Source organism: Colossoma macropomum, unplaced genomic scaffold, assembly GCF_904425465.1.
Source record: "Colossoma macropomum unplaced genomic scaffold, Colossoma_macropomum, whole genome shotgun sequence".
Classification (NCBI taxonomy): Eukaryota; Metazoa; Chordata; class Actinopteri; order Characiformes; family Serrasalmidae; genus Colossoma; species Colossoma macropomum.
The window spans coordinates 39,382,834-39,527,012 of NW_023494789.1; the positions used below are offsets into that span (position 1 = coordinate 39,382,834).

A 144,179-nucleotide genomic window follows, 5' to 3' on the forward strand; every position below is an offset into this window, starting at 1 on the left:
TTAAAAACATAATATCTATGTACTTTTGTAAGTTAAATAAAAGTTCAAAAGACTTAACAAATGACATTCTTGTTTTGATTGCATTCTACAAAATGTCCCATCTTTTCTAGAAATGGCATTAGAATTTTTTAGGATAAAACAACAAATCGTTTCAACAGAGCCAGAGGTTTTCCTTCGACTGATGGAAGAAGGAACATTTAGAGATGACTGTGATGGCTGGAAATGGTCAATTACAGTCTTTGTGCATCTCATATATATCATCATTTGCTGTAGGGTTTTTACAGCACTGACTCCTGTGTAGCTCTTCTGTTTTCTGTACTGTTGTCTTTTGTACCGGTCTTTTCTGCATTGCTGTTTTTGTTTCTGTCTGTATTATTCTGTGTCTTGCTCTGTTCACTCTGCTGCTGTTTTCTGTCATGATAAACTCTTCTCCACAGCTTCTTACACGCCTCTTTTATCTTGGGGATCCTAAACGCATAAACTATGGGGTTAACTGCTGAATTAGCATGGGACAGGAGGACACCTAATTCAACGGCAACAGAGGGCACCTCAATATGTGGACCATATAATCTTACAGTGACCATGAGGAATAAAGGTAGCCAACAGACAACAAAGAGAACCAAGACCAGAACCAGTGAAGCAGCCAGTCTGTGTTCTTTTTGGTAATATGTGCTGGACTTGGCAGCCACACCTATATTTGCCCTGAACTGCCTTCGAGTGGTCAGGAAGATGTAACAGTAAAAGCCTGTCATGAGAGCCAATGGAGGAAGGTATAAGCTGAAGAATATGAAGTAAACTAGATATGAATAGGAGATAACAGTAAAGAATCTGCATTCAATTCTGTCTGCGCCCAAAGATTTGTGCCATCCAAACATGGGGATAAAACTCAACAATGCAGCAGTGACCCAGCAGAGTGCAACCACGATCCATAAGCGTTTCTTAGAGACTGTAGACTTATACCTGGAAAAGAAATTAATAGTATCATTTTCTTTTGTTCTGACTATTAAATAGTTTAAAAAGATTGAAAGAAGCGACTAACATATCAGTTTTACAACATAATATCAAAGAAACAGCACAAAACACAACATTCCTCGAGTTGTCAAGGTGTATCACAGCGTGATATTGAAATCTGAAGTTATTTATCTGGAGGATGATTATAGCTTATGATTATGATTATATAAAACTACTCACGTCAGAGGGATGTGCACACGGAGAAAACGGTCCACTGCTATGGCCAGGAGTAAGGCGACAGAAGCCACCTCTAGCATTATGATGACACCACACATGAAAAGGCAGCCATGAAAAGAGGTGTTTATACCAATATCCACAAGCACAGCTACAGGGATGACCACAGACCCCACCAGGAAATCAGCCACAGCGAGGGACACAATGAAGCAGAAGGTGGGCTTCCTGAGGGCTCTACATGTCCACACTGCCCAGATCACCAGCACATTGCCCAGACAACATGCTACAGCAATGATCACCTCAAGAGGCAAGAAGACCCACAGAGTACTGCTACCCATTGGAAGAGAAAGAGATCAACCAGTACAGATGGTGATTATGGAGTGTAAGAGTCTGTGACTAGACTTCCTTGTGAGCTCTGATAAAAACTTACATGTTTCCTGTGTTTTATGTTTACTTGTTACACAATACAAAACCACACTGGCATAGACACCAACTTGAGTCACATGTTGATTGTCTCGCGACACGATTCCACTCAGACTCGAGACTTATGACTCAAAAAGGGAACCCTCTGAATGTTTCTAATGAGTTTGTAAAACAGAAACATGCATGTCTGCAATTTTTAGTTTCGATACATGACAGAATCACACTTCTTTTGTTTCAGCTCTGGGTGACACCAATTTCCATGAAATACAAACAACGTCACTCTTTGTGGAGGTCACTGAGTGTGAACATGAGCAGAAACCTGAAAGCCTTCAAATAACACATAGAAAGTTTTTGCAAGCATGAAATGTTAAACTTTAATCTAGAATGGCCATAAAATATTCATGTGAATTGGAGTCAGATTACTACTAACATACTGTTAGAATCAGCAGGCAGAAATCAGCATTAGGTGTTTTCTTTCCTCGTTTTAGACCGAGTTATGACATTTATGACCCAGAACTGAAGGCCTAGCTCTAATAGTTATGATTTGCCACAGAACAATTCTGAATTTTCAGCCTGAGTAAAAAACACAAACAAAATTTATTACATTAGTATTAATACCTTTCGTTTCCATCCTCACGTGTGTCAGCTTTCATCTTTATCATCGTAAAACCAACAAACGTAATGTGAAGTCAGGGCTGTTTTCCCGAAGTGCTATGTTCAGCCAACACATGTAGTTTGTGTACCAAAGGCTATCCCCTTCAACCCCAGGCCTCCAACATAATATTATCATGAATAAAAAGAAATCTTTTAATACTGGCTAAACACTTACACTAACAACTGTTCTAAGTTCTCAAAATATGTCAAAAAGGAAAGAGTCTTCAGATGCTCAGTTTGTTGAAGAGGGGAAAAAGATTCTTCTTTATTTAAGCATCAGGTGGCACAGGGTCTCGAGAGACCCAACTGCACAAATAGTGTTCAAAACAACAGGTTATATACCATTTATCTGGGGTAGTTTGATATTTCCCCACCCTACTTCTCAAATTTTGATATTAGCTCATTCTCCAATAGGCATATCTCTTCGTTCATCAGTTTGGTCATTGCATGTTGAGGTCACTCCTAAAACTGGTCTCAACTGGTTTTTACAGTAAGTCAGGAAGTGCACGCAGGCCTCTCTGTGAACCCAGGGGACTTTCCAGTGTCTAGAATCTCCTACACAGACAGACTAAGGCCAACCCTTTGTGAGAGAATTAATATTCTCTGTTAGCCAATACTACCTATTTGGTTATTGATTACATTATCTAATCTATTTGATTACTGATTAACATAATATTTATTCAAAATCTCTGTCGTTTGTTTGGCAAAAATTGTTAGCTGGCACAAGAGCTAATTTAGTTTGTCAGCTAATCTAGCTTTACGTTTTAGATCAAAATCCTTTTAATAAAACTTCAACTGGTTCTTCCTATAGATGAACAGTAATGCAGAGAAACAGATGGACTATCTTTGTGAACTACAAAGTGCAGCCATATGGTAAGTGGAGATGATAAAAATGAACAATAAGTGTAGAAACAAAGTAGGTGTTCCTAATAAAATGCTGGGTGAGTGTATATGTGTCATCAGCTGAAGTAGAGTTTTACAAATCTGACTCCTGTGTAGCACTTCTGTTTTCTGTACTGTTGTCTGTTGTTCCGGTGTTTTCTGCATTGCTGTTTGCGTTTGTGTCTGTATTATTCTGTGTGTTGCTCTGTTCACTCTGCTGCTGTTCACTGTCATGATAAACTCTTCTCCACAGCTTCCTACACGCCTCTTTTATCTTGGGGATCTTAAACGCATAAACTATGGGGTTAATTGCTGAATTAGTATGAGAGAGGAGGACACCTATGTCAATAGCATCAGAGGGCACCTCAATATTATGACTATATAATCTTAAAGTGACCATGAGGAACAGAGGGAGCCAACAGGTAACAAAGAGACCCAAGACCAGAACCAGTGAAGCAGCCAGTCTGTGTTCTTTTTGGTAATATGTGCTGGACTTACCAGCCACACCTATATTTGCTCTTAATTGCCTTCGAGTGGTCAGGAAGATGTAACAATACAAGCCTGTCATGAGAGCCAATGGAGGAAGGTATAAGCTGAAGAATATGAAGTAAACTAGATATGAATAGGAGATAACTTTAAAGAATCTGCATTTATTACTGTCTGCTCTCAAAGGGTTGTGCCATCCAAACATGGGGATAAAACTCAGCAACGCAGCAGTGAACCAGCAGAGTGCCACCACGATCCAAGAGCGTTTCTTAGACACTGTAGACTTATACCTGGGAAAGAAGTAAAAAATGGAATCAGTTTCTTTGTTCTGATTCTTAAATTGTTCAAAAATATTGAAAAGTGCAACTAATGTATCAGATTTACAAAATAATTTCAAAGAAACACTTCAGAATATACAGTGGTGCTTGAAAGTTTGTGAACCCTTTAGAATTTTCTATATTTCTGCATAAATTTGACCTAAAACTTCATCAGATTTTCACACAAGTCCTAATATTAGATAAAAAGAACCAAATTAAACAAATGAGACAAAAATCTTAGACTTGGTCATGTACTTATTGTGGAAAATGATCCAATATTACATGAGTGACAAAAGTATGTGAACCTGTAGGATTAGCAGATAAATTGAAGGTGAAATTAGAGTCAGGTGTTTTCAATCAATAGGGCGGCAATCAGGTGTAAGCAACCACCCTGTTTAATTAAAAGAACAGGGATCTACACTCTCAGAAAAAAAAAGGTAGTAAACTATCTCTGGGGCAGTACCCTTCTTGTCACTGTGGTGGTACCCTCAAGGGCACATCTCAGTACCTTTAGTCAGGGAACATAATTGTACCATAATCCATTGAAATTATATTTTTTAAGTTGTACTGACTCCACACACCCCGTCTCGTCTCCAGGCTTTTTATTTTATCGCTCTGTTTTAAAACATGAGGTTATGAAAATGTAAAATACGTATTTTTGACCTGTAAAAACATATTTAAGGTTCACAATTGGACCTTAGAACCATTGTTGTATCTTTGAGGGAACATTTACATTGTTTGTACCTTGATGAACAAGAAATTACCATTTTTACGCTCTCCAGGAGTGGTTGACCAACAAAGATCACAAGGTGTGTAATAGTCTGTGAGGTCACAAAGGAACCCAGGGCAACTTCTAAGCAACTAAAGGCCTGTCTCACAGTGGCTAATGTTAATGTTCATGAGTCCACCTTCAGGAGAACACTGAACAACAATGGTGTGCATGGCAGGGTTGCAAGGAGAAAAGATTACATGGACAAGCCAGAAGGCTACTGGAACAATGTTTGTGGACGGATGAGACCAAAATAGATCTTTTTGGTTTAAATGAGAAGCGTTATGTTTGGAGAAAGGAAAACACTGTATTCCAGCTTAAAAACCTTATCCCATCTGTGAAACACAATGGTGGTAGCATGATGGTTTTGGCCTGTTTTGCTGCATCTGCGCCAGGATGGCTTGCCATCATTGATGGAACAATGAACTCATTATAATAATTGTAATTATAATAATTATACCAGCAAATTCTAAAGAAAAATGTCTGGATATCTGTTCATGAGCGGAAACTTAAGAGAACATGGGTCATGCAGCAAGACAACGGTGCTAAGCACACAAGTCATTCCACCAAAGAATGGTTAAAGAAGAATAAAGTTAATGTTTTGGATGGCCAAGTCAAAGTCCTGACCTTAATCCCTTAGAAACGTTGTGAAAGGACCTGAAGCAAGCAGTTCATGGGAGGAAACCCACCACCATAACAGAGTTGAAGCTGTTTTGTACGGAGGAATGGGCTAAATTCCACCAAACCAATGTGCAGGACTAATCAACAGTTACGTTTAGCTGCAGTTATTACTGCACAAGGGGGTCAAACCAGATACTGAAAGCAAATGTTCACATTGTTTTGCCACTCACAGATATGTAGTATTGGAACATTTTCCACAATAAATAAATGACCAAGTCTAATATTTTTGGCCCATTTGTTTAACTTGGTTCCCTTTATCTACTATTAGGACTAGTTTTAGGTCAAATTTAAGCAGAAATACAGAAAATTCTAAAGGGTTCACAAACTTTCAAGCACTAATATATATATATATATATGTATGTATATATATATATATATATATATATATATATATATATATATATATATTTATATAGACAGACAAAGTACAACTCACTTCAGAGGGATGCGCACACGGAGAAAACGGTCCACTGCAATGGCCAGGAGTAAGAAGACAGAAGCCACCTCTAGCATTATGATGATACAGCACATAAAAAGGCAGCCATAAAAAGGGATCTTCATACTGATGTCCACCAGCACTGCCATGGGGATGGCCACAGACCCCACCAGGAAATCAGCCACAGCAAGGGACACAATGAAGCAGAAGGTGGGCTGCCTGAGAGCTCCACATGTCCACACTGCCCAGATCACCAGCGCATTGCCCAGACAACATGCTACAGCAATGATCACTTCAAGAGGCAAAAAGACCCACACAGCACTGCTACCCATTGGAAGAGAAAAAGATCAGCCAGTACAGATGGTGATGATGGAGTGTAAGAAGCTGGCTGTGACTAGACCTCCCTGTGAGCTCTGATGAAATGCATGGACCTTCGAGATACAGCGAGAAAACTTCACACTTGCAACCACACATGCACATAAAATGCGCACACAATACACATCCAAAAATAGTTTGGAGGAAGTGAGCTTACACTTCATAAATGCCCAAGCTCAAATGAGAAACTGCAAGAGAATGTCACTATCAGAATTAATATCGAAAAGGCCTTAGTTTTTCATATTATTAAAAACTATACAAATTATTTTAAATTCAAAAGTGTTTCTAATTTTAGTGTGTGGCTAAATCACTTACAAGTGTAGGAAAACGACAGTTTGCTCTGACCAGGGACGGAGCTCAGGGGTGGACACTGCCACCCTTGCTTGAAGCTTGTCCACCCCTCTGGCCAGTTAAACAGAGTGAGACAGCCTGCCCCCATTTTTCTCTAAATGAAGCTTTTAATGCTTAATATGCCACAGTACAAAACTGTGTAAGCTCAAAATTGTCCCTGGAGGACAGCACAGTTTAGTCGGATCTGTACCGGTTGCCTGAACTTTTACTGCCCGCCACTTTCAGTTGCCTGAACTTTTACTGCCCGCCACTTAAGGCAGTTGACTTCAAATCACTCAGGCTGCATCCCAAACGCATACAAAGTACAAGTGCAAGAGACACCTAGATTAAGCCTCTCCTTAAAAAGATCAATCACAGCAGTTTTCTGGGGCCCAGGGAGCATCAAGACCGCATGTGGATGATTTTAGAAGCTGAACTGTTTCCTTTAGGGTCTTAAGGTCAATAACAGACATTTGGACATTTTCATTTTATATATGTTGATTTTGAGGTAGTATATGCTGACTAGCTCTATTCATAGAAGAAGTAGTGTTGATAGCCTGTCTGATCTTTTGGATTCTATTACTACATAAAGCAGAAAATTCATTACATTCCTCTTCAGAAAGTAGTTTAGTCTGCCTGTGCTGGTTGATGTGCTAGACTGTCAAAGATTGTAAATAAGGTATGGCCATTATTGATGTTTATTAATAATGTCAGATAAGTAAGACTGCCTGGCTTTACATGATTCAAAGTTGTAGTTATTAAGTCTCTCTTTCTAAATGTTGAATTTGAAGATTAGTGCATCACAGTTTACACTCAGCTTTCCGGCATTCACTTTACTGGATATCAGACACCATTTCCCTGGCGGAGGTCACTGAGGTAGTTGGCAAGCTCCTCGAGGGGGTAGATGAGATTCGCCCAGAATTTGGGCTGTCATGGCTGACACTCCTCTGCAATGTCATATGGACCTCAGGAACAGTACCCTTGGACTGGCAGACCGGGGTGGTGGTCCTGATTTTTAAGAAAGGGGACCAGAAAGAGGTTGCCAATTACCAGGGTATTACACTGCTCTTCCTCCCTGGGAAAGGTTATGCCAAGGTGTTGGAAAGACCGATAGTTAAACCTCGGACTGAAGAGGAACAATGTGGGGTCCATCCCTGACATGAAACAATGGAGCGTCTTTTCACCCTGGCAAGGATTGTTGAGAGGACATGGTAGTTTGCCAACTCAGTCTACTTGTTTTTTGTGGACTTGGAAAAAGCGTACAACCATGTTTCCTAAGGTATTCTGTGTAAGGTCCTCCAGGAGTATACAGTGCCCTGGCCACTACTCCAGGCCATTCTCTGTATCTCAGTCTCTGTATGCTCGGAGTGAGAGCTGTGTCCGTATACTCGGCATCAAGTCAGGCTCTCTCAAGGTCGTGTCTTGTCTCCACTCTTTTTTTATGATATTCACAGACATGTTGTCAAGGTGTGGCCAAGGTTAGGAGGGCATTATGTGCGGAGGATGAAAGATGTCATCTCTGCTTTTTGCAGATGATGTTCTTTTGGCTCCATTGTATGGATGCCTCCAGCACACACTGGCGCAGTTTACAGCTGAGAGTGAAATGGTTGGTATGCGGATCAGCACCTCCAAGTCTGAGTCCATGGTCCTCTCCAGGAAAAGGATGGCATGCCCTCTCCAGTTAAGGGGAAAGGACCTGCCCCAGGTGGAAGAATTTAAGTATATCGGGGTCTTGTTCACGAGTGAGAGGAAGAGGGATTGTGAGATCGGCTGCAGGCTGGGACAGGCTGTAGCATTAATGCAGTCACTGTACCAGACTGTAATGGTGAAGAGAAGCTGAGCCATAGTGTTTACTGGTCGATCCACATCCCTACCCTCACCTATCGTTATGAGCTTTGGGTAATGAACAAAAGCTTTCTTGACAGGGTGGCGGGCTAAACCCTACCAGGCACGGACAACTGGAATGAGACTCTGAGGTCATCCAAGGACCTGCTAGAATCAGATATTATGAATGGTATTTTATCTATAGCCATCATAAACAGTTCCCCAGTGTTCTCAGTTAGAAACCTTTTGAACAGCTGAATAAGTTGCAATATTGAAAAAGACACAAAAGTGGTCAGAAATAACAAGGTCTTTGACAACAACAGATGGAATATTCAGCCCTTTGCTAAAAATCAAGTCCAGTGTATGCCCACAGTTGTGTGTTGGCTCTTTCACAAATTGGGTCAGACCAAAAGTTTTTTTGTCCACAAGGTTATCTATGTGGACATTAAAGTCACCAGTAATAAGAAAGCACTAGCACCTCTGTAAATTAATTACTAAAGTCAACAGAGTACTTAGTTTGCCCATAAATTAATAATACAATATAGGGTGTACCTTTTAGCACAGTACTGAGGTATTCAAAAGAAAGTTTCCAAGGGCTGTTTGCACTGAAATGTACTATTCCACCACCTTTTCTGTTAGCTCTGCATACATTCATAAAACTAAAGTTTGGAGGGGTAGATTCTAAAAGAACAGCTGCACTGTTGCCATAGTCTAACCAAGTTTCATTTAGAAACATGAAGTTCAGGTTACGTGCAGTAATAAGATCATTACTTATAAAAGATGTGTTTCCAAGTGACCTAATATTTAGTAGCACTAGATTCATAATGGTGGACTTAGGGCTCAAATAAGATTTTCACTGAAGAGCAACAGCTGTAGGAATAGGCTGACATACAGAGTGACTCAAATGAGCTCTGTTCATTCTATTACCAATCAGGACAGGAATACGATAAGCTACAGGTGCCATGGGCCCCAGCTTGTTTTGAAAACTTTCACGAATATCATCACTACTACACTACTACTTAACTACGCCAGGGACTCTGGAGATATCAAACTTTGCCATTATCAGCTTTGTTAACTGAGATTAACTGAGATGACAGATGTGGATGGTGCTGTCGCTGGCCGAAGTGCTCTGTCGGATGGAGGTCATGGCTGAGGTGGTTGAGCTGGGGGGCAGTGTTTAGGAGATGGAGATGCCCACTGTTTCTTGGGAGAAACCTGAGGGCTTGGTGTTATTGACTGGGAAAGCACCTTAGTTCCTGCATACACCAGTTCTTCCATTGTCTCTGAAAATCCCAACAGCGATGACATCAGAGGTGAAACATCATAGGTGTTCCTGTGATGGAACTGATACTATGTGTCCTTTGACGGTGATAATGATGCCTGGTGTAGGTAGGCTGACTCTTCACTGTCAGCCCACTGCATGCTAAAGTGCAAACCTGGTTATGTCCTCAGGCACACAGTGTCTTAGCTGTAAAGAATCATTGTGAGTCTGCTGAGGGTTATCATATGATGTGACAGGAAATTGCTCATGGTCAGGCTGATGTATGTCGAGCTGGTCCTCAGGTCTTGCTCGCTGGTTCAAGCAAAATACTTGCGGATCTCTGACTTTAACAAAGCCCTCGAAATCGAGAGATTGAAGTGGCAAGCTGGAGAGACTAAATCATCCTTTCTGCACGTTTCTAGCATTTCATAACTCAGATTACAAATAAAATCATTGTAGCCATCCTGTCTACAGTTACAATTACTACAGCTAGGCAGAGCAGCACAGTCCAGAACACAGCAACAGGCACACACTAGTACAGTGCATAACAAACTAAGTCCGACCCGAACCATCCGACATCACATGCCCAAAATCAAATCAAATCATCCTGGAAAACCATCCCAGACGAGCCCCCATATGTTACGTTCCCATCACATGCCATGTTATTTCCTCTTCACCCCTAGCTACATCTGAGGGGAATGTAACACAAGTGTTGAGATGCAAAAGATTAAGGAACATGCTGGAGTCCTGAGTCAGAAAAATGTCCACTGACGAGCTTCTAAGTTTAGTCTCCCAAGCATGTTAAACAGTTCATGAAAATCCCTCTTAAGGAGCTCAGACTGTTGTGCTTATCAAAATGCACAATAATAAGTTTGATTGTCTCATGGTTGGGTACGATGTCAGGAAGCTTACTGCAGATCTACGAAACCATAGTGTGAGGAAGGCAGTGTGTTACCATAGCCCTGCTCCTTAGGTTCCATATAGTGGAGTCCACCACAATCAGACTGCTCGGCTGGGCCAGGGTTTCCACCAAGAGCCACCACCTGCTAGGCCCTGAGCGTCTGATGTGATATGATTAAATATACAAAAAATGTAAAGATGTTACACTTCTTCATCATTTAATAATTTATTGAAAATAGCTAATTTTTCCTACTTTTCACTGGCTGTAATATTACATTCAGTGGTTTTATTTCATAGGCAGACATTTGTACTCTGTTGACTTCAAGGTTTTCCGTCTCTGTGTGAGACTTATTCAGCCTGTGTTTTATTGGGTTCAGGAAATGTGCAAGTTACAGCTTGTAATGGCTTGATTTGTTGCTTGCAAGATGATGTTATCTTGCTGTGTGTGTGTGGACAATTCTAGTTGCACACAGGAAAAGACATTGAAAATCTTGTACTGTTGGTAGGGGACCTCCTACAGTGGCCAAAGTATAACACAACAGGATGCACTGTCACCTTTAAAAGTGTTATTTAACAATACTAACAAACACGCAAACATTGAAACATGCTTGTTGTGGGAAAGTCTCTCAGTAATGCTTATGTGTATCTTGAGGTGTGTCTGTTGTTGTTTCTGATATTGATATGTGTCCTAACCCTGTGGCTATAGAGGGAGTGGGTCTGGGACGCCAGACACCACAGTTGAGCTTTCTGGAGGTGTCGTGGGCTTAACACCCAGAACGAAGGTACCCACTTTGCAAGCTCTGTGAAATACTTACGAGGGCATCTTTGTTGCTGTTATTATTGTTAAGTACCAGTGTAACGGTTGTGGTGTACAATGTTGCGTTTTACAACCCCAAATTCCAAAAAAGTTGGGACGCTCTGCAGAATGTAAATAAGAATAGAATGCAATGATATGCAAATCATGTAAACCATAATTTTTGAAGGAAAATATTACAAAGACAACATATCAAATGTTGAAAATGTTGTTTTTTGAAAAATATTTGCCCATTTTGAATTTGATGCTAACAGCACATTCCAAAAAAGTTGAGACAGGGGTATGTTCACTACTGTGTTTCATCACCTCTTCTTTTAACAATACTCTGTAGGTGTTTGGGACCTGAGGAGACCAATTGCTGTAGTTTTGAAAGTGAAATGTTTTCCCATTCTTGTTTGATACAGGATTTGAGCTGCTTAACAGTTTGGGGGCTCATTTGTCATATTTTTCATTTCATAATGCACCAAATATTATCAGTGGGTGACAGGTCTGGACTGCAGGCAGGTCAGTTTATCACCCAGACTCTTAATATGGAGAAATGCTGTTGTAATACATGCAGAATGTAGTTTGATATCGTTTTGCTGAAATAAGCAAATACTTCCCTGAAAAAGATGTCATCTGGATGGCAGCATATGTATATATCGTTCAGCATTAATGGTGCCTTCACAGATGTGCATGTCACCCATGCCATGTGCACTAATGCACCCCCATACCATCATGAATACTGGCTTTTAAACTGTGCATTGATAACAAGCTGAGTGGTCTTTAGCCCAGAGGACACAGTATCCATGGTTTGCAAAAAGAATTTTTAAATGTTGACTTGTCAGACCACAAGACACTTTTCCACTTCCCCTCAGTCCATTTTAAATGAGCTCGGGCCCAGAGAAGGTGGCAGCATTTCTGGATCCTGTTTATATATGATTTCTTCTTTGCTATTCATTTCTATGGATTCTCTGAATCTTTTAATGTTATTATGTACCGTAGGTGATGAAAAGTAAAAGTTCTTTGCTATTTTATGTTGAGAAACATTATTCATGAATTGTTGCACTGTTTGCTCATGCAGGAGTGGTGAACCCCTGCTCATCTGTACTTCTGAAAGACTCAGCCTCTCTGTCATGCTCTTTTATGCCCAATCATGTTACTGTTACCAATTAACCACCAGGTGTTTGTTTTTTAGCATTACACAACTTTACCAGCCTTTTGTTGCCCCCGTCCCAACTTTTTTTGGAACGTGTTGTTGGCATCAAATTCAAAATGGGCATATATTTTTCAAAAAACAATACAATTTCCCAGTTTCAAAACTTGTTTCATTGTCTTCATACTATTTTCAATTACTATTTTTTTAGGGTTTAAATTATTTGCACATCATTGCATTTTGTTTTTTATTTACATTTTGCACAGCGTCCCAACGTTTTGGAAATGGGGTTGTATATATAAGATGAAATAGAGGCCAAATTCTCTTAGTCATACGTCACTATGAGAAAGACCAGAGAATACAGCAATGATGTTGATGTAGAGCTATAGGATTTTGATGATGAAAAATTTGGTGATCTGCTCAAATCAGGAAATGGCTACAATAAAAATATCTGAACAGTTGAAAATGCCCAGTATCAGGGCAATAATTAAGAAATGTAAAACAATTGGAGATTAAGAAGCTGCCAGGAAGAGGACATATATCTATACTGACCGCACGCACAGTGAGGAGGATGGTTCGAATGAACAAAGAATCTGCAGATATTAGTTAGATCTTTGAGTCACAATGTCTCCCAAAAAAAATTCAAACACCACCTTTATAACCACAAGTTGTTTGGGGAGGTTTCCAGAAGAAAGTCTCTACTGTCAATGACCAACAACTCAAGTTCCTACAGTTTGTCAAACGTTACTGGAACCTTCAGTGGAGCCACGTTCTATGGTTGAGACCAAAACAGAGGTTTTTAGCATCAAACACCAGAAATGAGTTTGGTGTGGACACAAAGATAACCATGCAGAAAAATACCTCATCCTCACTGTGAAGTATGGTGGTGAATCTGTGATATTGTTGGACAGGTTATTCAGATACATGGTATCACAGACTCCATCAAGTACCAGCAGACATAAAATCAAAAGCTGACTGCCTCAGCCTGGAAGCTTAAACTGGGCCATAGTTTGTACCATCCAGGAAGACAATGTTCCAAGGCATACCTCAAAATCAATAAAAAAAAAATCACTGACCACAGAATTAAAGTTTTGCCATTACCACCCCAGTCCCCTGACCTAAACCCCTATAGAAAACCTCTGGGATGAGAAGAAGAGGAGAGTCCAAAAGTGTGGGCTTCAGAATCTGAGGGATCTGGAGAGATTCTTTATGGAGGAATGTTCTCAGATCCTTTGCAATGTGTTCTCCAGTCTCATTAAGCTTTATAGGAGAAGACTCAGAGCTGTAGTCCTTGCAAAGATTTAGGTTTGTTCTTTCAATCTTTGTTAGATTTTAATTAATATTTTTAATGAAAGATCAAAAGGATAAACAATAAAGACAGTTTTTTACAGCCAGTTTTGCTTATGTTTACCAGGGTGCCAATATTTGTGGAGGGCACTTCTGTTTTCTGCCCCGCTGTCTTTTGTTCTGCTGTTTTTTGTAGCAGCGTTTTCTGAACTGCTGTTTGTTTTTTGTGTGTGTTATTCTGTGTGTTGTTCTGTTCACTCTGCTGCTGCTCTCTGGCATAATAAACTCTTCTCCACAGCTTCCTACATGCCTCCTTTATCTTGGGGATCCTAAACTATCTATAAACTATGGGGTTAACTGCTGAATTAGCGTGAGACAGTAGGACACCCATGTCAATAGCAACAGGGGGCACCTCAATATTAAGACCATATAATCTTACAGTGACCATTAGGAAAAGAGGGAGCCAATAGACAGCAAAGAGATCCAAGACCAGAACCAGTGAAGCAGCCAGTCTGTGTTCTTTTGGTAATATGTGCTGGACATGATAGCCACACCTCTATTTGCTCTTAACTGCCTTCGAGGTCAGGAAGATGTAAGAATACAAGCTTGTCATGGTAGCCAAAGGAGGAAGAAAGAAGAAAATAAAGTTTACTACTTAGGAAGTGGAAATAACAGTTGAGAAGCCTCAACTAAGCCTCAACTAAACCCTAACGCTAACTTCTAACCCTATCACCTTAAGAGGCAAGAAGAACCACACAGCACTGCTACTCACTGAATGATCAGGGGTGCCACTAGAAGTTCATGGATAGGGAAGCAAAGCCTGTGCCAGGGGGGTCTGGTGGCGTGGTCCCTAAAGAGGATTTTAAATGGCCCCAAAATGTTTATAACGCACTTTTAGAATAGTAAAAGCTAGAAAATGTCAAGTACATCAGCCGTGTTAACTATATCAAAAAACTGATACTTGGTCAAATCGGCACACAGTAGATCTGTCTCTTTGTAGTTTGTTTGAAGCACAGAGCTAATATAACAAACACTATATCCATCCGCTTACTACAGGCACAGATCAAGCAAAGGTACTGAAGTTAAGCAATGTTCTCTCCTCTCTCTTAGATACACTGCAAGGTCCTAAAGTATATTATTCAAACACACAGACTACAGATCAGTTCTATCCCAGATGGTGCAATTAGAAAGTAGTGATTTTGCTCTGTAGGCATGTTTAATAAGCTAGGTGACAGAATTTCATGGTCATGGTGACAAATATTATATTTTCTCAGTTAAGTTAAAATAAATTCAGTATTAATTTTAACCAAAAGCTTATACAACCCCTCTCTCGCTTTCTTCTTGATTACTAACCTCCATCAGATCTGCTCCTTCAGTCCTGTCAGTCTCCTTCAGCTTCCTTCTGCCCCTCTCTTCCTGTCTTAAGTAATACATTAATTTTATTAAACTCAGATTTCTAAAAACTACAAGAAGGAAATAATCATTAATCTTTTTTTTTTTTTTGTTTTAACTTGCTTCTCATCTGACTGGCCTTCGACAGAGCTGCCGCCGCCTCTTAATTTCCATCTACAGCTTTAGGAATAGCGGGAATTGAGGAATATAAAATTATGCTATGATGACCTATTCACACTGAATTACATTCCGGCGCCTCACAGCGGAACAATTCAAACTAGAATGGGGTGAACAGGAAGCAACTTCAGCCTGGTCCTCTTCACTGGCTTTAACTTACTGTAAACAGCAATATTAGGCAAATACTGGTGTCATTCTTCCCAAACACTGAAGAGAAATCTACAAAGAATATAGAGAGCTGTCTAAAATGTTATTTCCATCCCTCTTGTTTTTTCACTCTCACACTCACTGAGAAGTGAGATTAAACCATAGACTCTGTGTAAAACCAACTGGCTTGTCCGCTAGCTAGCTAATGTTATTGTTAGCCCAGCCTCTTTTCTGTACCTCACTTAAACCCAAAATTAACTAAAGTTAGCTAGAGTTAACAAGCAACTAAGTAAAACAGATATCCAGCTATACTGACCAGAATTTGCCACAAATCCACACTGTAGGTGGGTATTTACTCTGTTTAACACTGTTTCACTCTGTATATTACAGATTTTGAACAAGGTCTAATGTTTATTTTAGTGAGCTTTTAGCTAAAATCCTGTCTTCAGCTCGGTAACCGCATACACAGAGCCCCTCCCCCAAGTCTGATATGATTGGTGTACAGCGTATGAACTCTAATACGATAGGCTGAGCGTTCGTCAATCTCTGGTAGAACAGCAGAGGCAGGGCTGGATTAGGGCAGCAGCAGCAGTGCCTCCCCTAGGTTTCACCCTGCTATTACAGAAGATTGTGAATGAAAAACTATGGATGATTTTGACTTGCATTGTACATTTGCTTAGGAAGTGGGGAGCTAAATAACATTGGCCTAGCAAATAAAATTGGCCCAGCAATGCCCATGGTGATGATGGAGTGTAAGAAGCTGGCTGTGGCTAGACTTTTCTATGAACTACGATGAAAACTGACATGTTCATGTGTTCTACATGAAGTTGTTACACAAAACAAAACAAACAAAAACAAAAAACAAAACAAAATCTGTAATTTGTAGCTGATTTTTGATTTAATAAAATTATTGTGATTTTTGTATATAAAGTCTGCAAGTATCTTTAATAATACTATTTGTTATTGGGATTAAATTAGGGTTAAAGGGTTACATTTATGAAATGGAAAATTACCCAATCAGGGCCTTTTTCATTGTGGAATTTAGGCAGATACAGCTAAGTGAGCTCTCCCATTGGTTAGGACTTCTAGGCCTGATTTGAAGGTCTAACATTTCAGAATAACTGGTGACATAATGAATTTAGAATGAAATCAACTGATCCCAGTTTGATTTATGATGGTCTGGGCCAATTTTGTAAGAATAAATGTCATTCTAGGCCTTCTGGAAGATACAAGACTCACTTGAACACAAGTGGCAGCTTAAAGAACACGTTTCAGTCAGCTGATAGTAACAGAAAACAGTGGCAGCGCTACGCCAGGACAGTCTACTGAAAGAGTGGCTGTAAAAGTGCTACAAGGTGAAATGTTAATGCCTCTTACATGTTCAAATAATACATGGAATGTATTTATAAGATGGAAATGTCTGATTTCTGTAGGGTCGGCAAAAAACAGCATTGTTGAGTAGGTGAATTTCCTTTCCTCATTTTTATTAAGTTTTGACATCTACATAAATTAGAACCAGCATGAGATAAATCAATAAAACCTTTAGTTTTTAACCTCATATGTGTGACTAAGCTAAGTAGTACATTTGCAATACTACAGACTAATAAGCTGTTTCAAGTTGTTTTGCCTCTTTCCTTTAAACACTGCATTTACTGTCTATAGAGATTCAGTTCCGTTCCAAAGAGGTGGAAAGTAACACATTATATTTACTCTCATTACTGTACTTCAGTACATTTTTCTTTGTAAAGGTATTTTAGGCACAAAATAAAATCATAATATCTCTACATTTACTTCACATCAATAATTTCTAATAAATACTTTGCTTCTTTACTTTTTGCCCCATTCAATTTAAACTGGGAGACAATCAAAACAGAGCAGCTTTGAACGCACTTCAGTCCTGAGGAGTTCAGAGGCAACAAGTTTACTGGAGAAAGCAATAGGCTAACAATGTTACCATCACACATGAGGAACATACTTTATCCTCCAGAAAGCTGCCGAAATCCCCACCTCAGCCTGAGCTAGCTGATCTTAGCTAGTAACATGTTTATTAATTTCTTCTTATATTGTTTTACAATAAAATTAAACACAAAAAGCTTAATTAGTTTGGAAAGCACAGAGCTATTGATGTTAGTGGTGGGGTTGGGGGGCTGAAATACACTACCTCCATCTCCACAGTCTTTCACATTCAGCAGCAGGTTGTTGCTGCTACACCAGGAGACCAGCTGCTCGACTTCCTTCCTGTAGGAAGGAATCACCTTCCTCATCACCGCTGTCTATGAGGCCCACCACAGTGCTGTGGTCTGCAAACTTAAAGATCTTCACAGTTGGTTCCTTGAAAACAGAGTTGTAGGTGTACAGACTGAAGAAAAGGGATGAGAGCGCAAAACCTTGTGGAACTCCAGTACTGGGGGTCTGGGGGTCTGACATGCGTTTTCCAAGCCATACCTGCTGTTCTCCTGTTTGTCACAAATCCATGATCCACCAGCAGTTAGCTCTGTATGCGAACTGCACGGGATCCAGCAGAGGGTTTGTAATGGCCTTCAGGTTTGCAAGGACCAGGCATTTAAAGACCTTCATTACTACAGAGGTCAGGGCTACTGGCCTGTAGTCATTAAATCCAGTAAAGTCACTTTTGAAAAAGTGTCTCTGTTAACTCAGCTGTAATGTTAGGTTTTTACACAGAACACAGTTATTAATAGTTTAGTATCTTATTTTTCAGAGAAAAGCAATGGTCTAGACTGCATGCCTGTACAGCAGGGGGCACTCTGGGGGCATTCCTGAAAATTGCCACAGTAACAGAAGCAAATTTCCATTAGGTAAATCATTTTTCACAGACATTTGTCACTGTAGCATTAATAACTGTCTCTGCAGATCTCTCCCCCAGACCTTTCAAAATTCAATTTCATCTTCATTGCTGCTCTGTGCATTTCTTATGTCTTTTCACTGTATTAGTTAATCTTGTTTTCTCCCTTGTGACCATTTCTACTCAACATTCTAACTGACCAGGTGGGTCACAACAATTCCTTTCACATTTGCCTTCCACTGTACAAAGCAGGGCTGAAAGAGTCATTGTTTTTCTAACGAAATCGTGATGTGAAATAGAGCTATACTGAAATTGCAAAATATGAATATATTGTATATTATCAAGAGTGGTTGTCTTAACAAGTGAAGAAATAAAACCTTATAGCATGAACACCCATGTGCAGAGTGCAGAAAAAATAGACAGCGGTTGTCTTCTTGGCCAAAATAAATAAATAAATAACAACAAACAATGATAAATATAACAAACAGTAATAAAAAAAAAGAAAAAATATATAATATAAAAATATTTTAAAAATAAAATCAGTTTAGTCAATTAAAACATTAAAAGTAATTTCTATGTACTTTTGCCAGTTTCAAAAGAATTAACAAATCACAGTAATCGTTTCATTGCATTTTACAAAATGCCTCAACTTCCCATAAATGGGGTTTGAATTTTTAAGGTAAAACAACAAATCGTTCCAACAGTGCCAAAGGTTTTCCTTTGATTGACGGAATATTTAGAGATGATTGTGATGGGTGAGAGGCTGTCAATTATAATTTTGCAAATTTGCATGGTCAGTTACAGTCTTTGTGCGTCTCACATATATCATCATTTGCTGTAGGGTTTTTACAGCACTGACCCCTGTGTAGCCTTTTAGTTTTCTGTACTGTTGTCTGTTGTTCTGGCGTTTTCTGCATTGCTGTTTGTGTTTTTGTCTGTATTATTCTGTGTGTTGTTCTATTTACTCTGCTGCTGTTCTCCGTTATGATAAACTCTTCTCCACAGCTTCCGACACGCCTCTTTTATCTTGGGGATCCTAAACGCATAAACTACAGGATTAATTGCTGAATTAGTATGACACAGGAGGACACCTATGTCAAGAGCAACAGAGGGCACCTCAATATGTGGACCATACAATCTTAAAGTGACCATGAGGAACAGAGGGAGCCAACAGACAACAAAGAGAACCAAGACCAGAACCAGTGAAGCAGCCAGTCTGTGTTCTTTTTGGTAATATGTGCTGGACTTGGCAGCCACACCTATATTTGCTCTTAACTGCCTTCGAGTGGTCAGGAAGATGTAACAATACAAGCCTGTCATGAGAGCCAATGGAGGAAGGTATAAGCTGAAGAATGTGAAGTAAACTAGATATGAATAGGAGATAACAGTAAAGAATCTGCATTCAGTACTGTCTGCTCTCAAAGGGTTGTGCCATCCAAACATGGGGATAAAACTCAGCAATGCAGCAGTGAACCAGCAGAGTGCAACCACGATCCAAGAGCGTTTTTTAGAGACTGTAGACTTATACCTGGGAAAGAAATAAATAGTATCAGTTTCTTTGTTCTGATTCTTAAATAGTTTAAAAAGATTAAGAAGGGGCTAACAGATCAGTTTCACAACATAATTTCAAAGAAACACCACAGAACACCATTGCTCAAGTTGTCAGGGTGTAGCACAGCACAAAACTGAAATATGATGTTATTTATCTACAGGATGGTTATAGCTCCTTCAGCTATGAGGGTAAAAAACTACTCACGTCAGAGGGATGCGCACACGGAGAAAACGGTCCACTGCAATGGCCAGGAGTAAAGCGACAGAGGCCACCTCTAGCATTATGATGATACAGCACATGAAAAGGCAGCCATAAAAGGGGATCTTCATATGGATGTCCACAAGCACAGCCATGGGGATGACCACAGACCCCACCAGGAAATCAGCCACAGCAAGAGACACAATGAAGCCGAAGGTGGGCTTCCTGAGGACTCCACATGTCCACACTGCCCAGATCACCAGCGCATTGCCCAGACAACATGCTACAGCAATGATCGTCTCAAAAGGCAAGAAGACCACACAGCACTGCTACCCATTGGAAGAGAAAAAGATCAACCAGTGATGATGGAGTGTAAGAAGCTGGCTGTGACTAGACTTCCCTGTGAGCTCTGATAAAAACTTCCATGTTCCTGTGTTTTATGTTAACTTGTTACACAATGCAAAACCACAGCAGCATTGTGAAACATGCCTCAGTCTATTAAAGCACATCCTCTAAATAGTTATTATTGCAACAGCAGCAGCAGCCACTGTTTAATTTTAGTAAAATTCCATTTTATCTTTATTGCTCTTTTTTATCAGTTCTTTTTCTGTATTCAAATATACAGTAAAACATCCTGTCTTCTCACCAGTGATTATTTTGGCACAACAATGCAGCTGACCAGATAGGTCATGACAGGTCCCTTCACTTTTGCCGCCACAGTATGAAGAATTTAATATATGTATTGAAAATAATTGGACCGTGACACATTTTGCTGTTTTGCCTCTTTAGTCCAGAACACTGGATTTAAAATTAAACATTGACTCTGAAATTAAAGTGCTGAATACACATTCCTGGGGAAGTTACTCTGAGAATCCATGATGAATGAAGAATTTCCCCAGCTGCAACGGCAATGACTGATTACTTCATGGAAATCACATTAGTCACTACTTCTAAGTAACTGTCTGAAACCCACACATATATCTAGAGCAAGTAGAACTTAGAAGAGAACAAAACTATTTTTTAGTACTTAGTAACAGCCTTTCACAGTAAACAGGATTTAAAAGGCCTGTCACTGTCCTTGCCTTTACCCTGAATCAGACAGAGAAAGTTATGCTGATTAAAATTATTTGTTGATGCTATTAAAAAAAGAAAGAAAAACCTAGAAATGCATCAGTAGAAACAGTCCAAAAACTACCTCAAAATAACCTCTTTATGAATAAAAGGTAAATCTTCCAGAGCTGACTATAAATTAAAATTGAGCCTGGCCTAATCAGGTGAGGTCAGATTCATATAGCGTGATTAGATAATTAAACAGTTTGTTGAGTTTATGGTGCAAGGTCAGGCATGGAGGATCTATATAGAGAACTAGAGCAGCAACTGTCCAACAGGTAAATATGGATGCCTTTTTGCAAAGCAGATCAGGACTCACACACATGCAGCCCTTATTGCTCTCTCTTTTTGCAAATCTCTCCCTCCGGCATTTTAAAATTCTTTATGAACAAATGGTGAATCTTCCAGAGCTGTTGGTGAATGAAAATTGAGTCTGGCCTGATCAGATGAGGTCAGTTTCATATAGTATAATAAGATAATTAAACAGTTTGTTCAGTTTATGGCACAAGGCCAGGCATGGATGATCTACATAGAGAATATTTATGTTTTAAAGGGCCCGTATCATAGAGAGCTGAATTGTCCTCACTGTTATATAGATTGAAGGCTTTTATAGTAAATAAACACTGATAAAGTTTCGAAAAGTACTGTTCACTCCCCAGACTATGCAATCTATATATGGAAACTAAGCTGCAAAAAAAAGCCTGATATTGACTCATGAATTCATTGTTTTTGGGATGTCACGGAAATCAATGCATATACATATACACACATATTCGGCTTACAGCAGTTTAGATACACCTATTCATGCTGAGATTATAATGATTTTCAACCTGGACTGCTTTTGAATGAGGCACAATACAGCACAGCCACCTATTCATTTACATAAATGAGTCTTAAAGATACAGTAACAAAACAGCCTGTTTATAAGGGATAAAGAGAGGTTGGAAAATGGTCATATTAAATTAATTCTGACTATTTTTGGTACATAAAAACACGTAATTCAGTGTTTCAGTGCTCAGGGCAAGTAATCATAATAGAAAAATGCAGGATTTGAACCCTTCAAATGCTTAGAGACATCAGTAATGTAAGTAACTAATGTGATTTAAGAATGTATACACTAATGTTTAGCATTACTTAATTACAGGACAAAGTAATGATATTGCTGTTGTTGTTTATTAAATAGTGATGATGTGAAAATGATGAAGAAGTCTCCGCTGACACCGTCTAATATAAGATGTTTATTACAAAGTAAAACAGTATCATATCAAGCACTATGAAGTACCTGAGAGGGGATCCGTGCCAATTCTAAAGTGTTCCCCTCCAGAACAATATATGCAGCTGCTTATATAGGGTGCTTGTTGTTGAAAAAGGGAACAGAACATATGGTCCTTTTTAAAATGATCTCATCTATCTGGAACTAGAGAAGAAGGGAAAGGGGCCCATTCCCTATGGGAGCTTTGGACCAGGGGCCCCCTAACTTAAACATTCCAAACCTGCAAAAACAGAACACATGGAACTCCTAGATACTATAACATCAACTTATACTGAAAGTTAAGAGTGTTTTTGCCTTCTTCTGTAAAGCTACTATTTTAAAGATACTACATATTCCCCCTTCGAGACTTCTGCAAAGTCTCAAAAAACAAAAAAGTAACACATACATGTTTGCAGTTGTAACAAAATAACAGTTCCTCCTACACATGCTTCCTACAGCGCAACCTTAGCAATACAACAACTTTCTGGAGTGTGAGAGCAAAAAAACCTGTCAGGCAGCTATCTTTCCTGAAATATCCATCAAACAATTTAGACAGGAAAAATTCTCTCACAGTCCCTCTGCCTTAGGCGACCACATTGAGTACTCCAGCCCAATTTAAAAAGGAGGAATTTTGACAAATCGTGTAGGGATATGACTTAAGCAAATACATATGGAAACCTCAGAAAATAAAATCAAAACATTGTCCACATTCAGGCTGGTTGACCCATCAGACCTCCCAATGGACCTTTCCCTGCCTAGCACCAATATCCCTACGCACCGAAAAAAGAAAAAACATCTGAGGTCCCAATGTACCCCATAACAGAAAACATCAGTCTTCAAGCAATTTAAAACAAAGAAAGTGTTATAAATTTAAGTACTACTCATGCAGTAAACAACTCAAACACTCAATCCTACTATTATGTCTTACTAAGATTATCACTATCTTATAAATGTCCTCTATCAATATCACAAATTACAATATAATAGAACAAAATCCAATGCTATGCAAATATATATGAGAAGACATAAAAATATATCACACTGCAGCTCCTCAGCAGCGTCGACTCTCAGTGTAGTGTCAATGATGTGTTGACTCTGGGCATTGTATCACCGTGTCCTTATTCAAAGTCCTCCAGTCCATTCTTATTGTCCATGCACATCTGGGTCCCTGAACATCCAACCACCCTTACAGTGGTCTTCCCCCAACATCGTTCTTGAAAGAAAGAAAAGAAAACCACCAACCAGTATCTTTTGCAAAAACAACAGATGCAAATTGAAACATCAAATACAGATTAACACCTTATAAGTAAATGTGAAATTCACAGTATCATACTTTCACATTACTCCAAGTTAGAAATCACATTTTTCCATTTCCCCCTGCAATCAACCCACTCTATAGTAAGAGACTACTAAATACCAAAATGATAACAGAAATAAATGTCAAGACTATAATAAGAGTAGATATTCAAAATGGATATTTCTCCATCAGTTCACCTTCTATCACCACTTCCTCGTCACCGTCTGTATCAGTCCTATGTAGTAATGGCATCTGAACTTGATCACCAGGCATCACAACTCCAACCCATCTCAATATCATAGCCTTCACAAAGGTTAACAACAATGTACAGAAACAGAACATCACACTCGATGATAAGAACTGCTACCATAATCTGAACCTAAAGTGAACAACACTGCTCCCAATGGTCCTAATTTCTCCTGCAACCAAGCATTCACAGACCATCCAGCTCCTTCTGATGGGCCAAACACATCCCTTATATGCTTCAATGCATCTATGACACTAGTCATATTATCAGAACTATCAGGAATCAAAGTATAACAGGCATCCCCAGTTAAGTTCAAAGACACATAGGCCACCTTGTTTAGCCAAGAGATAATCAAGAGCCATATCATGTTTCAGCAATGTCAGTCTATGACTCTTTTGAGTGTTTGACAAGTATTCAAAACCTCTTATAGTCTCATTTGCAAAACCCTGTAGGGTGTAGGTAATATTATCAATGTGATCTGCCAAAAAATGTCACATCATACCATGGAAACAATCCTATACCCCACTTCTCTCCTAGACTTATCCTCCAATGATAGGACTCCAGATTATGAAATTGTGCCAGTTCCCTTTTCTTCCTACTTCCAGAAATCAGACTGAACCTCATCAGATACCTTTCCCTTCTGGACAGTAAAAACCTCCTATGGAAGCTTCAACGTTGCCATATAACAGTATCCTATCCACCCATACGGTCTGCTGATTGCTGCTGATATAACAGCCACGATAATGCATAAGATTGACATTTAGCACTTAATGGTTCTGGTACCTCTCTAAAATTAAAGGCCATGTGCCTGGTGTTGGAACTTACACCACACATGGACAATTCAGTTTCCTAACTGATCTTACAGAATGAGTTAACTGCTGGAACCATAAGTTCCTACCTGCCCATGGGTCTGCGATTTGTAACACCGAGGAATCAAATCCATATGCCCTCCACTTAGTTCTCTCTTCTGTAATACATGATACTGGTCAGTCATGTGTTCTGGTGTCCACTCAAAGTCAAAAAAACTCATCATCCATGTCTAAAATAGTCCTCTGAGCTGTCACAGATAAATCTGCATCATTCTCTTCCACCATCTGTTCTCTAGGTTCAAAAATCTCATTACTACTATTCACACTAAGTTCTATCTTTAACACAGGTTTCTGGGTTGTATTTACTACTTCTTTAAAGTTCAAAGATGTCATATCAGGTATCTGTGTCACATTTACAAATTTCGTAGGTGACAAAGGTAGAAATTGTCACCATCCCTGTAGTAGCATTCATCCCCTTCAAAGTCATAGCTAAAGTAATAACATCCTCGATACAATATTCACCCTTGGAGTGGTTGCTGTGGTGAATCGTTCCTGAACCCTTGTAGCAATCATGAAAACTCCAGTAGAACTCGAATCTTTTATCATAACTGCTACCTTACGGGTTGTATAACCCTCTCTCCACACATTTTCTTCTGGCTCTCTTGAGCCTTCAACATCTGCTCTCTGTAAACGTGGCGCCTCTTCCCTTGGCGCTTTGACACAATGCGATAAATGATACCACGTTGGAGACCCTTTAACCTGGACCGCAGTTCCAGTACTGCGAACAACTTCAAATGGTCCTTCACGGCGTTTGTTATACCACTTCCTTCTAAACACCTTCACGAACACCTTGTCTCCAGGTTGCACTGTGCTCCTCTTTTGCTCCTCGAGCCTCGCCTGCACTTCCTCTTTTCTTTGTCTTCAGCAACTTACATACTCCTTGTAATCTTTCTCCTAACTTCCCCCCTGCAACATGAGCTAACCCTTGTGCCTCCTGAATCATCAGACCTCAATCCGTGTCAGCACTGACCATCTGCTTCCTCTCCTCTCTCTCTCTCTCTCTCTCTATACATGCACATTTCTCTTTTTCTCTCTTTCTTTCTGTCTTTCTGTCTCCTTCTCTGTCTTTCTGTCTTTCTCCTCTTTTTCCCCCTCTTTCTGTTATTCTTCTCTTTTTCTGTCTTCTTCTCTCTATCTTTTTTATTTCTCCCTCTTTCTCCTCTTTTCTTTCTCTTTCTCCCCTCCAATTCTCACACACCATAGGTGGATAAAAGAAGAAACAGATCAGAATTAAATATCAAATTAACCCACTAAGTATTTTTAACAACACAATAAGCAATTCAATATGATTCACGCACATTATCTGCCAACAGTTAGGTCATTTTTATCTACAACAAATGTTTTCCTCCTTTAAACACCCAGTTATCATCAATAAAGAAATTTCAGTTTATTTCACACTTATAACACCTTATTAAATTTTTCTTTACCCATGCACACAAAATATCCTCACTGGTCTCTCCACCTCTCTTCAAAATCATAAACGTCCTTCTTGGGGGCTCATATTATTTACCCCTACAAAAGTCCCCTCGAAAGAGGCTCACAAATCTTATCAAAGTCCCCTCAAAAGAGGCTTATAAGTTTTATGTAAATTCATAAAGTCCTCTTTTCTGAGGCTCATAAGTCTTATCAGATCCAAAAATGTCCCCCAAAGAAAAGGCTCATAAGTTTTAACAAAATCAAAAAAACGTCCTCTCGAAGGGGCTCATACGCTTTTACATATTATTATTATACATTCGTAAAGCCATTCACTCAGCTGGAACATAGCCAAGACAAGCGACACACACACACACACACACACACACACACCCACACACACACACACACACACACACACACACACACACACAAACAGACAGACCAGCTTCGCGCACACACAGCAAGGGGGGGCCAATCCCCCTCACACAGAAACACACAGCAAGCTCAGAGAACACAGAAGACACAAACGACATTCACTCATAAATACTCAAAGTCGACTCGTTCATACTTATCCTATAGCATGCTTTTTCCTGCCGCTCCTTTTTCTCTTTTTCTTCTAAATTTATGCTACCTTTATGAGGTGTGAATATTCAATAAAAAGCTGCTTCAGACACTGTTTGTCAGCTAGTGTTCGAGTGGGAACTTTACAATTGAATTTTCCATTCCACACCTCCAGTTCCTTAGAACTGACCCGAAATTCACCTAGTGATTTTCCAGGATTTTAGGCCTGTCTAAAACCGCCTTCCAGAGGGCTTTGGTCCAAATCTGTGGCTTCTTTCTCTTTAACTCATATCTTCTCTATTTTCTTTAACCTCTCTTATTTCTTTTTTTCTTGCCTCTTTTTTCACATTGATCTAATTTCCCATTAATCTAATTTCCCAGGGCCCTGGGCTGTTACTTTTCACTTTTTTTCCCTTTTTAACCTAATCTCACTATTTCTTTAAGCCAACTTTCCTGCAGTCTGCAATCCTGTTTGTGACGCCAAATTCTTGTTGTTTATTAAATAGCGATAATGTGAAGATGAAGTCTCCGCTGACACTGTCTTGCCTGTATAAGATGTTTATTACAAAGTAAAACAGTATCATATCAAGCACTATGAAGTAACTGAGAGGGGGTCTGTGCCAATTCTGAAGTGTTCCCCTCCAGAACAATATATGCAGCTGCTTATATAGGGTGCTTGTTGTTGAAAAAGGGAACAGAACATATGGTCCTTTTTAAAATGATCTCATCTATCTGGAACTAGAGAAGAAGGGAAAGGGGCCCATTCCCTATGGGAGCTTTGGACCAGGGGCCTCCTAACTTAAACATTCCAAACCTGCAAAAACAGAACACATGGAACTCCTAGATACTACAACATCAACTTATACTGAAAGTTAAGAGTGTTTTTGCCTTCTTCTGTAAAGCTACTATTTTAAAGATACTACACATGTTACTTAACACGGTACCCCCAGCACTGGTCAAACGCTTGTTAAGAGAACCAATTAATTACAGCTCTTTTTGCACATAGTATCCCCTTTTCAGAAGACTATAAGTAACTGAATTAATTGACATTCATTCAATTACTCATTGTTTATTTAAATTTAAAGTAAAGGCTGTAGTACTTGAACACAAATCTTTTGCAGTTGTGACTACTTGGAAACTGCAACATACAGATATCAGCAGAATTAGAGTATCTTGCTATTGATCTTCTGTAAGTCTTTACAGTTTCTGTTTCTTTTGGGGGCTTTTTGCCTTTAACCTTGTTGTCAGTCAGTAAACTGCATGCTCTGTGGGTCTCAAGTTAGGTGACTTGTCAAATGATGAATATTCCACATTTTGCTGCTGAAAAAAACCTGCAGATGCTTTAGCAGCATGTTTTAGGTCACTGTACTGTGGTGGAGCACCGTCCAATAGGCTTTCAAACATTTAGTTGGATCTGCACAGTTTAAATTCTTCTGTTCATTTCATAATACATTCTGCTGCTGCTGTCAGTGCCCACATCACATCAGTAAGGACTGATCCACTGATAGCCGTACATGGTCATGGCACCATGTTTCAAAGAGGAGGTGATTTCATTCTCTTTGTGATTAAAGGTTTTCTGTGGTCTTCTGTGCTCTGTCTGGTTGCCTTTTATAGCTACTATTGCTCACTATTGGGCTGTTGCTTCATGGCAATGTGTCAAACAGTTGTTATATTGATATATTGATTTAATGATGTTTTTAGCCTCATGAAGGCCTCCTTTACTAGACTTCTATATCACCTCAAAAACATAGCATATTTCAGAGAGTTTATGACTTTACAAGATCATGAGAAACTCATTCATGTGTATATCTCCAGCAGGCTAGATTATTGTAATGTAATTTTATGCGAGGATGTAAGTTTTCAGTTATGAATATGCAGATCTCACAACCCTTAGCCAGCTTGACTGCAGCTTTTAAGGCTTAGGCTTTCTCCCCAATCACATCAGCAAGGATTCTGATTGGTCAGCAGTTCTCACAGGATTGTTGTTGGTTAAGCAGGTACAGCCGTGAAGAAAGAGACAGTGGAAGTGAGAAAGAGAGAGAGAGACACAAACACAAACATACCAAAAAATCTTCTGGGCCACAAAACACAGGCCTGGGTCTTAATTCATATAAAAATAATTTAAATTGTTGTCAGAATATTGGCAAGAAAAATCACAATTAGATGTTTTACCTAATACATCTAATAAGGCAATTAGACAATTGGATCTGAAATGAAAAATATGACTCTGAAATTAAAATACAGAATATAAGCTTTAATCTGAGAGCATTTATATTGATATTGGGTGAGCCATGAAGGAATTACAGATATGTTTATACATATTCTGCTAATTTCAGAAGACTAGAAGTAATTAGATGAATTAACACAATTTTAATTAAATTAAACACAATTTTTAATGCAATTATTAATTAGGACTTTTGCAGTCAATGACTGTCTGAAGGGACCCACAGATGCCACCAAACACTGAGTATCTTCCCTAGTGAAAATCTGCCAGACCTGAAATGCAGCTGTTTTCACTCCCTGCTTCTTTTGGGTTTTTTTGTGTCTGTATTCTTTGTGTTCAGCCTTCCTGAGATCTTCACATAAGAATTTGTGTTTTGTTACATACATCACAGGTTATACGCTGGCAACAGTAATTCTTGTGTAGGTTGTGGGGTTAAGTAAGGTCAATTTAAACGTCACGCTTCCCTTCGGCTCCCAAGCCGAACAGAACTCCAACTCCCATGATGCCTCTGACTCCCACATGACTCCTAACCAGAGTCTTGTGACTTACCCACGTTCCCAATCACCCGAATACTGATTGTTTGCACCTGTGTCCCAACCTATTTAGACTCACATGTTGTTCAGTTCTCTGCCGAGTTTTGTCTAGCCATCTAGCATTATGAAGCGTTCATTGTCTGTTTGATTTCTTGTGTTTTGACCTTTGCTTGTTTGTTACTCTGAGTTTTTGCCTCTCCCTTTTGTACTCTGTTTTGCCGGTTTTGGATTTTGCTTCTTTATTCGACTACGTCTCTTGGTATGCCCCTCTACTACTTCTGTTTTTTGCTGTTGCTGACCTGGACTGTTTTTGACTACCATTATTAAAAACGCTCATCTAAATCTGCGAGTGTCTGATTTCTGTCCAGTCTTGACATTAAAAGTATGAGGCGGATTTCTTCACAGCATGTTATGAGGGCAGTTGAGGATGGAGTGTATGCTTAGGTAGTTGTGCCAATCTGGGCTCCTGAAATTACTTTAAAAAAGGCAAGGAAAAAATTTGTAACTAGGTTATATTTTTATAATAAAACAACAAATCATTCCAACAGTGGCAAAGGTTTGGACGTGGACATTTGGAGCCCTCAGACAGCCCATGTTCTGCTTCATTGTGTTCCTCGCTGTGGCTGATTTCCTGGTGGGGTCTGTAGTCATCCCCATGGCTGTGCTTGTGGACATTTGTTTGAATACCTCCTTTTATGGCTGCCTTTTCATGTGCTGTATCATCATAATGCTAGAGGTGGCCTCTGTCGCTTTACTCCTGGCCATTGCAGTGGACTGTTTTCTCCGTGTGCGCATCCCTCTGACGTGAGTAGTTTTTTACCCTCATAGCTGAAGGAGCTATAACCATCCTGCAGATAAAAAACTTCAGATTTTGATTAGTACTGTGACCGTGTGATAGCTATTTGTAGAACAATGTGGTGATCTATGGTGTTTCTTTTATCAAGTAACACTATGTTGAATACTCCACCTAATGAACTATTTAAGAAGCAGAACCTGTTATAAGTCTACAGTTTCTAAAAAGTGCTCTTGGATTGTGGGGGCACTCTGCTGGGTCACTGCTGCATTGCATGAGTTTTATCTTCATGTTTGGATGGCACAACTCTTTGGGTGAAGACAGAATTCAATGCAGCTTCTTAATTGTTATTTCCACTTCTTATGTAATAAACTTTATTTTCTTTAGCTTATACTATTATTGAGGTGCCATTTGGTTGCCATTAACATAGGTGTCTTCCTGTCTTATTGCTAATTCAGCAATAATACAGACAGAAACACAAACACACTGGTTCAAAAACTAGCAGGACAAAAGACAACAGTACAGAAAACAGAAGTGCTATGCAGCAGTCAGTCTTGTAAAAACCTACAGAAACTGATGACACATACGAGATGCACAAAGCCTGTAACTGACCGTTTGTAAAATTATGATTGACGCACCTCTCAGCCATCATGTCATCTCTAAATGATCCTTCCTCTGTCCATCAAAGGAAAACCTTCTGCACTGTTGAAAGGATTTGTTGTTTTATCATTGAAATGTAAGTTATAAAAAAAAATGTTCCTTGCTTTTTTAAGTCATTTCAGGAGCCCAGATTGGCACAACTATGTAAGTATTAACTCCATCATCAAGTTGCCCTCAGGCTGGGATTACTCATAACATGCTGTGAAGAAATTACCTTATACGTTTAAGTTGACCTGACTACACCCCACAACCTACACAAGAACTACTGTTGCCAATATTTCAATGTGAAACCTGTGATGTATTTAACAAAACACAAATTCTTTTGTGCAGATCTCAGGAAGTCTGTACACCAAGAACACAGACGCAAAAAACAGCAGCATTTCATGTCTGGCAGAGTTTCACCAGGGAAGATACTCAGTGTGTGGTGTTGTCTATGGGTCTCTTCAGACAGACACGGCAAAAGTACTAAACAGTTTAATTTAAGATTCTATTATTTCATCTAATTACTTCTAGTCTTCTGAAATGAACGGAATATGCATAAAAACATCTGTAATTTCTTAATGGTTCACCCAACATTCATATATATACTCTTAGTTTATATCTTACATTCTGTATTTTACTTTCAGAGTCATTGCTTTATGTTAAATCCAGTAGTCTAATTGTCTTTATCAGATGTAAATTAATTACATTCTGGGGAAATATTAGGTAAAATATCTAACTGCAATTTTTAATTCAATTCAATTTCTATATGATCATGAAGCTTTGCTCGGCACATGATCTGCCATGGATATACCTGCCCATACGACCAGCAGAGATAAATTTTTTCAGTCGTGGGTTTCCTGGTGATATTAGTGTGTATTCACCATTTGTCCTGCTGCATCACACGTAGCTCTTTTCCGACATAGTGCTGGTGCCAGTGACAGCATCTCGAACTGTTCTGCGCTTTTCCACGACAAACACACTTGTTCTCGGCTGGCAAAAACATGGTTTACGAGAGGTTGTGTTAGGGGTGTATTTATGTGGGGTGTTTTACCAGCACACTTGCTAACTGTTTACAGGAGCTTTTGTCTCGGGTTAGATTATTTGTGCCCATACACTGTACAAGATGTAGGATTCTATAAAACCACACTGGCGCTGTGAAACAGGCTTCAATCTCACTATGAAAGGAAAACCACTCAACTCTGAATGGTTCATAAACACTAAACAAAACTCAATACACAAGGCAGGTGTTGAGGATTAAAAATCACATTTGAATGAGGGTCTTTGTTACCCTGAAAAAGATGCTCAGCTGTAATATGAGGTCTTTCTTAAAGTGAGCAGAACATATTTATTTATAGTCCAGTTCCTGATTTTGGTAGAGAACAGCGCTTACATGATCTAGACTGTGTGCCTGTACAGCAGGGGGCACTCTTGACATGTCTGAAGATTGCAACAGCTGCAAAAGTAAATCTCCCACAGGTGAATAATCCCTATGAAGAGCAGATTAAGACTGACCACTGTAAGATTTGCCACTGTAGCCTTAAATATCAGTTCATCTTGTTTCCTCCTTTGTGACCATTTTAACTCAATATTTTAACCGAGCATAGGTTAAAATAACTAGGTTATAACAATTCCTTTCACATTTACCTTCCACTGTATGAAGCAGGACTGAAAGATTCATTATTTTTATATTGACATTGAGATTATTTTATCCTACATTATCAACTGTGGTTGTCTTAACAAGTGAAGAAATATAACATGAACATCAATTTATAAAAAAATAATTTCAGTTGTAGCCAGAATATTGAAAAGAAAAAGTGTAAACATATTTTACCCAAATCATTCAACCCTAAAATGAAGAATGTAATTAATTTACATCTAATGAAAGTAAATGGACTGCTGAATATGAAATGAAACAATGAGACTGAAATTAAAATACAGCATGTAAGTTTTAATCTGAGAATATTATTATTGATATTTGTTGAATCACGAAGGACTAACAGATGTTTTTTTATACATATTCTACTAATTTCCAAAGACCATAAGTAACTGGATGATTTAACACAATGTTAAATAAACTTTTGCAGTCAACAATAGATTTATGATTTAACAATAGATGTTTTTTTTCACATAAGAATTTGTTTTTTGTTAAATACATCACAGGATGCACAGTGAAATACTGGCAACAGTAATTCTTGTGTAGGTTGTGTAAGACAACTAAAAGCAGCTTTCTTCACAGCACGTTTTATGTCATCCCAGCTTGAGGGCAACTTGATGATGGGGTGAAGACGGTTGTTGGGGGCTCCTAAAATGACTTAATTGCTTAAAAAAAATAAGAAAGGCAGGGAAAAAAGGAGATATGTTTATAGCTTAAAAAGGTAACATGCCTGAGTTAAAATTTCTTTCACATTTAAAAAAAGTAAAAAAAAAAAGTGTTAAAAGAACAACAAATAACAGTTGATGCATCAGTGGTTATTGTTCTGTTCTGTTATTGTTCTTACAATTTGATGTTGAAATGTGAAATTTGAAGCCTGTCAGGTTACTTTTCTTTTAGGATAAACTAACAATTTTTTTCAATAGTGTTCCTTTGTTTGATGGAGGAAGGAAGTTTAGAGACGATGGTGGAGAGGTGTGTCAATCATGACTTTGCAAAATGGTCTTTATGCATCTTATAGACAGTGCCCTCCTCAAATGTTGGCAGCCCTGGTAATCATGAGCAAAATGAGCTCTAGAAAATATTCTTAATTCCTTATTGTTTTTGGTCTTTCATTCAAAATATAAGCAAAAATCTATCCTTTATTTAAGGTGTCATGATTGAAAGAAAAAAATAAACCTTCATTGAAATCTAACTGAAGTATACTCCCATATTTATCTATTTAACCTCACCCGAGCCATCAGAAACACTTAAATGGTCAGGAAATCACCAAGAAATAACAATGAAGCAGAAGGTGGGCTGCCTGAGGGCTCCATATGACCACACTGCCCAGATCACCAGCACATTGTCCAGCCAACATGTTACAGCAATGATCACAAGAGGCAAGAAGAAGAAGGACCACACAGCACTGCTACCCATTGGAAGAGAAAGAGATCAGCCAGTACATGTGGTGATGATCAGGGATGCCACTAGAAGTTCATGGACAGGGAGGCAAAGCCTGTACCAGGGGGGTCTCCAAAGAATAGCCCCAAAATGTTTATAATACACCTTTTAGAATAGCCAAAGCTAGAAAATGTCAAGTACATCAGCCATTCAGTATATCAAAAAACTGATATTTGGTCACATTGACACACAGTAGATCTGTCTCTTTGTAGTTTGTTTGAAGCACAGAGCTAATATAACAAACACTATATCCATCCACTTACTACAGGCACAGGTCAAGCAAAGGTACTGAAGTTAAGCAATGTTCTCTCCTCTCTCTTAGATACACTGCAAGGTCCTAAATATATTACTCAAACACACAGATGACAGATCAGTTCCATCTCAGTTGGAGTGTGATTTTGCTCTGTAGGCATGTTTAACAAGCTAGGTGACAGAATTTTTTGGTCATGGTGACAAATATTGTATTTCCTCAGTTAAGTTAAAATAAATTCATATTAATTTTAACCAAAAGCCAAAAACATTTCCTCCCTCGTTTTCTTCTTGATCACTAACCTCCATCAGATCTGCTTCTTCAGTCCTGTCAGTCTCCTTCAGCTTCCTTCTTCCCCTCTCTTCCTGTCTTAAGTAATATATAAGTTTCATTAAACTCACCTTTGGAAGAAGTTAAGGAAATAATTATAAATCAATTACATTTTTTTTGTTTTAACTGGTAAAAATCTTTTCATTTGACTGGCCTTCGACAGAGCTGCCGCCGCCTCTTAATTTCCATCTACAGTTTTAGGAATTGAGGGAATTGAGGTATATAAAACTACGTTATGATGACCTATTCACACTAAGCTGAATCAGCTTTTTGTTGAATTTTCCATTCCACCTTTAATGCTGTAGCCATTACATTCAGGTGCCTCACAGCGGGAAAATTCACAACGTACAAGCTCTAATATGATTAGTTGAATGTTACGTTAGTCAATCTCTGGTAGAACTGCAGAGGCAGCGCTGCAATAGAGCAGCAGCAGTGCCTCCCCAGGTCACGCCCCGCTATTACAGAAGATTGTGAATGAAAATAAACTATAGATGATTTGGACTTGTATTGTACATTTACTTAGGAAGTGGGGAGCTCAATAACATTGGCCTAGCAAATAAAATATGTTCATGCGCAGTCAATATCGCAGTGTCTTCCAGCTAAGTAGTATATTTGCAATTTTACAGATTAATAAGCTGTTTCAAGTTGTTTTGCCTCTTTCCTTTAAACACTGCATTTACTATCTGTAGGGATTCGGTTCTGTTCTACAGAGGTGGAAAGTAACAAATTATATTTACTCTCATTACTGTACTTCAGTACATTTTCCTTGTGAAGGTATTTTAGGAGCAAAATAAAATCATAGTATCTCTACATTTACTTTACATCATTAATTTCTAACAAATAATTCACTTCTTTTCTTTTTGCCCAGTTAAATTTAAATGATTCAGTTCTGAAAGCCAATCAAAACAGAGCAGCTTTGAAAACACTTCAGTCCTGAGGAGTTCAGAGGCAACAAGTTTACTGGAGAAAGCAATAGGCTAACAATGTTACCATCACACATGAGGAATATACTTTATCTAAATTGTCATCTTCATTCATTTCAAATGAACTAAAGAAAATGATGTTATCATCAGCCTCCAAATGTTCCTCCGGAAAGCTGCCAAAATTCCCCACCTCAGCCTGAGCAGCTGACCAGCTAGCTAATCTTAGCTAAACAAGTAATGTGTTTATTAATTTCTTCTTATATTGTTTTACAATAAAATTAAACACAAAAAAGCTTAATTAGTTTGGAAAGCACAGAGCTATTGATGTTAGCGGGTGGGGTTGGGGTGGGGGGCTGAAATCTACCACCATCTCCACAGTCTTTCACATTCAGCAGCAGGTTGTTGCTGCTACACCAGGAGACCAGCTGCTCAACTTCCGTCCTGCAGGCAGACTCATCACCGCTGTCTATGAGGCCCATCACAGTGCTGTGGTCTGCAAACTTAAAGATCTTCATAGTTGGTTCCTTGAAGACACAGTTATAGGTGCACAGACTGAAGAAAAGGGGTGAGAGCGCACAACCTTGTGGAACTCCAGTACTGGGCGTCCGAGGGTCTGACGTGCGTTTTCCAAGCTTCACCTGCTGTCTCCTGTTTGTCAGGAAACCCATGATCCACCAGCAGATGGGATCTGGCACAGACAGCTGGGATAGTCTGCAGCAGCTCTGGTGCTATTGCTGAAAGCTGAGCCGAAGTCCACAAACAGAACTCTAGTGTACCAGCACTTTTGAGATGCTGTAGCATGAAGCACAGGGTCATGTTGACCACATCAACAACAAACCTGTTAGCTCTGTATGTGTACTGCAGAGGATCCAGCAGAGGGTTTATAATGGCCTTCAGGTTTGCAAGGACCAGGCATTCAAAGACTTTCATTACTAGAGAGGTCAGGCCTACTGGCCTGTAGTCATTAAATCCAGTAAAGTCACTTTTGAAAAAGTATCTCTGTTAAGTCAGCTGTAATGTGAGGTTTTTATTAAAGTACACAGAACACAGTTATTAATAGTTCAGTATCTTATTTTTGTAGAGAAAAGCAATGATCAAGACTGCGTGCCTGTACAGCAGGGGGCACTCTGGGGGCATTCCTGAAAATTGCCACAGTAACTGAAGCAAATTTCCATTAGGTAAATCATTTTTGACAGACGAATACCCATGTGCAGAATGCAGAAAAAGTGGACACTGCTTGTCTTCTTGGTAAATAAATAAAAAAATAAATAACAATAATAAAAATAACAAACAATAATAAAAAAAGCCTCAATCTCAGTTTATATGAAAACAATTTCAATTGAAGTCAGAATATCGGTAAGAAAAATCAACATTAGATATTTCACCCAAATCATTCAGTCCTAACATGAAGAATGTAATTAGTTTACATGTAATGAAAGTTAACTTACTACAGGTATAAATGAAACAATGACATTAAAATACAGAATGTAAGCATTAATTGAGAGTATATATATTGATATTGGGTGAAGCATGAAGGAATTACAGATGTGTTTATACATATTCTGCTCATTTCAGAAGAACATAAGTGATTGGATGAATTAACACAATCTTAAATAAAATTGTTTAGGACTGTTGCAGTCAATGACTGTCTGAAGGGACCCATAGACGTCACCAAACTCTGAGTATCTTCCATGGTGAAAAGACCTGAAATGCAGCTGTTTTCTCTCCCTGCTTCTTTTGGGGGTTTTTGTGTGTCTGTGTTCTTTGTGTTCAGCCTTCATGAGATCTTCACATAAAAATTTGTGTTTATTCAGGTTGCACACTGAAATACTGGCAACAGTAATTCTTATGTAGATTGTAGGGTTAAGACAGGTCAACTTAAAAGTATGAGGCAGATTTAGTCACAGCATGTTTTGAGTAATGCCAGTTTGAAGGCAACTTGATAATGGGGTGAATGCTTACACTGTTGTGCCAGTTGAGGGCTCCTGAAACTGTTAAATTACCTAAATTGTAAAAAAAAACAAAATAAATTGGTTGTGCAACTTAAAAAGCAACCTGGCTGATTTAAAAATGCTTACAATTTAAAAACATCAAAAATAAATGAACATCAAACAAAACAATGTCACACTGGTAATTGTTCTGTTGACTTACTGTTCGATGTTCTATTTATTAAATCTTCAGTCTCTCATGTTGCTTATACACACCCTAGTTTTGGAAAAGTTGGGACATTTTGTAAGATGCAATAAAAACAAGAATCTGTCATTTTTTAATTCTCTTGAATCTTTCTTTAACTGACAAAAGTACAAAGAAAAGATTTCCAATATTTTAGAACTTAATTGTTTTTGTGAACATTAAAAAAATATAGAATTTGATGCCTGCAACACACTCAAAAAAGTTGGGACAGAGGCATGTTCACTGTGTAGTATCACCTTTTCTTTTCATTACACTTTTTACTGGAACTGAGGATACTAAGTTTGACCATTCTTGCTTGACACAAGACTTCAGCTGCTCAGGAGTCTGTGGTCGTCGTCTGATTCTCCTCTTCATTATTCATGATATACATTCCACACATTTTTAATAGTGGTGAGCCACAATCTGTCTTTGCTTTGCTTGCTGAGCCTTGGTGGATGCTCGTTTTATACCCAGTCAAGATTCCCTAGACTGTTACCTGTTAATTGAGGAATGTTTCAAAACTTGAATGTTCTATAGACTATTTGCTCTCATTTTGTCCCGTTCCAATTCAAAATTTGTTTATATTAACAAAATACAATGAAGCTGATCAATCAAAACATTAAAAGTGATGTTTATGTACTTTTGCCAGTTAAAAAGATTCAAAAGAATTAAAAAATCAAAGATTCTTGTTTCTACTGCATTTTACAAAATGCCTCAACCTTCCCATAAATGGGGTTTGAATATTTAAGATAAAACAACAAATCGTTCCAACAGTGCCAAAGGTTTTCCTTTGATTGACAGAACGTTTAGAGATGACTGTAATGGCTGAGAGGCGTGTCAATCATAATTTTGTAAACAGTCAATTATGGTCTTTGTGCACCTCATATATGTCAGCAGTTGCAGCAGGTTATTACAACACTGGCTGCTGTGTAGCACTTCTGTTTTCTGTACTGTTGTCTTTTGTTCTGGCGTTTTCTGCATTGCTGTTTTTGTTTCTGTCTGTATTATTCTGTGTGTTGTTCTGTTCACTTTGCTGCTGTTCTCTGTCATGATAAACTCTTCTCCACAGCTTCCTACATGCCTCTTTTATCTTTGGGATCTTAAACGCATACACTATGGGGTTAACTGCTGAATTAGTATGACACAGGAGAACACCTATGTCAACAGCAACAGAGGGCACCTCAATATGTGGACCATATAATCGTACAGTGACCATGAGGAACAGAGGGAGCCAACAGCCAACAAAGAGAACCAAGACCAGAACCAGTGAAGCAGCCAGTCTGTGTTCTTTTTGGTAATATGTGCAGGACTTGGTAGCCACACCTATATTTGCTCTTAACTGCCTTCGAGTGGTCAGGAAGATGTAACAATACAAGCCTGTCATGAGAGCCAACGGAGGAAGGTATAAGCTGAAGAATATGAAGTAAACTAGATATGAATAGGAGATAACAGTAAAAAATCTGCATTCAGTACTGTCTGCTCTCAAAGGGTTGTGCCATCCAAACATGGGGATAAAACTCAGCAATGCAGCAGTGACCCAGCAGAGTGCAACCACGATCCAAGAGCGTTTTTTAGAGACTGTAGACTTATACCTGGGAAAGAAATAAAAATCTTACCACTTTTTTTGTTCTGCTTCTTAAATAGTTTAAAAAGATTTAAAAAGGATGAGCTAACATATAAGTTTCACAACATAATTTCAACATCATATTGCTTAAGTTGCCAAAATATAGCACAGTACAAAATGAAAATCTGAACTTATTTATCTGCAGGATGGTTATAGCTCCTTCAGCTATGAGGGTAAAAAACTACTTACGTCAGAGGGATGTGCACACGGAGAAAACGGTCCACTGCAATGGCCAGGAGTAAAGCGACAGAGGCCACCTCTAGCATTATGATGATACAGCATATGAAAAGGCAGCCATAAAAGGAGGTGTTCATACCAATGTCCACCAGCACAGCCATGGGGATGACCACAGACCCCACCAGGAGATCAGCCACAGCAAGAGAGACAATGAAACAGAAGGTAGGCTGACTGAGGGCTCCACATGTCCACACTGCCCAGATCACCAGCACATTGCCCAGACAACATGCTACAGCAATGATCATCTCAAGAGTCAAGAAGACCCACACAGCACTGCTACCCATTGGAAGAGAAAGAGATCAACCAGTGATCATAGAATGTAAGAAGCTGGCTGTGGCTAGACTTCCCTTTGAGCTCTGATAAAAACTTGCATGTTCCTGTGTTTTATGTTTACTTGTTACACAACAGAAAAACCACTCCGGCATTGTGAAACATGCCTGAGTCTATTAAAGCTCATCCTCTAAATAGTTATTATTTTGGTGTCCTCCATGGGCCGCGCTGCAAGTGGATCTTGGGAGGTGCCACGCTCCTGGGTTGAAAAGGTACTGCTGCTGCTGTTATTACTGTTATTGATATTATTAGTGTAGTTCCGTTGCTTGGAGTAATTGTGATTGAGGAAGGTAGCTTTACAGTGTGTTGAAGTGTCCACCTTCCACAGTAGCTGTGTACTCCTGTTTAACCCCCTGCCTCGTCTGGACATTTCTTGTTGCCTGTTCAAAAAAGAAGAGTGTTTGCCTATATACACTGTGGTTTTTTGCATTTTCTTCTATGCCAACGCTACAATATACACAGCAACATAAGTATTGAGCATATTGTTTTATAAAAACAGACGTTTTCGTTAAAAATTTGCCCTGCTAAAACCAGAGTTGGGGACTCGAGTCAGCAACTTAGACTTGAGTAACATGTTGACTCAAGACTTATGACGCAAAAAGGGGAACCCTCATGGTGTTCTAGGCCTTTAGAGAAGGCCTAATGATTTTGCAAAACAAAACATGCATGTGTGTAATTTGTAGATCAGTGTTCATATATTATACATAGTCATTCTTGCTTCTTGTATTTCAGCTCTGCAAATATGATACATATTTCATTGTTAAGTTTTGGTGGGAAACAAAAGGGTTAAAATCTTGAAATGGAACATTATCCAATCAGGATTTAATCAGGTAGATACAGCCAAGCGAGCTCTCCCACTGGTCAGGCCTTCAAGGGCTCAGTTGAAGGCCTATTGTGTCATGACCATTAACATAATTAGGAACTGACAGTGAAATTAACTATTCATTTTGATTTTCAGTAGGCGAGACCAATTTCATGAAAACTTAAAAAAACGTCACTTTAGGATTCGTGGAAGTCCTAGATTTGCCACTGACTCTAAACATGAGTGAAAGCCTAAAAAACACATTCCATTCAGTTGGTAGAAATGAAAAACAGTGGCAGCTCTACGTCAGAGCTCTACTAATACAGTCACTGTAGAGCTGCTACCCGGTAAAATGTTTGTCTGTTACGAGCTTCAAATAACACATAGAATGTTTTTGCAAGCATTCATATTTAAGTATTCATTTTTAATCTAGAACAGCCCTAAAATTCATTAATTCATTCATCTTTTACACTGCTTTTCTTCCTGGATCAAGGGGGTTCTGAAGCCTATCCCAGCTGTCATTGAGCAGAAGACAGGAAACACCCTGGACAGCCCACCAGTCCATCACAGGGCTGGCCCTAAAGTGTTCATGTGAATTGATTCTAACATAGAACTGTCATACTATTAGAATCAGCAAGCAGAAATTAGCATTATTGGAGAGGTGTTTTCTTTCCTCGTTTTGGACATCTGAAGTTGTCAGCTAACTTACCATAAGTTTAAGTAAGTCCTTTTAAACTTAATAAAACTTCAACTGGTTCTGAATATTAATGAACAGGGTAGTACTGGGAAAATTATGCGGAGAAACAGCAATCTGTAATTCCATAACTACCAGCAGGTGTCCTTGTTTGGTTAGTAGACCTGAAAAAATAAACACTGAGTGTAGATAAAAGGTAAGCGTACCTAATGAAGTGGCCAATGAATGTATTATATAGTGTGCTCCAGTACCTTGTTTGGGTAGAGAACTGAGCTGAAGTGCCCAGTGAAATCTTTTATACAGTGTGATGGTTTAGGCTGTTTGTACAGCAGGGGGGACTTTGAAGCCATTCATCTCTCAGAATTGCAACAGCAGCAGCAGCAGCAGCAACAGCAACTGTCCAACAGGTAAATATGGATGCCTTTTTGCAAAGCAGATCAGGACTCACACACATGCAGCCCTTATTGTTCTTTCTCTTCGCAAATCTCTTCCTCCAGCATCATTTATCTTTATTGCCCTTCTTCATCAGTTCTTTTACTGTATTAAAAGATACAGTGAAACATCCTGTCTTCTCACCTGTGACTATATTGACACAAGAATGCAGCTGACCAGGTAGATCATAACAGTTCCCTTTACTTTTACTCACCACAGTATGAAGTATTTAATTTATTTACATATAATGAAAGTAACTGGACTGTGACACATTTTATTGTGCTGCCTCTATAATCCAGAACACTGGATTTAAAGTTAAATATTGAAATTAAAGTGCTGAACATTATAAACAGTGGTAACCCAACTCAAAAGTTACCCAAAGAATCTATGATGAATGAGTAATTATGTTTCTCCAACTGAAATGGCAGTGACTGATTACTTCACAGAAAATGGAATCACATCAGTCAGTACTTCTACATTCATGTCTGAAACCCACACATATCAGTACCAAGTAGAACTACAGAAGAAAAAAAACATTCATAGTACTTTATTTAGTAACAAACAGCCTTTCACACTAAACAGGATTCGAAAGGTTTGTCACTGTCCTTGCCTTTACCCTGAATCAGGCATGGAAGGTTGTGCTGATTAAAATTATTGTTTGACACTATTAAAAAAAAAAAAACACCTGTTAACGCATCAGTAGAAACAGGCCAAAAACTGTGTCAGAATAAACTCTTAATGAACAGAGCTGATTATGAATGAAAATTGAGTCTGGTCTGTTCAGGTGAGGTCAGTTTCATATAGCGTCACAAGATAATTCAACAGTTTGTTGAGTTTATGGTAAGGCCAGGCATGGAGGATCTATATAGAGAATATTTACGTTTTAAAGGGCCCGTATCATAGAGAGCTGAATTGCTCTCACTGTTATAGAAATTGAAGACCTTCTTATGGTAAATAAACACTGATATAGTTTCAAAAAGTACTGTTCACTCCCCAGTCTATGCAATCCATAGATGGAAACTAAGCTGCAAAAAAGCCTGATATTCACTCATGACTTGGGCTTTTTGAATGCTTACAGACATGTCAGTAATGTAAATAACTAATGTGACATAAGAATATATACAGTAATGTTTTACATTACTTCATTACAGGACAAAGTAATGACATTACTGTAACATGTTACTTTGAACCGCATGACCCCCAAAACTGGTCAAACGCCTATGTTAGGTGAACCATAAATGAATCACAGCTCTTTTTGCACATAGTCTTTCCATTTCAGAAGACTAAGTAACTGAATCAATTGACAGTCATTCAATTACTTATTTTTTATTTAAATTTAAAATAAAGGCTGTAGTACTTCAATACAAATCTCTTGCAGTTGTGAGTACCTGGAAACTGCAACATACAGATATCAGCAGAATCTGAATATCTTCCCTAATGATGTTCTGTGAAGCCTGATGTCACTATTTCCAGTTCCTGTTTCTTTTGGGGGCTTTTTGCCTTTAACCTTGTTGTCAGTAGGTGAACTTCATGCACAGCAGGTCTAAAGTTGGGTGACTGACTTGTCCACTCATGAATATTCCACATTTTGCTGCTGAAAAAAACTATAGTTGCTTTAGCAGCAGGTTTTAGGTCACTGTACTGTGGCAAGGTGAGCACTGTCCAACAAGCTTTTAAGCATTTAGTCGTATCTGAGCGACTAAAATGTATCTGTTCATTTAATAATACATTCTGCTGCTGCTGTCAGTACCTACATCACACCAGTAAAGACTGATCCACTGATAGCCGTACATGGCCATGGCACCATGTTTCAAAGAGGAGGTGATTTCATTCTCTTTGTGACTAAAAAAATTATTCTGTGGTCTTCCAGGCTCTGTCAGGTTTGTTTTTAGCCTCATGAAGGCCTCCTTTACTAGTATTGAAACTTTTGTGGTGCTGATGTAAAGACAATGCAGTATCAAGTGGGCTCCGAATAGAAATGCCTCATCTAAAATCAAAGCTCAGTTTTCAGGACAAACAGGTAAAAATTTATTTTATTTTTTTTACATAATTTGAAAACTCCAGGTACCCATAACATTGTCTTAATTTCATGAAGAACAGACCAAACAGATATGGTCTAAAATTACTTTAAAAACAAAAATAGTTGCCTTAACTTCCATTAGTCATGAACGTTTTTTCCTTCTCTTCTAAAGTTTCCATTTTGGAGATAGGAGTTTTTGCTCTGACAACGATATGGCCTTAACATCACATGAAGCAATGGGCTAGTGTGAACTCTACCCAACACACTCTCAAAAAATGAATCTTTTCCAACAAATACATTAGCTGGTGTATGGCATGATTGATAACATTCATTTTCTCTGCATTTTGATGGCTGCTGCTAACTTAAAGTCAATAGTACATAGTTTCTCAGCAGTTTGGGTTTTAATCTTCTCTGGTTTTGAACGAGACTGACTCAGCTCAGTGCACTGGATTGAACACTTATTTTAGGGATTCGAGTTTACATTTTATCCAGTGGGAGGAAACTAATGTTAAACATGATGAAAACTCAGGACAGAATGTGGTCACTTTGTGTGAGGGCATTCATTTTAACAAATAAATTTATAAAAGGATACAAGTTGTCAGTTATGCAGGGTCCCTTTAATTTTATGGCAAGTCCAGGACTCCCTCCCCCTAGCGTTCAAATTCTGGCCCTAGTAAACATCTCGGATCACTAGAGTCTGGTCAGTGCCTAGAACCAGAGGTACACACAGTGAGGCAGCCTTCAGCCACTATAGGCTGCAGTTGGTTCCTCCCAGAAGCTGTCAAATATGCACAGACATGTTTAAAAGGGGACTAAAAACACTTGCTCATCTGCACCTCTCAGACTCCTCAAGCTACTGCACTTTGCATCTTTTTAGCACTTTACTGTTTATTCTCTGTTCTTTTCATTTTTGTCTTAATTAATTTTTCATTTTGCTCTTTTAATTACAAGTTTTAAAATGTTGAAACGCCAGTATAATAGGTCAAAATCAATAGAAGCCAGCAAGCTAATAAACTGCAATACTCATTACAAAACCTCAGTGTTCTGTTCATCTCTGACATAAACCACATGAATGTGCATGCTGGGTGAACAAGTTCCTGCTCAGAGAAAACTACCACCACACTTGCACTTGAAAGCAGCACTAGACCATCTTAAATCTGAAGCAGCCTTAGCTCACTTTTATTGATTGCATACCTTTGTCTATATGAAGGGGATCATTTGTTTTTTACAACTTAATTCTTCACAATCCTGCACCAAAATCTACACCTCAAATCTATTTCACAGCAAGCCACATTTGCTTGATAAAAACCTCTAACAAAATCTTCAGATTGTGCTGTCAATGACATGATAAAGTCAGACATCTTTATCTGATTTTGTGTAACAACAACATCATAACTGAGGTAAAATTCACAATAAAAAAAACTATGCTATGTCTAGTACAACTTTGGAAGAATCAAACTGTGGACAGTACCAATGAAAAATAAATTAATAAAAACAACTGTGCTTCCTACTCTGAGTAAAAAAAGTACTTGGGTACAAAAACAAAATGAAACGAAAGCTAACTACATAAAACTTCCTTTCCAAAAATCAAAACATTACATGGGGTGGCTCCACCCACTGGTTTAGGGGACTAAACAGAGTAGAATTCTACATCATGTACAATGTATGAACGTGACCCTCTTACCTGTTTGAGTAAGCAACTCTTGTAAACTGAGTTGGAAGTGTGCTGACAAGATTTACCCATCATAAGCAAACCCCTAACACGAGACAGTGCTCCTGTAAACAGTAAGCAAGTGTCCTGGAAAAACACCCAACACGAGCACACCCCTAACACAAGCACCTATAAACCAATCAAAGTAAGTACTGGTTTAAAAATAATTAGCCAGGTAAAAGCACATTCCAAACACAAGAGATTTAAACCACACACATTTAAAGGAAGAGACAGGGGAAGAAAGAAGGAGAAAGAGAGACAAACACACAAAAACATACCAAAAATACACGCTCACAAGTAACAATCTAACCTTATAACACAACACTTGTGAACACCCATGTGTGGAGTACAGCTGGTCTTCAGCCCTGAATCTCAATACAAATAAAAATAATTTAAGTTGTAGTCAGAATATTGGCAAGAAAAATCACAACTAGATATTTTACCTAAACTATGTACCCAGAATGTAATTCATTCACATCTAATGAGGCAATGAGACTGGATTTGAAATGAAACAATCACTCTGAAATGAAAATAGAGAACACAAGCTTTAATGAGAGTATTTATATTGATATTGGGTGAAACATGAAGGAATTAAAGATGTGTTCATACATATTCTGATCATTTCAGCAGACTATGAGTAATTGGATGAATTACTACAATCTTTAATGATATTATTTTGGACTTTTGCAGTTAATGACCATCTGAAGGGACCCATAGATGTCACCAAACACTGAGTATCTTCCCTGGTGAAAATCTGCCAGAACAGCTGTTTTTACTTTTTTTGTTGTTGAATATGTCACAGGTTGCACATCGAAATACTGGCAACAGTAATTCTTGTGTAGGTTGTGTGGTTTAGTCGGGTCAACTTAAAAAGTTAGTACTTCTGTTTTCGGTACTGTTGTCTTTTGTTCCAGTGTTTTCTGCATGGCTGTTTGAATTTCTGTCAGTATTATTCTGTGTGTTGTTCTGTTCACTCTGCTGCTGTTCTCTGTCATGATAAACTCTTCTCCACAGCTTCCTACACGCCTCTTTTATCTTGGGGATCCTAAACGCATAAACTATGGGGTTAACTGCTGAATTAGCATGAGAGAGGAGGACACCTATGTCAATGGCAACAGAGGGCACCTCAATATTATGACCATATAATTTTACAGTGACCGTAAGGAATACTGGGAGCCAACAGACAGCAAAGAGAACTAAGACCAGAACCAGTGAAGCAGCCAGTCTGTGTTCTTTTTGGTAGTATGTCCTGGACTCGGCAGCCAAACCTATATTTGCTCTTAACTGCCTTCGAGTGGTCAGGAAGATGTAACAATACAAGCCTGTCATGACAACCAATGGAGGAAGAAAGAAGCTGAAGAAAATAAAGTTTACTACATAGGAAATGGAAATAACAGTTAAGAAGCTGCATTGAATACTGTCTGCACCCAAAGTGTTGTGCCATCCAAACATGGGGATAAAACTCAGCAACACAGCAGCGAACCAGCAGAGTGTAACCACGATCCAAGAGCGTTTCTTAGAGACTGTAGACTTATACCTGGGAAAGAAATAAATAGTATCAGTTTCTTTGTTCTGCTTCTTAAATAGTTTAAAAACATAAAACTGAGCAGTCAACATATCAGTGTTACTTCATAAAAGAAACATCATAGAGCACCACATTGTTCTACAAATAGCTGCCACACGGTCGCAGTACTAGTCAAAATCTGATGTTATTTATCTGCAGGATGGTTATAGCTCCTTCAGATATAAAGATAAAAACTACTCACGTCAGAGGGATGCGCACACGGAGAAAACGGTCCACTGCAATGGCCAGAGTAAAGCAACAGAGGCCACCTCTAGCATTATGATGATACAGCACATGAAAAGGCAGCCATAAAACGAGGTGTTCATACGAATGTCGACCAGCACAGCTATGGGGATGGCCACAGACCCCACCAGGAAATCAGCCACAGCAAGGGACACAATGAAGCAGAAGGTGGGCTGCCTGAGGGCTCCACATGTCCACACTGCCCAGATCACCAGCGCATTGCCCAAACAACATGCTACAGCAATGATCACCTCAAAAGGCAAGAAGACCCACACAGCACTGCTACCCATTGGAAGAGAAAGAGATCAACCAGTACAGATGGTGATGGAGTGCAAGAAGCTGGCTGTGGCTGGCCTTCTTGTAAGCTCTGATGAAATGCATTGAGTTTCAATAAGCAGTGAGAAAACTTCAACCACACACAAACACACACACAAACACACACACACACACACACACACACACACAGATAATAGGCTCAAGACACGTCCACAGAAATACTAGAGGAAGTGGGTTGACTGTCAAAAAGCCAACGCTTAAATGAAACATTTTAAATCCATACAGCATGGGAATGTGACTAGCCATTAGAAATTTAATACTGAAGAAAGGGCTTTAGTTTTTCATAGATTATTAAAAACTATCCAAAATATTTAAAAATAAAAATGGTTTAAAATTAGTCACCTTGTGTGTTTAAGGTGGTAGTAACTTCAGGCCTCTGCAGATGAGACTGCGCACGGATGATCGGGCTATAAATACCTTCAGGGTGTGTTACAGGATTTATAGATTGAAAAGAGGTGGTACAGTGCAGTGAATGTCTCGTTTGATGTGTGGAAAATGGGTTAAAAAAATTCAACAAAGGAGATGCCAAACTGTTGAACAGCTGAAATCCTATATCAAGCAAGAACGGGAAAACATTTCACTTTCAAAACTACAGCAGTGTCTCCTCAGTTCTGATAGAATCCAAACCCTGGAGACTCAATCTGTTGTCTGGACAAGTGAAGTTTATTCGTTGTGCGCACAGGTTCCAGACACCCAACCAGCCCCCCAAGACAATGGACTGACAGTTTTATAGCTGGACTGATGCCAAGATTAAACCCAGCGTATACAGGACAAGTAACAGGTGTGACAACATGTCCATATAAGGAGAAACACAAAAATAGGCATCCTAAAAGACAACTTCAGCACCTTCACACACAACACAGCACATTAACTTCCTTCATTCCCCCCTTAGAACATACTATAAAAGGTATGTTCTCGCAAGCTTAATCAATCTATCCTTTCCTCTTCCAGAGAAATATGGCCAGTATTTCCCTCTTTCTTCATGTCCTAAAGACGGGTCTCTTTCCCTTCAGTCTGCATACAGGCAAACTGGGGAAATGAAGTGGTTCCATGGTTATAAGGAACGCCTATGCCAGTGGAGTTAAGTCATTAAGCACCAGAGTAATTTGCGGCAAAAGTAAATAATAGCAACTATTACCGGTGCTACAAAGGGAAGTACATAACAGAGCAGTTGCTGTAAGACTCCAGAAAATATACCTCCAAAAATGTTGCCAACCCAGTTAAAGAACTTATCAAGCGATCCCTCCGGAGCAGGATTTGGAATGAGTCTATGAAGGTCTGCTACATATTTATCAATATTTTCATAGTTATCTGGGACATGGATACAGCAGGAGGTATTGAGAATGTGATATACCCCTCCTTTTTTTAAAGTCAGCAAGTCTAAAACCTTCCTATTCTCCTGCACTACTTCTCGTAAAGCACGGAGTTCATCATTTACTAAGTGGAGAGCTTTCACTAGTCTCATTAGCTAGTTTCTGTGTGGAATAAGCCAAATAATTTATCCTCTGTAAGGCATCTACAACACCGTCAAATGGAAATATTCCCCACCCTACTGTCTGCGCTATACTAGACCAGGGGTCCTTCATAATGTGACCATTCCATGTTTATATACCTGCTTGGGTAACGCCAAGTTCTCTTTTCATACAATGTAAAGGTCCATGAGATTGTAATGTGGTCCATGGATCGGTATGGACTGTAATAGGAGGCATGACTACCGCCATGTAACAGGAACCGCACCATGAATCAGATGGGAGTGAAGCCTTGTTTACCCAAACCAAATAGAAACCCAAAGGGAGTGGTTCCCTCATCCAAATACCGCATGGGTTGGTATTTGTGGTGGTAGAATGTTTACACCAAAATGTGCCATTCATAGAGAAGGCAGAGATTGAAACAGCATATGTACTGTTACCAAGATAAGTGTCCTCTGGATAACAAGGTTTGTCAATACATACCCAACCTGAGGAAGCCCTCACAGGAATGGGATCTGCTAATCCATAATTCCAGCTAGATTTAGCCCGATAATCACATGCTATAGTCAAATTTTGATAACCCATAAAGTTGGAATCAGTACTACCAACTCTAACAGTATACTGCCAGCCAACAATCCGGGAGCTATCAGCATTTGGATTGTAATAGGCAGCTCTATTTGATCTCAGACATCTAACCATAGACAATTACCAGTTATCTTCACTTATACCATCTACCATCATTTGTGCTATTATTCTCATGGGTTCAGAAGCGGAATGGTCTGTACATAAAGCTTGCGCAGAAATGTTAGACATTGGGCTTACATAATAGCGGTGATGCAAGGCATGGCAAACAACCATCACCTCCTAAGGTATGATTTTGTGTCCACAGAATGGCCTGACCACAGACCATGTTGTGGTCACAAACATCCTCCATCATGCCTGCCAAAGGTATTGTCAGGATGTTTATGAAAACTACAGGTTTCATTCTTCTTTATTGCCTTTTTGTTATAAAAGTCTTTTTATTATGCAGCTTGTTGCAGTGGTAGCCGTCTTCTCTTCCAGCATAGTGGGAGAAAGTGTTGCTGTGTCCAAACAGCTCACAGGGACAGCGTCAGGGGACCTAGATAGGCTTGATGTCGGTTTGTCGACCACCATTCAGGAACCCGCCTGATGTCCTGTTCCTTCGTCACAGTCTCTGGTCTGCTCTGGGTATATCCTGGAAACAAAACAGACAGACACAGCAGCAGCATCATATTCTTAGTACACAACCCATGTCGTATGCCCTTGTATAAAGGTTTGGTTTAGCCCTTGTAATGGATATCTTCTTTCCCTAGCTAACCTGGGTCCTGGCCTCTGATGGAAGTAGGGGAGCACTAGCCGCAAAGGGGAAGTAGGAAGATCTTCACTCCTGAGGTTGACCCCCATGACCTAAACATCATAGTTCCTCCTCAGAGCATCTCCCAACCAGAGTCACCCATTTTATCCCTAAACTAACCATCACCATCAGGTGGTGGTACCACCTTGGTATGGCTCACATGTATCCATTTTGGCTTTCCTTGACATTTTAGAGCAGAAGGTGTAGTAAGGAGGACCTGATATGGACCTTCCCACTTTGGCCCTAATGGCTGAGTGTTATACACCTTAACCATTACCCACATACCTGCAACGATAGGATGACCCCCCTTTGTAGGTTCTTTCCATGCATCCAACACTTGTTTCTGAGCAGTGGCAACAGCCTCAGATAATGTCTGGCAGTGTTGAAGCAGACTATCAGACATAACATGTATGTCTGCCGCTCTTAAATCAATAGTTCCTGGAAGTGACATAGGACGACCAGTAATAATCTCACATGGTGACAGCCGGGTAATTCTGTTAGTTGAAGCTCTGATGCTGCAAAGTACAGCCAGTAAAGCTTCCACCCATGAAACCCCCATCATGATGTAACTTGGTCAGTCTGGACTTTAAAGTTCTGTTCATCCTTTCGACCTGACCTGATGCTTGAGATCAATAGGGACAGTGGAGATGCCACTTTATCTCCAACAACCTTGCTACTTCTTGACAAACCTTCCCAGTAAAGTGAGTTCCTTGATCACTCTCAATGACCCTTGGGAGACCCCACCTTGGGATAAAATCTTTCACCAGACATTTAGCGGTATGCAGGGCGGTGCCTTTAGTAGTGGCATATCCCTCAATCCACTTTGAGAACTTGCAAATTATTATCAAACAGTCCTGTTTTCCCTGGCATCTTGGCAAAGTGATGTAATCTACCTGCAATTCTTGAAATGGGCCACTTGGTGGTGTTACAGTTTGGTAGGGGAGGGAGACTGCAAGTCCTGGGTTTGCCTTAAGACAGGTGGTGCAAGCTAGACAATGACTCTCTGCATACTTGCGGAATTTAGGATTCCACCATACTTGGTTGAAGCGGTGTACCATCTGGGTTACTCCAGGGTGACATAGACTATGTATGGTAGCCACCAAATAGGGAAGCAGGACATCAGGAGCCACATATTTACCCCCCTTAACCCAGACACCATCGCGAAGAGACGCACCTCACTCAACCCAAGTCCAAACTTCCAAACCTGGGGCCTGCTGGTATAAAGCAAGTAGATCAGCCAAATTTTTAACAATAGGTTGTATATATTCAATAGATATATTCAATAGGCAAAAGACAAGCCCTTTTTGCTGCATTATCAGCTAAACAGTTGCCTTGGTGTTCAGAAGATGGGCTTTTATTTTAATAATAGCCACCTGTTTTGGAAGTGTGAGCGCTTCCATTAGGTCTGCCACCTGCTGAGCATTTTTCACTGGGGTTCCATTTGCTGTCAAAAAATGTCTCCATAACAAGCCAAAATCATGGCATATGCCATGGACATACTTTGAATCGACAAATACATTTGCTTTTAAATCTTTAGCAAGCACACAGGCACGAGTTAGTGCTACCAGTTCTGCCTGTTGTGCGGAATAATGATCCGGCAATCTACCGGTAGCTATTTTTTCATACTGTATTGTGACAGCCCACCCTGTACATTGTCCCTCATCAAGGACACAGAAAGAGCCATCTGTGAATAACACAACATCAGCATTTGGCAAAGGTGTTTCAGCATACATACTTCACACCGTACTAGACACCAGAGTGTCACACTCACAATCATCTGAATCATATTTCAATTGCACCAAATGATCTGAAATAGCATTTCCAGCTGCTCTTTTAATTACTACATTAGGGGCAGTTAAAACTGCAAGCCAGTTACCCCACCTTTGTGCTGTCACTGAAACAATCCTGCCATTTAAGAGCAAAGAGGAAACTGAGTGTGGACATTTAACAGTAAGAATTTTATCCAAAACAACTGGAGCAACAGCTAAAACCACACAAAGTTTGCCTGGGTTACTCTCAGGCAGGTGACATTCCAAGCATAACCGCTTCTATTTTAGCAGAGTAATAAAACACAGACTTCTGTTTGTCACCATGAGTTTGAGTTAAACAGCTAAACACAAACCCTAGTGACGCTGAAACATACAGTGTGAACAGTAGTTCCATGTTCGCTAGACCTAGGGCACCGCATAATGCAGGTTTAAGAGAATGAAAACTCTTAACTGATCATCAGTTAGCTGAAACTCAGTTTTCTGATTTTCTGTTTTGGTTAGATCGTATAGTGGTTGAGCTGTTTTTGCATAATCTTCAATCCAAGGCCGACAGTAACTGCACAATCCCAGAAAAGAGCGTAGCTGTGCTAGGGTGACAGGTGGTGAAATAGCACGTACCACGGCACACTGGTCAGGCAAAATTGACTTCTGAGCCTGTGAAACCAGCTGTCCCAAATACTGAACAGAGGATTGGTTAATCTAGGCCTTTTTAAAAGAGGCTTTGGGTCCTACCGAATGTAGGTAATCTAACAAAGCTAGCAAGTCACATTCATGTTCCTTTGCATTTGAGGAAGCTATCAAAATGTTGTCTATATATTGTAGAACCGTACTAGTCATTGTTGGAGCATCAGATGATGCTGTCTACGCAGGGTTTGATGATAAATAGTAGGTGAATTATGAAGGCCTTGTGGCAATCTTGACCACTGGTATTGTTGGGAACCTACAGTAAAAGCTAGCCATGGTTGATAATCTTCATGTAAATGTACAGACCAAAATCCATTTGCCATATCAATTACAGATAAAATACAATGTTCTGGACGCAATCCATTAAAAATAGGGGACAGATCAGCAACCATACGTGCAATTTTTGTTATGCATTTGTTAGCTTTACATACCTAAAATAGGAGATATGGATATCTGTCCCACCCACAAAGGCACTGACAATGTATATGGACCACAGTGTATCTCTAATAGTTCAGACAAGTGCAACTGAGTCTGACCCGTAACTCCAGAAGTTAAGCTTTCTTCTTTTGACAAAGGTATTTTTAATGACTGTGCCAGTGTTGAAGCTAAGACAGATATTTGGGCGCCTGTATCAAACAAAAAATCAACATCTGTGCCACACACGGTCAATGTTACAAACAAACGATTATCATACAGATTAACATTCGACCGAGCACCTAAATTGCATTGCACAGCGTCTATTAGTTTAAAGATCCTGCTGGAGGAGCTGTGGGCTGTATGGTATGCTGTTGTACATATTTTAGGATGGCACCTGCTTGTTCAGGAGAAAGAGCAACAGCCTTACCTTGGCCCTTGTTATAATTAGAAGATTTATGGTTCTGATCACGCTTTCTTTTACGGCAATCTTTCTGCCAGTGTCCTACTGCCCCACAATAATAACAATGGCCCCTACGTACATTGGATTGTGCTACAACATTTCCTTGTTTAGCACTGACCTGTTGCCCTGGTATAGTTTGAATAACATGCACTTTATGGGACTTAGATAGGTCACATTCTAAATCTGACGGTAAGGTCACAAGGTCCCTAAAATTCCTGACTTTCCAGTCTCTATATGCAATGGGCAGCTGTTGTTTGATTTTGTCACTCAAGCCATCAAACCAGCATTGATGTAATGGACTAGGACCTGTAATTCTGTCCAAAGTATCATCCCGATATTCTGTCAAACTAGAATGTGCCAGGAAACATTCACGAAATCGAGTAGTGTAAGCAGGTACAGATTCACCTTTTCCTTGTTTGCATTCAACTATGGTAGCCCAAGAGGTAACATCTGACCCATGCTCTTTAATAAAAGCCTCAATTATTTTCCTGTGCTCATCTATAATAGAGGTTTCATCTACAACTAGTTCGTGCAATTCTTGGACCTCCCTTTCTGCAATATGTTGGGATAAAATTAACACCTCATCCAATGGATGCAGATTATATAATCGTCTTTTGCGGCGCAACATACTGATGAAAGGAACAGTACCCATAACCCGAGGATGTTTAAAATCCTTGCTTAGTTTATCAAGCTGTTCTGGACTAAGGGGTATATGCTGGTCTTTTACACGTACTCCCCCTGTGGCTAAATGCGTAACTGTCCTTACCAGCGGAGCACACTGTAATTGAGATGGTTCATGATTATCGGAATCTGATCCCGACTCACTATCCTGACAATCAGTAGGCAGTTCTGCCCTCAAATCTGGATATAAGTTTGGACTACTGGTTGTTGGTGTTGGGTTACAGGGGACTACAGACTGATTTGACTTCACCTTTTCCTCCTGTAAATTATTTTGATGCTTTTGTTGCAGTTTTTTTTAAACACTGACTCCAATTTATTAATCCTAGTATTAAGGCGTGTTATTTCGTGCTCATAGCGTTTTCGCTCAGCCTCCACAAATTGCCTAGTGACATATGCAACATGTTTACCACTATCTTTCCGTATTGCATAACCTAGGGCTTTCTTACACTCATCTAGAGACCAAATTTTATCTGGATGAACAGGCAATTTCTTTTGATAACTAGATGAGTCTATATGTTTACATAACTGTTCATCCAATCTGACAATGAATACATCATCAGGCCAATCAGGTGCCACCCTACCACCCCTCTGTGTGGTAGCCTTCTCTCCTGCCATGGGCTTATGGGAACACTACCGCAGTCTTCCCCTCTGTTCCGTCAACAAGAGGAGGATATCCTACTGGTTTCAGGGTTTGCTTCGAAATGGGCACTCACCTACAGCATAGAGATGAGATGTCCAATCCGGGTCACGGCGCCACTTGATAGAATCCAGACCCTGGAGACTCGATCTGTTGTCTGGACAAGTGAAGTTTATTTGTTGCGCGCACAGGTTCCAGACACCCAGCCAGCCCCCCAAGACAATGGACTGACACAGTTTTATAGCTGGACTGATGTCAAGATGAGACCCAGTGTATACAGGACAAGTGACAGGTGTGACAACATGACCATATAAGGAGAAACACAAAAATAGGCAGCCTAAAATACAACTTCAGCACCTTCACACACCACACACACACACACACACACACACACACACACACACACAACACAGCACAGCACATTAACTTCCTTCAGTTCCCAAAAGCTTACAGAAAGTTGTTTAATGAAGCGGCGATGCAATACAGTGTTAAACATACCCCAACTTTTTTGGAACGTGTTGCTGAACATGTTGCATCAAATTCATGAGCATAAATATTTTACAAAAACTTAAATAAATTTCTTAGTTTTAATATTTCATATGTTGTCTTTGTTTTTCATTGACATTTATTGTTTAGATGATTTGCATATCATGCACTCTATTTCTATTTAAATTTTGCACAGCATCCCAACTTTTTTTGGAAACCCATGCCCCTTTGATGCAGGCTCAGGGTATGCCAGAATCCAGAACATCTTGTGTATGCCAACACACCAGCTTCTAAAACATTAACACCTCCCCATAAAAAAAAAATCCTTCTTGGAAAAATATAGAGTCAAAATATCTTTAACAGTGGACTTTTAGCTCTGAAGCTACATTTAGCAAGATCAGTGCAGGACAAAATAACTTCTAGATGTGATAGAACTACACTAATACTACTAACCTCAAAATCTGGTTGCAAGAAAAGTAAAAGTTTTTGAAATTTTACAGGATTTTTTGTTCTGGTTAAAAATATACATTTTTATAATTTGATTACTGTGAAACATATAACAGTTCAGTACAAATTTCATCCCAACTCAGTGAAAAATAAGCACTTGGTGAGGAGTTCATATATAAAGAATCGCAAAAATGATGAAACTTCGAAAATTAACTAAAAAATACTTGGAGTAGAGCTATAGGGTTTTGCAGTGTCCCATGAATTTAATAGTAGTTTTCATATGAGCTTTTGTAAGAAAATCAATGACACGAATTGGTAGGGCTAGATGAGTTGGTATGGAGTGACTCATAATGTTCTGTTTTTTTGTTGTTTTTTTTTTGTTCATTTTCTGCATGATCTTGTTATGCAGTATAAAACCACACTGGCACTGTGAAACATGCCTCAATCTCGCTATGAAAGGAAAACCACTCAACTCTGAATGGTTCATAATCACTAAACACAACTCAGTACACAGGACAGGTGTTGAGGATTAAAAGTCATGTTTGAATGAGGGTCTTTGTTACCCTGAAAAAGATGCTCAGCTGTAAAATGAGGATTTTTTTTTAAAGTAAGCAGAACACATTTATTAATAGTCCAGTTCCTTATTTTGGTAGAGAACAGTGCTTAGATGATCTAGACTGTGTGCCTGTACAGCAGGGGGCACTCTGGACTCTGACATGACGTCTTATGCAGAGCAGGCCAAGACTGACAGATATTTGCTGCTGTAGCCTTAATTACTGTTTGCAGGTCTCTCCCTCAGACCTTTCAAAATTACATTACATTACATTACATTACTGATTGCTGCTCTGTTCAATTTTTATGATTATCATGTTTTCTCCTTTGTGACCATTTCAATTCAGCATTTTAACTGACCAGGTGGGTCATAACAATTCCTTGCACATTTACTCTCCACTGTTCAAAGGATTAAAAGATTCATTGTTTTCATATCGGATTTGACATTCATTTTCAAATTGTAAAAAATTATTACATCCTACATTATCAAACAGTGGTTGTTTAAACAAGTGATAAAATATAACATGAACATCCAGAGTGTAGAAAAACTGGACACTCTGGTGTTCTAGGCCAAAACACAAAATAAACAGGCCTATTTCAATACAATTACCTTATTTACCCAAATCATTCAACCCTAAAATGACAAAAGTAATTAATTTACATCAAATAAAAGTAAATGTATTGATGAATATGAAATGAAACAATGACCAATGACTCAGAATATAAGCTTTAATCTGAGAGTATTTATATTGATATTGGATGAACAATGAAGGAATTATAGATGTGTTTATACATATGTTCTTTTGAAATGAGCAGAATAAGTGATTGGATGATGTAACACAATCTAAAATAAAATTGTTTACTACTTTTGCAGTGAATGACTGTCTGAAGAGACCCATAGACGTCACCAAACACTGAGCATCGTCCCTAATGAAACTCTGCCAGACCTGAAATGCAGCTGTTTTCACTCCCTGCTTCTTTTGGGTCCCCACGTAAGAATTTGTGTTTTGTTAAATACATCACAGGTGACAAAGTGAAATATTAGCAACAGTAATTCTTGTGTAGGTCGTGTAAGACAACTAAAAGTGTAAGGCAGATTTCTTCACAGCATGTTTTGTGTCATCCCAGCTTGAGGGCAAGTTGTTGACAGAGTGAATGCTTAAATGTCTATGCTAGCTGGGGGCTCATGAAATAATATAATTACCAAGAAGAACACAGGCTGTGTGCTGGACTTTGTAGCCACACTATATTTGCTCAAAACTGCCTTCAAATGGTCAGGAAGATGTAACAATACAAGCCTGTCATGACGGCCAAAGGAGGAAGGTATAAGCTGAAGAATATGAAGTAAACTAGATATGAACAGGAGATAACAGTAAAGAATCTGCATACAGTACCCAAAGAGTTGTGCCATCCAAACATGGGGATAAAACTCAGCAATGCAGCAGTGCAACCACGATTCAAGAGAACTTTTTTAGAACTGTGGACTTAAAAAATAGAAATAAATAGAATCAATTTCTTTGTTCTGATTCTTAAAGAGTTCAAAAGGATTTAAATGAGGGGCTAACAAATCAGTTTCACAACATAATTTCAAAGAAACACCACATTGCATGATAAAGAGATGTGAATGTGTAGCACAGCACAAAACTGAAATCTGAAGTTATTTATCTGCAGGATGGTTATAGCTCCTTCAGATATAAGGATAAAGGATAACTCATGTCAGAGGGATGCACACACAGAGAAAACGGTCCACTGCAATGGCCAGGAGTAAGACGACAGAAGCCACCTCTAGCATTATGATGACACAGCACATGAAACGGCAACCATGAAAGGTGTTGTTCATACGGATGTCCACCAGCACAGTTATGGGGATGACCACAGACCCCACCAGGAAATCAGTCACAACAAGGAACACAATGAGACAGAAGGTGGGCTGCCTGAGGGCTCCATATGTCCACACTGCCCAGATCACCAGCACCAGCACTGCTACCCACTGGAAGACAAGGAGTTCAACCAGTATAGATGATGATGATGATGATGATGATAGAGTGTAAGAAGCTGGCTATGACTAAACCTCCCTGTGAGCACCAATGAAAACTTGCATGTTGATGTGTTCTACATAGACTTGTTACACAATGCAAAACCACAGCAGCCTTGTGAAACATGCCCCACTCTATTAAAGGACACCCTCTACATAGCTGATATACACAAAAAAAAAAAAAATGTACTGCACAAGTATTATGCATGCTGTTTTATAAAAAAGTCTGCAGATAGAAATGGAAAACAGTGGCAGCTCTATGCCAGGATACGCTACTGAAAGCGTCACTGAGAAAATACTACATGATAAAATGTTAATGTCTGTTACATGTTCAAATAATACATGGAATGTATTCATAAGATGGAAATGTCCATATCTTTGATACAAACTGGCCTTAAAATGTTCATATGAATTGCTGTTAAATTAGCATTAATATACTACTAGATTCCTGTAGGGTTGGCAAAAAACAGTATTGCTTTGTATGTGTATTTTCTTTCCATGTTTTTGATCAGGTTTTGACACCTATTTAAATTAGAACCACCAACCTTAATGAGATACATCAATAAAACCTAGTTTCCAACCTCATATGTGAGACTTCACGTTTGTTTTGCTACAGTCATGCAGTCATTACCGCAGTGTCTACCCGCCAAGTAGCGTATTTGCAATACTACAGACTAATAAGCTGTTTCAAGTTGTTTTGCCTCTTTCCTTTAAACATTGCATTTACTGTCTGCAGAGATTCAGTTCACAGAGGTGGAAAGTAACACATATTTACTCTCATTACTGTACTTCAGTACATTTTTCCTTGTAAAGGTATTTTAGGAGTAAAATTAAATCATAGTATCTCTACATTTACTTCACATCATCAATTTCTAATAAATATTTTATTATACTATACTATTTTCCTTTTCACCTTGTTAAATGTATTCAGTTCTGAAAGCCAATCAAAACACATCAGAGTTCATACATGCAACATTTACTCAAGGAAAAAAGAGGCTAACAATGTTAGCAACACACACAAAGAGCACAATTTATCCAACAATGTATTTTACTGTCAACTTGATCTATTTTCAAATGAACTAAAGGAAATTGTTATCATCAGCCTCATCAGTTTGAGCCTGAAATCCACCACCCTCTCTACAGTCTTGTGTTGGGCAAGCAGCAGGCAGTTGCTGCTGCGCCAGGAGTCCAGCTGCTCGACTTCCTTCCTGGTTCCTTGAAGACACAGTCACTGGTATACAAACTGAAAAGAGAGGTGAGAGCACACAGCCTTGTGCAACTCCAGCACTGAGGGTCCGGGGGTCTGACCTGTGTTTTCTAAGCTGCACCTGCTGTTCTCCTGTTTGTCAGGAAATCCATGATCCACTGACAGATGGGATCTGGCGCAGACAGGTGGGACAGTTTGATCTGCAGGAGCTCTGGCACTGTGGTGTTGAAAGCTGAGCTGAAGTCCACAAACAGAACTCTAGCGTAGGTTCCAGGACTGTTGAGATGCTGTAGCATGAAGCGCAGGGCCATGTTGACCACATCAACAGACCTGTTAGCTCTGTATGTGAACTGCAGGGGATCCAGCAGAGGGTTTGTAACGGCCTTCAGGTTTGCAAGGACCAGGCGTTCAGAGACCTTCATGACTACAGAGGTCAGGGCTACAGTAGATCCCTTCCTCAGACCTTTCAAAATTCTATTTCATCTTCATTGGTGCTCTCAATTCTTATCAGCTCATTTACTGTATTAATTAATCTTGTTTTTCCCCTTTTGATCATTTCAACTCAACATTCTAACTGACCAAGTAGGTCATAACAATTCATTTCACGTTTGCCTTCCAGTGTATGAAGCAGGACTGAAAGAGTCATTGTTTTTCTATCAAAATCATAATATGAAAGAGAGCCATTTTCAATTTGCAAAAGGTTATTACACCCTATAAAATCAACAGTGGGTGTCTTAACAAATAAAACATACATATAACCTAATAACATGAACGCCCTGGTGCAGAGTGCAGTAAAAAAGGATGTGCTGGTCTTCTTGGCCAAATAAATATATTAAAAAAAATAAATACATAAACATGCCTGGTTCTTAATTTATATAAAATATAATTTCTAATGAAGTCAGAATATTAGTAAGAAATATCGCAGTTGGATAATTTACCCAAATTATTCAGTCCTAACATGAAGATTGTGCTTAGTTTACATGTATTGAAAGTAAACTTACAACAGGGATGAATGAAACAATGACATTAAAATACAAAATATAAGCTTTAACTGAGAGTATTTATATTGATATATATTGGAAATTAAAACGTTTTTCATATTCTGCGCATTTCAGAAAACTATAAGTTAATTGGATGAATTAACACAATCTTCAATATAATTATTTAGGACTTTTACACTCAGTGACTGTCTGAAGGGACCCATATATGACACCAAACACAGAGTATCTTCCCTGGTGAAACTCCACAGACCTGAAATGCAGCTGTTTTCACTCCCTGCTTCTTTTGGGTTTTTTGTGTCTGTGTTCTTTTGTTGAATGTCACAGGTTGCACATTGAATTTTTGGCAAAAGTAATTCTTGTATAGTTTGTGGGGTTTAGTGGAGTCAACTTTATAAGGCAGATTTCTTCTCAATATGTTTTGAGTAATCCCAGCTTGAAGGCAGTTTGATAATGGGGTGGATGCCTAGATTGTTTTGCCAGTTGAGGGCTCCTGAAATGACTAAACTACCTAAACTGTACAAAAAAGATAGATTTATAATGTATTTGTAGACAATATATAGATTTGTTTTGTAACTTAGTCACATGGCTGACCTAAAAATTCTTTAAATTTTAAAAAGTAAACATTTAATGATATATCAAATAATAACAGAATGTCACACAGATTATTGTTCTGTTGACTTACTGTTTGATGTTAAATTAAAATTTAAGCCGCTAAAGTTACTTATACAAACCCCAATTTTGGAAACGTTGGGACACTTCATAAAATGCAATAAAACAAACAATGTGTGATTTCTTAATTTTCTTAAATCTTTTTTTTTTAACTGACAAAAGTACAAAGACAAGATTTCCAATATTTTAGAACTTAATTGTATTTTATAAATATGAAGAAATATAGAATTCGATGCCTGAAACACACTCAAAAAAGTTGGGACAGATGCATGTTTACCACTGTGTAATATCACCTTTTCTTTTCATTACAGTTTTTACTGGAACTGAAGATACAAATTTTTGCAGGTTTGCAAGTAGAATTTTTGCCCATTCTTTTTACAAAATACAATGAAGTTGATCAGCCAATATATTAAATCTTACTTTCTATGTACTTCTGTCGGTTTAATGAAGGTTCAAAATAATGAACAAATCACAGATTCTTGTTTTTATTGCATTTTACAAAATGTCCCAATTCCTCTGGAAATGGCATGGAATTTTTTTTTTAGAAAACAACAAATCGACTCAACAGTGCCGGAGATTTTCCTTCAATTGATGGAAGAAGGAACATTTACAGACGACTGTGAAGGCTGAGCGACGTGTCAATCATAATTTTGCAAATGGTCAATTATGTTCTTTGAGCACCTCATATATGTCAGCAGTTGCAGTAGGTTATTACAACACTGGCTGCTGTCTAGCACTTCTGTTTTCGGTACTGTTGTCTTTTGTTCTGGTGTTTTCTGCACGGCTGTTTGTGTTTTTGTCAGTATTATTCTCTGTGTTGTTCTGTTCACTCTGCTGCTGTTCTCTGTCATGATAAACTCTTCCCCACAGCTTCCTACACGCCTCTTTTATCTTTGGGATCCTAAACGCATAAACTATGGGGTTAACTGCTGAATTAGTATGAGACAGGAGGACACCTATTTCAATAGCAACAGAGGGCACCTTCATATTATGACCATATAATCTTACAGTGACCATGAGGAACAGAGGGAGCCAACAGACAACAAAGAGAACCAAGACCAGAACCAGTGAAGCAGCCAGTTTATGTTCTTTCTGGTAGTATTTGTGGGACTTGGAAGCCACACCTATATTTGCTCTTAACTGCCTTCGAGTGGTCAGGAAGATGTAACAGTACAAGCCTGTCATGAGAGCCAACGGAGGAAGGTATAAGCTGAAGAATATGAAGTAAACTAGATATGAATAGGAGATAACTTTAAAGAATCTGCATTCATTACTCTCTGCACCCAAAGGGTTGTGCCATCCAAACATGGGGATAAAACTCAGCAATGCAGCAGTGACCCAGCAGAGTGCAACCACAATCCATAAGCGTTTTTTAGAGACTGTAGATTTATACCTGTGAAGGAAATAAGTAATATCAGTTTCTTTGTTCTGCTTCTTTAAAAAAGATTAAAGGGAGGGCTAATATATCAGTTTTACAACATAATTTCAAAGAAACACCACAGAACACCACATCGCTCGAGTTGTCAGGGTGTAGCACAGTATCAAACTAAAATCTTAAGTTTTATTTTCATATTTTGATATTTGTCTACAGGATGGTTATAGCTCCTTCAGATATAAGAATAAAAAACTACTCACGTCAGAGGGATGCGCACACGGAGAAAACGGTCCACTGCGATAGCCAGGAGAAAGGCGACAGAAGCCACCTCTAGCATTACGATGACACAGCACATGAAAAGGCAGCCATAAAAGGAGCTGTTCATACTGATGTCCACGCGCACAGTTATGGGGATGGCCACAGACCCCACCAGGAAATCAGCCACAGCGAGGGACACAATGAAGCAGAAGGTGGGCTGCCAGAGGGCTCCGCATGTCCACACTGCCCAGATCACCAGCACATTGCCCAGACAACATGCTACAGCAATGATCATCTCAAGAGGCAAGAAGAACCACAAGGCACTGCTACCCATTGGAAGAGAAAGAGATCAGCCAGTACAGATGGTGATGATGGAGTGTAAGAAGTTGATTGTGATTAGACTTCCTTGTGAGCTTGGACAAAAACTGGCTGTGGCTAGACTTCCTGGCTGGCTGGGGCTAGACTTCCTTGAGAGCTCGGACAAAAACTTGCACGTTCATGTATTCTACGTTAATTTGTTACACAATGCAAAACCACACCAGCATTGTGAAACATGCCGCAGTCTATTAAAGACATCTTCTAAATAGTTATTATTGTGGTGTCCTCCCCAAGCCGCACTACTGTGAGGAGCTTAAGAGGTGTAGACATGCAGAGCGACTCTTGGGAGGCGCCACACTCCTGGGTTAAAAAGGTACTGCTACTGCTGTTATTACTGTTGTTGATATTAGTGTAGTTGCGTGGCTTGGATTTATTGGGACCAAGGAGGGTGGGTTAATAGAGTTTGATTACTGTCAAAAAAAATTGTGTGTGCTCATCCACAGCTGTACATTATGGGAGGCATTTCATTTTAGTTGTTGTTCTGGTATTTCAGTCATATCTAAAATGAAAAAGCTAATTGAGAAAAGAAAATCCAAGCTTCCCTTTGGCTTTGGCTTTTCTTCATGAAATGCAGAATACGTGTCAAAACTAAAATCAAAATGCAATATTTACATTCTTATTTCTTTTTCATAGCAATCAGCTGCATATCTGACAAAATTAAAATGAAAATGCAATTGACAGTGTCAGAATGAAAAGGCAAATGCAAACAAACATCGGCGCCACCTGCTGGAGATTTCATTTGCCACTTTGCTTTTTCGTTTTCAAACTGATCAACATGCAAATTATATGTTAATTAGCACTAGGCGGAGCTACGGGGTACATTTTAGGACATCCTCAGACCTCAGAGTCAGAACAGCATCTTTCCTCAAGCTAAACGACTTCGAGTCTCGAGAAAAAACATTGTCATGTCTCAGATCTGGTGAAACTGAACATCTCTGATCCAAACGGCCTCAGAGAAAAGGTATCAGACCAAATGCAAGCCTGGTCGAGCATATATTGGTTCGTATAACTTAGAAAACTATTGTGTATCTTGATATAAATGCCAGTATAACATTTTCACAGTTTTTCTGAGCCTGTTTGGTCTGAAGTAAATTGCTGTTGCAATCTTTGAGGGCAGCAGTGTTATATGGAGCAGGCTAAACGCAGTGGTGTCGTTTGGTTTCTGTTAACCTCTTATGGCTTGTGTCCCTGTCCCGTCATCCACTGCAGGATTCTGCCAACAGTCATTTCTCCATGTTCATCTTGTTCTTACGTAAAAAAAAAATGGAAACACGTTAGTGTGAAAACAGATTTGTTATTTTTACAATAGCTAAAACATATCTATATCTTCAGTTTCCTGTAGGAAGTCCAGGAAAAAAGTTCATGACGTTTATTTCCATGCTGTAGTTCAAGGATCCCATCTGACTGAAGACAGGATGGCACTTCTCCAGAATAAAAGTTGCATCTACCTAAAAATGAAATTAAATATTTGACTCTGTTAGCTCCAGTTCTAAACTAAAGGCCAAACACTAGAAGTCAATAATCCACAAATAGCCCGAACTGTTTCTGTAAAAATATTACTAAAACTTCTCTCAAACTGCATCCACTAGTGGACATGAGTCTATAAAAATGAATAAAACACTGCTACAGACAACCATTTAACATTTTCACAAAGCAGCCACATCTTGGATCAGATTCCTCCATATATGATGGTAACTGTCACTAAAACTGATTCTAGATCAGAACCTTTGCTCCTTAGGTGTTCGAGTTTTAAGGCTTTTCAATGGTAAATCACCACTGATTTTATGATTTTGTCTAGGCTTAATCTATGTCCATGAAACCAGACCTTATAGTTCACCACGTCATACTCTGTCTTAAACCTTGTTAATTTGTGCTAAATTTGGACCCCAAACATGTCTTGGTTCCTGATCAACAGCATCTAGCTTAGGGTAAGTGAAAACCCTTCTTTTAATGCTTTATTTAATGGAAACCCCATAGGAAAAAATTGTTTACCTTGTCATCGTCTCCTGTACAAACAGTGATAGACAAAGATCTGGGTATGTCTTCATGATCTTCGGGAGGTCATAAAGCAGCAGGCCTTTCCTAAGCTGGTCAAAAACTGGTATGACTCTCATAGTTGAGTGAAGTACAACAGCTCTAAAACAAAAGCATGGGGGGAAATACTTTAGTGGACTAATGTTGTCCTTTATTTAAAGTAGCATTTCTTAGACCTGGCCATGGAGTACCTCTGTCCTAATTCATCTGGGCCTGTATTCACTGCACGTCTGAGTGCTGATCTAGGATCGTCTTGTCAGTAAAGTGTTACAAGCTCAGGAACCACTAAAGCTCAAAGGAAATGGCAAATTGTCTAGGGTCTAACTTATGTGTTCTAGTCCTGACTGTAACCAAGGCACACTGTGCCTACGAGTTGCGATTTAGCATGAAACATAAGCCTAAGTAAAAGTGTATGCCTAAATCTAGTTGAAAACTCACCTGCTGCAGAGTCTCTAAATCACCTGGAAAGGGGTTGGGGCCAGCCCAAGCCTTAAGCCTGTGGTCGACCAGCTCAAGCCGTTCCATGATAGCGTTCAGGTTTTACTAGTCAATGGAATGGGTGCTCTGACAAAAATCCAAAATATAGGCAAAAGGAGTCCACAAAAGGGGAACGAGCATAAGAGAGAGAGAGAAAGAGAGAAAGATGCCTGCCGGTCCACCACTCGCCATTCCAACAAAACACTGTTTTCCCGCCGTTGGTCTCCTCCCTTCCGGCTGAGCCTCATCACCATTAATAAAGGCATATATGAGGTTGGCACCCCGTGTGGTTCCAACATGAAAGTCAGTATCTGCACAAGCTCATAACTTTCCTAACATAAGTCATAATTTATAAGAGAGGAATCTGATCCTAAAGCACTCATGCTCTGAGAAGCTTTGTGAATACAGGGCCTGATCTCACTATTCAGCTGCTTAACAAACTCTCTCAAAGTGAGTGTGTTAGAGCACGGAATATACTAAAATGTGCAGGATGGGGTCACTGCGCATTAAGAACTACCAATTTATAAAAAAACAAAAACTTTCAGCTTCAAAGTACCAAGATAACACTGTAATTAAAAGATATTTCAAGTACTGTAACCGCATGTTGCATACTGTCAGTAGTCTGCATGTTTTATAGAACAAATAAACCTAAAAAGTCTAAATCAAGGTTTGTTAAAAGTAGTAGTTAAAATGAAACAGTCTAACCATTTTAGTACTCACTAAGCAACTAAAGTACCTGATCTCATCTTTCTTTTTTACAGACACCCTCTTAGTGAATCCACAGTTTAGAATTTCCTCAGTAAGGTCAATGATGTCATCATGAGTTGCACTATTAATCTGAAAACAGAATGCTGAACTGAACAATTTAAACTTAATTATCAGGAGGGATGACAACCAATTTGTGTTGTCCACCCCCACCTAGAATGGAAAAATCAAAATAATTTATAAATATAACCAACCACAATTTCTATATTTCTTTAGTATCATTTCATTAAAAAGGCACATTTGAAGGCCTTGGATATCAGTTATAGAGAACCCACTTACCTGTAGATTTACCAGCCACCAGATACGTTTGCCAGTTTCAGATGTGTTTTCACAAGCAACTCTGACAACATGAGTGACACAGAAGAGAATTTACACAGTTCAGAAATTACATTACATAGTATTGTATAGTTTAACAGACATACAGTGCAGTTATCAATTACACATGCCACAGGTTCCCAATTCTGGTTCTGGAGTACAGCTCCAACAGATTTACTACATCTCAGGAAGTGAATGTTTATGAGCTTGGCCTTGTTTTCCAAAAGCAACTTAGTTTTATAAATCATCTTAACTAGTGGAGAGTGTTCAGTGTGATGCTCACTAAACCATTTAATAATCATGTTTTTAGAAAAATGCTTTTGGGAAACCCAGCCCTGAGTAGTCCAGGTGTGTTGGGAGCAGGAAACATACTAAAATCCAGGACTGGGGACCTGTGACCTGCACTAATGGAGAACATAAAGTAACATAAGGCAGCAAACTGGCCTGTGACCTGCACTAATGGAGAACATAAAGTAACATTAGGCAGCAAACTGGCCCGTCTCACACCTACCCTTTTCTTGTTGTACTGACTGTCCATGGCGACTGGACGGGCCCCTTTCTGTCTGTTGTCCCTGTCCACCGCCAGGATCGACTCTACCCTGTCTGGCTGGCCTGACATCTCCTGCTGAGCTTAAACGGTTGGTTAGCGTCGACACAAGTTGGCTCTACCTGCAGAGAGAAAGTCTCACATTCAGTGTTTGCCTACCTAATAACTGAAATGGCTCTATTATTATCTATGTAATGCCAACTTTTAAAGTTATATTGTCATTCATCTCAACCTTTTGCACATTATTAAATCTAAACTATATATAAACTTGATTAACAATGCAAACTTACTCATATCAGCAGTGCGGCGACTCTGCAAATGGTCCTGATCGGAAGTATGAGACCTGGCATTATTGTCCTTTTTGGATCTCTGTGATGTGCGACATAAATGATTATGAGGTTGATAATCGATCTGAGACTTACCACAATTCAAAGTGTTAATACTAATAATTCATATAATATTATGCCACTAATATAGTATAATAAATATTACTGGGATAAAATAGAACATTAAAATGACAAAAATTATCCTTTACCTTTTTGAAGATGTTGAATTTTGGCATCTTGAAATGGAAGAATATGCTGTTGCACTTCTTCAAGGTCATGTTCATGTTCTTTATCCCCTCTGTTTCAGGCACTGCAGTTGATGAAGATGCTGCCGCCAGAGTTGCCAAGCTGGCGTGATCCTTTCTGTCAGAATTAAGCAAGCCTCTTGACAGGGATTCTGTCAACAGCTGACTCTGAGCTTTTACAGCTTGAATCAGCTTACTTTCAGAGCCAATTCTCAGAAGAAGCTCTGCGTGCACAGCATCAATGATGGTGTGGTGAAGCTCTTTAAGAGCATGTTCTCCATCTGCTACTGTGACCGCAGTGAATGGGGCCAGAATTTCCTTGACAGCCTGAGTAACACTCTGGACCTGCTCATCAGCAATTAAGAGAGAAGATCCATGGACCCCAGTGGATGACATCTCCTGGACTTTGTGTAGTATTGCATGTATGCAACAATGGAGAGCAGCCACAGAGATAGTTGGAGGAGATGTACTAAGTTTTTCAGAGCTGCGTGAGTCACTTTCAGGTGTTTCTTCAGCATTTAAAACCACAGCAACCAACACATGAGCTGACACACTGTCCATTATGTTGTTCACCATCTCTTTGGAAAACAGATCTATCGTGTCAGTAAACACCTTAGATGGGGGGTCTTGCGATCTCAAAACTCTCAGGAGTGACTGTGAAGGGCATCACCAGATTTGGAATATCTTTAGCTGAGGCAGAAGCTGGAGAAGAGGGGCAATGCAGGACATGAGAAAACGTTTTATTGACTCGTTGGCAAATTCACCAAGAAATTCAGAAGTAAAGTACTGCTGTAGGTCAGTGTGGCTCTGCAGTCGTCTTGCGCCAAGAACAGACTCTGAAATGTTCAGGGAGGTCAATCTGTACTTCAGTATGATCTCCACCATTTCGGCGAACTCCTGGGTGGCTGTGGTCAAAAACATGTCATCAACTCTTTTGGCCGCTGCAGATAACTCCTCAAGAGAGATATAATGACCTGAGCCCTGTAAACCCAGGGAGGTCATCATGGTGTCGACTAAAGTGGCCATCGAAACCATCTCTCTGCTCTTGGGTCAATCTTGTTCACCTGTAATCCTCACTGAAGGTCTTTGTGATTCCTCACTTTTACCCTTAGGTGACTCAGAAGGAGTAGGGGTCCCAGGAAGTGAAACAATGTGCTCAGGTGACATGGCAGGAGAAGATCTTGCTGGATGTTTGTCCATTACTGTACTGTCCAACGTGGGCCTAATTAGATGAAATGTCGGCTGTGATTCCTCTGAACTGTGATGGCCTTTTGATGAGGCTAGTGGGTCTGTAATCGCCTGAAGTACGTTGTCAATGGTTTCCCCCACATCGATGTCTGAAGGGTCAACTTTAGCTGCTTTCTGCAGATACGCTGCAGAAAAATCCTCAAGCTCGCTCATCGCACTGCTGTAAATACTGTACACAGTGGACCACAGATTCTCCTCAAAGACATCAGAACCTAATTCCATCCCATCCAAAAGGTTCAGCTTGTGTCTCTTTCAAACCACTGGGTGACGCGCTGGAATGCAAACATTTGCAAATTCCTTCAATGACAGAATCGACGATTGCAGATGCCTTTGCTGAGCATTCAGATGGACTTGATTCAGCGCTGGAATCTGTCTGCTTGGTGTGAGCACTCAGTGAATGGAGAGAACTTACAAGGAAGCTCTCTGAAGACTTCAGTAAGATTTCACTCACTTTCTGAGCTGCCTTGGTTCGAGAGTTCTCACTCTGGATTTTCTCAAAGCTCTTAGCAGTAGAGCTTTGAAGAAAAGACGATACCTGAAAATCCAGAGGAACGGCAGGAATGCTGTCTCCAAAAGGTGAAGTTGAGACCTCTTGAATGTAAGCCATTATGTGGTCTACAAGCAACTCAGCTGTGTGAGATAAATCAGGGGAACCTTGTCTAAATACTGCCTGATCATCCTCAGATACCTTTTCTGTCACATTGCTAAGAAGCTTGAGAACGAGAATCCTCCTTTTCAAGGCCACCGATGGCCTTTATGGTGGCATTCACAACATCTTTGGTGATCGAAGAATGGCATGAGGATCCTGGTCTTGCAAGGAAAAGCAACTAAGGATCCACGTTCAAAACTTCTCCAAGCTTTGGAACAATGATTGTGTGATATGGTGGTCACAATCTTCACAATGTTCATGATCATTTCAGTAATTTTGTCCCTTGTGAACTGCAAGCAGAAATCATAATGACAGCTCTTAGTCATCACTAGTATTGTTTTCCAGGGGTCATGTACTTTGATTTTAACTATTACATTAAATGGTTTCGAATAAAAACCATGCACTATTTGACGCATTCCATCCTGTATCACCTGAAATTGCCTGAAAGATTTGAAAAAAAATGCAGAAAAGCAATTTTAGTTTAGTTTATTTTAATTCATCAATAATGAATCCTGCATATTGAACCACCCCTTTCTAAGAGAAACGTCATGTCTGTTAGCTCTTTTATGGCTACCAGCTTCTACAGAATAAGGCACAGCCAATCAGGATTAAGCATTGTCACCACAATATAAATAATAATAAGAAGCCGAATTTAAACCGTATAGAGAACATTTGGTCTCACATTAAACACAAACTAGCTTTGCAATGTTTTTCAGCTGTTTGAAGCCATCAATGCTGAGTGGATCAATACTGACTCTTCTTTCTGCAAAAGACTGTCTGCAAATTTACACACAAAACGTCAACATTTAAAGAAATCAATCAGAGTGGCTCTAGAGAAAATTAATCAGTCAAAACTGTTCAGAGCGTTGGTGACAGTAACCAGACCTCTGAAGAGTATAATGCCTCTAAAAGCCCTTTACAGTCTTAAAGTATTACATGAAGTGCTGATAAATATGTTGCTGCTGAACTACTGTTTAAAACTTCGGTATCTCTGGTCATATAATAACAGTGTTGACTGAAATATTATAAACTAGACACCAAAACATAAACCAAAGGTTTGTTCAGAAGCAAAAGTACTATGAGAACAAAAAGAAATTATGACATGGCAAAAATACTTCGTTATTAAATAATAAACACAATTAATTATATTAATTTCTGAAAATAAATTACTAAGTAGCTACTTGATCATTATGTTTCAAATATGAGGCATTCTGGACATTCTGGAAGTTCATTCTCAATGCCACACAGCTTTCCCTGTTTTAATATAATCGTCTGCAGCTCTTTTCATCATAGAACATTTCTTAATTTGTACAGCTTCCTATGTTTTTTGCAAAAAAATAAAAAAATACAAACTAGTTTTATATTGTTCAAAACAGTGATTCCAAAAGTACCAGAAGAAAACTTTTTTCAGATTTATCACTTTTGTACCATCATCAACACTACATATAAAGCTCAGCAGACGTGTATATATATTGATGGTTTTAGAATGACATAGATGTGATGTTCAGGCATCCACATACTTTTGGCCACGTGGTATATTTGTATCAGACCAGGGCTGGTCACAATGTAGATATACTATGATGGTCTCTAAAGGGAGGAGTAGAGGCAAATTGTGCAGTAACGCCATGTCTATAATTATAAACCTGCAAAGTGCATCAGGGTAGGTGGTCCTAATAAACTTTCAACTTACCAAAAGTAAACAAATAATGGCAGAAAGATGTGCATTTCTATGTTCAGTGATCAATATTAACAATTGTTAACTGTTGCAGAGTTCATTTGAAAAATAAACTGTGGTAGTAGGTAGACGTCCGCAGTATGTGGCAGTCATGTTGGTGGTCCTGCTAACTAAAATTCTGTGGCGATTCTACACAAAGCAATAGAAAAACCATAGAATGGAAAACAAAGTCAGTAAAAAGGGCTACTTATACATAAACACAGTTTAGAAAACACAAAATCTAGTGCCACAGATAAAATTCAATACAACTGCAGTACTAAAACGTTTTTAATACTGTACTAATATTTTTGTTGCATTTGTTTTGAAACTGTACTATTACAGCAGTATTAATACTGTATACTGTACTACTGTTTTAATACTCCAGCAGTACTGCATATTTATTATTATAGGAGCAACACCTCAAACACATTCAAACATAATGATATCTAAACTCACATTAGTAAGTTTTACATCATTTTAGCACAATTTGTTGAGATTGAGTGGTTTGGTGTGAAATGGTTGATTGTAGAGACTCATTTCTTTACGGTGGTGGTGGTGACAGGAACCAGGGATTATCATGTCTACACAAATTTTATTTACTACCCAAAACCACCAGTGAACCTACATGTGAACAGGAAGCAACGATTGTGTCTGTTTAAGTCTACATTGAAAATGAGCACATAAAGATGCATCAAACAGAATGATCAACGTTAGCTCTATTTCCAAAGTAATTTCTTCTTCAAAGTTTTGGAAAATAACTCAGTTTAATGTAGACAACAACAACCGAGTTTAAGCTTTACAAGGATGTAAGACTAGGATACATTTAGGCTAACAGCTCTTTTGTTTTTCTAACGTTCTGGGGGAATATTTGGGCTCTGCGCTCAAACTTGGCGTCTCCTCTGTCGAAGCTCTAAAAACCAGATATCTGCTAATCTGGGCCCTGAATTGTGTAATCACTGGTACTGAACCGAACTGCCATCGACTGACTGGTCACCCAGTGATTAGCTACAAAAATAGGACATGTAGCGTTAGTGACTCGATTTGAAACCCTCTCCTCTAAACACTATTAGCTCCTCTCTGTACTGCAGAAATCGGACGGCAGCGCTCGCGCTTAACGGCGCTGGGGTGGTTGCTAAGCGACAACTGCAGTGCCTCAGCAGACAAGCCAGCTAACTTTAGCCTAGCCAACTAGCTACCTAACGCCAACGCTAGTGATTTTACTCTCAGACTGACCCGGACATACAGCTGAATTAGCTGAGTATGTGTGCAGAGCTCAGCTCAAACTAACTGGTTAAGGTACTCTTTACTCCTCACCTTTTAAATGCAGGGTTTTAAGGTACCCGTGTGGCAGCCCTCACTCCACTTGCGGAGTCTTCGGTCTTCAGAGCTGAAACATCCGATGTCGGCAAATACACAACACCCTAATCTCAGAAAATAATGTAAGCCAGACGTTTTCGTATAAACACGATTAATAAACTGTTCAAACAGTGAACGTACTGAGTGTTAAACAGCTCCTAACGGTCGCGTTTGGATTTAAACAGTCAAATCGAACGCTCGAGGAAAGCGCGCGCTGCAGAACCGGCCCTCTAGGGGCGGAGCCAGACTGCTCAGCTCCTCCTCTGCCGTGTTTTAATTGGTCACAAACTCTGCCAGTCATTTGTATTTTCTTTCTTGCTTTTTGAACCTCAGCACAAAACTGCATATTAACCTAAAGCTCTTAAAACACAGTTTAAGGTATTTTGTGTATTAAATTAATATAAACATTAATAATGTAGCGTCCCACTACCAGCTCCATCAGCCGTGGTCGCGTGGGAGGCGTGGCTATGCGAAGCGGCGAGTGGGGAGCGACCGAGAGACTGAAACCATGTAAATAGGTGGGACTGATGGCTTGGAGGTGTGTAAATGTGTTGTTCTGTTGTGCTATTCTCACCTGGGCTGGTTAGTCGGGTAGAAGTGCAATAGTGCCCTCCGTCATGTAGGCATGTGTGGCTGTTGGTGACCAGCCTGCTATCCCCGCCGTTTAGAAGAGAGTGAAAAGTGAATCTATAAAACGGACTTTAGTTAGTGAATTGGTTCATAAGGGAGCTGGAACGTGAACGTCCACCACTTAAAGAGGAGCTCTGGCAGAACAAATTTCACCGTTCAAGCTTGCAAAATATGTAGCCTCTTTAACTCGATATTACAGCTCAGTCTCCTCTACTGTATGTATGTGTTCACGGTGAATGAAAGACTTTTTAAAAGTGGTCCGATGTCGCCACCTGGCGGTCATTCAGTGTAACAGCTGCTCAAAAACAGCACAACGACACATAAATGGCAGAGCGAGGATCACACTGAACGCTCTCTCTACCAGTTAACCCTTGTGTGGTGCTGCGGTCTGTGGAAAAAGAAAAAAAAATGATCTGATTCATTATAATTTCAACCCCAGATTCTTCAGGTGCTCATTTTCTGTGAAGAACATTCAGCGATCAGGCATAACATTGTGACCACCTCCTTGTTTCTACGCTCATTGTCCATTTGATCAGCTCCACTTACTATATAGGTGCACTTTATAGTTCTACAATTACAGACTGTAGTCCATCTGTTTCTCTGCATACTTTGTTAGCCCCCTTTTACCCTGTTCTTCAGTGGTCAGGACCCCCACAGAGCAGGTACTATTTGGGTGGTGGATCATTCTCAGCACTGCAGTAACACTGACGTGCTGGTGGTGTGTTAGTGTGTGTTGTGCTGGTACAAGTGGATCAGACACAGCAGTGCTGCTGGAGTTTTAAACACTGTCCACTCACAGTCCACTCTGTTAGACGCACCTGCGTTGTTGGTCCACCCTGTAGATGGAAAGCCAGACACAATAGCTCATCTCTTGTTGTACAGTATGAGCTAATCATCCTCTAGTACTTCATCAGTGGTCACAGGACACTGCCCACTGGACGCTGTTGGCTGGTAATTTTTGGTTAATGGACTATTCTCGGTCCAGCAGTGACACTGAGGTGTTTAAAAACTCCAGCAGCACTGCTGTGTCTAATTTTTTTCTGATTTTTTTTCTTTTTCCATCGTTTCATATGACTCATCTGTGAGTTATCCAGCGCTATATTATTTTTATTGTTAAGTGCTTCTGCTTTTTTCAGGTGCATTTGTTCTGTCTTGTTCACAGAACAGCTCTGCCACCTAAGAAGTTCAGTAAATTGGTGTTGGGGGGACCAAAGTCAGAAGCCCCATTCAGAGAATGAATGAGAATGAAGTGAGAGATTTAAAGGCATGAAAAAATCCACGATACCTGTAAAAAGACATCGTAAAGAAACATTGAATTTGCGGTATAGTTATTATAGCGGCCGCTAATAAAAGAGGTCGCGAAGTGACTGCGATGTGACAGCCGCTAATAAAAGTGGCCGCGACGTGGCAGCCGCTAATAAAAGTGACCGTGATGTGATGGCTGCTAGTGAAAGTGGCCGTGAAGTGACCGCGATGTGACGGCCGTTAATAAAAGCGGCCGCGATGTGGTGGCCGCTAATGAAAGTGGCCACGAAGTGGCTGCGAAGTGACCGCAATGTGACGGCTGTTAATAAAAGTGGCCACGAAGTGACCATGACGTGATGGCCGCTAATAAAAGTGGCCGCGAAGTGGCGGCCGCTAATGAAAGTGGCCGCGATGTGGCAGCTACTAATGAAAGTGGCCGTGATGTGGCTGCTCATGGGGGTGAATTAGCGTGGTTCAGTTGTTTGGTGCTGCCTGAATTCGGGCGGAGTGTTTTCATGTCAAAACCGAACTAAAGAAAAAGCTGGACAGGTCCACACCAACCAAGGCAGGTCTGAAGGCAGGTCTGAAAGCACGTCCCAGCTGAAATGGAGGTTCTGATTGGCTCTACTACTCAGTTTTACTCTGTTAGTGCTGGTTAGCTCTTCATGCAGTTTAGAGAAGCGGGAGGTTTTACGTGTGTCCTGAACCCAAAAGGCAGTGGGGTGTTGCCACAGGACTCTGAAAAGTGAAATGCCCGCTCACAACCGTGGTTCCGGCGGCCCTGAGGTAACTATACCTAATAAAGTGCCCAGTGAATGTAGATTTATGAGTGTTCCAGTGCCGTGTTTGGGTAGAGAACTGAGCTGAAGTGCCCTGTGAAATCTGTTATTCAATGTGATGATTTGGGCTGTTTGTACAGCAGGTGACACTTTTAAGCCATTCATTTCTCAGAATTGCAACAACAACAACAACAACAACAACAACAACAACAACAACAATGATCTGGGCAGTGTGGCATGTGGAGCCCTCAGACAGCCCACCTCTGCTTCATTGTGTCCCTTGCTGTGAGTGATTTCCTGGTGGGGTCTGTAGCCATTCTCATAGCTGTACTGGTGGACATTCATCTGAAGATCCTCTATTATGGCTGCCTTTTCATGTGCTGTGTCACCATGATGCTGGATGTGGCCTCTGTCATCTTACTCCTGGCCATTGCAGTGGACCATTTTCTGTATGTACGCATCCCTCTGATGTGAGCTGTCCTTTATCCTTATATCTGAAGGAGCTATAACCATCCTGCAGATAAATAACTTCAGATTTTGATTTAGTACTGTGCTACACCTTGACATCTATTTGTAGAACAATGTGGTGTTTCTTTTATCAGTGTTACTTCATATGTTGACTGTTCCACTTACACTTTAAGCTATTTAAGTATCAGAGCAAAGAAACTGCCACTATTTATTTCTTTCACAGGTTTAAGTCTACAGTCTCTAAAAAAAACGCTTATGGATCGTGGTTGCTCTCTTATCCCCATGTTTAAATGGCACAACTCTTTGGGTGCAAGAAACAGTATTGAATGCAGCTTCTTAACTGTTATTTCCACTTCCCATGTAATAAACTTTGTTTGTATTTTTTCTGTATTTTTTTCAACTTATACCTTCCTCCATTGGCTGTCATAAAAGGATTGTATTGTTACATCTTCCTGACCACTCGAAGGCAGTCAAGAGCAAATACAGGTTTGGCTGCCGAGTCCAGGACATACTACCAAAAAGAACACAGGCTGGCTGCTTCACTGATTCTGGTCTTGGGTCTTTGTTGTCTGTTTGCTCCCAGTATTCCTCACAGTCACTGTAAAATTCTATGTTAATAATATTGAGGTGCCTTCGGTTGCCATTGACATAGGTGTCCTCCTGTCTCATTATTTGTACCACTGGGGGTTTCAAACAGGTAAGAGGGCCATGCCAATACATTGTACACAATGTAGGATTCTACTCTGTCTAGTCCCCTAAGCCAGTGGGTGGCACCACCCCATTTAATTTTGATTACTGAACAGGAATTTTTACTGTAGTTAGCTTTTGTTTCATTTTGTTTTTGGACCCAAGTACTTTTTCACTCAGAGTAGGAAGCACTGATGTTTTCATTATTTATTTTTGCTGGTACTGTCCACAGTTTGATTCTTCCATTGTGGTACTAGACATAGCATAGTTTTTTTTTTTTGTGAATTATGACTGTTTTTAGAATACAACATCAGCTTAAGATGTCTTGCTTTATCATGTCTGTGCCTTGACAGCACAATCTGAAGGTTTTGTTAGGCTTTTATCCAGCCAATGTGACAGTCAGATTTGAGCGAGCTAATACTGCTTCAGATTTAAGATGGTCTAATGCTGCTTTCAAGTGCAAGTGTGGTGGTAGTTTTCTCTGAGGAGGAACTTGTTCACCCAGCATGCACATTCATGCGGTTTGTCAGAGATAAACAGAACACTGAGGTTTTGTAATGAGTATTGCAGTTTATTAGCTTTCTGGCTTCTATTGATTTTGGCCTATTTTACTGGTGTTTTCAACATTTAAAACATGTAATTAAAAAAGATCAAAATAAAAAACTATGAACAGAAAAATTAAAGGAACAGAAAATAAATGGTAAAGTGCTAAAAACATGCAAAGTTCAGTAGCTTAAGGAGTCTGAGAGGTGCAGGTGAGCAGAGATGCTTTTAAACATGTTTTAACTCTGTGCACATTTTATAGCTTCTGGGAGTTTAATCCAACTGACTGCAGCCTATAGTGGCTGATGGCTGCCTCACCTTGTTTTAATTCTGGTTTTAGGCACTGAACAGACTCTAGTGGTTAGAGATGTTGGGGGGTATCCTGGACTTCTCATGAAAGTTAAAAGGGACCCTCTATAACTCACAACTTATGTCCTTTAAAATTATTTGATAAAATAAATGGCCTCACACAAAGTGACTACCTTCATCATGTTCAACATTAGATTCCTCCCACCGATAAACTGTAAACTCGAATTCCTAACATAACTGTTCAATCCAGTGCACGGAGCTGAGTCAGTCTGGTTTAAAACCGGGGAAGATTAAAACGCAAACTGCTGAGAAACTTTAGGTTCTTTTGACGTTAGCGGTAGCCATCAAGATGCAGAGAAAAATATTATCAGGAAAAAACCTTCTTGACTAATAATGGAAGATAAGGTAACTAGTTTTTCAAATTTTATTTTAGACCATATCTGTTTGGTCTGCTCATCATGAAATTATTACTAGGTAAAAGGTAGCTGGAGCTTCAAATTATGCAAAAAAAAATAAATAAATAAAATTACCTGTTTGTCCAGCAAACTGAATTATAATTTGATTTTGCTTCTCATGGGATCCACTAAACCTGCTTGATGAAGATTTTAACTAAATATTTCAAATCAATTAACTGAGAATTAGATCTACTTAGTGTTCTCATCAGCGTGTAAGTGGACAAATCTTTTATACTGAAACAGACATGAAGATAAACACTTCTGAGATCTGAGTATTGGAGTGATGTGTTTGTACCTCTTTGTCTTGGTTAATATTCTGGCAGCAGCATTCTGAGTGAGCTGCAGCTGTCCGATAGATTTTTTGTGGGGGCCATTTAATCACAAAGAGAATTAAAACACCTCTTTGAAACATGGTGCCATGGCCATGTACAGTTTTTAGTGGAACAGTCCTTACTGGTGATGTGGGTACTGACAGCAGCAGCAGAATGTATTATGAAAATACGAATATTGCTACATGCAAGTTAACACTGCTGCATGCTTAACTGACATCACACTAAAATACATCACACAAACCAAGAGTTTTGTCAAATGTGATAATTAAGTTGGTACTTAAGTCACATACAAGGGGCACCTGAATGGTTTGTCTTGGGAGGCCAAAAGGCGACGTTTATGGTGCTACACAATGTAGAGCTATAAAACAAGAACTAGAGACATGGGAAGCCAGTGAAGTTCTTTCAAAACCTAGGATGACAAACTCTGTGTTTGTGTTTATCAGGATCTGTGCTACTACGTTTTGTACAAGTTGTAAGAGATGTACTGTTTTCTCAGTAAAGAGCATAACAATAATGAATTTGACCTTTAACAACTGCATGTACAGGTTTTTATGTCAAGTCTCATTGCATTTTAATAACTTACATCTAAGTTAATGTAAATATAAAATGAAACTGCACACACGCATTCTGATTCATCTTAGTAAAAAAGGACCAGTACAAGGTAGAAACTCAAGAAAGCATCAAGACCTACAGATGTGCAGGATGTTTTATTGAACAAATGTTTGTGACAAAAGAAAGTGTGAAGCAGGTCTTCAGTGACTGCCCTGGCGTCCACCAATCCACCAAACAGCTATGAACCATTGATTACAGGTACAATAATTTTAATTAACGATACAACTTGATACAATTCATTCATATTTAACTTAATGTTTAAAATTAATATTAAAAATAGTATACTTTGCAATGTTTGTGTTTGGAAAACATTTTTAAATTTACAGTACAACCAATACATACTGACCGAACTACTATCCAACTTAGTTGAGATCATCACTTTGTTTTTTTCCTAACAGATTGATTTAATGTGAAATGGTTCACTATAAAGAAACTAACCACCATGGATTTCTTTACAGTGGTGGGGATGAGAACCAGGGGTCACATTGTGTATGGAACATTGATAAAGGTAAAATAGTGAAGGAAAACCTGAAAATATGAAAACTACCATAGAACAATGTCTCAGACATCAGGCAACATTTTAAAAAACAATTTATGTAACAACTTTCTGTGAGGGAGCTTTTAGAGACATTAAAATAGTCTTCTGGTTCCTATCACCACCACTGTGAACAATTCTGACTCAGTATTCTCAGTTTCTCTAGAATTCTTTAGATTCAAACCTTTCCAAATAATTTACATCCTAGCTATGCAGAAGTTTTGAAAAACTCAGTGGAAATACTGAGGTTTATTGTTATGCCAGGACTGAATTCTGGCACGTGATTTAGACATATGGTCTTTGTGCATCATATATATATATATCTATCTATCTATCTATCTATCTATCTATCTATCTATCTATCTATCTATCTATCTATCACTTGCAGAAGGTTTTTTTTTTATAACTCTGACACCTGTGTAGCACTTCTGTTTTCTGTACTGCTGTTTTTTGCCCTGCTGTTTTTCTACTGTCTCCCTACTGCTGTTGTCCGTCATGGTAAACTCTCATGTACAGCTTCTTAAACTCCTCTTTTATCTTGGGGATCCTAAACGCATACACTATGGGGTTAACTGCTGAATTAGTATGAGACAGGAGGACACCTATGTGAATGACGACTGAGGACACCTTGATATTAGGACCATATAATTTTATAGTGTGCATGAGGAATAGAGGGAGCCAACAGACAACAAATAGACCCATGATCAGAACCAGTGAAGCAGCCAGCCTTTGTTCTTTTTGGTAATATGTGTGGGACTCAGTAGCCACACCGATATGTGCTCTTAACTGCCTTCTAGTGGTCAGGAAGATGTAACAGTACAAGCATGTCATGATAGCCAATGGAGGAAGGAAGAAGCCGAAGAATATGAAGTTTACAACATATGAACGGCTGTTAACAGTGAAGAATCTGCACTCAAAACTGGTGGAGTTTGCTTGTGTTGTGCCATTCTGAGTGTTATAGTTGTGCCATCCGAACATAGGGATAAAACTCAACAGTGCAGCAGTGAACCAGCAGAGTGCCACCACCATCCAAGTGCATTTTTGAGTAACAGTAGACTTATACCTGGAAAACAAGCAGAAAACAAATTTATTTGTTTAGATTTTAATACATTTAAAGGATTGAAAGGAGCAGCTAATGTATTGTGTTTGTTTTACTTCATAATTCAAAAGATACATCCAGGACAAGCACAAGTTATTCATTTTTTTAGTGTCAAAAGCAAAAAGCAAATATTTAACAGAAAATTGCATAGAAGTCTCAACAACTAATTAATATTTTTTTTCAGTACTTGGCGTGTTCTGTGATACTGATACTTGCTTTGTTTTAAAAGAAATCTGCAGGAATATTTTTCAACACCTCCAAAGTTCACTCTTAAAGGTTGGTTGCATTTTCTGCTTCTCACAATCCAAGAAATCCCAATTACAAATTTAGACTCATCAGTCTGTGAAACCTTACTCCACATCTCAGATGTCCAGTTTTGTGTTTTAGTGCAAATTGTCTTCATTTTGTCTGTTTCCTTTTCTCAGGAAGGGCTTCTCTACAACTACACACCCACTTAGACCCAAAGCATTGAGTCGTCTTCTCACAGTTGAAGGATTTTTTTTTCCCCCCAAATATGTAGCAAGTGGAGCCGATTAAAGCTGAAAGATGAAAGCTTTAAGTACTGTTTATCTAAAGGGGCAGTTTCAGTCATCTATCAGGTCTTTGTAAGGAGTCCCATTTTTCTCTGTACCTTTTAAATATTTTTTGAACTCCTTTTAAAAATGCATGTTTTTTTGCACTCATTTTCCTTTGACTTATGCAAGTGTAGTGGATTACCTTTTATCTAACCTCTTTAAAAACATCCCCTTTAGGCATTTTAGATACACATGAGAAAAATGTGAGGGAACGAATGTGTGTTTAGGCAGTTGTTTGTGTGAATGTGGGACCACACATCATTGACAGTCTCTCCTGGTCCACAAACAGCTCTTCCTTAGTGAAGAACGCACAACAGCACCTCTACTTCATAAGGAGACTGAAGAGGGCCGGCCTGCGCACACCCATCCTCAAATTTAACTTTGCCACTCCTTTACCTTCCGCACCCAGTCAGTCACTTTACTTTAATGTGAAACTTGCAGTCACTTTAATCTGTACATTGTCTGCAGTTTTATAAATCCTTGTGGTTGTGCCACTAAAGCCTATTATTAATTATCAGTGCACTGACTATAAATCACACAATTATTACTGCTGCTGCAGGCGAACAGATTTTCCTTCACCCCTTTGTTCAAGGGCTAATCTGTACTGTCCTGTGCTTAAATGGTCATATAGGTGTGTTATTGTATATTGTACAGAAGAGTTTCATATATGTTTGCGTAGTTTAACTGTATTCATTGTCTGTCTGCACCTGTTCTATGTTAAATGGAGTCCCAAAATATCCATGATGAGAGGAAATGACAAAGCTGACGCTCACTTTGAAGAACATATCAGTAACTTCTCTGTAAAGCTTCTGTCGAGAGGACACAGCTGCAACTGGTTGATTTTAAGATTAGAAAATAGAACAGTTAAAGAGGCAGTAGAGTGAACCAAAGGTATATAGTGGAGTATGTATGTATGTATGTATGTATGTATGTATGTATGTATGTATGTATGCACACACACATATATACATACATACACACACATACATACACACACACACATATATATACATATATATATATATATATATATATATATATATATATATATACACACATACATATACACACACACACACATACATATATATATATAAACTTTGTTATATTAGAATACACAAAAAATCTTATGAGCTATTTTATTAAATAATAAATAATACCAGCTTTCTTCAAATAGAGGTTCTGAGCTGATGGCAGTATCAGTACTGGTGCACCACCTTTCTTTAGGTTTCTGAAAGTATTGTATGTTTCCTGCTTATTTTTATGAAATGAAAAAATATATAAATTGTGTTTAAAGGCCACCAAATGACCAGGCCACGAACAAACACACAAAAGCAATACTACTTGTATTAATAACACTTTTTTCTAGTACTACTGTTTTTCTTAGCAAACAAAATACTTACTGCACACATAGCCTTTTTTTTTTTGAGACGTACCGATATGACTTTTTCCCGTTCAGATACAGATAATTGATCCGTAACTTTAGTAGTTCTATCCAACTCTAACTATCTAACCTCAGTCGCTTATATGTCCTGATATTTATACAATTCTAGTTTAAACATTTATGTAGGTAAAATCTGTGTTTTGTTTCAGCAATGAAACAAAACAACAAAATTGTATGTGCATGTTCAAAGGAAAAATACATTTACTATATTATTGAAATTGAATATTAAAAACATATATAACATTACATTTATAACATTATTTTGTTACCTAAACGTTTCAAATATGCAATATTCAAAGGAAAAATTAATTTGTTCTTTGATTGGTTGTGTTTTTTTATTGATCTTCAAGGTACAGCACAGTGCTAAAACAAAGTCTGACGTTATTTATCTGCAGTGTAGTTATGGGTCTTTTAGATAGAAAGACAACTCACGTCAGAGGGATGCGCACACGGAGGAAACGGTCCACTGCAATGGCCAGTAGTGAAGAACCAGAAGCCAACTGTAGCATCATGACAACACAGCACATGAAAAGGCAGCCATAAAAGGGGATCTTCATACGGATGTCCACCAGCACACCCATGGGGATGGCCACAGACCCCACCAGGAAATCAGCCACAGCCAGGGACACAACGAAGCAGAAGGTGGGCTGCCTGAGGGCCCCACATCTCCACACTGCCCAGATCACCAGCACATTGCCCAGGCAACATGCTACAGCAATGATCACCTCAAAAGGCCAGAAGACCCACACAGCACTGCTACCCATTGGAAGAGATGGTGATGATGGAGTGTAAGAAACTGGCTGTGACTAGGCCTCCCTGTGAGCTCTGATGAAACGCACAGAGTTGATTTCTGAGATACGGTCATGCTTGCAACAACAGAAAAACAAAAATAGACGCACAAATAGTCTACAGGAAGTGGGCCAAGTGTGTGAAAAGGCCAAAGCTTGATGAGAGAATGAGAGTGTGAGAATGTCACTAGCCATCAGAATTTTAATTGTGAAAAGGCCTCAGATTTTTCATAGATTATTAAAAACTATTTATAAAATAAAAATGGTTCATAATTTTAAAGTGTTGCTAAAATCATATCCAAGTGTAAGAAAGAGTTTGCTCTGACTGAAATTCATAGTTCATTATAACTGAATTCAGCTGCAACTCTTGCAACAGCATAATTCCCTATCTGAAAAAAGTTAAATGTTCTGACAAATCTGGTGACCTAAAAATGACTTCATGTGGTAACAAGAAATTGGACTGATTTTATTCAACTCATAAATACTTGAATGAAATAACAGTTTGAGACTAGGAATGTTGAGAATTGTTCAAAAAGCGTCTTAAACACGTAATACAATCATGCTTAAAAAGAGCATCTAGGTCTAGATGGGTTGAGGCTCACTGCTTTGCCAAAAAATGCATCAACGAATACCAACAGCTTAAAAAACAATGTTGCTCAATGAGTGATTGAAAGGATTTTAGGCATTTAACTCTATGTTGAATAATAAAGTTCTGATCTGTCTCCCATTGCAAATGTATCTCACATTATGAAGCGAAAATACAGTAATGAAGCCTTGTATAAAAGGAAGAATGGTAAAAATTCCACTTTCAAAACTGGATCGGTTTGTGTCTTCAGTCCCCAAATGTTTATTAAGCCTCATTAAAAAGAAAAGTGATGTAACTCAGCGGTAAACATGCAGTAAATATAGATTGAACTGAATTTACTAAATTACTGCTTTCTATTTTTATTAAAATGTTACATACTCTCCCAACTTTTTTGGAACAGAGTTTTGTGTAAGCGTCATTCTATACCAACTCACCTAGCCCTCCCACTTCATATCATGAATTATCTTAAAAAAAAAAAAAACCCATGTGAAAACATCTGTGTGAAAATTCGTGAAGACCTTACAAAATCCCACAGCTCTACTTAAAGTACTTTTTTTAGCTATGAATTTTTGAAGTTTGGCCCATTTCATCATTGTGATTCTTTTAATGTGCAATTTAAGCGTCATCAACTGCTTATTTTTCACTGCATTGGGTTGAAATTTGTACTGAAAATCCAAGAGACCTTAATGATAATTTGCAAAATATATCCATGTAATACAGTTGTTGCTGAATGTTTGCTGAATGTTTCACAGTAATCAAATCATGAAATTTTTTTTTAGCCAAATGAAGAACCTTTAATTTTCAAAAATAAATCTCCACTAGGTAGATATTTGTAATATGTTGACTTCAAGGTTTTCCATCTCTGGGTGTTAACTATTGAGAAAATCCACTTTAAGATATTTAGACTGTATATTTTCCCCCCAAGAAGGATAACTTGAATTCGTCTCAAACTTTTTATGGAACAGTGTTAATATTGATTACAGATATATAAAAATAGCTAGTTTTTCATACTTTCAATTGGCCGTATTGCATTCAGTGGTCTTATTTCATAAGTAGATACTTGTGCTCTGGGCCTGTGTTTCATTGGGCTCAGGAAGTCACAGCTTTGAAGCTTTGTTGCTTACTAGATGATGTCATCTTGCTGTGTGTGAACAATTTTAGTTACACACAGGAAAAGATGGTAAGGCATCTTCCCACAGTGGCCAAACCTCTTGCTGTGTAAAATTACCCATCTCTAACAACCTAGCACTATGACCATTAGACTGGTACTTAGCAACTTAACAGTAACAAACATCATGCATGGGAAAATTCTGTGGGGGTGGGGTGTTACAGTTAGAGCCGGGGGCATGGGGAGCATGGGGATCTGTAGCATAAATTCACATAAAAATACTATATCCATAATCCAATTTAGAAAAAAATTGATAGTAAAACTACAGATGAAGGAACCTGCCATGGTCTTGGAGCCTATATGGTAGTAGCTGTATTTTTAAACACAATGCACAGGAAGCAGCGTGAGTACAGAGGAGACTGCTCACTACTGTAAGATTCACACAGCTCTCCTTTAGCAATATTAAATAGGATGCCATGCTATCACAAGTCATGACTCTCTAGTGAGCCAGAGGATTAAACAACCGGACTAAAGGACAGCTACAAACTTTAGCTGGTACCAGCCATAGCCAACTATCTTGCAAGACAAACTATGTCTATATCTCTCAGTGTAATTAATCGTATTTCAACAATGTATCACATGTTTGAAAAAAAAGGGCTGATGCTCTAAAACTTCAGCAGCACACCAACTGTTCAGCACTGATGTGCACAGAGTCTTAAAAAGTGGATTTTCAACTCTGAAGCTATATTTAGCAACATCTGTGGCACTCACATTTTAATGCAGGACTTCTAGATGTGATAGAACTATACTAAAACTACACAGAGTCAATATGTGGTTGCAAGAAAGAGACAATTAGTAAAAATATAAATGTTTAAAAATTAAAGATTTCTTTCCAGTAAATATTAATTTTTATGTGATTACTGTGAAACATTCAGCAACAACTACTGATGTGAATACCTGTTGCAAATCTTTTGGGTGTCATGGACGTTCACTACAAATTTTATCAATTAATAAGCAATTGTTGAGGCTTAGAGTACACATACAGTGCCTCCAAGTAGTATTCAACCCCCTGCAGATTTTGCAGGTTTACACACTGCACCACTGAGGAGCACAGGTGACTATTGGCAAAACACCTCAAGGAAGGGGGAAAAGAAAAAGCGGGAAAAGCAGCGTACTCAAACAAAGGCTGAACACTTCCACTCCAAGAACGAAGGGAAGGCAGACTTTGTTTCAGTTGGAGCAAACAGCTTTTCTATTTTCGCTGAGCCGATTGTAGCTCAAGAACTTTTTTTTTTTTTCCCCCTTTAAGTAGCTTTGGGACAGTTTCTTTTCTCAGCCCTCTTTTCTTTTTAGTTTTGGGGCAGGCAGGCAGGCAGGCAGTCTTTCTTTCTTTCTTTCTTTCTTTCTTTCTTTCTTTCTTTCTTTCTTTCTTTCTTTCTTTTCTTTTCATTTCTTTTCTTTTCTTTTCTTACACTAAGTACCATACCGGTCAGCCCTCTAAAGGCGTGACAAACACCACTGTTTGCCTTGACCTTAAATAGAGGAGTCCGCAGGTGTGTCTCGTTGGGCCTAAACAGCCCGCGGACTTTTGGGAATTGGAGTTCCCTGAAGTTATGGCCCTGTGCCGCCGTCGCCCTCTGCTGGCAGCTGGCGGTGCAGGCTGGACACCCTGCCTCCGTCGCCCTCTGCTGGCAGCAGGCGGCCCAGGCTGGACACCCTGCCGCCGTCGCCCTCTGCTGACAGCAGGCGGGGCCAGCTGAACCCTTACATAGTCAACATGGGAAAGACTAAGGAGCATTCCAAGGAGCCATCAGAGACAAAATCATGGAGGGTCACAAGGCTAGCAAGGGATACAAAACCCTTTCCAAGGAGTTGGGCCTACCTGTCTCCACCGTTGGGAGCATCAACCGGAAGTGGAAGGTTTATGGAACTACTGTTAACCTTCCACGGCCTGGACAGCCTTTCAAAGATTCCTCCCGTGCCGAGGCCAGGCTTGTCCGAACGGTCAAGGCTGACCCAAGGACAACAAGGAAGGAGCTGCGGGAAGATCTCATGGTGGTGGGGACATTGGTTTCAATAAATACCATAAGTAACGTACTCCACCGCAATGGTCTCCATTCCAGGCGAGCCCATACGGTACCTTTACTTTCAAAGCATCATGTCAAGGCCCGTCTAAAGTTTGCTCATGATTACTTGGAGGACTCTGAGGCGGACTGGTTCAAGGTTCTCTGGTGTGATGAGACCAAGGTCGAGGTCTTTGGTGCCAACCACACCTGGGGCGTTTGGCGAGAGGATGGCACTGCATACGACCCCAAGAATACCATCCCTACAGTCAAGCATGATGGTGGCAGCATCATGCTGTGGGGCTGCTTCTCAGCCAAGGGGCCTGGCCATCTGGTCCGCATCCACGGGAAGATAGATAGCACCGCCTACCTGAAGATTTTGGCCAAAAACCTCCGCTCCTCCTTCAAGGATCTTAAGATGGGTCGTCATTTCATCTTCCAACAGGACAACGACCCCAAGCACACGGCCAAGAAAACCAAGGCCTGATTTAAGAGGGAAAAGATCAAGGTGTTGCAGTCTCCTGACCTTAACCCAAATGAAAACTTGTGGAAGGAGCTCAAGATCAAAGTCCACAAGAGATGCTGAAAGAACCTAGACAACTTGGAGAAGATCTGCATGGAGGAGTGGGCCAAGATTACTCCTGAGACCTGTGCCGGCCTGATCAGGTCTTATAAAAAATGATTAATAGCTATAATTGCAATCAAGGGTTATTCCACCTAAACCTAGGGGTTGAATAATAATTGATCCTAATTATGTTTAAAATGTATTACAATTTAATTGAGCAACTTATATTTTTTGTTTGTAATATTTAGGCATCTGTTAATAAATGCTACTCTTGTTCAAAGTTTGAAAGCTCTAACTTATTTGCAACCTGTTGAATTTGCAAAATCTGCAGGGGAATACTACTTGTGCGCATATAAAGATTTGCAAAAATTATGAATTGGGGCAAAATAAAAAATTCTAAAACTAATATTAAAAAAAAGTACTTGGAGTAGAGCTATAGGATTTTTCAAAGTTCCATGAATTTAATGGTAGTTTTCACAAGAGTTTTTTCAAGAAAATCCATGACATGAACTGGAAGGGTTAGATGAGTTGGTATGAAATGACACAAAATGATCAATTTTTTGACCATTTTCTATAAAATCTTGTTACTCAGTATAAAACCACACTTCCATTGTGAAACATGCCCCAATCTCACTACAAAAAAAAAAAAAACACTGAACTCTGAATGGTTCATAAACACTAAACACAACTCAGCACACAGGACAGGTGTTGAGGATTAAAAGTCACGTTTGAATGAGGGTCTTTGTTACCCTGAAAAAGATCAGCTGTAATATGAGGTTTTTGTTAAAGTTAGCAGAACATATTTATTAATAGTCCAGTAACTTATTTTGGTAGAGAACAGCACGTAGGTCAGGGGTGCACAACTGTGTTCGAGCAGGTAAATCACAAAACTGTGCTGGACACTGGCCCTCCAGGACTAGAGTTGTGCACCCCTGGCTTAAATGATCTAGACTGTGTGCCTGTACAGCAGGGGGCACTCTGGACTCAGACATGTCTAAAAATTATAACAGCTGCAAAAGCAAATCTCCCACAGGTAAATAATCTTTATGCAGAGAAGATCAAGAATGACAGATATTTGTCACTGTAACCTTAATTACTGCGTTTGCAGGTCTCTTCCTCAGACCTTTCAAAATTACATTACATCCTGGTTGCTGCTCTGTTCAATTCTTATGATTTCATCTTGTTTTCTCCTTTGTGACCATTTCAACTCAACACTCTGACTGACCAGGTGGATCATAACAATTCATTGCACATTTGCTTTCCACTGTATGAAGCAGGATTGAAAGATTCATTGTTTTATTATCGAAATCAGGATTTGAAAGTCATTTTCAAATTGTAAAAGATTATTACATCCTACATTATCAACAGTGGTCGTCTTAACAAGTGAAGAAATATAACACGAACATCCAGAGTATAGAAAAACTGGACACTCTGGTCTTCTAGGCCAAAACAAAAAATAAACTGGCCTGGATCTCAATTTATACAAATATAATTTCAATTGTTGCCAGAATATTGGAAAGGAAAATTACAATTACCTATTTTACCCAAATCATTCAGCCCTAAAATGAAAAATGTAATTAATTTACATCTAATAAAAGTAAATGTACTGCTGAATATGAAATGAAACAATGACTCAGAATATAAGCTTTAATCTGAGAGTATTTATATTGATATTGGGTGAACCATGAAGGAATTACAGTTATGTTTATACATATTCTGCTCATTTCAGAAGGACATTAGTAATTAGATGAATAAACACAATCTTAAATTATTTAGGACTTCTGCAGTCAGTGACTGCCTGAAGGGACCCACAGACATCACCAAACACTGAGTATCTTCTCTGGTGAAGGCCTGTCAGACCTGAAATGCACAGTAAAATATTGGCAACTAATCTTTTTGTAGGTTGTGTAAAACAACTAAAAGTATAAGGCAGATTTCTTTATAGCTCATTTTGTGTCATCCCAGCTTGAGGGCAACTTGATGATGGGTGAATGCTTAGATGGCTATGCTAGTTGGGGGCTCATGAAATAACATAATTACCAAAAATAACACAGACAGCCAGTCTATTCTGAAATAGTTTAAAAGCATGGAATGAGGGGCTAACATATCAGTTCACAACATAATTTAAAAGAAAAACCACAGAACATCATATTGCTCAATAAAGAGAAGTGAAGGTGCAGCACAGTATTTAATCAAAATCTGAAGTTATTTATCTGCAGGATGGTTATAGCTCCTTCAGATATAAGGATAAAAAACAACTTGCATCAGAGGGATGCGCACACGGAGAAAACGGTCCACTGAAATGACCAGGAGTAAGACGGCAGAGGCCACCTCTAGCATTAAGATGACAGAGCACATGAAAAGGCAGCCAGGAAAGGAGGTGTTCATATGGATGTCAACCAGCACAGTAATAAGGACGGCCCCAGAAGGTGGGCTGTCTGAGGGCTCCACATGTGCACACTGCTCAGGCTACAAGTTACAGCAATAATCACCTAATGAGGACCCAGACAGCACTGCTACCCATTGGAAGAGAAGGAGATCAACCAGTACAGATGATGATGATGATGATGATGATGATAGAGTGTAAGAAGCTGGCAGTGACTAAACCTCCCTGTGAGCTCCAATGAAAACTTGCATGTTCATGTGTTCTACATAGACTTGTTACACAATGCAAAACCACACGAACTAATGTACTGATTTTGTAAAATCTCATCTAATGATTTTGTAAAACAGAATCATACGTCTTCAACTTGTAGTTCATTTTTGATTTACAACCCCAATTCCAAAAAAGTTGGGACGCTGTGTAAAATGTAAATAAATGTAAATAAAACAGAATGCAATGATTTAATATAATCAAGATTAAATGTTAATGTCTGTTACATGTTCAAATAATACATGGAATGTATTTATACGATTTATATGTCCATGTTTGATAAAGATTGGCCCAAAATGTTCATATGAATGCTGTTAACTTAGTGCTAATATACTACTAGATTCCTGTAGGGGCGGCATAAAACAGAATTGTTGTGTAGGTGAGTTTTCTTTCCACTTTTTTATTAAGTTTTGACATCCATATAAATTAAAACCACCAACCTTAATGAAATAAATCAATAAAACCTTTAGTTTCCAACCTCATATGTGTCTACCCACCAAGTAGTGTATTTGCAATATTATAGATTAATAAGCTGTTTCAAGTTGTTTTGCCTCTTTCCTTTAAACACTGCATTTACTGTCTGCAGAGATTCAGTTCTGTTCCACAGAGGTGGAAAGCAACAAATTATATTTACTCTCATTACTGTACTTCAGTACATTTTTCCTTGTAAAGGTATTTTAGGAGTAAAATTAAATCATAGTATCTCTACATTTACTTTATAATTAATATCTAATACTTTGCTATTTTTCTTTTCACCTGGTTAAATTTAAAAGATTCAGTTCTGAAAGCCAATCAAAGCTGAGCAGCTTTGAAAACACTTCAGAGTTCAGAAGCGCCACGTTTACTGGAGAAAGAAAGAGGCTAAAAGTGTTACAATCACACAAGGAGCACACTTTATCCAGACTGTCAACATCTTTTACTTTCAAATGAACTAGAGAAAATTATGTTATCATCAGCCTCCAAATCTGCCTCCAGCTGCCGAAATCTTCACTTCAGCCTGAGGGAGCAGCTGACTGGCTAGCTGAACAGGTACTGTGTTTGCTATTTTCTTACATTGTTTCACACTAAAATTAAACCTAAAAGAACCTAATTAGTTTGGGAAGCACAGAGTCACGGATGTTGTTGAGGTCCAGCTGCTCGACTTCCTTCCTGGTTCCTTGAAGACATAGTCATTGGTCTACAGGCTGAAGAAAAGGGGTGAGAGCACACAACCTCGTGGAACTCCAGTACTGAGGGTCTGGGTGTCTTACGTGTGTTTCCCAAGCTATACCTGCTGTATCCTGTTTGTCAGGAAATCCATGATCCACTGACAGATGGGATGTGGCACAGACAGCTGGGACAGTTTGATCTGCAGCAGCTCCGGCACTGTGGTGTTGAAAGCTGGGCTGAAGTCTACAAACAGAACTCTAGTGTAGGTAGCAACACTGCTGAGATGCTGTAGCATGAAGTGCAGGGCCATGTTGACCACATCAACAGACCTGGCTTGCTCATGGGGGCTTGGACCCAGATTTCTTTCTGTAATGCTGATTTCCTTGTAAAGCTGCTTTGTGACCACACCTGTTGTAAAAAGCGCTATATAAATAAACTTTGCTTGCTTGCTACCTGTTAGCTCTGTATGCAAACTGCAGAGGATCGAGCAGAGGGTTTATAATGGCCCTCAGGTTTGCAAGGACCTGGTGTTTAAAGACCTTAATGACTATAGAGGTCAGGGCTACTGGCCTGTAGTCATTAAATCCAGTACAAATCCAGTAAAGTCACTTTTTGGTGAAGAACAGTGCTTAGATTATTTAGACTGCATGCCTGTACAGCAGAGGGCACTCTGGAGTCTTTGCTGTAAATTTCCATATTCACAGCACAGTATTTCCATATTTACAGTAATAGAAGTACATTTTCATTAGGCAAATAGGTGCCTTTGCACATCGCTTCCTCAGACCTTTCAAAAGTACATCTTCATTGCTGCTCTCAATTCTTATCAGCTCTTTTACTGTATTAGTTAAACTTGTTTTCTCCCTTTCAACCATTTCAACTCAACATTCTAACTGACCAGGTAGGTCATAACAAATCCTCACATATGCCTTTCACTGTATGAAGCAGGATTGAAAGAGTCATTGTTTTTATATCAAAATCATAATTTGAAAGAGAGCCATTTTCAATTTGCAAAGGATTATTATATCCTATATTATCAACAGTGATTGTCAATACAAATAAAGAAATATAACATAATATCATGAACACCCAGGTGCAGAGTGCAGATTAAATGGATGTGCTGGTCTTCTTGGCCAAATAAATGAACAAAAAATAAATAAATAAACATGCCTCGATCTCAATTTATATAAAAATAAATTGAACTTCAAACAATTAAAGTCAGAATATTAGTAAAAAAAATGCGATTAGATATTTTACTCAAATCATTCAGTCCTAACATGAAGATTGTCATTAATGTACATGTAATGAAAGTAAACTTACTACAGGGATGAATGAAACAATGACATTAAAATACAGAATGTAAGCTTTAACTGAGAGTATTTATGTTGATATATATTGAAAATTAAAGATGTTTTATTCATATTCTGCTCATTTCAGAAAGCTATAAGTAATCAGATGAATTAACACAATCTTAAATAAAATTATTTATTTACACTCAGTGACTGAAGGGAACCATAGATGTCACTAAACACAGAGTATCTTCTCTGGTGAAACTCCACAGACCTGAAATGCAGCTGTTTTCACTCCCTGCTTTTTTTGTTTTTTTTATGTCTGTGTTCTTTTGTTGAATACATCACAGGAAATTTTAGGAACAGTAATTCTTGTGCAGATTGTGGGGTTTAGTCAGGTCAACTTTAAAGTATAAGGCAGATTTCTTCACAGTGTGTTATGAGTAATACCAGCTTGATGGCAACTTGATAATGGGGTGGATACTCAGATTGTTTTGCCAGTTGAGGGCTCCTGAAATTATTACATTAACTAAACTGTACAAAAAAGATAGATTTATAATGTATTTGTAGATAATATATAGATTTGTTTTGTAACTTAAATAGTAACATGGCTGATCTAAAAAATCCTTAAATTTTTAAAACTAAACATTTAATCAAATATTAAATAATAACAGAATGTCACACGTATTATTGCTCTGTTAACTTACTGTTTGATTTTCAATTAAAATTTAAGCCTCTAAGGTTAGTTATACAAACCCCATCTTTAGAAAACTTGGGACATTTCATAAAATGTCAAGAATCTGTGATTTCTTAATTCTCTTGAACCTTCATTTAACTGAGAAATGTACAAAGAGAAGATTTCCAATATTTTAGAACTTAATTGTATTTTGTAAACATGAAGAAATATAGAATTTGATGCCTGCAACACACTCAGAAAAGTTAGGACGGAGGCATGTTTACCACTGTGTAATATCACCTTTTCTATTTACTAAGGATAGGATAAGGATAAGGAACTAAGGATACTAAATTTTGCCCATTCTTGTTCGATACAAGACTCAGCTGCTCAGCAGTCCATGGTCGTCATCTGATTCTCCTCTTCATGATATTCATCATATACATTCCACACATTTTCAATAGTGGTGAGCTACGACCCGTCTTTGCTTGCTGAGACTGAGCCTTTGGTGGATGCTCCTTGAATACCCAGTCATGTTACCAATTCACTTGAATATTCTACAAATTTTTCGCCATTATTGTGCTCCGTCCCATTACAACACTCATTCATATTTAAAAAATACAATCAAGTTGTTCAGCCGAAATAAAAACGTAAAATCTGTGTACTTTTGTAAGTTAAATAAAGGTTAAAAAGACCTTTTACAAAATGTCCCAACTTTTCTAGAAATGGCATTAGAATTTTTTAGGATAAAACAACAAACCGTTTCAACAGAGCCAGAGGTTTTCCTTCGACTGATGGAAAAGGGAACATTTAGAGACAACTGTGATGGCTGCAAATGGTCAACTACAGTCTTTGTGCATCTCATATATATCATCATTTGCTGTAGGGTTTTTACAACTCTGACTCCTGTGTAGCCTTTCGGTTTTCTGTACTGCTGCCTTTGTTCCGGTGTTTTCTAGATTGCTGTTTGTGTATTTGTCAGTATTATTCTGTGTCACGGTCTGTTCACTCTGCTGCTGTTTTCTGTCATGATAAACTCTTCTCCACAGCTTCCTACACGCCTCTTTTATCTTGTGGATCTTAAACGCATAAACTATGGGGTTAACTGCTGAATTAGCATGAGAGAGGAGGACACCTATGTCAACAGCAACAGAGGGCACCTCAATATGTGGACCATATAATCGTACAGTGACCATGAGGAATAAAGGGAGCCAACAGACAACAAAGAGAACTAAGACCAGAACCAGTGAAGCAGCCAATATATATAATTCTGTGAGCTCTGATAAAAACTTCCTGTGTTTTATGTTTACTTGTTACACAATACAAAACCACACTGGCATAGACACCAACTTGAGTCACATGTTGATTGTCTCGCGACACGACTCCACTCAGACTCGAGACTTATGACTCAAAAAGGGAACCCTCTGAATGTTTCTAATGGATTTGTAAAACAGAAACATGCATGTCTGCAATTTTTATTTTTTTGATATATAACAGAATCACGCTTCTTTTGTTTCAGCTCTGGGTGACACCAATTCCATGAAAATACAAACAGCGTCACTCTTTGTGGAGGTCACATGACCTTTGTGAGTGTAAACATGAGCAGAAACCTGAAAGCCTTCAAATAACACATAGAAAGTTTTTTGCAAGCATGAAATGTCAAACTTTAATCTAGAATGGCCATAAAATATTCATGTGAACTGGAGTCAGATTACTACTAACATACTGTTAGAATCAGCAGGCAGAAATCAGCATTAGGTGTTTTCTTTCCTTGTTTTAGACTGAGTTTTGACATTTATGACCCAGAACTGAAGGCCTAGCTCTAATAGTTATGGTTTGCCACAGAACAATTCTGAATTTTCAGCTTGAATAAAAAATACAAACAAAATTGATTACATTAGTAGTAATACCTTTGATTTCCATCCTCATGTGTGTCAGCTTTCATCTTTATCATTGCAAAACCAACAGACGTAATGTGAAGTCAGGGCTGTTTTCCCAAATTGCTATGTGCAGTCAATGCATGTAGTTTGTGTCGGGACCAAAGGCTATCCCCTTCAACACCAGGCCTCCAATTTTTTTACTTACTTTACTTTATATTTTAATACTGGCTAAACACTTACACTAACAACTGTTCTAAGTCTAAGTTCTCAAAATATGTCATAAAGGAAAGAGTCTTCAGACGCTCAGTTTGTGGAAAAAAGCTTCTTCTTTATTTAAGCATCAGGTGGCACAGGGTCTCGAGAGACCCAACTGCGCATATAGTGTTCAAAACAACAGGTTATATACCGTTTATCTGGGGTAGCAGGTGGCACTCTGAAGCCATTCATTTCTCAGAATTGCTACAGCAGCAAAATCTGTCCAACAGGTAAATATGGAGGCCTTTTTGCAAAGAGCTTCACACTTATGTTCTTTCTCTTCTTTCTCTGGGTCTTCTTGCCTCTTGAGGTGATCATTGCTGTAGCATGTTGTCTGGGCAATGTGCTGGTGATTTGGGCAGTGTGGACATGTGGAGCCCTCAAGCAGCCCACCTTCTGCTTCATTTTGTTCTTCAGATTTTGACTCAGTGCTATACTTTGACATCTATTTGTAGAACAATGCGGTGCTCTATGGTGTTTCTTTTATGAAGGAACACTGATATGTTGAACGCCCCACTTCATTTTTGAACTATTTAAGAATCAGAACAAAGAAACTGATACTATTTATTTCTTTTCCAAGTCTACAGTCTCTAAAAATTGCTCTTGGATCGTGGTTGCACTGGTTCACTGCTGCATTGCTGAGTTTTATCCCCATGTTTGGATGGCACAACTCTTGGGTGCAGACAGAATTCAATGCAGCTTCTTAACCGTTATTTCCACTTCCTATGTAATGACTTCCTCCGTTAGGTATCATGAGAGGCTTGTATTGTTACATCTTCCTGACCACTCGAAGGCAGTTAAGAGCAAATATAGGTGTGGCTGCAAAGTCCAGCACATATTACCAAAAAGAACACAGACTGGCTGCTTCACTGTAAAATTATATGGTGATAATATTGAGGTGCCCTCCTGTTTCATGCTAATTCAGCAGTTAACCCCATAGTTTGTGCGTTTAGGATCCCCATAATAAAAGAGTCGTATAGGAAGCTGTGGAGAAGAGTTTATCATGACAGAGATCAGCAGCAGAGTGAACAGAACAACACACAGAATAATACAGACAGAAACACAAAAAGCAAGTCAGTCTTGTAAAAACCTACAGCAACTGATGACATATGAGATGCACAAAGCCTGTAACTGACCGTTTGTAAAACTATGATTGACACACACACACACACACACACACACACACAAACACACACACACTTCATCTGAACCGCTTATCTTTCTGGGTCGCAGGGTGGGGGGTGGGGAAACACCCTGGACAGGTGCCTTCACAATCATATCATCTCTAAATGTTCCTTCCTCTGTCAATCAAAGGAAAACCTTCGGCACTGTTGAAAGGATTTGTTTTTTTTTATCATTAAAAGTTTTTCAGTCAGTTCAGGAGCCCAAATTGGCACAACTATCTAAGTATTAACTCCATCATCAAGTTGCCCTCTAGCTGAGATTACTCATAACATGCTATGAAAAAAGCTGCTTCATACGTTTAAGTTGACCTGACTACACCCCACAACCTACACAAGAACTACTGTTGCCAATATTTCAATGTGAAACCTGTGATGTATTTAACAAAACACAAATTCTTTTGTGCAGATCTCAGGAAGTCTGAACACAAAGAGCACAGACACAAAAAAACAGCAGCATTTCAGGTCTGGTAGAGTTTCACCAGGGAAGATACTCAGTGTGTGGTGACGTCTATGGGTCCCTTCAGACAGACGCTGCAAAAGTACTAAACAGTTTCATTTAAGATTCTATTATTTCATCTAATTACTTCTAGTCTTCTGAAATGAACAGAATATGCATAAAAACATCTGTAATTTCTTCACCCAACATTCATATATATACTCTTAGTTTATATCTTACATTCTGTATTTTACTTTCAGAGTCGTTGCTTTATGTCAAATCCAGTAGTCTAATTGTCTTTATCAGATGTAAATTAATTACATTCTGGGGAAATATTAGGTAAAATATCTAATTGCAATTTTTCAATTCAATTCAATTTCTATATGATCATGAAGCTTTGCTCGGCACATGATCTGCCATGGATATACCTGCCCATACGACCGGCAGAGATCGTTTTTGTCAGTCGTGGGTTTCCTGGTGATATTAGTGTGTATTCACCATTTGTCCTGCTGCATCACACGTAGCTCTTTTCCGACATAGTGCTGGTGCCAGTGACAGCATCTCGAACTGTTCTGCGCTTTTCCACCACAAACACACTTGTTCTCGGCTGGCAAAAACATGGTTTACGAGTGGTTGTGTTAGGGGTGTATTTATGTGGGGTGTTTTACCAGCACACTTGCTAACTGTTTACAGGAGCTTTTGTCTCGGGTTAGATTATTTGTGCCCATACATTGTACAAGATGTAGGATTCTATAAAACCACACTGGCACTGTGAAACAGGCTTCAATCTCACTATGAAAGGAAAACCACTCAACTCTGAATGGTTCATAAACACTAAACAAAACTCAATACACAAGGCAGGTGTTGAGGATTAAAAATCACATTTGAATGAGGGTCTTTGTTACCCTGAAAAAGATGCTCAGCTGTAATATGAGGTTTTTCCTAAAGTGAGCAGAACACATTTATTTATGTCCAGTACCTTATTTTGGGGAAGAACAGTGCTTACATGATCTAGACTGTGTGCCTGTACAGCAGGGGGCACTCTGGACATGTCTGAAAATTACAACAGCTGCAAAAGCAAATCTACCACAGGTAAATATTCCCTATGCAGAGCAGATTAAGACTGACCACTGTTAGATTTGCCACTGTAGCCTTAAATATCAGTTCATCTTGTTTCCTCCTTTGTGACCATTTTAACTCAATATTCTAACTGAACATCTAGGTTATAACAATTCCTTTCACATTTGCGCTCCACTGTATGAAGCAGGACTGAAAGATTCATTATTTTTATGTTGAAATTGAAATTTGCAAGTTATTTTCAAATCACAAAAAGATTATTATATCCTACATTATCAACCGTGGTTGTCTTAAAAGTGAAGAAATATAACATGAACATCAATTTATAAAAAAATAATTTCAGTTGTAGCCAGACTATTGAAAAGAAAAAGTGCAACAACATATTTTACCCAAATCATTCAACCCTAAAATGAAGAATGTAATTAATTTACATCTAATGAAAGTAAATGGACTGCTGAATATGAAATGAAACAATGAGACTGAAATTAAAATACAGCATGTAAGCTTTAATCTGAGAATATTAATATTGATATTGGTTGAATAACGAAGGACTAACAGATGTTTTTAAACATATACTACTCATTTCAGAAGACCATAAGTAACTGGATGATTTAACACAATATTTTAAATGAAATTGTTTGGAACTTTTGCAGTCAACAATAGATTTATGATTTAACAATAGATGTTTTTTTTTTCACATAAGAATTTGTTTTTTGTTAAATACATCGCAGGATGCACAGTGAAATACTGGCAACAGTAATTCTTGTGTAGGTTGTGTAAGACAACTAAAAGTATAAAGCAGCTTTCTTCACAGCACGTTTTATGTCATCCCATCTTGAGGGCAACTTGATGATGGGGCAAAGACTTGGATGGTTGTTGGGGGCTCCTGAAATGTCTATATCACTTCAAAAAATTAAGAAAGGCAGAAAAAAAGGAGATTTGTTTATAGCTTAAAAAGGTAACATGCCTGAGTTAAAATTTCTTTCACATTTAAAAAAGGTTTTTAAAAAGTGTTAAAAGAACAACAAATAACAGTTGATGCATCAGTGGTTATTGTTCTGTTCTGTTATTGTTCTTACAATTTGATGTTGAAATGTGAAATTTGAAGCCTGTCAGGTTACTTTTCTTTTAGGATAAACTAACAAATCTTTTTCAATAGTGTTCCTTTGTTTGATGGAGGAAGGAAGTTTAGAGACGATGGTGGAGAGGTGAGTCAATCATGACTTTGCAAATATGGTCTTCATGCGTCTTATAGACAGTGCCCTCCACAAATGTTGGCAGCCCTGGTAATCATGAGCAAAATGAGCTCTAGAAAATATTCTTAATTCTTTATTGTTTTTGGTCTTTCATTCAAAATATAAGCAAAAATCTAGCCTTTATTTAAGGTGTCATGATTGAAAGATAAAAATAAATCTTCATTGAAATCTAACTGAAGTATACTCCCATATTTATCTATTTAACCTCACCCGAGCCATCAGAAAAACTTAAACGGTCAGGAAATCACCAAGAAATAACAATGAAGCAGAAGGTGGGCTGCCTGAGGGCTCCATATGTCCACACTGCCCAGATCACCAGCACATTGCCCAGACAACATGTTACAGCATTGATCACAAGAGGCAAGAAGTAGAAGGACCACACAGCACTGCTACCCAAGAGGTACTGGAAGAGAAAGAGATCAACCAGTACATGTGGTGATGACCAGGGATGCCACTAGAAGTTCATGGATAAGGAAGCAAAGTCTGTACCTGGGGGTCTGGTGGGGTGGTCCCCAAAGAGATTTTTTTTTAATGGCCCCAAAATGTTTATAATGCACTTTTAGAGTAGCAAAAGCCAGAAAATGTCAAGTACATCAGCCATTAAGTATATCAAAAAATAGTTGGTCAAATTGGCACAGAGTAGATCTGTCTCTTTGTAGTTTGTTTGAAGCACAGAGCTAATATAACAAACACTATATCCATCCACTTACTACAGGCACAGATCAAGCAAAGGTACTGAAGTTAAGTAATGTTCTCTCCTCTCTCTTAGATACACTGCAAGGTCCTAAATATATTACTCAAACACACAGACTACAGATCAGTTCTATCCCAGATGGTGCAATCAGAAAGTGTGATTTTGCTCTGTAGGCATGTTTAATAAGCTAGGTGACAGAATTTCATGGTCATGGTGACAAATATTGTATTTCCTCAGTTAATTCAGTGTTAATTGTAACCAAAAGCTTATACAACCCCTCTCTCGCTTTCTTCTTGATCACTAACCTCCATGAGATCTGCTCCTTCAGTCCTGTCAGTCTCCTTCAGCTTCCTTCTTCCCCTCTCTTCCTGTCTTAGGTAATACTTTAATTGTATTAAACTCAGATTATGAAGAACCTAAGGAAATGCTTATTAATCAGTTACATTTTTTGTTTTAACTGGTAAAAATCTGAGAATCTTCTCATCTGACTGGCCTTTGACAGAGCTGCCACCGCCTCTTAATTTCCATTTACAGTTTTAGGAATTGAGGGAATTGAGGTATATAAAACTATGCTATGATGACCTATTCACACTAAGCTGAATCAGCTTTTTGTTGAATTTCCCGTTCCACCTTAAATGCTGTAGCCATTACATTCAGGCGCCTCACAGCGGGAAAATTCCAACAAGAATGTGGCGAACAGGAAGTAACTTCAGCCTCGTCCTCTTCACTGACTTTAACTTACTGTAAATAGCAATATTAGGCAAATACTGGTGTCATTCTTCCCAAACACTGAAGAGAAATCTACAAAGAATATAGAGAGCTGTCTAAAATGTTATTTCCATCCCTCTTGTTCTATTACACTCTCACGCTCACTGAGAAGTGAGGTTAAACCAGAGCTTGTCAGCTAGCTAAGCTAGTTAGCTAATGTTATTGTTGGCCTAGTCTCTTTTCTTTACCTCACTCAACCCAGAGCCGGCTTATGAGGAGCCTGGCCACTTCCTATTCACCCCGTTATATCAAAAACAGGACTGCTGAACAGCAGAGGGCGCCCGTGAGTGAGTCCTCAATGAATGGGCAGCAGAAGGCGGGCATTACTGCTAGAACATGATGATTGATTGGCGAGCGGAGCAGCTCATTGGCTGTTCGCGCTCACTGACGTCATGGACGTACATGAGGCGCCTTTTTAAACTCCTATTATTCGAGTTTAAAAGCTCTTAAAAATATAACAGCAGTGTTAAATGTTTTATGCTGTTCATTGTTCAGGAGATTATTGTATTCTTTTACATTAAAAATGTTTAAGCGTTTATAAACTATGATTTTGTTCAAATGCTCCATATCAACCCGTTCATTTTGGACTCACTTGGGAGCGCTCTCTAGCATTTGAGAAAACCGGAAGACATTGCAGAGTGGGAATTCTCTGACTCAAACCCAAAGTTAACTAAAGTTAGCTAGAGTTAACAAGCAACCAAGTAAAAAAAAACAGATATCCAGCTATACTGACCAGAATTTGCCACAAATCCACACTGTAGGTGGGTATTTACTCTGTTTAACACTGTTTCTCTCTGTATATTACAGATTTTGAACAAGGTCTAATGTTTATTTTAGTGAGCTTTTAGCCAAAATCCTGTCTTCAGCTCGGTAACCGCATAAACAGAGCCCCTCCCCCAAGTCTGATATGATTGGCTTACAGCATATGAACTCTAATATGATTGGCTGACTGTTCGTCAATCTATGGTAGAACAGCAGAGGCAGGGCTGCATTAGAGCAGCAGCAACCGCACCTCCCCAGGTCGCGCCCTGCTATTACAGAAGATTGTAAATGAAAATAAACCATAGACGATTTGATCTTGTATTGTACATTTACTTAGGAAAGGGGGGGGGCAACACCCATGGTGATGATGGAGTGTAAGAAGCTGGCTGTGGCTAGACTTTTCTGTGAACTACGATGAAAACTGACATGTTCATGTGTTCTACATGAAGTTGTTGCATAAAGCAAAACATATCTGTAATTTGTAGCAGATTTTTGATTTTTGTGATTTTGTGATATTGTGATTTTTGAACTTAAAATCTGCAAGTATTTTAATAATACTCTTATTTTATTATTAGGGTTAAAGGGTCACATTTTTCATTGTGGAATTTAGGCAGATACAGCTAAGTGAGCTCTCCCATTGGTTAGGACTTCTAGGGTTGAATTGAAGGTCTAACCTTTCAGAATAACTGGTAACGTAATTAATTTAGAGTGAAATCAACCAATCAGTTTGATTTACAATGGTCTGGGCCAATTTTGTTAGAATAAATATCATTCTAGGCCTTCTGGAAGGTACATGACTGATGGAGAACACAAGTGCCAGCCTAAAGAACGTTTCAGTCAGCTAATAGACATGGAAAACAGTGGCAGCTCTATGCCAGGATATGCTACTGAAAGAGTGGCTGAAAAGTGCTACAGTGTGTCTGTTACATGTTCAAATAATACATGGAATGTATTTATAAGATGGAAATGTCTGATTTAGTTTGGCCCAAAATGTTTATATGAATCGCTGTTAATGCTAACATACAACTAGATTCCTGTAGGGTCGCATAAGACAGCACTGATGTGTTGACATCTACATGAATTAGAACCAGCATGAGATAAATCAATAAAACCCTTAGCTTTCAACCTCACATGTGAGACTTTGCATGCTCGTTTTGTTATGTTAATGCACAGTCTTTACTGCAGTGTCTTCCAGCTAACTAGTATATTTGCAATATTACCGACTAATATGCTGTTTCAAGTTGTTTTGCCTCTTTTCTTTAAACACTGCATTTACTGTTTGTAAAGATTCAATTCTGTTCCACAGAGGTGGAAAGTAACAAATTATATTTACTCTCATTACTGTACCTTGTAAAGGTATTTTAGCAGTAAAATTAAATCATAGCATTTTTATATTAATAAAACTCACCATTAATTTCTACTAAATACTTCACTTTTGCCCAGTTAAATTTAAATGATTCAGTTCTGAAAGCCAATCAAAACAGAGCAGCTTCAAAAACACTTCAGTCCTGAGGAGTTCAGAGGCAACAAGTTTACTGGAGAAAGCAATAGGCTAACAATGTTACCATCACACATGAGGAACATACTTTATCCAAATTGTCAAATGAACTAAAGAAAATGATGTTATCATCAGCCTCCAAATCTTCCTCCTAAAAGCTGCCAAAATCCCCACCTCAGCCTGAAGGAGCAGCTGACTGGCTAGCTAATCTTAGCTAAACAAGTAGTGTTTATTAATTTCTTCTTATATTGTTTTACAATAAAATTGAACATAAAAAAAATCATTAGTTTGGAAAGCACAGAGCTATTGATGTTAGCGGGTGGGGTTGGGGTGGGGGGCTGAAATCTGCCACCATCTCTACAGTCTTTCACATTCAGCAGCAGGTAGTTGCTGCTACACCAGGAGACCAGCTGCTCGACTTCCTTCCTGTAGGCAGACTCATCACCGCTGTCTATGAGGCCCACCACAGTGCTGTGGTCTGCCAACTTACAGATCTTCACAGTTGGTTCCTTGAAGACACAGCCATTGGTGCACAGACTGGAGAAAAGGGGTGAGAGCACACAACCTTGTGGAACTCCAGTACTGAGGGTCTGACATGTGTTTTCCAAGCTGCACCTGCTGTTCTCCTGTTTGTCACAAAATCCATGATCCACCAGCAGATGAGATGTGGCACAGACAGCTGGGACAGTTTGATCTGCAGCAGCTCTGATGCTATGGTGTGGAAAGCTGAGCTGAAGTCCACAAACAAACCTCTAGAATAGGTTCCAGAACTGTTGAGATGCTGTATCATGAAGCGCCGGGTTATGTTGACCACATCAACAGACCTGTTAGCTCTGTATGCGAACTGCCGGGGATCCAGCAGAGGGTTTGTAATGGCCTTCAAGTTTGCAAGGACCACGCGTTCAAAGACCTTCATTACTAGAGAGGTCAGGGCTACTGGCCTGTAGTCATTAAATCCAGTAAAGTCACTTTTGAAAAAGTGTCTCTGTTAACTCAGCTGTAATGTGAGGTTTTTATTAAAGTACACAGAACACAGTTATTAATAGTTTAGTATCTTATTTTTCAGAGAAAAGCAATGATCTAGACTGCATGCCTGTACAGCAGGGGGCACTCTGGGGGCATTCCCGAAAATTGCCACAGTAACAGAAGCAAATTTCCATCAGGTAAATCATTTTTCACAGACATTTGTCACTGTAGCATTAATAACTGTCTCTGCAGATCTCTCCCCCAGACCTTTCAAAATTCAATTTCATCTTCATTGCTGCTCTGTGCATTTCTTATGTCTTTTACTGTATTAGTTAATCTTATTTTCTCACCATTTCAACTCAACATTCTAACTGACCAGGTGGGCCACAACAATTCCTTTCACATTTGCCTTCCACTGTACAAAGCAGGGCTGAGTCATTGTTTTTCTAACGAAATCGTGATATGAAATAGAGCTATACTGAAATTGCAAAATATTAATATATTGTATATTATCAAGAGTGGTTGTCTTAACAAGTGCAGAAATATAATCTTTTAGCATGATCACCCATGTGCAGAGTGCAAAAAAAATGGACACCGCTTGTCTTCTTGGCCAAAATAAATAAATAAATAAATAACCTTAATAAAAAGAAAAGAAAAAAAGCCTGGATCTCAATTTATATAAAAACAATTTCAATTGAAGTCAGAATATTGGTAAGAAACATTAAAATACAGAACGTAAGCTTTAATTGAGAGTATTTATCTTGATATTGAGTGAACCATGAAGGAATTACAGATGTATTTTATGCATATTCTGCTCATTTCAGAAAACCATAAGTAATTGGATAAATTAACGCAATCTTAAATAAAATTATTTAGTGCTTTTGCAGTCCATGACTGTCTGAAGGGACCCATAGACGTCACCAAACTCTGAGTATCTTCCATGGTGAAACTCTGCAGACCTGAAATGCAGCTGTTTTCAATCCCTGTTTCTTATGGTGTTTTTGTGTGTCTGTGTTCTTTGTGTTCAGCCTTCATGAGATCTTCACATAAGAATCTGTGTTTATTCAGGTTGCACACTGAAATACTGGCAACAGTAATTCTTATGTAGGTTGTGGGGTTTAGTCAGGTCAACTTAAAAGTATGAGGCAGATTTAGTCACAGCATGTTTTGAGTAATCCCAGCTTGAAAGCAACTTGATAATGGGGTGGATGCTTAGATTGTTTTGCCAGTTGAGGGCTCCTGAAATTATTACATTAAAAAAAAAGGGAAATGCATTTATTTTGCAACTTAAAAAGCAACAGGACTGATTTAAAAAATCCTTAAAATTTAAAAACATCAAAAGTAATCGAACGTCAAACAATAACAGAATGCCACACTGGTAATTGTTCTGTTGACTTACTGTTTGATGTTCTATTTATTAAATCTTCAGTCTCTCAGGTTGCTTATACACACCCCATTTTTGGAAAAGTTGGGACATTTTGTAAGATGCAATAAAAATAAGAATCTGTAATTTTTTAATTCTCTTAAATCTTTCTTTAACTGACAAAAGTACAAAGAAAAGATTTCCAATATTTTAGAACTTAATTGTATTTTATAAACATTAAAAAATATAGAATTTGATGCCTGCAACACACTCAAAAAAGTTGGGACAGAGGCATGTTCACTGTGTAGCATCACCTTTTCTTTTCATTGCACTTTTTACTGGAACTGAGGATACTAAGTTTGACCATTCTTGCTTGACACAAGACTCAGCTGCTCAGCAGTGCATGGTCATCATCTGATTCTTCTCTTCATGATATTCATGATATACATTCCACACATTTTCAATAGTGGTGAGCGATGACCCATCTTTGCTTGCTGAGACGAGCATTTGGTGGATGCTACTTCTATACCCAGTCCCGATACCCTCAGCTGTTACCAATTCACCTGCTAATTGTGGAATGTTTCAAAACGGTATAACTTGAATGTTCTATAGACTATTTGCTCTCGTTTTGCCCCGTCCCAATTCAAAATGTATTTATGTTAACAAAATACAATGAAGCTGGTTAATCAAAACATTAAAAGTGATGTTTATGTACTTTTGCCAGTTAAAATGATTCAAAAGAATTAACAAATCACAGAGTAATGGTTTTATTGCATTTTACAAAATGCCTCAACTTTCCCATAAATGGGGTTTGAATTTTTAAGATAAAACAACAAATCGTTCCAACAGTGCCAAAGGTTTTCCTTTGATTGACAGAACGTTTAGAGATGACTGTAATGGCTCAGAGGCGTGTCAATCATAATTTTGTAAACAGTCAATTACAGTCTTTGTGCATCTCATATATGTCAGCAGTTGCAGCAGGTTATTGCGACACTGGCTGCTGTGTAGCACTTCTGTTTTCTGTACTGTTGTCTTTTGTTCTGGCGTTTTCTGCATTGCTGTTTGTGTTTCTGTCTGTATTATTCTGTGTGTTGTTCTGTTCACTCTGCTGCTGTTCTCTGTCATGATAAACTCTTCTCCACAGCTTCCTACACGCCTCTTTTATCTTTGGGATCTTAAACGCATACACTATGGGGTTAACTGCTGAATTAGTATGAGACAGGAGGGCACCTATGTCAACAGCAACAGAGGGCACCTCAATATGTGGACCATATAATCGTACAGTGACCATGAGGAACAGAGGGAGCCAACAGACAACAAAGAGAACTAAGACCAGAACCAGTGAAGCAGCCAGTCTGTGTTCTTTTTGGTAATATGTGCTGGAGTTGGTAGCCACGCCTATATTTGCTCTTAACTGCCTTCGAGTGGTCAGGAAGATGTAACAATACAAGCCTGTCATGAGAGCCAACGGAGGAAGGTATAAGCTGAAGAATATGAAGTAAACTAGATATGAATAGGAGATAACTTTAAAGAATCTGCATTCATTACTGTCTGCACCCAAAGGGTTGTGCCATCCAAACATGGGGATAAAACTCAGCAATGCAGCAGTGACCCAGCAGAGTGCAACCACGATCCAAGAGCGTTTTATAGAAACTGTGGACTTATACCTGGGAAAGAAATAAAAAATCTAATCAGTTTTTTGGTTCTGATTCTTAAATAGTTTAAAAAGATTGAGCTAAAAGGATGAGCTAACATATAAGTTTCACAACATAATTTCAACATCATATTGCTCAAGTTGCCAAAGTGTAGCACAGTTCAAAACTAAAATCTGAAGTTATTTGTCTGCAGGATGGTTATAGCTCCTTCAACTATGAGGGTAAAAAACTACTCACGTCAGAGGGATGCGCACACGGAGAAAACGGTCCACTGCAATGGCCAGGAGTAAAGCGACAGAGGCCACCTCTAGCATTATGATGACACAGCACATGAAAAGGCAGCCATAAAAGGAGATGTTCATACCAATGTCCACCAGCACAGCCATGGGGATGACCACAGACCCCACCAGGAAATCAGCCACAGCGAGGGACACAATGAAGCAGAAGGTGGGCTGACTGAGGGCTCCACATGTCCACACTGCCCGGATCACCAGCACATTGCCCAAACAACATGCTACAGCAATGATCATCTCAAGAGTCAAGAAGACCCACACAGCACTGCTACCCATTGGAAGAGAAAGAGATCAACCAGTGATCATAGAATGTAAGAAGCTGGCTGTGGCTAGACTTCCCTTTGAGCTCTGATAAAAACTTGCATGTTCCTGTGTTTTATGTTTACTTGTTACACAACAGAAAAACCACTCCAGCATTGTGAAACATGCCTTAGTTTATTAAAGCTCATCCTCTAAATAGTTATTATTTTGGTGTCCTCCATGCTGCAAGTGGCTCTTGGGAGGTGCCACGCTCCTGGGTTATTACTGTTATTGATATTATTAGTGTAGTTCCGTTGCTTGGAGTAATTGTGATTGAGGAAGGTAGGTTTACAGTGTGTTGAAGTGTCCACCTTCCACAGATGCCATGTATTCCTGTTTAACCCCCTGCCTCGTCTGGGCATTTCTTGTTGCCTGTTCAAAATAGAGTATTTGCCTATATACACTGTGGTTTTTGCATTTTTCTCTATGCCAACGCTACAATATACACAGAAACAACTTCAAACACAATTATTGAGCGTACTGTTTTCTAAAAGTTTTATAAACAGTTGGGGACTCGAGTCAGCAACATAGACTTGAGTAACATGTTGACTCAAGACTTATGACGCAAAAAGGGGAACCCTCATGGTGTTCTAGGCCTTTAGAGAAGGCCTAATGATTTTGCAAAACAAAACATGCATGTGTGTAATTTGTAGATCAGTGTTCATATATTATACATAGTCATTCTTGCTTCTTGTATTTCAGCTCTGCAAATATGATACGTATTTCATTGTTAAGTTTTGGTGGGAAACAAAAGGGTCAAAATCTTGAAATGGAACATTATCCAATCAGGATTTAATCAGGTAGATACAGCCAAGCGAGCTCTCCCACTGGTCAGGCCTTCAAGGGCTCGGTTGAAAGCCTATTGTGTCATGACCATTAACATAATTAGGAACTGACAGTGAAATTAGCTATTCATTTTGATTTTCAGTAGGCGAGACCAATTTCATGAAAACTTCGTGGAAGTCCTAGATTTGCCACTGACTGTAAACATGAATGAAAGCCTAAAAAACACATTCCATTCAGTTGGTAGAAATGAAAAACAGTGGCAGCTCTATGTCAGAGCTCTACTAATACAGTCACTGTAGAGCTGCTACCCGGTAAAATGTTTATTGTCTGTTACAAGCTTCAAATAACACATAGAATGTTTTTGCAAGCACTAAGTATTCATATTTAATCTAGAATGGCCCTAAAATATATTAATTCATTCATCTTTTACACCGCTTTTCTTCCTGGGTCAAGGGGGTTCTGAAGCCTATCCCAGCTCTCATTGAGCAGAAGACAGGAAATACCCTGGACAGGCCACCAGTCCATCACAGGGCTGGCCCTAAAGTGTTCATGTGAATTGATTCTAACATAGAACTGTCATACTTCTGGAATCAGCAAGCAGAAATTTCAACTGGTTCTGAATATTAATGAACAGGGTAGTACTGGGAAAATTATGCGAAAAAAGAGCAATCTGTAATTGCATAACTACCAGCAGGTGTCCTTGTTTGGTTAGTAGACCTGAAAAATAAACACTGAGTGTAGATAAAAGGTAAGCGTACCTAATGAAGTGGCCAATGAATGTATTATATAGTGTGCTCCAGTACCTTGTTTGGGTAGAGAACTGAGCTGAAGTGCCCAGTGAAATCTGTTATACAGTGTGATGGTTTAGGCTGTTTGTGCAGCAGGGGGGACTTTGAAGCCATTCATCTCTCAGAATTGCAACAGCAGCAGCAGCAGCAGCAGCAGCAACTGTCCAACAGGTAAATATGGATGCCTTTTTGCAAAGCAGATCAGGACTCACACACATGCAGCCCTTATTGTTCTTTCTCTTCGCAAATCTCTCCGTCCAGCATTTTATCTTTATTGCCCTTCTTCATCAGTTCTTTTACTATATTAAAAGATACAGTGAAACATCCTGTCTTCTCACCTGTGACTATATTGACACAAGAATGCAGCTGACCAGGTAGATCATAACAGTTCCCTTTATTTTTACTCACCACAGTATGAAGTATTTAATTTATTTACATATAATGAAAGTAACTGGACTGTGACACATTTTATTGTGCTGCCTCTATAATCCAGAACACTGGATTTAAAGTTAAATATTGAAATTAAAGTGCTGAACGTTATAAACAGTGGTAACCCAACTCAAAAGTTACCCAAAGAATCTATGATGAATGAGTAATTATGTTTCTCCAACTGAAATGGCAGTGACTGATTACTTCACAGAAAATGGAATCACATCAGTCAGTACTTCTACGTTCATGTCTGAAACCCACACATATCAGTACCAAGTAGAACTACAGAAGAAAAAAAAACATTTATAGTACTTTATTTAGTAACAAACAGCCTTTCACACTAAACAGGATTCGAAAGGTTTGTCACTGTCCTTGCCTTTACCCTAAATCAGGCATGGAAGGTTGTGCTGATTAAAATTATTGTTTGACACTATTAAAAGAAAAAAACACCTGTTAACGCATCAGTAGAAACAGGCCAAAAACTGCGTCAGAATAAACTCTTAATGAACAGAGCTGATTATGAATGAAAATTGAGTCTGGTCTGTTCAGGTGAGGTCAGTTTCATATAGCGTCACAAGATAATTCAACAGTTTGTTGAGTTTATGGTAAGGCCAGGCATGGAGGATCTATATAGAGAATATTTACGTTTTAAAGGGCCCGTATCATAGAGAGCTGAATTGCTCTCACTGTTATAGAAATTGAAGGCCTTCTTATGGTAAATAAACACTGATATAGTTTCAAAAAGTACCGTTCACTCCCCAGTCTATGCAATTCATAGATGGAAACTAAGCTGCAAAAATGCCTGATATTCACTCATGACTTGGGCTTTTTGAATGCTTACAGACATGTCAGTAATGTAAATAACTAATGTGACATAAGAATATATACAGTAATGTTTTACATTACTTCATTACAGGACAAAGTAATGACATTACTGTAACATGTTACTTTGAACCGCATGACCCCCAACACTGGTCAAATGCATATGTTAGGTGGACCATAAACGAATCACAGCTCTTTTTGCACATAGTCTTCCCATTTTCAGAAGACTTTAAGTAACTGAATTAATTGGCATTCATTCAATTAAATTTAAAATAAAGGCTGTAATACTTCAATACAAATCTCTTGCAATTGTGACTACCTGGAAACTGCAACATACAGATATCAGCAGAATCTGAATATCTTCCCTAATGATGTTCTGTGAAGCCTGATGTCACTGTTTCCAGTTGCCGGTTTCTTTTGGGGGCTTTTTGCCTTTAACCTTGTTGTCAGTAAGTGAACTGCATGCTCAGCAGGTCTAAAGTTGGGTGACTGACTTGTCCATTCATGAATATTCCACATTTTGCCGCTGAAAAAAACTGTAGCTGCTTTAGCAGCAGGTTTTAGGTCACAAGCATTCTGTGGTCTTCCAGGCTCTGTCAGGTTGCTTTTTAAAGCTATAAGCTCACTGTTGTGTTCACAGCAATGTACCAAACCGTTGTTTGATATATCGATTTAACATTGTTTTTAGCCTCATGAAGGCCTCCTTTACTAGTATTGACACTTTCTGATGCTCATGTAAAGAGAATGCAGTATCAATGGAAGCCAAATAGAAATGCCTCATCTAAAATCAAAGCTAGACTCCTATATCACCTCAAAAACATAGCAAATTTCAGAGAGTTCATTATTTAACCAGATCAAGAAAAACTCATTCATGCGTATATCTCCAGCAGGCTAGATTATTGTAATGGCTCCATACTGGGCATTTAAGTGATTTGTCCACTTAGAAGCTGACAAGAAAACACAGTTAACTCAGAAAACACAGTTAACTCAGTTAATTAATTACAACCTATTTCCAAAAAAGTTGAGACGCTGTGCAAAACGTAAATAAAAACAAAATGCAATGATGTGCAAATCATTTAAACCCTATATTTAATTGAAAATAGTACAAAGACAATATATCAAATGTTGAAACTGAGACATTTTGTTTTTTGAAAAATATATGCCCATTTTGAATTTGATGCCAACAACATTTTCCAAAAAAGGTGGGACAGGGGCAACAAAAGCCTGGTAAAGTTGTGTAATGCCAAAAAAACACCTGGTCATTGATTGGCAACAGGTCAGTAACATGATTGGGCAAAAAAAAAGCATCCCAGAGAGGCTGAGTCTTATAGAAGTAATGATGAGAAGGGGTTCAACACTCTGTGAAAGACTGCACGATCAAATAGTGCAACAATTCAAGAATAACGTTTCTCAACATAAAATAGCAAAGAACTTTTGCTTTTCATCACCTACGGTATATAAAAACAAAAAAAGATTCAGAGAATCCAGAAAAATCCCTGCATGCAAGGGACAAGGTCAAAACCCTATATTTGCTGGACATGATCTTTGGGTCCTCAGGTGGCACTGCATTAAAAACAGACGTGATTCTGTAGTGGAAATCACTGCATGGGCTCAGGAACACTTCTGAAAACCACCGTCTGTGAAAACAGTTTGTCGCTGCATCCACAAATGCAAGTTAAAACTCTAAAACGCAAAGAAGAAACCATATATAAACAGGATCCAGAAACACCACTGCCTTCTCTGGGCCTGATCTCATTTAAAATGGACTGAGCTGAAGTGGAAAAATGTCCTGTGGTCCAACAAATCAACATTTGAAATTCTTTTTCGGAAATCATGGACACTGTGTCCTCTGGGCTAAAGACCACTCAGCTTGTTATCAGTGCACAGTTCAAAAGCCAGTATTCATGATGGTATGGGGGTGCATTAGTGCACATGGCACGGGTGATGTGCACAGCTGTGAAGGCACCATTAATGCTGAACAATATATACATTTTAGCAACATGTGTTGCCATCCAGATGACGTCTTTTTCAGGAAAGGCCCTGCTTATTTCAGCAGAACAATGCCAAACCACATCCTGCACATATTAAAACAGTGTTGCTCCATATTAAAAGAGTCCTGGTGCTAAACTGGCCTGCCTGATAACATTTGGCGCATTATGAAATGAAAAATCTGACAAAGGAGACCCCAAACTGTTGAGCAGCTGAAATCCTGTATCAAACAAGAACGAGAAAACATCTCACTTTCAAAACGACAGCAATTGGTCTCCTCAGTTCCCAAATGCTTACAGAATGTTGCTAAAAGAAGAGGTGATTAAACACAGTGGTAAACATGCCCCCATCCCAACTTTTTTAGAACGTGCTGTTGGCATCAAATTCAAAATGGGCACATATTTTTTAAAAAACAATAAAATTTCTCAGTTTCAACATTTGATATGTTGTCTTTGTAATATTTTCCTTAAAAAATATGGTTTACATGATTTACATATCATTGCATTCTATTTTTAATAACATTCTGCACAGCGCCCCAACTTTTTTGCAAATTGAGTTGTAAAATATTTTGTAAATAACAGATTTAATGTTCAGCACGCAGGTTTGGTGGATCCCAGAAGAAGCAAAATCAAATTATGATTCAGTTTTCTGAACAAACAGGTACATTTTACATAATTCGACAACTCCAGGTACCCATAACATTGTCTTAATTTAATGAAGAACAGACCAAACAGATATGGTCTAAAATTACTTTGAAAACAAAAATAGTTACCTTCCATTATTAGTCATGAACGTTTTTCCCTTCTCTTCTAAAGTTTCCATTTTGGATAAATAATTTTATAAAAGGATATAAGTTGTCAGTTATGCAGTGTCCCTTTAATTTTATGGCAAGTCCAGGACTCCCTCCCCCTAGTGTTCAAATTCTGGCCCTACTAAACATCTCGGATCACTAGAGTCTGGTCAGTGCCTAGAACCAGAGGTACACACAGTGAGACAGCCTTCAGCCACTATAGGCTGTGGTTAGTTCCTCCCAGAAGCTGTCAAATATGCACAGACATGTTTAAAAGCAGACTAAAAACATCTGCTCATCTGCACCTCTCAGACTCCTCAAGCTACTGCACTTTGCATCTTTTTAGCACTTTACTTTTATTCTCTGTTCTTTTAATTTTTGTCTTAATTAACTTTTCATTTTGCTCTTTTAATTACGAGGTTTAAACATTGAAAACGCCAGTAAAATAGGTCAAAATCAATAGAAGCCAGCAAGCTAATAAACTGCAATACTCATTACATAACCTCAGTGTTCTATTTATCTCTGACATAAACCACATGAATGTGCATGCTGGGTGAACAAGTTCCTGCTCAGAGAAAACTACCACCACACTTGCACTTGAAAGATGCATTAGACCATCTTAAATCTGAAGCAGCCTTAGCTCACTTTTATTGATTGCATACCTTTGACTATATGAAGGGGATCATTTGTTTTTTACAACTTAATTTCTTCACAATCCTGCACCAAAATCAACCTATCAACACCTCAAATCTATTTCACAGCAAGCCATATTTGCTTGATAAAAACCTCTAACAAAATCTTCAGATTGTGCTGTCAATGAACAGACATGATAAAGTCAGACATCTTTATCTGATTTTGTGTAACAACATCATAACTCAGGTAAAATTCACAATAAAAAAACTATGCTATGTCTAGTACAACTTTGAGTAAAACTTTTTTACTCTGAGTAAAAAAAGTACTTGGGTACAAAAACAAAATGAAACGAAAGCTAACTACATAAACTTCCTTTCCAAAAATCAAAACATTACATTGGGTGGTGCAACTCACTGGTTTAGGGGACTAAACAGAGTAGAATCCTACATCATGTACAATGTATGAACGTGAGTTAGGAGTGTGCTGACAAGATTTACCCATCATAAGCAAACCCCTAACACGAGACAGTGCTCCTGTAAACAGTAAGCAAGTGTGCTGGAAAAACACCCAACATGAGCACACCCCTAACACAAGCACCTATAAACTAATCAAAGTCAGTACTTGTTTAAAAATAATTAGCCAGGTAAAAGCACATTCCAAACACAAGAGATTTAAACCACACACATTTAAAGGAAGAGACAGGGGAAGAAAGAAGGAGAAAGAGAGGCAAACACACAAAAACAAAAATACACGCTCACAAGTAACAATCTAACCTTATAACACAACACTTGTGAACACCCATGTGTGGAGTACAGCTGGTCTTCAGCCCTGAATCTCAATACAAATAAAAATAATTTAAGTTGTAGTCAGAATATTGGCAAGAAAAATCACAACTAGATATTTTACCTAAACTATGTACCCAGAATGTAATTCATTCACATCTAATGAGGCAGTGAGACTGGATTTGAAATGAAATAATCACTCTGAAATTAAAATACAGAATGTAAGCTTTAATCTGAGAGTATTTATATTGATATTGGGTGAAACATGAAGGAATTTCAAGATGTGTTCATACATAAGACTATGAGTAATTGGATGAATTGCTACAATCTTTAATGATATTATTTTGGACTTTTGCAGTTAATGACCATCTAAAGGGACCCATAGATGTCACCAAACACTGAGTATCTTCCCTGGTGAAAATCTGCCAGAACAGCTGTTTTTACTTTTTCTGTTGTTGTTGTTGAATATGTCACAGGTTGCACATCAAAATACTGACAGCAGTAATTCTTGGGTAGGTTGTGTGGTTTAGTCAGGTCAACTTAAAAAGTTAGTACTTCTGTTTTCTGTACTGTTGTCTTTCTTACCGGTGTTTTCTGCACAGCTGTTTGCATTTCTGTCAGTATTATGCTGTGTGTTGTTCTGTTCACTCTGCTGCTGTTCTCTGTCATGAGAAACTCTTCTCCACAGCTTCCTACATGCCTTTTTTATCTTTGGGATCCTAAACGCATAAACTATGGGGTTAACTGCTGAATTAGCATGAGACAGGAGGACACCTATGTCAATGGCAACAGAGGGCACCTCAATATTATGACCATATAATTTTACAGTGACCGTGAGGAATACTGGGAGCCAACAGACAACAAAGAGACCCAAGACCAGAAAAAGTGAAACAGCCAGTCTGTGTTCTTTCTGGTAGTATGTCCTGGACTCTGCAGCCACACCTATATTTGCTCTTAACAGCCTTCGAGTGGTCAGGAAGATGTAACAATACAAGCCTGTCATGACAGCCAATGGAGGAAGAAAGAAGCTGAAGAAAATAAAGTTTACTACATAGGAAATGGAAATAACAGTTAAGAAGCTGCATTGAATACTGTCTGCACCCAAAGTGTTGTGCCATCCAAACATGGGGATAAAACTGAGCAACGCAGCAGTGACCCAGCAGAGTGTAACCACGATCCATAAGCGTTTCTTAGAGACTGTAGATTTATACCTAAGAAAGAAATAAATAGTATCAGTTTCTTTGTTCTGATTCTTAAAAAGTTTAAAAAGATAAAACTGAGCAGTCAACATATCAGTGTTACATCATAAAAGAAACATCATAGAGCTCCACATTGTTCTACAAATAGCTGTCACACGGTCGCAGTACTAATCAAAATAAAAAAAAAGTTATTTATCTGCAGGATGGTTATAGCTCCTTCAGACATAAGGATAAAAACTACTCACCTCAGAGGGATGTGCACACGGAGGAAACGGTCCACTGCAATGGCCAGGAGTAAGACGACAGAAGCCACTTGTAGCATTATGATGATACAGCACATGAAAAGGCAGCCGTAAAAGGAGGTATTCATACGAATGTCGACCAGCGCAGCTATGGGGATGGCCACAGATCCCACCAGGAAATCAGCCACAGCGAGGGACACAATGAAGCAGAAGGTGGGCTGACTGAGGGCTCCACATGTCCACACTGCCCAGATCACCAGCACATTACCCAGGCAACATGCTACAGCAATGATCACCTCAAGAGGCAAGAAGACCCACACAGCACTGCTACCCATTGGAAGATAAAGAGATCAACCAGTACAGGTGGTGATGATGGAGTGTAAGAAGCTGGCTGTGACTAGACTTCCTTGTAAGCTCTGATGAAACGCATTGAGTGTCAAGAAGCACTGAGATGCCTTCATGCTTGCAACTACACACACAGAGATGGTACGCACACGCAAGACCACAAAAGACTAGAGGAAGTGAGCTGACTGTGTGCTGCAGGGCAATGTTTAAATTAAAGACAGTAAATTTACATAGCATGAGAACTTTACAAACCATCATAATTTTTCTGTTGTAGCATCAACAGAAGGGAACCCAGACAACAAGGTGGGTGCGGGGGAGTGTGACTTACGGTGAACAACTCAATATTAAAGAAAAGGCCTTAGTTTTTCATAAATTATTAAAAACTGTGAAAACTATTTGAACTGAAAAGGATCATTCAGACCATTTCCAGCAACAAGCCCAAAAGCCAGCATCTGTCATGATATGGGGTTGTGTCTGTGCCTTTGGCAAAGGCAACATACACTAAGATTTTACACTGTGATTTTGGATCAACATGCTGACTTTAAGACGACATTTTTTCTGGGGACATCAACTCATATTCATATCATACTCATATAAAAAAACATATAAAACACATTCTGCACACATTATAAAGGCTTGACTGCAGAAAAAAAGGGTGCGGGTGCTGGACTGGCCTGCCAGGAGTTCGATCCTGTGAATGGGACAAACTTAAACATCCCTAAACATCCTTTGAGTGGTGTGAAAAGAAATAGCAACATTACAAAGTGGTAAATGCTTTACTGTCCCGACTTTTTTTGAAATACGTTGCAAGAATCAATATGAAACAAGTGTTTATTTTTGGGGATGTAATAATGTGTTGTACTGTTTTTAATGTATTACAAAAATAATATGCAAATTGCTGTTTTCAGTTTCAATTTTAATTTAACATACTGTCTCCACTATTTCTGATTTGGAGTTGTACAATACAATGGCTACAGCTAATAATGAAACTAACCTAAATTTATCCACTTTAGACTCAGACGTAGACACTCGAGTTTTGACTCAGAAGTGACCTGTGAAGACTTGAACTCTAGCTGACCCTTGCGGGGGGTTATGGTAATGCAGAGAAAGCGATGCAGAGAAACAGAAGGACTTCAGTCTGTAATTGTACTACAAACTAAAAAGTGTCCCTATTTGGGAAGCTGACCTGAAAAAGGATAGAAGATAAAAGATGGTTAGAATTTGATGAAAAAACAGCCAGTGGGTGTATATTTCCATGTTCCAGTACCTTGTTTGGATAGAGAACTGAGCTGAAGTGCCCAGTGAAATCTTTTATACAGTGTGATGTTTTGGGCTGTTTGTACAGCAGGTGGCACTTTGCAGCCATTCATCGCTCAGAATTGCAGCAACAGCAGCAGCAACTGTCTAACAGATTGTTGTTTATTAAATAGCGATGATGTGAAGATGATGAAGAAGTCTCTGCTGACACTGCCTTGCTTGTATAAGATGTTTATTACAAAGTAAAACAGTATCATATCAAGCACTATAAAGTACCTGAGAGGGGATCCGTGCCAATTCTGAAGTGTCCCCTCCCAAGCAGTATGACCTACTGCTTATATAGGGTGGTTGTTATGGAAAAAGGAGACGGAGCATATAGTCCTTCTTAGAATAGTCTCATTCATCTGGAACTAAAGTGGAAAGGGACCTTTGGATGAGGGGCCCCCTCACTTAAACATTCCAATCCTGCAACGTCAGATTACACCTGGAGCTTGGATACTACACCTTCTTCTATAAAGCTACTCTTTTAAATATACTTCATATCCCCTCTTCGAGACTTATGCAGAGTCTCGAAAAACAAAAAAGTAACACATACATGTTTGCAGTTGTAACAAAGTAACAGCTCCTCCTACACATGCTTCCTACAGCGTAACCTTAGCAATTCAACAACTTTCTGGAGTGTGAGAGTGAAAAACCTGTCAGGCAGCTATCATTCCTGAAATGTCCATCAAACAATCTAGACAGGAAAAGTTCTCTCACGGTCCCTCTGCCTTAGGCGACCACATAGAGTACTCCAGCCCAATTTAAAAAGGAGGAATTTTGACAAGTCGTGTAGGGATATGACTTAAGTAAATACATATGGAAACTTCAGAAAATAAAATCAAAACAATGTCCACCTTCAGGCTGGTCAACCCATCGGACCTTCCAATGGACCTTTCCCTGCCTAACACCAATATCCCTGAGCACCGAAAAAAGAAAAAAACATCTGAGGTCCCAATGTACTTACCCCATAACAGAAAACATCAGTCTTCAAGCAATTAAAACAAAGAAAGTGTTATAAATTTAAGTACTACTCATGCAATAAACAACTCAAACACTCAATCCAACTAGTATGTCTTACTAAGATTATCACTACCTTATAAATGTCCTCTATCAATATCACACATTACAATATAATATAACAAAATTCAATACTATGCAAATATATATGAGAAGACATAAAATATATCACACTGCAGCTCCTCAGCAGCGTCGACTCTCAGTGTAGTGTCGATAATGTGTTGACTTTGGGCATTGTATCACCGTGTCCTTATTCAAGGTCCTCCAGTCCATTCTTATTATCCATGCACATCAGGGTCCCTGAAGATCCAACCACCCTTACAGTGGTCTTCCCCCAACATCATTCTTGAAAGAAAGAAAAGAAAACCACCAACTAGTATCTTTTGCAAAAACAACAGATGCAAATTGAAACATCAAATACAGATTAACACCTTATAAGTAAATGTGAAATTCACAGTATCATACTTTCACATTATTCCAAGTTATAAGTCACATTTTTCCATTTCCCTCTGCAATCAACCCACTCTATAGTAAGAGACTTCTAAATACCAAAATGATAACAGAAATAAATGTCAAGACTATAATAAGAGTAGATATTCAAAATGGATATTTCTCCATCAGTTCACCTTCTATCACCACTTCCTCGTCACCGTCTGTATCAGTCCTATGTAGTAATGGCATCTGAACTTGATCACCAGGCATCACGACTCCAACCCATCTCAATATCATAGCCATCACAAAGGTTAACAACAACATACAGAAACAGAACATCACACACAATAATATAAAAACGGCTACCATAATCTGAACCAACACTGCTCCCAACGGTCCTAATTTCTCCTGCAACCAAGCATTCGCAGACCATCCAGCTCCTTCTGATGGGCCAAACGTGTCCCTTTATAAGCGTTAATGTATCTATGACACTCGTCATATTGTCAGAACTATCAGGAATCAAAGTATAACAGGCATCCCCGGTTAAGTTCAACGACACATAGGCCACCTTGTTTGGCCAAGAGATAATCAAGAGCCATATAATGTTTCAGCAACGTCAGTCTATGACTCTTTTGAGTGTTTGACAAGTATTCAAAACCTCTTATAGTCTCATTTGCAAAACCCTGTAGGGTGTGGGTAATATTATCAATGTGATCTGCCAAAAATGTCACACCATACCATGGAAACAATCCTATACCTCACTTCTCTCCTAGACTTATCCTCCAATGATAGGACTCCAGATTATGAAATTGTGCCAGTTCCCTTTTCTTCCTACTTCCAGAAATAGCATCAGATTGAACCTCATCAGATACTTTTCCCTTCTGGACAGTAAAAACCTCATATGGAAGCTTCAATGTCACCATATAACAGCATCCTATTCACCCATATGGTAGAAATATATATGCCTTTTCACCACAAACCCACAAAATATCTTTAAAATTCCCTATAGTCACATTTCGAGGCAACGTTTGGTTATGCACCATCAAAGTTCTACTCAGTAAGGACAAAAACTACTCACCTCAGAGGGATGCGCACACGGAGAAAACGGTCCACTGCAATGGCCAGGAGTAAGACGACAGAAGCCACTTGTAGCATTATGATGACACAGCACATGAAAAGGCAGCCATAAAAGGAGGTGTTCATACCAATGTCCATCAGCGCAGCTATGGGGATGGCCACAGATCCCACCAGGAAATCAGCCACAGCGAGGGACACAATGAAGCAGAAGGTGGGCTGACTGAGGGCTCCACATGTCCACACTGCCCAGATCACCAGCACATTACCCAGGCAACATGCTACAGCAATGATCACCTCAAGAGGCAAGAAGACCCACACAGCACTGCTACCCATTGGAAGATAAAGAGATCAACCAGTACAGGTGGTGATGATGGAGTGTAAGAAGCTGGCTGTGGCTAGACTTCCTTGTAAGCTCTGATGAAACGCATTGAGTGTCAAGAAGCACTGAGATGCCTTCATGCTTGCAACTACACACACAGAGATGGTACGCACACGCAAGACCACAAAAGACTAGAGGAAGTGAGCTGACTGTGTGCTGCAGGGCAATGTTTAAATTAAAGACAGTAAATTTACATAGCATGAGAACTTTACAAACCATCATAATTTTTCTGTTGTAGCATCAACAGAAGGGAACCCAGACAACAAGGTGGGTGCGGGGGAGTGTGACTTACGGTGAACAACTCAATATTAAAGAAAAGGCCTTAGTTTTTCATAAATTATTAAAAACTGTGAAAAGTATTTGAACTGAAAAGGATCATTCAGACCATTTCCAGCAACAAGCCCAAAAGCCAGCATCTGTCATGATATGGGGTTGTGTCTGTGCCTTTGGCAAAGGCAACATACACTAAGATTTTACACTGTGATTTTGGATCAACATGCTGACTTTAAGACGACATTTTTTCTGGGGACATCAACTCATATTCATATCATACTCATATAAAAAAACATATAAAACACATTCTGCACACATTATAAAGGCTTGACTGCAGAAAAAAAGGGTGCGGGTGCTGGACTGGCCTGCCAGGAGTTCGATCCTGTGAATGGGACAAACTTAAACATCCCTAAACATCCTTTGAGTGGTGTGAAAAGAAATAGCAACATTACAAAGTGGTAAATGCTTTACTGTCCCGACTTTTTTTGAAATACGTTGCAAGAATCAATATGAAACAAGTGTTTATTTTTGGGAAAAAAAAAAAAAAAATGTAATAATGTGTTGTACTGTTTTTAATGTATTACAAAAATAATATGCAAATTGCTGTTTTCAGTTTCAATTTTAATTTAACATACTGTCTCCACTATTTCTGATTTGGAGTTGTACAATGCAATGGCTACAGCTAATAATGAAACTAACCTAAATTTATCCACTTTAGACTCAGACGTAGACACTCGAGTTTTGACTCAGAAGTGACCTGTGAAGACTTGAACTCTAGCTGACCCTTGCGGGGGGTTATGGTAATGCAGAGAAAGCGATGCAGAGAAACAGAAGGACTTCAGTCTGTAATTGTACTACAAACTAAAAAGTGTCCCTATTTGGGAAGCTGACCTGAAAAAGGATAGAAGATAAAAGATGGTTAGAATTTGATGAAAAAACGGCCAGTGGGTGTATATTTCCATGTTCCAGTACCTTGTTTGGATAGAGAACTGAGCTGAAGTGCCCAGTGAAATCTTTTATACAGTGTGATGTTTTGGGCTGTTTGTACAGCAGGTGGCACTTTGCAGCCATTCATCGCTCAGAATTGCAGCAACAGCAGCAGCAACTGTCTAACAGATTGTTGTTTATTAAATAGCGATGATGTGAAGATGATGAAGAAGTCTCTGCTGACACCACCTTGCTTGTATAAGATGTTTATTACAAAGTAAAACAGTATCATATCAAGCACTATAAAGTACCTGAGAGGGGATCCGGGCCAATTCTGAAGTGTCCCCTCCCAAGCAGTATGACCTACTGCTTATATAGGGTGGTTGTTATGGAAAAAGGAGACGGAGCATATAGTCCTTCTTAGAATAGTCTCATTCATCTGGAACTAAAGTGGAAAGGGACCTTTGGATGAGGGGCCCCCTCACTTAAACATTCCAATCCTGCAACGTCAGATTACACCTGGAGCTTGGATACTACACCTTTTTCTACTCTTTTAAATATACTTCATATCCCCCCTTCGAGACTTATGCAGAGTCTCGAAAAACAAAAAAGTAACACATACATGTTTGCAGTTGTAACAAAATAACAGCTCCTCCTACACATGCTTCCTACAGCGTAACCTTAGCAATTCAACAACTTTCTGGAGTGTGAGAGCGAAAAACCTGTCAGGCATTCCTGAAATGTCCATCAAACAATCTAGACAGGAAAAATTCTCTCACGGTCCCTCTGCCTTAGGCGACCACATAGAGTACTCCAGCCCAATTTAATAGGTCCCAATGTACTTACCCCATAACAGAAAACATCAGTCTTCCAGCAAATAAAACAAAGAAAGTGTTATAAATTTAAGTACTACTCATGCAGTAAACAACTCAAACACTCAATCCAACTAGTATGTCTTACTAAGATTATCACTACCTTATAAATGTCCTCTATCAATATCACACATTACAATATAATATAACAAAATTCAATACTATACAAATATATATATATGAGAAGACATAAAATATATCACACTGCAGCTCCTCAGCAGCATCGACTCTCAGTGTAGTGTCGATAATGTGTTGACTTTGGGCATTGTATCACCGTGTCCTTATTCAAGGTCCTCCAGTCCATTCTTATTATCCATGCACATCAGGGTCCCTGAAGATCCAACCACCCTTACAGTGGTCTTCCCCCAACATCGTTCTTGAAAGAAAGAAAAGAAAACCACCAACCAGTATCTTTTGCAAAAACAACAGATGCAAATTGAAACATCAAATACAAATTAACACCTTATAAGTAAATGTGAAATTCACAGTATCATACTTTCACATTATTCCAAGTTATAAGTCACATTTTTCCATTTCCCCCTGCAATCAACCCACTCTATAGTAAGAGACTTCTAAATACCAAAATGATAACAGAAATAAATGTCAAGACTATAATAAGAGTAGATATTCAAAATGGATATTTCTCCATCAGTTCACCTTCTATCACCACTTCCTCGTCATCGTCTGTATCAGTCCTATGTAGTAATGGCATCTGAACTTGATCACCAGGTATCACGACTCCAACCCATCACAAAGGTTAACAACAACATACAGAAACAGAACATCACACTCAATAATATAAAAACTGCTACCATAATCTGAACCAACACTGCTCCCAACGGTCCTAATTTCTCCTGCAACCAAGCATTCGCAGACCATCCAGCTCCTTCTGATGGGCCAAACGTGTCCCTTATAAGCGTTAATGTATCTATGACACTCGTCATATTGTCAGAACTATCAGGAATCAAAGTATAACAGGCATCCCCGGTTAAGTTCAACGACACATAGGCCACCTTGTTTGGCCAAGAGATAATCAAGAGCCATATAATGTTTCAGCAACGTCAGTCTATGACTCTTTTGAGTGTTTGACAAGTATTCAAAACCTCTTATAGTCTCATTTGCAAAACCCTGTAGGGTGTGGGTAATATTATCAATGTGATCTGCCAAAAATGTCACACCATACCATGGAAACAATCCTATACCTCACTTCTCTCCTAGACTTATCCTCCAATGATAGGACTCCAGATTATGAAATTGTGCCAGTTCCCTTTTCTTCCTACTTCCAGAAATAGCATCAGATTGAACCTCATCAGATACTTTTCCCTTCTGGACAGTAAAAACCTCATATGGAAGCTTCAATGTCACCATATAACAGCATCCTATTCACCCATATGGTAGAAATATATATGCCTTTTCACCACAAACCCACAAAATATCTTTAAAATTCCCTATAGTCACATTTCCAGGCAACTTTTGGTTCCGCACCATCAAAGTTCTACTCAGTTTGCGATGTGGTACCTGAAAAGTCACTTTATACAAATAATCCATAGCCTCATATTTACGCTCGCCCAAATCCATAATATAGTTGTTACAGTCTGATATTCCCATAAACTTTCCAGGCCCATTATGAGTATCATTTGAACAAAAACAATCTTTAGCCCCAACAGATCAGGGATCGCTGTTATCATATTTTCATGCATCAAGTAAATTCACATATGATAACTCCCTCAACCAAGAAATATTATGCTTAGGTCTAAATAGATGCACTGACAGAGCCATTACCTTGTCCTCTGCTGATTGCTGCTGATATAACAGCCACGATAATACATAAGATTGACATTTAGCACTTAATGGTTCTGGTACCATCTCTAAAATTGAAGGCCATGTGCCTGGTGTTAGAACTTTCACCACACATGGTCAATTCAGTTTTCTTACTGAGCTTACAGAATGAGTTAACTGTTGGAACCATAAGTTCCTACCTGCCCATGGGTCTGCGATTTGTAACACCGAGGAATCAAATCCATATGCCTTCCACTTAGTTCCTCTCTTCTGTAATACATGATGATGGTCAGTCATGTCTTCTGGTGTCCAGTCAAAGTCAAAAACTCCTCTTCCACATCTAAAATAGTCCTCTGAGCTGTAGTTGTTTCCGGAGCTAAAGTGGTAAACTTCATCAATGCAATATTCACCCTTGGAGTAGTTGCTGTGGTGAATCGTTCCTGAACCCTTGTAGCAATCATGAAAACTCCATCATCATCATCATCATTGTTAACCACTCAGTCCAGCTAGGGTCGCGGTAGTAGTTGGGAGAGCAGAGAATCCCAGACGACCGTGTCCCCCGCAACTTCCTCCAGCTCATTCCCGGGGACCCCAAGCCGCTCCCAGGCCAACCTGGAGATATAATCCCTCCAGCGCGTCCTAGGATGACCCCAGGATGACCGGATTGTCCCGGTAGGCCGTGCCTGGTACACCCCCACCGGGAGGCGTCCAGGGGGCATCCGGATCAGATGCCCGAACCACCTCAGCTGGCTCCTCTCAATGCGGAGGAGTAGTGGCTCTATTCCGAGCTCCTCCCGGATGGCTGAGCTCCTCACCCTATCAAATAGAGTGTAGCCTGCCATCCTGCGAAGAAAGCTCATTTCTGCCGCTTATATTCACGATCTCATTCTTTCGGTCATTACCCATAGCTCATGACCATAGGTGAGGGTCGGGATGTAGACCGACTGGTAAACAGAGAGCTTCGCCTTACGGCTCAGCTCCCTCTTCACCACTACAGTCCGGTACAGCGACCGCATTACTGCTGCCGCCTGTCCCAGCCTGCGGTCGATCTCACGATCCCTCTTCCCATCACTCGTGAACAAGACCCCGAGATACTTAAACTCCTCCACCTGGGGCAAGTCCTTTCCCCCTACCTGGAGTGGGCATGCCATCCTTTTCCAGGCTAAGACCATGGACTCAGACTTGGAGGTGCTGAGCCGCATACCAACCGCTTCACACTCAGCTGCAAACTGCTCCAGTGCGCGCTGGAGGCATCCATGTGATTCAGCCAAAAGAACAACATCGTCTGCAAATAGCAGAGACACCACTCTTCGGCCTCCACACATAATGCCCTCCTGACCACGGCTACGCCTTGACACGCTGTCCATGAATATCACGAACAGGAGTGGAGACAGGGCACAACCCTGGCGGAGTCCAACACTAACACTGAAAGAGTCCGACTTAATGCCGAGTAAACGAACACAGCTCTCACTCCGGGAGTACAGAGATTGAATGGCCCGGAGTAGCAGCCCCGGCACCCCATACTCCCGGAGGACCTCCCACAAGATATCTCGGGGAACACGGTCGTAAGCCTTCTCCAAATCCACAAAACACATGTAGACTGGGTTGGCAAATTCCCATGCCCCCTCAACAATCTGTGAGAGGGTGAAAAGCTGGTCCATTGTTCCACGGCCAGGACGGAATGAGTTCCAGTAGAACTATCATAACTACTACCTTACGAGTTATATAACCCTCTCTCCACACATTTTGAAACGGAACAAATTTAAACTCCGGCTCAAAATAAGTACATGTGTATTCCCCTTGGTCTTCCCACGTAACATTACGCACAACAAGTGAACAATCATTCCTAACTTTCAACCACCTCTTGTCATTATACAAAAGATACTTCCTCTGATCACGAGGCACAGTATCAACTTCAGGTCCTGTTAACAACACATCTTCACCACGACTATTTTTCCACTTAGGAGGATTATTACCACCAACATTAAACCTTCCACATCGACAGGGGAGATAAACCGCTCTTCCTAACTTAGCTCTGATAACCTTCTTCAAAGGAGTTGACGTTGTTGAAATTATCTGAGGCGCCAACGTAGTTAAATGTGACACATTTATACCTCCAGTAACCTTCAATGCTAAAAGAGTAGAATTCCCTAAGGCCACTTCAACCCTAGCCCTCGTAATGTTTTGGTCTGACTCTTTTCCGAACTGGTCTTTGACTCCTTCATCTAACTGAATCTCTGAATTCTCCTGCAGCGGAATCACAGCCCTTTGAAACCTCGCACTCTCACTGAAATAGGCTCTGCTGTTTCTGGGACATGTTGAAAATCAATGTCACCAAATTTTCTTTCATGTCCATTAACTGCAGAGTCATTTCTGGCATCATCAGAAAGGTGCACAAAATCATCAATGTTGTCCACAACATGGACAATCTCCTCTGGATTTTGACTCTGGAGATCTGTATGCATCTCTTCTTCTTCTGCATGTTCTTCCACATTTTCTTCTGGCTCTCTTGAGCCTTCAACATCTCCTCTCTTCTTTGCTTTCAGCAACTTACTCCTTTGTAATCTTTCTCCTAACTTCCCCCCTTGCAACATGAGCTAACCCATGTGCCTCCTGTATCATCAGACTTCACACCTTGTCAGCACTGACCTACCTGCTTATGACCTCTTTCTCCTCTCTCTCTCTCTACATACATATTTCTCTCTTTCTGTCTTTCTGTCTTTCTCTGTCTTTCTCCTTCTCTCATCCTTGTCTTTTCTCCCTCTCTTTCTCCTCTCCAATTCTCATACACCATAGGTGGATAAAAGAAGAAACAGGTCAGAATTAAATATCAAATGAACTCACTAGGTATTTTTAACAACACAATTAGCAATTCAATATGATTTACGCCCGTATCTGCCAACACTTAGGTCATTTTTATCTACACCAAATGTTGTCCTCCTTTAAACTCCAAGCTATCATCAATAAAGAAATTTCAGTTCATTTCACTCTAATAACACCTTATTAAATTTTTCTTTACCCATGTACACAAACATCCTCACTGGTCTCTCCACTTCTCTTCAAAATCATAAACGTCCTTTTTGGGGGCTCATACTATTTACCCCTACAAACGTCCCCTCGAAAGAAGCTCATGAGGCTTATATAAATTTATAAAAGTCCTCTTGTTTGAGGCTTATAAGTCTTGTCAGATTCGAAAATATCCCCCAAAGAAAAGGCTCATAAGTTTTAACAAATTCAAAAAAACGTCCTCTTGAGGAGGCTCATATGTTTTTACATGTTTTTATTCATTCTTAACGCCACTCACTCAGGTGGAACACAGCTGCGACAAACGACACACATACACACAGAGAAACCAGGTCCGCACACACACAAAAACCAACTCTGCGCACACACACAGTAAGGGGGGGCCAATCCCCCTCACACAGAAACACACAGCAAGGTCAGAGAACACAGAAGACACAAACAACACTCAATCCTATAGCATGCTTTTTCCTGCCGCTCGTTTTTCTCTTTTTCTTCTAAATTTATGCTACCTTTATGAGGTGTGAATATTCAATAAAAAGCTGCTTCAGACACTGTTCGTCAACTAGTGTTCGAGTGGGAACTTTACAGTTGAATTTTCCATTCCACACCTCCAGTTCCTTAGAACTGACCCAGAAATTCACCTAGTGATTTTCCAGGATTTTAGGCCTGTCTAAAACCGCCTCCCAGAGGGCTTTGGTCCAAATCTGCAGCTTCTTTCACTTTAACACTTCTCTTTTCTATTTTCTTTCTTCTTTTTTCCCATTAATCTAATTTCCCATTAATCTAATTCCCCCAGGGCCCTGGACTGTTACTTTTCACTTTTTCCTTTTTAACCTAATCTCACTATTTCTTCAAACCAACTTTCACGCAGTGACTAATATCAACACAGTATGGCACGCGCACACAGCCCCACCGAACTAACCAGCGCCCAATCATGTGAGAAAACTCACCTCAGCTGCCGGCTTGGTGCAGGAGTAAGTGCGCCAAGGCTGTTAGTGACGCAGCAAGCCACAATACGTCCGGAGTTCGTGACGCCAAATTCTTGTTGTTTATTAAATAGTGATGATGTGAAGATGATGAAGGAGACAGAGCATATAGTCCTTCTTAGAATAGTCTCATTCATCTGGAACTAAAGTGGAAAGGGACCTTTGGATGAGGGGCCCCCTCACTTAAACATTCCAATCCTGCAACGTCAGATTACACCTGGAGCTTTTAATGTAAGTCAATGGAACCAGACTTTTTTCTAAGTAATTTTTCAATCATTTCCTTTGGTTCAATTTATACACATTGTAAAGGCCAAGAGGTATTTTCAAATTATGTCAAAAAACTGAAAAACGACAAAATGGAGATACGAGGTTTTCTTCCGACAGCCTTGATATAATGGAAGGAATGGGACTGTTACTCATTTTGTTGTGTTGCCTCTAAGCTCTGAATGTTACACACAGTGTTAGGGTAATGTTTCGGCAAGAGTGTTTTGGCAAGCTTTCAACTGCTTTTTTGAATGAAGCACAGTACAGAACAACCCATCAGTACAGCGGTCATTAATTTGTGTCAGTCTTAAAGACACAGGAACAAAACCAGCCTGTTTCATTAAATGGCATAAAGGGAGGTCGGAAAATGGGTATGTGAAGTTAATTATGTGTGCCAACAACACAGTGAACCTCAGAGGAGAAATTAAAATACAAGAAAAATGTAGGATATGGGCTTTTTGACTGCATTGCACATAATTAATATCATTCTCTTAGAAACATGTCAGTAATGTAATTCTTATTCACTCAGTAACTGTAATATTTGACATTAATTATGCGATAAAGTAATTACATCACTGTAACACATTAATTTGTGCTGTGTGACCCCCAAGACTGGTCAAACACCTCTACTGGGTGAGTCTCCCCATTCAAGTAAAGTAAAGTAAAAATACATTTCTGATTTTGGGTAAATTAACGTAATTATCAGAGGAATATAGATCAGGAAAGACAATCTCAAATAGACCTGTTAGACCAATGATTTGATGGTAGAAATGTATTGTGGGTATCAGTGAATTTACACAGTTTGAAGGCTGTGGACTCAATGTGTACTGTCTGTAGATGTTGACTTGTTGAATTGCTGTGTTTCTTTATTCATCTTCTCATTAGTTTGACTCTTGATTAAGTTTTTATGACACACCAAAAAATAGACCCAATGAAACAGAAATCTAAACTAGGAAGCCTTCTATAATCATTTAACCAAGAAATGCATGTGGTTTAATTCAAATGTTGCTCTTTACACAGTTCACAGAGAGCTGTGTGAATGTGCACTATCAGAGCATATTGGTATCAGTCTTAGCACTCACAATTTTTTTTCTCATGAAGTATCATGTAATATCATTATTTTCAGTGATGTAGCCAAGTCAGTTCAGAAATATTTTCAGACTGTTATTGTGGATGTATGAAAAAAAACTCAGTTACTCAAGTCGTTTTCCAATAAAGAACTTATGCAATCCTCTTTACTTTATTAATACTTTTACTTATTCTTAAGTAAATTATGAGTTCAGTTGCAGTACTTAAGTAGGGATTTTTTGTACTCTTTTTAGCCATGGTATCTTCCCTAGTGCTGTTCTGCAAAGTCTAATGTCACTATTTCCAGTTCCTGTTTCTTTTAGGGGGTTTTTGTCTTTAACCTTGTTGTCAGTATGTGAAGAGCATGCTCTGTGGGTCTCAAGTTGGGTGACTGACTTGCCCACTCAAGAATATTTCACGTTGTGCTGCTGAAAAAAACAATAGTTGCTTTAGCAGAATGTTTCAGGTCACTGCCTGGTGGCAGGTGAGCACTGTCCAATAGTTTGTTAAGCTTTGGGTCGAATCTGGGCAATTAAAATGCTTCTGTGCATTTCATTACACATCCTACTGCTGCTGTTAGCATCCACATCACCAGTAAAGACTGATCCAGTGATAGCCGTACATGGCCATGCCACCATGTTTAAAGAAGAGGTGGTTTGATTTTCTTTGTGATTAAAGGTTTTCTGTGGTCTTCCAGGCTCTGTCACATTGTCTTTTATAGCTATAAGCACACTGTTGTGTTTTTGCTTTACAGCAATGTATCAGTTGTTTGAAATCTTGATTTAGTGTTGTTTTTTAGCTTCATAAAGGCTTCCTTTACTAGTACTGACACTTCTGTGGTGCTCATGTAAAGGGAAGCTATTGCACTTTGCATTTTCTAGCATTTTACTGTTTATTCTCAATTCATTTACCCATTACTTTATCTTCATTCAGTTTATTTGAATATTCGGTCTCTTTTTTAATTGTAATACCTTTTAAATGTGCTTCATATGTTGTCTATGCTGTTTTGATTTTGCATTTATTTATGTAAAGCACTTAACTGCTTTTGTGTAACAAATGTACTATTTAACCCCTTAAAACCCCAGGCTTATTACATAAAGACTTCTTATTCAGTAACTACAGGGATTTCATGCAAACAGGTTGAGCTATTCTTAGGTTATTGAAGTGTGTAGTAAAAGTTTGGGCCCGCTGATAGGTCCATGGCCATATAAGGGGTTACATTAACTTGACCTTTTATATTTCAAACCATTAAAAATGATCACTAGCTAAAATGATCGCTACAACAATGTACTAGTAGCATGTTGACTGCAGAGATGGATGCATCATGGCAAACTTCCATTTCTTCCTTATACACATACGTTGTTTTTTCATGAGAGAACAGCTGAGTGAAGTGCATTTTAAACCACGCAGAGGCACTGTGCCATTTCTGCTATGCACCACTGTCGGTTGAAGTGCACTGCTGTGTTAATTTGTGTAGCCTTTTTTTTTATGCATGCAACAGTCAGCAGTTGCTGGCGAGCACATACTGTACTCTATTTTTGTCATCTGCTGCAAGTGGCATGCCATTAGAAGCTTGGTTAAAATTCACTTCCACAAGATTTAGCAGTTGTGATTAGCTTGAAAAAAAGAAAAAATGTCATAGAAATGTTCTATTTTGCTTCTGGTATAATAAAATCTTGTGCTTTCCGAATTTGTTTTGTTTATATTTTATATTTCATAATACACACTATTCAGTAGCCTAGCCAGAGTTTAGTTCTCCCACGATTAGGTTAATCTCACGCAAAAATGTAGGCCTATTCTTTACTATTACTGACGTATTCATAATTACAATCATAAATGATTTAAAAGTATAACTGGAATACATACTTTTGAAGTACATGTGGATCAACACACTGCCAGCTCTCGTTAAAGGAATGATTGGCAACATTTGGGCCCATATTAGGGCCGAGATTTACAACAGGATGGACCAGACTGCTGTGGCCTTCGCCTCACCCAAGTGGAAGAAAATCTGTCAAGACCAAGATGCATATTTTCCAAACACAAATTCTGCCAGTACTGCTCTGTGGATCGGAGACGTGCCGCTTATGTGAAATATGAAAGCTTGAGATCTTCCAAATGTGTTGTCTGTGACAAATCCTCTGAGTCTTCCTCCACAACTGCCTTCAACATGAAAACAACATACTGGTTCTGAGGTTACCCTCATCCAGAGAGAAATCTAAAAGTCAGAGGCGTTGAGTTGGATTTTGGAGTTTTTCAGATCACGTAATACATCTTCACCTGTTTACGTCACACGCACAGATTCAAAAAGAAGCTCCAGCTTAATGTTTAGATCTGAAATGCAAATCAACATGCTGATGGAGACAATTCAATGCGCTCACAGTCATCAGATTCATCCGCCCCAGGGAAGGGGTCCGAAGCATGCTATAAAATGTTCTTCTGTGCACCATTGTGTGCTATTACACATTTCCACCAGAGAGATTTCCAAATCCCCAAAATGTGCATAGTGGGCCTTTAACTACATTGGCTGGATATACTGCTTTTTACATCCATTTACAGCCATAGAAATCCTCAAAGTTGCTAGAAGTATGATAAGTGTGCACAGTTGTTTGGTTCGACACCTTGTGCAGAAGGCAGTGATATTTATGCTTTGAAGTAGTCTTGGTTTTATCGGGAAAATGAATTTCCCACCAGGAGGCACCACATGTATGCCCTTCAAAACTGGATGACGAAGTTGGGTACATCAAACTTTTCGATGCCGTATGAACGATGCCGTGACAACTGTTTTGATCGCAGTGGAGCGATGAAAGCAATCAGATAAACTGTACAGATATAATAATTAGACAATGGTAAGGTGAATTTTAAACGTGTCGTTTACCCACATTTTAATTCTGCTTCACATGAGTTCAAAACACCTGTAAAACAGATCAAAACCAATCGAGGCCAGCTCGTTCATAAACTACAACACCTATGTTACAACCTCAGTGTTCTGGTTATCTCTCAAATAAACTTCATGTACGTGCATGGAGGGTGAATGAAAACCTCTTCAGAGAAAACTACCACTGCATCTGCACTTGAAAGCAGCATTAGACCTAGCATAGCAGTATTAGTTCACTTTTTGCTTTTGAAAATGATCATTTGTTTTTTATGTCTTGATTACTTCACTCTTCTGTGCCAAAATCTCCACCTCAAATCTCACTTTGTTTAATAGCAAGCCATGCTTTCCTGACAACAATCTCTAGCAAGATCTTTGAGTTGTGCTGTGAATGCACAAACATGACAAAGTCACACGTCTTGCTCATCATTTCTGATCACTGGCATGCTTTTTTTGCTGTTTTTTTCTTATAATATTTGTCTGTTTTTATGCAGCAAACACAGTCATAATTTATTTACATGACGATTATCAACCTCTCTTTACCTCTTGGGTTTTTCACAGGCTGCTTTAAGACTGAAATGTGTAAAGGAGCTCTGTTCTGATTGGCTGCCCTGTACTGTGCCCTGTTCAGAAAGCTGTCCAGGCTGAAACACTCCATATAACTTCAGCTTGACTGGATGGACCTAAACTGCTGTAGGCTGCATAGGTGGATATACACCGATCAGGCATAACGTCATGACCACCTCCTTGTTTGTATGCTCATTGTCCATTTTATCTGTTCCACTTACTATATGGGTGCAATTGTTGTCCATCTGTTTCTCTGCATACTTTGTTAGCCCCCCTTTACCCTGTTCTTCAGTGGTCAGGACCCCCATGGACCCTCATAGAGCAGGTACTATTTGGGTGGTGGATCATTCTCAGCACTGCAGTAACACTGATGTGGTGGTGGTGTGTAAGCGTGTGTTGTGCTGGTCTGAGTGGATCAGACACAGCAGTGTTGCTGGAGTTTTTAAACACTGTGTCCACTCACTGTCCACTCTATTAGATACCCCTACCTTGTCAGTCCACCTTGTAGATGTAAAGTCAGAGATGATAGCTTATCTGCTACTGCACAGTTTGTGTTGGTCATCCTCTAGTCCTTCATCAGTGGTCACAGGACGCTGCCCACAGGACGCTGTTGGCTGGATATTTTTGGTTGGTGGACTATTCTCAGTCCAGCAGTGACACTGAGGTGTTTAAAAAGTCCAGCAGCACTGCTGTGTCTGATCCACTCAGACCAGCACAACACACACTAACACACCACCACCACATCAGTGTTACTGTAGTGCTGAGAATGATCCACCACCCAAATAGTACCTGCTCTGTGAGGGTCCATGGGGGTTCTGACCACTGAAGAATAGGGTAAAAGTAAACATTAGAGAGTAAACATTATGTTTTGAAACTTTAACAATGTTATATACTACATGACAACCTTTTTTTAAAATCTTGGTTTTCCATGATATGAGCCATCTAACATCTGCATGTCCACATCTGTATATGTCTCTAAAAATGTTATATTCACATTTACGGCTAACATGAAATGCTGATATATAGATAGTAAGGCAAATACCTCGTCACCTCTGTCACAACCACACAAACTTTGTGGTCTGCAACGTCAACACTTTCAAGTTTCACGTTACTGTGCATGTATGTGTGTGTGCACAAATGATCTAGCGATTTTCTTCTCAGGGTAGAGCTTCCTGCATAAACTCACCATAACCACAAGCCAACAAGTATCTCTGAACATCTTCCTTCTCTAATTTGCGATGGCCGATGGTGCAGAGGTGATCTACACTGTGCTGGAAGTAGTCATTGCTGTAGCATGTTGTCTGGGAAATGTTTTGGTGATCTGGGCAGTGTGGACACGTGGAGCCCACAGGCAACCCACCTTCTGCTTCATCGTGTCCCTCGCTGTGGCTGATTTCTTGGTTGGCGCTGTGGCCATCCCTCTGGCTGTGCTGGTGGACGGTCGGGTCGAGATGTCTTTCTATGGCTGCCTCTTCATCAGCTGTGTAGTCATCGTGCTGACGCAAGCCTCAGTCCACTCTTTACTGGCCATTGCTGTGGACCGATTTTTGCGTGTTTATATCCCTCTTAGGTAAGAATCTACTAATGTATATTTGTGTTCAGTAGGTGAATGTAGGTGAAATGTAGATGAGGTGAATTCCAGGCTGAAGGAGTTTAAAAAATAAAATAGTCTGTAGCTTGACATTTATTGCCACCTACTTCCTTCTAGTAAGCCTACAGCGCAAATATGTATTTGGTATTTAGAAAGTCAAAACCACAGGACTAAAACTGTTGTTGCTGTGCAATTAAGTGCGGCGGATCAGCACAGAGTCACTATGCTTGTGATAACTGTGACAAGTTGCTTATTTGAATGATCAAATGAAAAAAATCCAAAACAAACTTAATTAGAGAACTTAAAACAAACTCGTTGCCTTAAATTGTCATCTTTGCTCAAGAACAAGCAGACTATATAATAGCAGCATATTCCAGACTTTATTCAAATTCACATGCAAATTTGAAAATTCCCATGCAAAATGCTAATTCAGTTGTGTATTTACAATAGCATTTCCAATGTGAGTGTGCATTATTAAAGACATAATTAAAATGCAAAATATATATTTGCATTTTTGCAGATTCTGCTCTTAAAGTGAAATTTTATCGATTTTTCAAAATGTTTGCATAATTCAATCATTGTCATGGGAACAAAATCAGTGTGAGGGTTTTAATATGAAATGGTGCATTACAGAGAAACACACTGACTCAATTTCTTTACAGTGGTGGTGATAGGAATCAGGGAGCACAATGTCTACTACACAAATATAGCCATTTTATTTACTATCCAAAACCACCAGTGACCCTACAGGAGTCTTCTGAGTTTTTATATGAAACGTTGATGGTAAAATAGTGGTTAAAAGCTAATTAGTGGGATATATTCCGGCCAAAAACTAAAGTTTAATGTTTTTGTATGCAGTACTCTGTCACAGTACTCTGCTCATTTTTTAGTGTGACAGAATTCACAAATTCCGAATCCTTTTCATGTTTTTGTCCATCAGTGTTCTCTCACTACAAAACCCAGCATGCAGGATAAAGGAATGCACCAGTATAGAGGCTAATAAATACAGATGTGATATTCAGTTCAAGGCAGTAATGTTATAGCAAAACAACCTGCCCTCATGTATCCACCCCAAAATGCTTGCAGTTTTTCAAAAGTAAAAGCGCCTGCACACTGGACCTGCCATGCCACGAAGCATAGCGTCACATAACATCACACAGCACTTAATAATCATTTGGGGACTCCCTGGTTACACAGCCATGCTGTTGTAACTGTGTAGAATGCGGTTTGATGTTGTCATGTTGAAATAAGCATGACTGCCACTGAAAAAGATGGCGTCTAAATGTGTTCAGCATTAATGGTGCTTTCACAGACATACAGCTTGAACACTTCTACTTCCCCACACCATGACACACCACCATGGCTTTTGAACTTTACGCTGGTAACAATCTGCATGGTCCTTTTCTTCTTTGGCCCAGAAAATACAATGTCCATTTCCATGAATAGTTTGAAAGGTGGACTCCTCAGATCACAATACATGTTTCCACTGTGCATCATTCCAGAGAAGTCAGCACTGTTTCTTCTACTGTACAGAGAACATGTTTAACTGCATTTGTGGATGCAGTGACTAACAGTGTTTATTGATGTTTTTTAAAGAGCCCATGCAGTACAATTTATCACAGAAACATGCCGTTTTTTAATGCAGTGCCATCTGAGGGGTCAAAGATCACATGCATTCAGCTGTAGTTTACAGCCTTGTGTTGCTGGCCTGGGGAAGGGTCGATGCACACCGACTGCGAAACCCAGTGAGAGCTCAGAGACACACACACACAAATACCAACGCGAGTGAACTGACTTGCTTTATTTACACATTAAACTGAGTACAACCAGCACAAAACAATCAGGCTTCTTAACATAAAGCGTCCTCTGGGCTCTTTTCTGTCCCTTTTTCTCTTTGAGCGAGAGCCAGTCTTATGCTGCTGGGGCTCTTCCCCAAATGAGTATCAGCTATCTATGATTCGGGAGGGTCACTCCTCGAGTGCTGGTGGGATATATAGTGACTCTGCCTCTCCACAGCCTTTTCCTTTATGCATAAAGATTTCTCAAGATTCCCTGAATCATGATGTTGATAAGGTAGAACCTCACAATCTTATATTTTTTGTGTTTTTGTTCAAATATAAGTCAAAGAAGATTTATAAATCACTGCTTTCTGTTTTTATTTGCATTCTACCTACTGTCACAACTTTTGGAATTGGGTTCGTAATAGACTGACTGCCTTTCTCTGTGTAATTTTCAAGCCACATGCAATCTACTATGGTTATCTGTGGCCTCAGAATGGCTGTAATATAATCTAGTAAGGGAAAAATGCTGGGCTGCGCGCTGTAGAGCACTGAGAAGTTTAGCAATGCTCTGAGTTGCCCAGCGCTGGTGCAGGCCAATGTGGAATGTCAGCGTCTGTGTGCGCACACGCAAAACAATGAAATGTTGGATTTACTAAAAAATGTCAAGTGGTTCCATACAACTGTGTTCAGTACCTATAGTTCAACTAATTAAAGCAGAAAAATAATATAAAGTTAGTAGTTTTGAGGTAAATCTACATAATTTTGTTAAGTTATATCTGCGCTGTTGTAGAATTGTTGAGTTTCATGGTAACTTGAACTTAAGGCCAACAACAACAATGTGGCTGTACAGTTAACAATGGAGTCTAAAACAAATGCACAAACAAAGGAAAGTAGACCAGCAGGAAGGACAGCAGAAGAGGGTGAGTAAAACAAGTAAAATAATATGCAAATAGAGGATGTTAGGAGCCAACAGGAAAGATTACATTGATCAAATAAACAGTAAATGTGATAACACTCTTAATTTCATGCAAATAACACAATGAACTCAGTAGCACTGACTTACATTACGTGTTAAGTAATGAGAGAAAACTCAAAAAACCAACAACAGAGCAATTTCATTTCTTTAAATGTACCATAATTAAAATCAATGTTTTTAACATCAATGAATTTTTGGATGCTGCGTGAAGCAGCGGTGTGTAGTGACTATTATGGAGGATGCAACTTGCCAAGATAAAAAATAATAACAATAATAAATAAGTAAAAGCAAAATGAATTAACTAATAAAATTAGCAGCAGAAAGGCAAAAATAAAAAAATAAATGAATGATCATGAGATGTAAAACTATGAAAGTATATACACATCAGCAGAAATACTGAAATAAATACATTTATATTCTTTTTATTTCTGATTTCATTTATTTCTCCATTTATGTATTTCTGTATTTCTTCCTCCAGTCAGTGTTGCTGAAATATTTCTGCTGTTTATTTATTTATTTATTATTTTGGCACTCCCACCTTCAAGATACATAATCAGAAAGGGGTCTTGTTCTAGAGAGTATTGTGGCACCACTGCAGGAGGCATGTGTACAACACAAGTAGTGATGGTTTTGTTTTTCATTTTGGCTGGAGTGTCTGTTTAAGTCTTCCCTAAAGCTAACTTCAGCAGTTAACAGCTGAATTCAGACCAAATGCTTACACAATACCCTCTAGTGAAGTTCCCCTTTTAGCAGGGTGAGTTATGCCTTTAGATAGACATTATTAATCCTGGGCAGAACAATAAAGCTGCTCAAGCGGATAATGTACTCCTGCATTTGCCAGTTATTCTGTGCTCGATGGTAAACATTCATTCCAGTATAGAGTCTCTACATATAAACCCTCACATGCAAACTAAGAACCGAAATCATTTGCATCTCACTGGAAATGTGTGGAGACTTTTTTGTCTTGCAAATGTAAAAATGTTTCCCTTGTATCATCTCTTATTGATTCAGTGTGCAAGAAATATTGAGAAATCTTTGTTTAATAATAGCAAATCACGCCAACTTGTGGTACAATATTGAATATGTTTCAGCGCTCATGTGAAGAGCGCCATCAGTTCATATCAGATTCCTCCAATCTCACAAAACAGACATCACAGAGATGAATCAACCACAGAGGTTTAACTGCAGAGGGATGTTCCCACCACTGATGAGTGCTGAAGCATCTCAAATATTATACCACAAATCCATGATACGTATTTGCTACTACTTGAAATTTCATAGCCCGGATATCTGAAAACCTCAACAGACATATTCAGAAATCTATGTTAAGAAACAACTAGTTCGTTTCCCACGTAATTGTTAATCAATGTTCATTTCACTCCAGCCCACCTGGTAGGTAACGTCATCGATTTCCATGAAGATATTCAAGCAAAAACTTCAATTAATATTTCAATTTTCAAAGCTGTGACCTAAATAGCTTTATAGTTATAGATTTGTAAAGTTTTCTTCAGCAGGTTCTAAATCTTAAAATTTGAGTGTAACTGCTTACAGAATGACTGAACTGACAGGAAAGACAGGAGACTTGTTGGGAGACTCTGCAAGAGAGTCTGCATAATCTATCCCCAACAACATTTTAGCTCCAAAATGGCCACTTTACAGGAGAAAGAAAAGACATTCCTATTGTTTAATTTGAGCTATGAAAACAAGCATGAGTTTTAGACCATTTCTATTGGTTCACTCATTGTGGACATAAATGATGGTATAGTGCTAAAACTTTATTCATTATATTAATATTGCAATTTAAAAGATTGCAATATTTATTATAGCCTACATTATCGACAACATCGTCTTTACAAGTTTTAAGTGTGGCAATTTACCTAATAACACAGAGCTCATGAACCGCCTGTACACCGAACACAACCTCATCCAATTGGCAGTCTGCCCTCTACAAAACACTTACATTTTGCAAAAATGCTTTTGAAAACTACATTACTGTAGACAGAGTACATTTCAAAGATGAACTATTTGGAATTACTTTAAAGTGAACCTGTACATTTTAAGAAAAGGAAGCTTCTTCAGGGGTTCTTTAGTAAAGACAATGGAAAACTCAGAGAACCATTTGCATGCTTAAAGCCTTCTTTGAATGGTGAAATCTTTCTTCAGACTGATGGAGAATGTGTTGCATATGGTTCTATATAGAACCCTTTTGAAAAGGGTTCTATATAGCACCAAAATGTTTATTCTATTATTATAATGTTAAACTTAGATAGTAAAAATAGAAGAACACTTTTTAGTGCTAGAGTGTTGGACAGAGGTCTTAAACTCAAATGGGCTGTGGCAGAGCGTGTTTTAACATTTTTTCAGTTCTATTAAACACTATAAAGCCTGATGATTGAATGATTTGAAAAAGTTATTGAATAAGTCATTAAGTATGAGATTGAATGGGGGAAAACGTTACGCTGCAGTGCTGTAGCGGAACTATAGCCATAAAACCTGCCATAAAACTATTTTAATATTGTATTTTTCAGGTACAAAGGGAAAGTCAAACTGGTGCACTCGTGGGCCGTGGTAGCAGGATGTTGGGTGACAGCTGCTGCATTGGGTTTTACTCCCATGTTTGGATGGAACAAACATGAGTCTGCGAACTCCACCATTGTGTGCACGTTCTTGGCAGTCATCCCCATGTCCTACATGGTTTACTTCAACTTCTTCAGCTGCCTCCTTCCTCCAATGATTATCATGTTCATCTTGTATTGCTACATCTTCTGCATGATATATCAGCAACTGAGGGGAGGTGTCGGCAGCACCATCAAGTCCAGTGCATATTACGTTAAAGAACAGAAGCTGGCCAGTTCACTGGCTCTGGTTTTAGCTCTGTTTGCAGCTTGCTGGCTGCCTCTACACATCATGAACACTGTTAATTTTTACAGGTCCAGTGTTTCTCCTAATGCTTTCTATATTGGAATTCTCCTGTCTCATGCAAACTCAGCTGTGAATCCTGTAGTGTATGCTTTCAAGGTACCAAAGATAAAGGAAGCATACAAAATGGTCTTGATGAAGGCTCTTCCATGTCAAAGGGAACAGCAAGATCAGAGCAGCCAGACAGCAGAGAATAATGCCAGCAGCAACACTAACAGCACTGCTAAATCTCCCACAACTCCTTCCTAACTTACAATACCGGCGCTGTTCAGCATTACCTGCTGCAGAACTGCAAAGCATTAAGAGAACTTCACCAGCTTTGTCTTTATGTAAATGCAATGTGGAATGAACAAATAGAAATAACCACAACTTTGTTAAGCTAGGAACTTTGCTAAGCTATTTTAATTTAGGCCAGGGCTAAGAACATTTCATTTGGCCTGCTAGATAGTTGCCTAACCCCCCAGCTCTGTAAACACAAAGAAAAAAAATCATCTAACAAATATACATTTTTATACTTATTTTCAAAAAATATTTTAATATACAGATGCAATTCTGAAAGAAAAAATTATGTGTTGACATTATGCAATTGTCATAACATATACATGTGCAAAAGTCGGAGACCACCTTCCTTAAAAAAAATATATATATATATTTTTGCTTTTATTTATTCATAATTATTTATATTGTTCATTTTTGTGAAGGATAGAGTTTATATATCTTATTATCTTAGTTTATATATCTTAATTTTTACTTTCAGTAGTATATATATATATATATATATTGTCTATAAAGTAACAAGTAACAAACTGTAAAAGCCTTGTTAAGTAATTAACAAAGATAATTATCTTATCTTTTATTCTGTTTCCAGTACAACCTAAAAAACACATGCTTAACAGAAAAATACCTCAACGACTAAATGTAATGTCATATTTTTCAGTATGTAGTGTGCCCACTCTTTGCCTTTAGTACAGCTTCCATTCTTTTCAGGAGACTCAGACTTCAGTTTTTCAATCTGCAGGGATATTTTTCCACATCCCCAAAGTTCAGTCTTAGAAGTTGGTTTACTTTTCTGCTTCTCACAATCCAAACAAGACCCAATTACAAATTTAGACTCACCAGTGCATAAGGAAAGAGAGGCAGCTGAGGTGAGTTTGGGTAGTTGTTTGAGTGAATGTTAGTGTCTATTTGAAGGGGAACACAACGTGAGTGACACCTTTGGGAAGCTTTTGCTGGGAGGAATCAGCTGTAACTGGCTGGTTTTAAGGCTCAAAGGATAGGAGGGCTAAAGTGGCAGTACAGTGCACAAAAGTAAAGAATGGACAAATTAAATACTGAAAAAATGATATCTAATATGATATATTTTTTTCAGTATTTAATTTGTCCATTCTTTACATTTTATTTTGAGAGTTCTGTGAAATTTTCTGTTAAACAAATGTTTTCTGCTTTTTTTTTCACTTTTTCACTTTGTACGTAATAGGTGGAAATGACTGGAAATGGAAATGACTGGAAATTAAATAAACAAAAGGGTGGTCTTTGACTTGCCCAGCACCATATGTAGCTAGCAGTTACAAGCTAATAGAGATTTCCAGACAGTTTTATATGGACATTATGACATTTAGACCACTGGTGTGAAGAATATGTTTTCATACAATTTAAAGGAAGACAGTGTCTCATATGTAAATAATCCATTGGAGTAAATGTAAACTTACATGTAAACTTACAGCCAATAAACCTCAAACGAGCTGGTTTGTCTTTTTGGCTTTTAGCCCACGATAAATATTACACGTAGGCCCCATGAGAAAAAGTTTAGGCATCTCTGGTTTAAGCCTTTCCTCTCTTGAAACAAGAGTGGTGTACATCCTGAGATATTTAGATGTGTTGGTCTCCCATTCAATTCTTTTACTGTGATTTTTCTCAGTCTTAATAATATACTTGTTGCTTGAATGAAAAAAGCTAAATCCTCATTGTGATCTGGAGGGGATTGCAGGACAGTCAGCCTCATCCTCACCCTTTATTCTCAGTACACTTTCCTATTTCTCATTCTGACGTGACCCACGTTTCATTTTCCTCTTGTTATTTCTGCTATTTTTCAAAATGAAACCTTTTCATAGAAAAGTTGTTACAGCAAACCACAGATAAATGTACAATGCAGTTGACCGTGTTGTGGAGAGCGGGGCACAAACTAGCACATGGTAAAGTGTAACATGGATGTAGAATATGATTTTAGTCATCTCATACCCACCCCACAGTTAATCTGCAAATTTACACAGCAATCATAACCCACCACTATGATAATGCTATGTCATCAGCTCTTGAAGTCCTAACCAATAGGAGAGCTCACTTAAACATATGTACCTAGATACCACAGAGAAAAACAATTCCTGATTGGCCAATTTTATGCTCTGTCTTTCAAGAATTTAACACTTTCATTTCCATCCAAAACATAACAATGAAACGAGAAGTGCTGTAACACTTGCCGAGTTTAAATACAAGCTTGATTTTATTGACTAAAAATGAATGATAAATGAAAAGTTAACACATCCTCTACAGAGAACACACTCCTGCACATTTTAATGAACAGTTCTTGTTTATTTGCTGAATTTAACATATTGGGGAAAAACACAAAACATCAGATGTGGCCTGTGCAAAAGACACAATAACACAATTTGTATTTTATGTTTATGTTTCTCCATTGTGTTAAACTTAGTAAATAAAAGTTGTGCACTAACACTTATGGGGAAAAAAATGTTATATTTAAGTCTGTTCTTTGTAGAGGATGTGGTAGTTCCTGTATAGAGGATGTGGCAGTTCCTTTGTAGAGGATGCGGTAGTTACTTAGGAAAATCAACAAAACATGTAATTTGACCAGACATGCAAACTTCTGCATACAGCTGTAACTCAGAATACACCCCTACATTGTTTCTCACACCTACATTGTTTCTCACGCCTACATTGTTTCTCAATCTGCCTCTTAGAGGCTATAATACAGC

General features: G+C 39.0%; 9 protein-coding genes and 1 pseudogene across 9 annotated transcripts; 1 reads left to right on the plus strand and 9 right to left on the minus strand.

The window, feature by feature from the left end:
* Nucleotides 1-129: 129 nt before the first annotated feature.
* On the minus strand, nucleotides 130-1,697 carry LOC118808535 (adenosine receptor A1-like). Its single transcript, XM_036571284.1, has 2 exons — nucleotides 1,192-1,697; nucleotides 130-960 (listed from the first exon to the last, which is right to left on the minus strand). The coding sequence occupies exons 1-2, from the start codon at nucleotides 1,521-1,523 to the stop codon at nucleotides 279-281; spliced, it is 1,014 nt and encodes a 337-aa protein (XP_036427177.1). The 5' UTR covers nucleotides 1,524-1,697; the 3' UTR covers nucleotides 130-278.
* A 1,541-nt stretch (nucleotides 1,698-3,238) lies between these two features.
* Nucleotides 3,239-6,220, minus strand: LOC118807645 (adenosine receptor A1-like). Its single transcript, XM_036569681.1, has 2 exons — nucleotides 5,834-6,220; nucleotides 3,239-3,920 (listed from the first exon to the last, which is right to left on the minus strand). Exons 1-2 carry the CDS (start codon nucleotides 6,163-6,165, stop codon nucleotides 3,239-3,241), a joined length of 1,014 nt encoding a protein of 337 aa, XP_036425574.1. The 5' UTR covers nucleotides 6,166-6,220.
* Nucleotides 6,221-19,235: 13,015 nt separating this feature from the next.
* Nucleotides 19,236-29,505, minus strand: LOC118807646 (adenosine receptor A1-like). The gene is made up of 3 exons (XM_036569682.1): nucleotides 29,494-29,505; nucleotides 20,035-20,357; nucleotides 19,236-19,806 (listed from the first exon to the last, which is right to left on the minus strand). The coding sequence occupies exons 1-3, from the start codon at nucleotides 29,503-29,505 to the stop codon at nucleotides 19,236-19,238; spliced, it is 906 nt and encodes a 301-aa protein (XP_036425575.1).
* An 8,886-nt stretch (nucleotides 29,506-38,391) lies between these two features.
* On the minus strand, nucleotides 38,392-39,943 carry LOC118808536 (adenosine receptor A1-like). The gene is made up of 2 exons (XM_036571285.1): nucleotides 39,555-39,943; nucleotides 38,392-39,333 (listed from the first exon to the last, which is right to left on the minus strand). Exons 1-2 carry the CDS (start codon nucleotides 39,884-39,886, stop codon nucleotides 38,652-38,654), a joined length of 1,014 nt encoding a protein of 337 aa, XP_036427178.1. The 5' UTR covers nucleotides 39,887-39,943; the 3' UTR covers nucleotides 38,392-38,651.
* A 5,508-nt stretch (nucleotides 39,944-45,451) lies between these two features.
* On the minus strand, nucleotides 45,452-47,688 carry LOC118808537 (annotated as a pseudogene).
* A 10,734-nt stretch (nucleotides 47,689-58,422) lies between these two features.
* LOC118807647 (adenosine receptor A1-like) lies at nucleotides 58,423-69,797 on the minus strand. The gene is made up of 6 exons (XM_036569683.1): nucleotides 69,643-69,797; nucleotides 63,259-63,551; nucleotides 62,454-63,016; nucleotides 60,075-60,377; nucleotides 59,888-59,961; nucleotides 58,423-58,701 (listed from the first exon to the last, which is right to left on the minus strand). Exons 1-6 carry the CDS (start codon nucleotides 69,742-69,744, stop codon nucleotides 58,423-58,425), a joined length of 1,614 nt encoding a protein of 537 aa, XP_036425576.1. The 5' UTR covers nucleotides 69,745-69,797.
* Nucleotides 69,798-80,335: 10,538 nt separating this feature from the next.
* Nucleotides 80,336-83,877, minus strand: LOC118808538 (adenosine receptor A1-like). Its single transcript, XM_036571287.1, has 2 exons — nucleotides 83,456-83,877; nucleotides 80,336-80,968 (listed from the first exon to the last, which is right to left on the minus strand). Exons 1-2 carry the CDS (start codon nucleotides 83,785-83,787, stop codon nucleotides 80,383-80,385), a joined length of 918 nt encoding a protein of 305 aa, XP_036427180.1. The 5' UTR covers nucleotides 83,788-83,877; the 3' UTR covers nucleotides 80,336-80,382.
* Nucleotides 83,878-107,009: 23,132 nt separating this feature from the next.
* Nucleotides 107,010-108,314, minus strand: LOC118807577 (adenosine receptor A1-like). The gene is made up of 2 exons (XM_036569612.1): nucleotides 107,926-108,314; nucleotides 107,010-107,700 (listed from the first exon to the last, which is right to left on the minus strand). The coding sequence occupies exons 1-2, from the start codon at nucleotides 108,255-108,257 to the stop codon at nucleotides 107,016-107,018; spliced, it is 1,017 nt and encodes a 338-aa protein (XP_036425505.1). The 5' UTR covers nucleotides 108,258-108,314; the 3' UTR covers nucleotides 107,010-107,015.
* A 3,683-nt stretch (nucleotides 108,315-111,997) lies between these two features.
* LOC118807649 (adenosine receptor A1-like) lies at nucleotides 111,998-117,212 on the minus strand. Its single transcript, XM_036569684.1, has 3 exons — nucleotides 116,745-117,212; nucleotides 115,886-116,511; nucleotides 111,998-112,053 (listed from the first exon to the last, which is right to left on the minus strand). The coding sequence occupies exons 1-3, from the start codon at nucleotides 117,074-117,076 to the stop codon at nucleotides 111,998-112,000; spliced, it is 1,014 nt and encodes a 337-aa protein (XP_036425577.1). The 5' UTR covers nucleotides 117,077-117,212.
* A 17,895-nt stretch (nucleotides 117,213-135,107) lies between these two features.
* Nucleotides 135,108-141,791, plus strand: LOC118807578 (adenosine receptor A3). The gene is made up of 2 exons (XM_036569613.1): nucleotides 135,108-135,492; nucleotides 140,799-141,791. The coding sequence occupies exons 1-2, from the start codon at nucleotides 135,161-135,163 to the stop codon at nucleotides 141,436-141,438; spliced, it is 972 nt and encodes a 323-aa protein (XP_036425506.1). The 5' UTR covers nucleotides 135,108-135,160; the 3' UTR covers nucleotides 141,439-141,791.
* Nucleotides 141,792-144,179: the final 2,388 nt, after the last annotated feature.

Coding starts and splice junctions, on each gene's coding strand:
- LOC118808535 (XM_036571284.1), bottom strand. CDS start 1,523: ATGGGTAGCAGTACTCTGTGGGTCTTCTTGCCTCTTGAGGTGATCATT. Junction 961..1,191: donor CGTGTGCACATCCCTCTGAC/GTGAGTAGTTTT, acceptor TTTCTTTTCCAG/GTATAAGTCTACAGTCTCTA.
- LOC118807645 (XM_036569681.1), bottom strand. CDS start 6,165: ATGGGTAGCAGTGCTGTGTGGGTCTTTTTGCCTCTTGAAGTGATCATT. Junction 3,921..5,833: donor CGTGTGCGCATCCCTCTGAA/GTGAGTTGTACT, acceptor CTTCTTTCCCAG/GTATAAGTCTACAGTGTCTA.
- LOC118807646 (XM_036569682.1), bottom strand. Junction 19,807..20,034: donor CGTGTGCGCATCCCTCTGAC/GTGAGTAGTTTT, acceptor TTTCTTTCCCAG/GTATAAGTCTACAGTCTCTA.
- LOC118808536 (XM_036571285.1), bottom strand. CDS start 39,886: ATGGGTAGCAGTGCTGTGTGGGTCTTCTTGACTCTTGAGATGATCATT. Junction 39,334..39,554: donor CGTGTGCACATCCCTCTGAC/GTAAGTAGTTTT, acceptor TTTCTTTCCCAG/GTATAAGTCTACAGTCTCTA.
- LOC118807647 (XM_036569683.1), bottom strand. CDS start 69,744: ATGAGCGAGCTTGAGGATTTTTCTGCAGCGTATCTGCAGAAAGCAGCT. Junction 63,552..69,642: donor CCATTGACAACGTACTTCAG/GCGATTACAGAC, acceptor TTGCCTCTTGAG/ATGATCATTGCTGTAGCATG. Junction 58,702..59,887: donor TGCTTGCCCAACACAAGACT/GTAGAGAGGGTG, acceptor CTTGTCTTCCAG/TGGGTAGCAGTGCTGGTGCT.
- LOC118808538 (XM_036571287.1), bottom strand. CDS start 83,787: ATGGGTAGCAGTGCTGTGTGGGTCTTCTGGCCTTTTGAGGTGATCATT. Junction 80,969..83,455: donor CGTGTGCGCATCCCTCTGAC/GTGAGTTGTCTT, acceptor CTTGTTTTCCAG/GTATAAGTCTACTGTTACTC.
- LOC118807577 (XM_036569612.1), bottom strand. CDS start 108,257: ATGGGTAGCAGTGCTGTGTGGGTCTTCTTGACTCTTGAGATGATCATT. Junction 107,701..107,925: donor CGTGTGCGCATCCCTCTGAC/GTGAGTAGTTTT, acceptor TTTCTTTCCCAG/GTATAAGTCCACAGTTTCTA.
- LOC118807649 (XM_036569684.1), bottom strand. CDS start 117,076: ATGGGTAGCAGTGCTGTGTGGGTCTTCTTGCCTCTTGAGGTGATCATT. Junction 116,512..116,744: donor CGTGTGCACATCCCTCTGAG/GTGAGTAGTTTT, acceptor TTTCTTTCTTAG/GTATAAATCTACAGTCTCTA. Junction 112,054..115,885: donor CAGCTGTGCAGAAAACACCG/GTAAGAAAGACA, acceptor TTTTCTTGTCAG/CTTCTAAGTGGACAAATCAC.
- LOC118807578 (XM_036569613.1), top strand. CDS start 135,161: ATGGCCGATGGTGCAGAGGTGATCTACACTGTGCTGGAAGTAGTCATT. Junction 135,493..140,798: donor CGTGTTTATATCCCTCTTAG/GTAAGAATCTAC, acceptor TGTATTTTTCAG/GTACAAAGGGAAAGTCAAAC.